General features: G+C 42.6%; 1 long non-coding RNA gene across 2 annotated transcripts; it reads right to left on the reverse strand.

Moving 5' to 3' along the window:
- Nucleotides 1–19,740: 19,740 nt before the first annotated feature.
- LOC149323104 (uncharacterized) lies at nucleotides 19,741–63,299 on the reverse strand. Of its 2 annotated transcripts, none has more exons than XR_016280054.1 (3): nucleotides 62,935–63,299; nucleotides 54,974–55,142; nucleotides 19,741–20,626 (listed from the first exon to the last, which is right to left on the reverse strand). It is a non-coding gene; the product is annotated as an uncharacterized LOC149323104 (long non-coding RNA). The 2 variants fall into 2 exon arrangements; XR_016280055.1 differs by lacking the exon at nucleotides 62,935–63,299 and adding an exon at nucleotides 60,099–60,256.
- Between the last annotated feature and the right edge of the window lie 80,880 nt (nucleotides 63,300–144,179).

Below are 144,179 nucleotides of genomic sequence, written 5' to 3' on the forward strand. Positions count from 1 at the left end.
AGCAAGAAGCAAGAATATTTTAATACATAATCATGGGATGGCTGTTATATGGGGTGTTTGCTATATGAAGTGTGTATTGTGCTCTTTAACGTATGCAATTCTATTGAAGTTTTTAATTGCTTTAAATCTTTTATTGTAAAGTCTTTTGAAATGTTTTTTATTTGTGAGCTGCCTTGGGTCCTTTCCTGGGAGAAATGTGGCATAAAAATGTAAAATAAATAAATAAATAAATAAATCTTGATTCTCTGTTCTTAAGGTTATCCTGCTAAGCATCATAACTATAAAGTATGTTTTCCCTCCAATACAGTACAGTTCTCTCTCCAGAAAGGTCTTCCCCATACTGACAGGGAGAAGGCACAAATATATGTACCTGGCCAGGGACAGTTATATTTTGCATATTTTGTACGGCTTTGTGTCTCAGTGTGTTTTGATAGCTTGCATCTCTAATTTACTTTTTAAGAGCATTAAAACTTAAAAATCCAAAGAGTAAAAAAATATTCTTTATGTGCATATTTTAAAGCAATATTGAGGGGGGAAACTTGGGGGCATAGAAGAGACTGGGACATACTTCAAGTGATAGATCTTCTCTTTTGTATGCAGAAGGTCCCAAGACTAGCAGTGAGAGGGGTAAGCAAGACTGGAAGATACCTCCTTCTTTCCCAAAGCCTTGGTAGATGGCTGATGGTCCATAGAGATAGCAACATTGGGCTGGATAGACCTTCATATGATAGGCAGCAAGCATCATTCATGAGTCCAGTCAGCTGTTTGGAAGAAAGATCTGTAGAGTAATTCTGAGTTTGCAATAAACACCAAAGTACCAGAGAGTAGTCTGATTCAATTGTACATAGGGCCTTTGGGATCCACTGGGGTTTGATTCCACGATCCCCCCTGGATCTCAAAACCCATGCATGCTCAAGTCCCATTAAATACAGTGACATAGTAAAATGGTATCCCTTGTATAAAATGGCAAAATCAAGGTTTGCTTTTGGGAATTAATATTTTTATAATTTTATAATAATATTTTATTATTAAAAATATTAATATTTTAAAAGAATATTTTCAAGTTGTAGTTGCTTGAACCCGTGGGTAAAAATATCCATGGATATGGAGGCTGACTGTAATGATTCATGGGGCTTTAAAGTAAAGATGCAAATAAAAATAAAAATCTGGAGTAAATGTAAAAATACCTGAGAAATATTTTCAGACCTGGTGGTCTTGCTTAGTGTCTCCTCTTTGCAAAAAGGTCTTAGGTATTTAAATGAAAACACAGAGCTTTGGGGGCTCATTCTTTACTCTCTGAGTGCTCTCCCAGATTGGTCCAAAAGAAGCATGAGTTCTTTCAGTAGATTTTTGGGTTTTACCATGCTTTGCTGGTTGTTGACATTTCATTCTTTTTTGGGGGGAGCTGTTTGTATGATTTCTTAGACTTTCTTAGGGCTCTTTCAAGGAATTGATTTAAAAATAGGGGATGTGATGAGGTAGTCTTATGTTTTGAAGAGTGAATATTCTCCTCTTAATTTTATTCATTTTTTCTTTAAGTTATTAATGGGAAAGTGACTTTTCCCTGATGCACTATAAAAAGTTTTTTTTTAAAAAAGAGAGTGAAAAAGGGAGAAAAGGGTTTTTATTTTATTTTATTTTGTTCCAATATACCCTAGAATTAAAAAGAAGCCTCCTTGAAAACAGGAGGAAAATATTGCAGCTGGTACCAGGAATTGCCAGAAAATAGTCCAAGAGAACAGAAACATTTTTGGGATATTTTAAAACAAACAAACAGAAAACTGCAGCAATAAATACCGCAATCTCCTGACACATTTGCTCTTTCTGGAAGAGCCCTTAGCATTTTACAGATGAGAACAGGCTAGTGTTGGAAACCATGCATTGTTCAAGAGTCCGATGCCTTCATGACTCTGTGAATAGGCAACTTGCTCAAATGTTATTGCTTTGCTTTCTCAATGCCCTTTGGTGCACCATACAAAGGAAAGATTTCATCTACATTTTGACAGGAAATACGTCTAAAGGTATAGTAATTTAATGGGTAGAATGCTGCCTTTTGGTTTCTTTGTATTAAAAACATATGACACACTTCATGGGATATTTGCTTCTGGATATAAAACTCAACCAGGTCACAATCAATTTTTCCCAATTCTATGCAATTGCTTTTTAATGTACTAATTGGCACCTGTCTGTCCATCGAACCTAGATCCTATCAATATCCTACACACAGACAGACACGCCGCAGAGGGGAATGGCTGCCTCCAACATCCCACATGAACTGTGGTCTTTGCTTTGAATCCTTTTGGTCCTGGCTTCCTTCTTTGTTTCTCCCACCAGTTTTAGCCTGTGGCCTTGGAAGTCCTCCATGACTGAGCCTCTCTTTCTCTCTGTCCTGCCTCTGAAGTGGCTGGATAATGACTACTTTGGGGAAAGCAAAAAACCAGAGTGGGGTGTGAGTATTGTGATGGGAGGGGAATGGGAGACGGTGAAGCTAGGGAGGGATGCAGGTGGCATTGGAGCTGGCACGGTGGCAGCTAATCAGGTTTGCCAGCGCCATCTGTCAGAATGTGAGCATCTGGGATTCAAGGTGACCCTGTCACCCTTCGTTAGAATTACGAGTTTGGCATCTGTATTAAACCACAACCAGCCGCAGATGCAGTGAGGATGCCCGGCCAGGGACAAGCGCCGCTTGCGAGCAGTATCTCAGCTGGGTGAGTTGATAAATGGAACTAATTTGATCTTAATAATTCACTGATTCACAACTGCCAAAGGTTCCTCTCTTACCTCTTTTCATACGTTCAGCCTGTCTCCCCCTCTCCCTGCGTGGCCGAATCACAGCTCCAGATTATTATTATTTTTTTGAGGGAGCGCGGTGTGCTTTCCTCATCCCTCCCAGCACAGATGGTGCTTCTCTTGTGCTTTGTGAGAGTTTTGTTACTGCAACTCCCCCACCTCTCAAAACACAAACACACACCAATCCCCCCCACTCCTGTGTGCCATGTGTGGAGGAGTGGGAGATGCAGCAGCAGGTGCATAAGGATAGTGCTTGCACCTGGGTAAGATTCTGGTAGAGAGAGCCGAGCTGCTTTGGCTGCAGCAAATTCCTCTCCCCAAGGGATCCAAGGGGGATGTTTTAATGGCATGTTGGTCCATCCATCCGCTTGGTGTCTCTAACTGGGTCCATTGAGGCATGTGTGGGAGGAGGTAGAGAGAGAACAGGAGCATCTCTAGACAAATTCCATCGGCCTTCTTTTCTTCGTCTTCGTCCATCCGTTACACGCAGTCAAAAGAAAATGATGGGTCCTATGAAACCAGGATGACCAGAGATCCTCCTTTTTCAAGTCTTAGCCTCCATTTCAACCTTCTGTCCAGGAGCAATTCCAACATGTCCTCCATTTTGAGCAAGACTAAGAAACATGACCTTCCATTTTCATGAGTGTTTTGAGCTTTTGTTTGGCCATGTTTCCATATTTCTTGAATGTCCTACATTTTGTGATGCCTTGTCCACCTTTGTGGTTGGGACATCTGGTCACCCCATATGAAGTTTTTTATTTGTTTCCCCTTTATCCCTCATCCACCACTGTGTTTTGCTCATGACTGCATGCAACATTATTGCTCAAGTGCTTCCCATAAGCAGCTGATGAACCAGGATGGTGAGGCCTCAGATGGATTGCAAAGGCCCGTGCCATCTTTTATCCCTGGCTGAGGAACAGCCCTGATTCATATCAGGTTCTTTCTTTCTTTATCTTTGCCCAGGCTTGAGGGTTGAGGCTTTCCAGGCACAAAATCTGGACAGTTTCACCCTCAAAAAATAGAGGGGCCTCTTTTATGCCTGGCAGTCTCTCCATGGTAGGTTTGGCTCTTCAGTTTTGGAAGGAGCACAATGGAGACAGCCTGTGGTGGATATTGTTCCAGCGATGTCTTTCTTCTCCTCAGGACCAGTTAGGGATTGCCACTATTAAAGTAAATAAGCCAAGGCCCATGAAGAATGGACTTGCTCATACTGTTTCTCTTCCTCCCTGCAAGGAACAATTACTCTCATCATTTAGGCTTCTTATTTTCTGATTGCTTTCAGAAATTGTCAATCGGGGGCCAACGAACTAGCTGCTAGCATCTAGTATGGTTTCATGGTGCATTGCATATGGCAGGCATATACAGAGAAGATTCTCTCAGACCACTAGTTGTAGGTGTCCCAGGCTGTTTCCAGATCAATGTTGAATCTGACTATCTTGTCTTGAGATTGATATTTAGCACTTGCTGCTGAACCTTTCCCAAGGTGGGGAAAAAAAGGTATTGTCAAGAGCTCCTCAGTATTTAAGAGCCCTTTGTTTAGTTTCTGATTAACCCCTTAAATGCACAAAGAAGGGAAACAAACTCAAGGGTTATTTCTGAAGAAATTGTTAGTCTACTCCAGAGAGTAGAGTAACATAAAGGGTGGAAAAGAGAGTTTAAAAAAAGTTTTCTCATTAACAGTAATTTTTAAAAACCCACAAAATAACCACGAATATGTACAGTGAATAGATGAAATTAATAACTATACCCTTGTGTTTACAGGCCTGAAGATGAAGACCAACCACATTGCATCCTAGTCCATCAGCGTGGTCCAACCAGGATGATATTCCAGGGCACAGTTTCAGAAAATATTCTTCCAAAAATAAGCATGCTGGACCGGTAGACCTCCAATCAAAGCATCTTTGTTCACAGAGTCAATAAACGGAAACCATATTTCAATGAAGGGGTTGAGAGGAAAGATGGGGCATGGTTTTCTGTTTTCTTTTTTTTTAGGGAGAAATTCATTACTCACTTTAAGGCCTGTGGAGAGGGTGCAGATGAGGCTTTAAAGCACCCTGATAATTGGTGGTGGTGAGCTGCCCAGATAATGGCTTGTTAAATAGTACGGCTAGTGAGTTGATCCAATTTCCTGATGAAAATGACAGTTTCCCTAGACTTAAAGAACAGTTGAGTTATGCACACCTAATCTTGTCCCACTATCATCAGATGAAAGATAACATTTTACTGCAGGTTGATGTGGAAATGAAGATCATTTGATTCCATTGTCATTGTCACATAAGTACATTAGAATCTCCCTCTGCATTGTGCTACTTTTCTGTCTCTCCTACTGTTAGACTAAAAGGATGCTTAAACATTCTTAAGTGGTCCTGACAATGGTGAGATCTCTGCTATGTGTCTCTTGAGACTGAGAAAAGTTTACAGTGTCTGAACAACTATGTCTGCTGTTACACTGCAGAAATAATGCAGTTTGACACTGCTTTAAATGTCACGTCTCCATCCTATGGAATCCTGGGATTTATAGGCTGTTGTGGCAGCAGAGCTCTCTGACAGAGAAGGCTAAATATCTCACAAAATTATATATCCCCAAATTCCATAGCGTTGGACCATGTCAGTTAAAGCCGTATCAAACTGCATTACTTCTGCAATGCATATGGAACCTATTTCTGGTTGCTCAACTGTGCTGTTTCTTGACAACTGGCCTAAATCCTTTGGGCTACAACAGATGGACTGAGTGAACTCCTTTCAGAAGGGAAGGAGACATCCCCAAAGGCTAACTGGACATGAGACAGCTGTATAGAGGCAGTGACATCTCTAGGGGGTGCAGGAGTGCAGTCTGCACCAGGTGACACCTCAGAAGAGTGGTGACACCTGGTTGGGCCTTTCTCCCATTGTGGCGTATGCTGCTTCTTCTCCATTGCCCTGGCTCTCTCTGTGAGGAGGAAGCCAAGGCAGTGGAAGTGGTGGAGGGGGAGCATGTACCCCTTTCATCTCATCCTGCTGCCTTGTTTGCCCGGCAGCACCCCTGGTAGCCCTGGATGGGTGGCAGCCAGGCGAGCAAGTGAGGCAATGGGAGAAGACAGAGGGAGGGCAAGGTAGGCTGCCACCACCTGGCAGCCCTTTTGGGTATGGTTGGCCAGTGGGTGGGGAGGGTGGGCAGGGAAGAGAAGAAATGGGAGGAGGAGGGGCAAGTTCGCCCCTCCTGGCTTTGCTGTCACTGTGCACCCTTCTGAGGAAGAAGCCATGGTGGCAGCAAAGGACAAGGGGCATGCACACCACCCTGGCTTGGCTGCTGCTGGGCTCCCTCTTCAGATGGAAGCCATAGTGGCAGTGAAACAGAAGATGCGAACGTGCCCCTTCCATACCCTCCTACTGCCACACTTTCCTGACCATCCCCAGCACCTGCCACCACCACACAGGGGGACGGCACTTTATAGAGGGCTGGCCCAAGGCAAGTTTCTGACCCAGCAAGCTGATACATGTTATCTGAGAGGCACTTTACAATTCCTCACAATGTTTTCTGTTAATTAAATTAACTTCGACTTACAGCAATCTTATGAATGGGAGACCTCCAAGAGGTTGCAAACTCAGGGCCATGTGTTCCCATTTTTAAATATATCTACCTTTAATGTGTTCTTCCCCTTTTCCTACTGCCTTCTGTTTTGCTCACCATTATTGTGTTTTCCAATGAGTTATGTCATGTCAGGATATATCCAATGTATGATAGCCTGAGTTTAATCATTTTGGCTACTGATATCAAAAATATCAAAGCTAAGCATAGTAAAGATCAGCTTTCATTTACAGAGTAACAGTCTGACAATGCTTCTCTCAGACCTGAAATTGACTCCAAAAACAAACAAGACAGGTAGCTTTCAATTAATGAAAAGTTTACTTTGAATCTACATATGCATAGGAAGCCTACATCCTAACTGGCTAATGAATAGAGCAGGAAAATAGAGGAATCTCACCATCTTTCTGATATGAGAGGAGAAGATGGCGACCTGACAGGGAAATAAGTTCTTTATGTGAGTAACCTTAAAGGAAGTGACCTGAACCACAAGATTTGTTATGAAAGCTATTTATTATCATGTAATTCAATGCTAGTAGGGAGCAAATGCAAGTTTTTAAATGAGGAGGATAGCAGAGTTTGACATGCAGGAAATACTGTGCAACTTGCTCTAAGTAGCAAAGAAGGAGGCAAGAGAGAATGATCAAATTTTCAACTGCTTCTAGAGAAAGTTCAAGCCTGATTTGCTCTTGAACACACTTGTTTGTCTTTTTAGCAGTCCATGATATCCCATGGTATCCCTTGCCCTCGTTTGGAGTAGAAACCTTGTGTCTCAAGTCCAAGGAAATATTTTCAGTGGAGCCCACACTACCAAAGAGAATGACTATACTGGAGGGGAAGAAACATCTCTGGGGCAATTCATGCATTTCTTTGAGGTATCAAGCTATATTTGACATTATCTTTGTTCCCTTCACTCTTTACAATTTTGGGAACTTGTATAGCAGATCAGTCTGGCCCCCTGTACATAACACAAGCCTCAGGAGACTAGTGGTGGGGTGTACGTGGCTTCCGAAGTACTCCTCTATATCCTCCCATATGCATTTTTCTTTTGCCTACTTACTGTGAGCTCTGCTCTTTTATACTACAGAGCGAATATAATAACCACTGAAAAAACAACACCGGTGATAATAAACCACACTAAAACAACCACTGCATACCAATAATTTCTTGCTAATAGCAGAGTTAAAACGTAGTAACTGAACACTGGCTAGTAATAAAAGAGAGAGGGAAAGCTAAGTTTTATCCTCCTTTTATATGTCATTCCAGAACTCCTTTCCTTTCTGTTCCTGTTCCTTTCTTTTCTATGATTTATTTTAGTACTCTCATTCTGTGATTTAGTGGTCTTTTCTCTTCTGCCTTGCCAAGGAAGTATGAATTAGGATAGAGAGTGTGTGTGTGTCAGTTAGGAGAGGGTAAAGGGAGGGAGGATTGTCCTTTCTCAATTATAAAACTCTGTGGGTTTTGTGTGTGTGTGTGTGTGTGTCACCTACACTTTGCCTTCTCTTCCTAAACTTCTCCAGATATGCACACCAGGGGGTGCCATTGCACAGGAGTTTAGGCTGCAGACGGCTAGGTCTGAAGCACCCCCTTAGCAGCAGAAGGAACACCAGCTGGGATGCATGGAATTGAATGGTGGTGTCATGGGCACACACTGCCCAACAGCCTCCTGTGGACAAAGGCCATCACCCAGGTATTATGTTGTAAATATAGCAGTCACCTGTAGTGAACAAAGTGCTCCACATTGGCACTGACCAGATGGCTCAAACATTTAAGTCAAGTCATACAATTCAGGGGAGTAACAACCATCTAAGCGACTTGGTAGCCATCTAGATCAAAGGTTCTCAATCTTTGGTCCTCCACATGGTTTGGACATCAGCTGCCAAAACTTCCCATCAAACTGGCCAGCCCACAGGGACCTAATATCTTAGATAGCTGGAGGACCATAGGTCTAGAGCAGTGGTTCCCAAACCTTTCCCCCCCAGATCTTTCAGATTTCATCTCACAGAATCTAGAAGACCTTCCCAATCTCTAGTATGGTAGACTGATCTAGAAGACCTTCCCAATCTCTAGTATGGTAGACTGAATTTGAATGTAGGCCTAGTATCAAGCACATAGTATCCTCTTCTTCAGAAGCGGTGGAGCCGAGTCAGAAGTTACCTCCAGCGCTTGCTCTCATACACTCCAGAAAGGAGTGGAAGAGCTTGAAGCTCACTCCCAGCTAGGCTGGGGACTTGAGCTCTCCTAAAATGTTCTGACACCAAGGAAAAGGACCACAAAGATTACTGTGTAGTTGAGTCCCCACAGTTGTCCTAGTGTGCCTTCAAGTCATTATGGTGACCATAAAGTGAGCCTATCATGGGGTTTGATTTGCAAGATTTGTCCAGAGGGGGTTTGACATTGCCATCCTCTGAGGATGAGAGAGTGTAACTTGCTGAAGGTCACCCAGTGGGTTTACATGGCCAAACGGGGATTTGAACCTTGGTCGCTTCAAAATCACTACACATCACTGGCTCTCCTGATGGTAATTCCTGCTCATGAACTATCGGACAGAAGTGTACAACTTGATAATTGTCTTTACATTTTTACTGGGTGTCAGGTATTTTCCCTTTTCTGCCCCAAACCCCACTTAACCCAAGATAATCAATATCGGATTTCCTCCCCAGGTTTTTCTAAAAGATTTGCGTTCTTGGCTGTGTGAATAACCAGTGCAAATAGACTTGAGGTTAAACTCTGTATGCCTTGAATATATTTCAAATACTTTTGCATCGTCGACACCATCTTTGAGTGCTGATGTGTGTGAGCACCTGAACTCGCAGCAGTGTGCATAGATGGGGTTCCATAGTGTGGATAACAAACCCGGAATGCGTGAGTGAGATTATTTGCATAGTTGTGCTAAAAAACAACGTGTGAATGATCCCTGAGTTAAAGAACAAGATGGCATCTGCTCCCACTCCATGTGCTAAAGCTGACTAGATTGGCAGTGAGGTACTGAGTGTGGCAGGTCACAGATATACAACTAAGGCTTCATCAACAGCAGTTCTATAATGCCAAGGTTTTATTGGAATTGATGAAGTTGAAAGTAGATTTCAAAGATGCTGTTTCTGGGTTTGTTCTGAACCTACCAATACTCTGTTTTTATGTCGGATTTGTAGGCAGTACTGAAGTGCACCAACACGGAAAAGCACGGAAAGATGAGGAACAAATAAGCTAGGAGAGGCTGTGGCTGCATCTGCACTGCAGAAACGATCCAGGTTGATACCACTTTAACTGCAATGGCCCAGGGCTATGGCATGCTGGGAATTGTAGTTTGTTGGGCCAGCAGAGTGCTCTGATAGAGAAGGCAAAAACTACAGTTCCCAGGATCCCATAGCATCGAGTCATGACAGCTAAAGTGTTGTCAAACTAGATTATTTCTGCAGTGTAGATGTAGCTGGTGTCAGTTTGTTTTGCTTGAGCCTACTGGGAAGGGCATGAGTCTGTCCCTCCCCTTCTTTACCCCACTTAGTTAATTCAATACTAACTACTTTTGCACTTTGAATTCAGTTTGCAGTAACTGAAGTTAGCCAAGAAAAAAGGGGGCAAGTGGAAGGTAGAGAGAAAAATTGGACATTTTTAAAGCAGCTGAAAAAGTAGGAAAGCAAAGGATTAATCTGGGCTGTCTCTGCCAAACCCAGACAGTTGGCGGGTATGTGAAAGTTCATCCCAAGAGAGGGCAAGGAGGGCAAGGAGTATACTGAATCGTGGCCATTCATTATGGTTTGCACTTTAATCTGGAGAGGTTTCCTTCTAGGGCCAGCCCCACCAGAAGAGAGTGAGGCACAGCTTCAGGTGGCAGATGCTGTAGGTTGGCTACCATTTGTGGTGGTGCACAATTATCCCTCTATCTTAAAGCTAGAGTGCAGGTGGAGTTGGGCTTAAACCTGTGTATGTGTTGGACTACAACTCCCATCAGACACCCCCAGCATGGACAATAGTAAGGAATTATGGGAGTTGTAACCAAAAACATCCACATGGCCAAAGGTTCTCCACCTTTGTGGTATAAGAAGATTCAACTGCCAGGGTAGCTGGCTTCTGTGCAAGGAAGGAAGGGTGCCATCTTATCCTTTGCCTCAGACACCAAAAATGTCTTGACCCAGCCTTACTCTATGTACCATCCACAATGCTGGCTTTTGCATGTGCGGAACAGTTGCAACGTTGTGAAGGCTGCTCAGCCAGACTAGTGGTATAATACTTACAAGTAGTTCTTGGGTGCGATTACCAGCTGGTTGATGGTGAAATGCAACAACAATACTGAAGCAAACAGCCAGTGGTCCATGGCAACATAAATTGACTAGATTCTTCCCTTAATAATGATGTTGTCTTCCCATAGGGCTGTTGCATTTAAAAAGTCCAGTAATGAAAAAAAGTACACAATTGAAAATAGGTAGCTAAATTTGTACTGAGAGTCAGCATGGTATAATGGTTTGGGTGTTGGACTAGGACACTGGGAGACCAGGGTTTGATTCCCAGCTCGGCCATGGAGACCTACCGGGTGACCTTAGGCAAGTCACTGTGTCTCAGCCTCAAAGGATGGCAATGGCAAACCCTCTCTGATGAAACTTGCGAAGGAAACTCTATGATTGGTTTGCCTTAGGGTTGCCATAGCTTGGCAATGACTTGAAGGCACACAACAACAACAACAAATTTCTACTGTTTTCCTTTTGTCAAACTATACATCTCAGAGAGTTCTGTGTAACTTGTATTTAATTTTCAAAAGAAAATGTGAAGGCTGCAAACATCACTAAAAGAGAGTGTGTGTAAGCATGACATGTTTTACCAATGGGCCTTCAAGTCACCTATTGACTTTTGGTGACTTCATGAACTTTACAGGGTTTTCTTGACCTTATCACACTAGCAAAATCCCACTGAGAAATGGGATTTAAAGTAGATTTAAATTAGAAAAAAACCCGCAAATGTGGGAAGTTTTTCACACAATGTTCCCGCAAACATGAAATAATGTGAAGATAAAGTGAAGGCAAAAGGGACAAAAACAGCAGCTTTTTACTTTTGGAAGGAATACTCAGAAATGGTTCTGCCAGTTCCTTCCTTTGAAATATAGCCTATTACAGAGGCAAACAAATCAGAGCTTGGAAAAATGGCTTTTTTTAGACGACAACTTCCAGTAGATGTATTGGCAAGAGGATTCTGGGAACTGTATTCTAAAAGTACCTTTTCAAGGCCCTCTTTACATTGCAATAATCCACAAAGAAAGTAAATTTACAGGCGGAAGCTAGCCAAAATATTCCATTTTTGCTCAAACACTTCAAAGGCCGCTTTTCATTTTTAGTAGAGCAGCTAGAACCACTTCCTTGGGGTTCGTTCTCCAAGTGTTTGGTTTTCAAAAAAGGTTGGTTAGTGGTTGCGGTTGTGTGCCTGGCAAACACTAGGCAAGGGCAGGGGCGGCTGGTTTAGTAATAATCTAGGTTACACTAGAGCCAGAGGGCCACAGCTCATTTGCATAGTTTAGTTGAGTGCAACTAACCATTGTGGCATTTTGTTTTCTGTGAATAAAAGCAGTCGCTGTGCCAAGCTGCAGTTCATGCCTTGACTTTACTGAGTGTGCCAAATACTTGGCAGCCTCGTCAGGGCCACAACTCCACAGGAGTGTAGAGACTCCCACACATTTGTGACTCCAAGCACAGAAATATATTTTTCTGTGAAAATTTCAACTCATCCCATACACCCCCCCCCCCTTTTTTTTTTGAAAAGCAAGATTTTTGTCCATAGGGAGACAAGAAATGTTATCAGACAAGGGAAATTGGAAGTATAATCCAATTGCAATCCGAACGCAATCATGGGGTTTAATATTATTGCGTGATAGACTACCACACGCAATTTCAGGCAATGGGAAGTCAGTCTGAATGCAATCATGGGGTTTCATGTTACTGCGTAAGAGGTGATCACACACAATTTCGGGCAATGGCAAGCTATTTTCAGGCAATGGGAAGTCAGTTCGAATGCAATTCAAATTCATGTAAATTCGCTGGACTAGCGAATTCACGTGAATGCGTTCTGGCCCTGCTTTCTTTTCATTCAAAATTAAGAGAAATTCTTCCCGTGTGCTAAACTCCAAGGATTTTACTAAAAGGATTTGGCCAAATATCCTGCATTTAACAAGACAAGGTGGTGGCCGAACAAGATTTCTAGTGCAGTATCCCATATCACTTCTTTCCTCTGAATGACAAAACTTCTGCAAAATTTAACAACTGACTGGCTGTTAAGGAAATGGCGTTTAATGCCTGGGTATTGTGCTTTAAATTTTTTTAAAAGTATAGTTACTGTGTTTTATCACTATTAAAATTTTAATTGTGTTTAAATCTTATAAATATTTCATACTTTTAAATATGATAACTTATTGTACTTTTATTTGCGTCTCCTTTTAAATATATTGTGAAGAAACTGGTTTCCAGTCTGGGAGAAAGGTGGGATAAAAATCAAGCACATAAAATAAATTTTAAAAATGCAACAAGCTATTCAGGCTATGTATATACTCATCATTTGGATTGTTGTTGTTGTTGTTGTTGTTGTTGTTGTATGCCTTCAAGTTGTTTCTGACGTATGGTGACCCTAAGGCAAACCTGTCATGGGGTTTTCCTGGAAAGATTTGTTCAGAGAGGGTTTGCCATTACCATCTTCTGAGGCTGAGAGAGTGTGACTTGCCCAGGGTTACCCTCCATGCCTGGGCTGGGATTTTAACTCAGGCCTGCAATGTCATAATCTAATGGTCAAACCACTACACCATGCTGGCTGCCTCTTGCCGTACTATTTATTTAGTTAGTTAATTTATATCTAACTTTTCTCCCATATGGGACCCAAGGCGGCTCCCACTATACATTAAAACAATACAGCTAAAAATGCTCTGCAATACAGCAATTAAAAAGCATTAAGTATAATCCTCTTAAATAAAACATTAACTTAAAACAATTAAAAGCGTATTAAAACCTACTACTACTATGTGTTGTGTGCCTGCAAGTCATTTACAATTTATAGCATCCTTAAGGAAAATCTATCATCTGATCTATGATAAGATTTTGAACAGGGGCAAGCACACTTACCAGACTGATAGTAATGAGTCAACGTTTTAAATCAATGAGAAAATATCTAGAGAGTACAAAATAAAGAGATGGGCAAGCTCTTACTGGGCTTTGGAGGCACTTGGAAGGAGCAAGAATTCTACCTCCTTCAAAACCCCGCCAATGTGCAGAATGACTAGGCCAATAGCCAAAGGCTCACCTAAAGCCTCAGGAAAAGAACTGGCCAGATTTCTTGCTAGCTCTCAACATCTTCTAAATCCATTGGCATTACCAGAGGATAGTCAGAGCTGGTGGCAACCACTCATTTTTTTTTATTTTTACCAATACCTGCCAAAAATAGATGGACCTTACTTTCAAGGCAAGAGATAAAAGTGGACCGTACTCTCAAGGCAAGATATATTCCCTGCTCATTGCAACTTCACTTGCCAAGACAATGATATCACCTTCCTCTTTGTCTGAAAGAGCATCCTAACTACCCCCCCCCAGCTCTTCACACTAAAACAGTTGCCAACAGTTCAAAAGCCTACAGTCTACTGCCATGATTGTCCTAAAGCATGTCATTGCTTGGGGCAGAGACCAAGATGGCTGCTCCTTCCATTCCACATTCAGAAGCAGTGAACTCTTTCTCCAACACTATCCCCTCTAGTGCAACTGAAGGCAGAAAACCGTGAGGTAAAGTGATCTCTTTCTCCCAACATCATGCTACCAACTCCTAGTACCTGTGGCCTGAGACATTTGCAACTACAACTCATGGCAACCCCATGAATGAGATGTCTCCAAGACCCCCTGTCCTCAACATCTCTGCTCAGAGGCCTTTGACATCCCTGATTGAATCCATCCATCTGGCATGCAGTCTTTCTCTCTTTCTATTGCCATCCACCTTTCCTAGCATTATTGTCTTCCTAATGAGTCATGCCTTATCATGACGTGGCCACAACCTCGATTTACTCATCTTGGCTTCCAGGGAGAGCTCAGGCTTGATTTGTTGAAGGAGCCATTTCTTTGTCTTTTGGGCTGTCCATGGCATACTCATCTCCAGCACCACAACCTAAATGAGTTGATTTTGTTTCTATCCGCTTTCTTCACTGTCCAGCTCACACATATGTACATGGTAATGGAGAATACTATGGCTTGGATGGTCCTGATCTTAGTGTTCAGTTTCATGTATTTGCACTTAAGAATCTTGTCTCGTTCTTTCACAGCTGCCCTCCCTAATCCTAGTCTTCTAATTTTTTTGACAGCATTCTCTATTCTAATCAATTATTGATCCAAAGTATGGGAAATCATATTAACTATTTCAATTTCCTCTTCATCTAGGTTGAATTTATGTAAACCCTCCATGGTCATTATGTTTGCTTTCTTAATGTTCAACAGTAAGTCTGACTTAGTACTTTCTTCTTTGATATTCTCAAGAAGTCATTCCAAGTCTGTTTTCTGGTAGTATTATGGTATTGTCTGCATACCTTAGGTAGTTGGTATTCTCTCCTCCAGTCTTCACTCTTCCTTATTCCGAGTCTAAACCTGCTCTGTGTATGGTTGTTTCTGCCTACAAATTGAACAAATAGGGTGACAGAATGCAGCCTTGTCTGAACCCTTTCAGATTGGGAGCCATTCAGCTTCTCTGTATTCTGTTCTAACTGTAGCTTCCTGTCCTGAGTACAGGTTATGCATCAGGACGATAAAATGTAATGGTATCCCCATTTCTTTAAGAGCAGGCCATAGCTTTTCATGATCTATGCAGTTGAAAGCTTTTCTGTAGTCAATAAAGCACATGTTGATTTTCTTCTGGAACATTTCACAGATGACAGAACATATGTGGCCAAGCAACATCCGAGTGTGGTCAAGATGCCAAAGTTTACTAATGAGGTAAAAGACAGAAGCTAGAAGAGGCTGTGGCAATTTGCTTTTGCCTGGGCCTGCAGGGAAGCAACTAATTACAATATGATATTGTAATTTAAAGGTATAATTTTAATTTTGCTAGTTGTTTTAGCAAGACTAACAAGTTTTGGGCCCACCTCTCCTCCTCCTGCTTAGTTGATTGAGTGTGTCTTTTGCACTTTGAATTCAGTTTGAAGCATTTAAAGGAAGCCAGGGACAAAGGCGGAAAGGAGAAGGTGGCAGCGGAGGAAACTGGGACATATTAAAAGCAGTTGAAAAGGTGGGATGACAGAAATTAATTAGCACTGTCCCTGGCAAATAGGGACAGTTGGAGGGTATGTCACTGCCTCCCTTTACTTGATAGCAGGCATGGCCCTGTCTGCTGGAGCAATTTAACCCTAGCTTCTCTCCATTGCCAGGATCTCAGCTGCTCACATGTGTATCATAGCCCCATATGCTGGTAATTGTCAGAAGAGGGCAAGTGGGGATTCCTTTTCTAAGAGGCCATGTCACAAAGACTGGACTTCTTTAAAGCTCTCTCCTTTTTGGAGGACTGGCTTCCTTGGATCTCTCCACTACGACTGCTCTGGCTGGCATTTGACTACCACCTGATGTGGCAACCATGCCACCAATCTGAAAGGACTGCTGCTCACCCCCCAAATGACTGGGAAGACAAGGCTGTTTCGTCCCCAGGTCTGCATAGTGCGGCCGAATATGAGATTATTCCTCCTAATAACCTGCAGTTTGGGAAGGCTCTGAAACAATAATAAGTCAGCGTAATGGTTTCCATGCCTCATTCCTGGGCCGGCCAGGAGCAAAATCCGGTTTTAATTAAAGAAAGGGAGAGGAGAAAAAGAAAGTCAGGGAAGCAGAGGGAGAGAGAAAATAGGAGGGAAAGGGCGAGCGGCTGTTAGCAGACACAGTTAGGAGAAAGGAAGATATTAGAAGAACAGTCCTTACCCTCCTCCCCTCCTCCCCATCGTACATGTGGTTCGGTTGAAATGTTAACTGTAACAGATACAATCCAGTAGGAATCTCTGTACAAGCACAGCTGAAACAAACAGGACACATTTAATGTGCTATTCAGGCACAACCCAATTTCCCTAGTTAACAGGATTTGGGGTGGGGGGCAAATGTAGCATGGCTGTGTCTATTTATTCATAAAACCAATGGTGTAATGAAGACAGGGCTCATAGGGTTGAAGCACTGAGACCTTTTGATTGACAGGAACAAGGATGTCATCCATCACCTGCCAGCTCACATGAGCCTTTCTTGTTTAACTGCAATCCTCACAACATCTGGAGTGGGAGAACAAATTTTTCCTATATGCAATTGTGTGCTATCCCTATTGTCATAAAGTATTTAAAGGAATCTTGCAGCACCTTTGAGACTAAGCGAAAGGTAGACAAGACATTGGTAACACAAGCTTTTGTAGACTTGAGCCTGCTTCCTCAGATGTACATTTAGGAAATAGGTTCGAGTCTATGAAAGCTCATGCTACCAAGTTCTATCTTTCAGTTAGTCTCAAAGGTGCTACATGCAGAATCTTTGTGATTTTTTGGTCTTGTACAGGTCAAAAGACCTGCTCCTGTTGAAGGTGAAAACAGCTAGAATGGGATTGTTAAAACAGATCAACATAACTGCAGTTTGGGAGACATGCCATTGTGAGCAGCATTTCCAGTTTAAAAAGTACCACTACAGTATATTCCTGCTTTAAATCAATTTGTCGATGAGTCCAGTTTCTCTTCCCTCTTAGCCTTTCCAATCTGTGACACCATTGTAATCTGAAGTCAGTTTGTTCATTCTTAATAACAATATTTCGAAATTACTTTTCAATATCTCTTCTCCCGCCCCCGCCAAAGATTCATTAGATCATATACGAGATGAACTTTTTAGACTAGCTAAATGATTGTTTAAAGCCTGCCGTTTAAAACTAAATAAAACAACCATTAAAACCATGTCACAGTCAGAATCTTTACTCCCAAATCCCAAGCAATTTTTCCCCCCAAAAATGTTTTCATTCACCTCTTAAAAAAAAAAAAGCTTGACATAAATGACAAACAGGCCACTTAGGCTGCCTCCGCACTGCAGAAATAATCTGGTTTGACATGACTTTAACTGCTGTGGCTCAATGCGATGGAATTCTGGGCATTGTAGTTTGTACGATAAACTACACTGCCCAAAATTCCATAGGATTAAGCCATGGCAGTTAAAGTGGTGTCAAACTAAATTATTTCTGCAATGTGGAAAAAGCCTCAAAGTCATCTCCATACTGCCCTTGTCACAATAGTGAATCTAGTCCCAGACAAGGGATGCCTCACTTTCAAGAAGGATGTGATTTTTGTCAAGGTCTAATTGCAGACATGCATACATTCAAGAATATAAGGCTGCACCACACATTTCAGTCTGGTGCTATGGGGGTCCCTCATACCTATCCCCCATTTTAGGGGGTTGGACAGGATGCCATGGCACTTCTGGTTGCTTTCAAGAGGGGTCTTTTTTCAGGGTCAGTGGTGGAGGAGTTGCTTCTATTTTGGTGGGAAGGATTGGTGTTTTACAGTGGACCCTTCAAAACTACATTAAATCTCACTTAATGAATAAGATGTGTTCCTTGGCATTACTTCATTAACTGAAAATTTGGTGTCAGAGGTAGAAATAACATGGAAAGAATAGGGATAGGTTCTTATACTACAAAAGAAGGAAGAGCAGCTCAACCTATTCTAGCAAAGTTTTCAATCAAAACTAACAATATGATCATGTGAAATGAAATCACCAGGTCAGGTAAGCATTGCCGAAATAAACATAGACACGTTCTGCACGGGCAAAAAGTACGTGCTCGGCACATACTAGGGTTACGAAAGAGTGTCCCTTTCGGACGCCCTAACCCTAGTATGTGCCGAGCACGTACAAAATGGCAGTGCCCTATACACATGGGTGCTGCCATCTTGACGTGCCGGACGCTTAGCATCCGCACATCCCCCTGTGCTTGCGACGTCACGAGTGCGCCATTTGTGCACTCGTGCATCGCAACCGTGACGCAAAAAGAAGCCACTTTTTGTGGCTTCTTTTTCCACCGCTGGGAATCCTCCCCATTTGGAGGCTGAGGCTTCCTGGCGGCGGAAACGGAGGCGCCGGCAGACCGCCCTTTTTGGGTGGTCTGTAAAGCGCCAAAGACACTCTGAACCTTCTAGAGGATATTTGAAGTCTTTCCACAAAATGCACTCAGGGATGACTTTTTCTTTCACCAGTCTCCACTTTTCTTATGATTTGCATTTGGAGGCCAAATTTACAGCTGTGTGTGTGTGTGTTTTAATATGCTTGGAGAGCTGGTGAAGCAGGGTAGTTCTTATCTGCCCTCATCCTTTTTCTCTGTCCCCCCCCCCCCCCCACACACACACTTAATAAAGGATTCTGGAGGTAGCTGCTGTTTACCTTGACTGTTCTCAGCTCCACACTTTACCAGCCTTCACTTTTCTTATGATTTCCATTTTGGTGTCCAAACACAGAGATCAATGTTTTCTCTGTTGCCTTTGTTTGCTGTTTATGCATTCTGAACAAGGGATTCTGGAGGCAGCTGCTCTTTACTTTGCCAGTTGTAAGCACACACACAGCTATAGGAGGATCAGCTAGAGCACAATCCCATACTTTCACTGTATGCTTTCGCTGCATTGTTTACTGCAGATGTGCTGCCGACACCGAAAGTCCAGCCCTCCCTCACTATCTTCTCAATGCTGATCCAGCTAGATTAAGGATGAGGACAAAAAAGGGGCACAGACTTTGTAAAAAGGAGCTTCTTTGTCAGAGGCTTTGCTAACTGATGTATGCCTGTAGGGTCCCTATGGTCGGGCACGACGTGACAATCTTGTCAAAGGGAAATACCTTTACCTTTTTTCCCCTTTTTGGCCACTAATGTTTTTTTTTCCAACCCAAAGTCACTTTGGCAGCTACTGGAGCTCTTTGTGGGTATCAGTGATGTGAGGAGGGACACACAATGTCCAGTCCAGTTTATTGACTCAAGAATATTATATGAATGAAAGACACCCCTTGAAGTAGTTGGACCAAACCATTTAGGGCTTTCAGTATCAAAGCCAATGCCTTGAATTAGGCTTGGAAACAAATTCATAACCAACAGAAGATATTTCAAGTGTGGTGTAGCGGTCTGAGTGTTGGCACCTATTGGCTAGTGTCTGTGCTGTCACTAGCACCTTTATCTGTAAGAATAAAAGGCAAGATCAGAGACCTAAGACCAAACAGCTGATCACCCAAGTCATGTTGCATGCAACCCAAAGCCGGACTGAGGCAGAATGCTCCCCAAGCACCTCTATCCCACCCTGGCAGGGGAAAATATACATCAATAGAAAAATAATTGTCAATATATATACATATTAGTAGTATATTAGTAGTATATGCTACTGTTAAATGTAGTCTGTCATTCAGAGCTTGAAGATTTTACTTTTTTTGGGCAGTGACTTCACCCTGAGTCCCAGGCAACGGAAAAGGGGTTGAGGTGGCAGGGGGATTTTGGGACTTGCAGTCCAAATAAGTAACTGTCCAAAGCGTCATTACCAATGCTGCTGATGTTTCTTCCTTATCCCATCACCCTTCTTCTGTTCCAGCCTGCAAGTGGAGGTCACTCACAGAATGTTTCCTCTACCATTAGGGTCATCAGAGTGAAAAGTAGAGAGGGTGGTTGTATTCAAAGATATAGTCAGTATGTAGAAAGATCTTGTAGCAACCATAGGGTAACACTATCACAGGGTTTTCTTGGCAAGATTTGTTCAGAGGAGGTTTGCCATTGCCTTCCCCTGAGGCTGAGAGTGTGTGACTTGTTCCAGGTCACCCAGTAGGTTTCATGCCCGAATGGGAAATCAAGCCCTGGTCTCTAGAGTCATAGTCCAAACCACACTGGTTCATGAATGATTTGTTGCTGAATGGTTTGTTGCTGTTTATTGCCTGTTTGTTCCTGGAATAATGGCAATTTACTTGCGATGTGTGTGAAAATGTTAATCACATTATTTTCCCCATGTCATAAAGTCTCTAGTGTAGAAGAGCACATTTCAGCAGGTATTGCTTGCCACTCAACCAGGTAACAACACCTGTGGAAATGCCCTCTTCCAAAGAATTGCTAAAGCAACAGGAGCCCTCTCCAGTTTTCCCTCTTGACAACCCTATCATCCATTTATACCATCAGCTATGGCTTCTTTTCCCCTGACAGGCTAGTTTTCAACATGCAAGGAATTCTCCATCATGTTAACTTCCTTCACTTCCAAGATGAACTGGTACAGGCCACAGGTTTGCAAAAAAGTTTCAGGTGTGTGTGCTGTAGGGAAGAAGGAAAAGGCAAAGGAAGGAGTAAATGGAAGCAGAAATGGAGACATTTTCTTCAGATGTAGCAGCCATTTTAAAGGTAAACAAGAAATATTTGGTAAATATTTGGTAAAACCACTTCCAAGTGTTCCTTGGCTAAGACAACCCCATGAAATTCACAGAGTCACCAAAATTGACAGAATTCAAAGACCTAGCAACGTTAGACTGGAAAATCAGTATGCAAAGGTATTTTGCAACAATTTTGAGACTACAGTAGGCCATTGGAATCCTCTAGGGCATGGTTTCAGGACCCTCTGTGGATATCAAAATCCATGGGTGCTCAATTCCCATTAAATACAATGGCATAGTAAAATTGTGTCCCTTATATAAAATGGCAAAATCAAAATTTGCTTTTTGGAATATGTGTGTGTAGGGTTTTTTCTTCTTCTGTGCCTTCAAGTGATTTCCGACTTATGGTGAAACTAAGGTGACCCAATCATGGGTGTTGTTGTTTTTTTTGGCAAGATTTGTTGAGAGGAGGTTTGCTGTTGCCTTCCTCTAGGCTGAGAGTGTGTGACTTACTCAAGGTCACCCAGTGGGTTTACATGGCCAAGCTGGGAATCAAACCTGGGCTCCAGAGTCACAGTCAATACTCAAACCACTATGCCATGCTGCCTCCCATATATATACATATAATCCATGGATAGTTGAATCCATGGATACACAGGACTGACTGTAACTGAAAAGGATATATTGGTAGCATGAGCTTTGTAAACTTGAGCCTACTTCCTCAGATGCATGGGGTGGAGTCAAGAGTCCATGGACAGACCTATAAAGCAGTGTGTGAGAAAGTCTAAAGGAATACAAAAACTGTGTGGAGTTTTGATATAGAGATGAGGTATGGTGTGTAGATGAAGTGACAAGTTCAGTTTTAAGGATGGTCCTTGGTGGACAAGGTTTGGTATGGAGATGAGATGGCAACTTAAATTTTAAGGATGGTTGTTGGGGGGGACAAGGTTTGGTGTGGAGATGAGGTGACACGTTCATTCTTAAGGATGATCATTAGGGGCTAGGTTTGGTGAGGAGACACCTTCAGTTTTAAGGATGGACTTTGGGGGACACAGTTTGGTATGGAGATGAGGGGATAAGTTAATTCTTAAGGAAGATCATTAGGGACAAGGTGAAATTGAAGGCTTTCATCCCCTCGCATCCATATTTTATTGTGGATTTTTTGAGCTATGTGGCGTTCTGGAAGAATTTGTTCCTGACGTTTCACCTGCATCTGTAGCTGGCACCTTCATCTCTGAAGACACCAGCCACCGATTCAGGCAAAACGTCAGGAATTTATTCTTCCAGAACAAGGCCACATAGCCCGAAAAATCCACAAAAAAACTATTAGGGACAAGGTTTGATGTGGAGATGAGGTGACAAGTTTTAAAGATTATTATTTTTTTTAATGAGGGACGAGTTTGGTGTGGAGATGAGGTGATATGTTCAGTTTTGAGGATGGTCCCTGGGGGACAAGTTTTGGTGTGGAGCTGAGATGACAAGTTCAGTTTTTAAGGATGACTGGTCCTTGGATGACAAGGATGAAAGCAAGGATGTTGCCTTCAAGTTGAGAGGAGACTTGAAGACTCCCACCACACTGCCATCCTCTGGAAATCTCCTTCCCCACCCTAGAGGGGACAGGAAGGCCTTTCTTAGGGTGCCACATGGCTGGTTGCCTTTACCTCCTTTGGTCCCCTGAACTTTTGTTCTATTAAGTAAGAGCAATGCCACATGGATGCACGTACGCACGCGTGAGTGTGCACACACACAACCCACACTCACACTCCCAAAGTGGAAACACACGTTCCCTTCCAGCAGGCCCTGTCCTTTCCTGCCCCCCCAACCTCCGCACTGGGACTTGGGCCAAAAACACCTTCCAGCCTTCCTTGCCTTCCCTCTTTCCCTCATTCTGCTGTTTTGGCAGCACCCACACTGAGGAACCTCCTTCAATTTGGGGTCTGCCAAGAAGGCCTTGGCTCAATCCAGCTTTTTTCCAAACAAGGGGGGCTCTGGGAGGCCCAAAGGACCCCAAGGGGCCAGACATAGGCTCCAGGGGTCCCAGTCATCCCACTCCCACCCCAATCCGCCTGGGCTTTCCAGCAGCCAGGGCCCCTCTTGAGCAAAAGGCCTTTTTCCATCCCCTCCTTTCTCCCCTCACAGTCTATAAATCCATTTGGCCTGGGCAATTCCCCTCCCTGCTTTACGGGCCAATTGCTCTTCTCTCTTCGTCTCCCCTCTTTCTCCCCCTCTTTCCCTATTTTGTTTCAGGCTTTCTTCTCCTTTTTCTTTGTTCTTAACTTTTGCCAATATTTTTTAACAGCACATTTCTGCAAATTGCTTCCAAAAGTCTGCCGTGGTAGAAAAAAAGAAAAATCTATCATGGGGCTTGGGGTTTGATGCAAAAGTTCAACATGGTTTTTATATCCTCCCTAGAAAGATCTATTTGAACACGTCCATTGGCCAAAAAGAGAAAGTTGGTTTTGGCTGGGTTTGCAGGTGGAGGCTTTCATAGGTTTTAGGATCTATTTGCATTTTGCTTTACCAAATGTCAGGAGCGCTTTAACCCTTCACTTTGGAGAGGGGCTGGGAGAGGGTCAGATCAGATGAGGTGCCTTGATATCTCCCTTTCCCACTTCAGCCTCATGCTCCCCCTGCCTTTGAACTGGGACCCCATGGTTGCAATTCACAACTGAATCACAATTTGACTATTTCCATCTTTTCCTTCCAATCCAAAGTTATTCTGGCTTGGACCCAAAGTTCACGGTTGGCAGAGAACACTCCTCGGTATTTACAGCTCTGGTTCTCATCCACACAGTTTTATTCGTAGCCTACTCGACTTCAGTGCTCCTTTTTTGTTTTTTATCCACCTATTCCCTGCACTTCTTTCTCATCATCTCAGCTTTCCCCCCTTCTTTGTCTCAATCATGCTTTCTTTGTTCCACCCATTTCAGGCCACTCTTGACTCTGCAGTGCATGATTCCTTGATCGGTAGACAGGAATCCTTGCAAGGGGTCTTTTTCTTAAGGTTTTCTGTGGTCTTCCTTGTTGTTGTTATTTGAACTCAGGTCAGCTTCAACTTATGGGGAGGGTATAAAAGAGAGACCTCCAGATCCCCTGTCCCATCTCAATCCATAGGGAGACGTGGGTAAGCAATTAATAACAATGACAAGAATCATTACCAGCTTTGTTCAGGTCTTGCAAACTCATGGCCTTGGCTTCCTTGATTTCTGTGCTCTTTAGCCAGATCCATTTGGGGAAATATGTGCATATATGTGTGCATGTGCACACATATATATGTATGTGTGTACTACCTGCCTTCAAGTCGCCTATAAACCAATGGTGACCCCATGAATTTCAAAGGATTTTCTTAGGCAATAAACACTCAGAGATGGTACTGCCAGTTTCTTCATCTGAAATGCAGCCTACAGCACCTGGTATTCATTGATGGTGTGCCATCCAAGTACTAGCCAGTCTGACCCTGCTCAGGTTCTAAGACTGGACAGGAATCTCCTATCTTCGGGATATTTAGGTCCATTGGGAAAACATGGTTTACCATTATTTATTTTGGTAATTATGACACTGCAGACTTTGGTTGTCCCCCTTGGAGAAATTAAGCATTTCCTGTCTCCTTTTCCCAAACCATCCTACAGATAAGACATACCTTTCTTCTCATTGTGATGATGTATTTTTCTTGTTTGTTTTTACAGTTCATCTTTGTATTGCAACTGGAACTTGTGTGGCTTCAAGTTGTTTCCAAAGTATGGCGACCCCTAAGGCAAACCTATCATGGGGCTTTCTTTGCAAGATTTGTTCACAGGAGGTTTGCCATTGCTTTCTCCTGAGATTGAGGGTATTTGACTTGCCCAAGGTCACTCAGTGGGTTTCATAGCTGAGTTGGGAATCGAACCCTGGTATCCAGAGTCACAGTTCAACACTGTGCCATGCTGTCTCTCTACTAACCTTATTGTTAAAATTAGGTTTGTTTTTTTTAAAGACCAAGCTAGGAATTCAGGTGGTAACATGCCTGCCCCAAGCTAGCTGAGCAGTGCAGGAGGACTAGCACATAATCCAAGGCTGTGCAAAGCAGGAATCCTCCAGCTTTTGCTGGACTTCAAATTTTATCAGCCCTAGCTGCTATAACCAATGATGAGAGATGATGGAAGGGGCAGTCCAACAACAGCTGGGGGCTAAATATTCTTTGCATAAACTAAAAAAAAAAAAAAAAAAGAAGAAGAAGGAAAGTATAGTTGGCCCTTCAGAGCCATGGGCTTCAGATCTGTGAATTTGATCATTCATGGATTGTCAAACTGCATATTATTAAATGGCGACAATGTAAATGTGGATACGCTGAAGTGTATGTCTTCACATCACCACAGTGTAATAATATAGGGTGTGATTATTTGTGTTTTTCTGCATCCATGGGAAGTCCCACAACCAAACCCTTGTGAATCTGAAGGGCAAACTGTAGTTTTGAAACCACTGCTTTCCAGCATCTAGTAATGAATGGGCCAGATGGGGACCTTACATTCGCCAGGAAGTGGAGAGCACACACTGGATAAAATAAATAGGCAAACTTTTAGGGCAGAAAAGACAAACAGTAAATTTAATATGAGGATTGGTTTTTATTTGTAATATGTTGTAATTTATGTTGGAAGCCACCATAGGTGCTCTGTTGGGAAAAAAGTGGAATATAAATTAAATAATAATGTAGAATGGGGAGTGGGAAACAATAGCTACAGGAATCTATTAAACATCTGCACAGGGCTAGTGTTCATTATGTTTTAGAGATGAGTTCAAGGCAGAGTCCATAGCCCCTTGTGAGTCAGAATGCAAAGAACTTCCCCGAAACCTGCTATCAAATAGATCTTTCTAGGGGTGGTTCAGTTGTGGGCAAAAATATGCAGTCAGTTATGCCTCTGACAGGCCTCTTTCAGTATTTGGGAGGAATCACCTCTGATTAAATGCAGTGTTTGGGGAAGTTACCATTTGGACTGCAACTCCCATAATCCACCAGGAATCTGGAGAGGGGATCTGAGAGCTGAAACCCCAAAAGGACTTCCCTTCCCCAAGCTCTGCCTCACTGCATCAATTTCTAGATGCCACTTGCCTTCACCTGGAATGATGTGGTGCACAAAGAAAGAGTAACGTTTTGGTGGGCATAATGCTGCACTGTGTATGTTTGGTGGCTTGCCCTTGAAAACTTTTGGGACCATTCTGCAGAGAGGGAAAGTGTGTTCTCACAAATCACAGCCTTCTCATATGTTATGTATTGTTGCTAGCAAGGCTGTGGCATGCAGAGGCTTGGGCTGTGGCACATACTTTTGGCCACTGGTGCACACACAATGGTTTTTGTTTTCTGTAACGTAAATGGAACAAAAGACCACAGTGAAACCACAAAACACAAATCACCATCCCTTCAGCTGCAAGGCCAGCGCATGAACGTTTGCAGCCCTTCAGATCCTGTTCTGTTGATGTTAAAGAAAGAGTATGGAACTGATTAAAGTTTAATTTGGAACTTAAGGCAGCTGCTTTCACCTGAGCAATGAGCTCTGTGGTGGTGGTTTGAAACTCAGTTTGTGTAGCAGCTACTCTTTTTGTGTACCACCAGCCTCCTTGAGGGCAAGGGGACTGCTGTGTGGATTAGTTGCTCCTGCCTTGTGGTTTACTCCATGTTGTCCCCAGGTATTGTTGCCTGCAGTAAGTGGTGTTATCCAGAAAACCATGTTGTGGCAGGGGTGGTTAAATTCTGGTACTGCAGCCACAGCGTTGTAGGTTCAGTCCTAGAGGAGGGCTCCAAGGTCTACTTAGCCTTCCATCCTTTTGTAGGTTGGTAAAATGAGTATCCACCTTCTTGGTGGAATTTGGCTTACACATTGTAAACTGCTTAGGGAGTGTTAGTTCACTGATAAGTGGTATAGAAATGTACTTGCTATTGCTATATTGCTATAATCAGCTTGGCAAGACAGGTTGCACAGTGGTTAGTGCACTGAGTTAACACTGCAAAGACTGTGCTTGGTCATGATATTTAGTAGGTGGCCTTGGGTTGGTCATTCTCTCTCAGCCTAACCTTCTTCACAGGGTTGTTAGTAGGATGGAACAGGTGGGAGAAAGTAACAGTGTTATTTGGTTATTGAGATCTATCACTCAATTGCATGCCATGCTATAGTCTGGAAGCTATAGTTGGGGCAAAATGCAGCACACAGACTGCTGTCTGGTACAGTGGCATCAGTAGGAAGTGCAGGGGGTACGGACTGCACCAGGTGGCAACCTAAGGGGGGGAGTGACACCACTGCTCCTCAAACAACTGTATGCTTTAGGAGATGGTGGGAGTGAGGTGAAGCTCAGTGGGAAAAGAAAGGAGGGCCCCCAGTATTTTTTTAAAAATTCAAATTCAAATTTAAAATTCAAAAAAAATTTTTTTTATAATAAGCATGCCCTCTATTTCATCATCCAAGTCATAAAGATGTTAAATAGCACTGGGCCCAGTGTTGTTTCAATTCTTTTCATTTCAGTGTTGCTAGTCACTTCTCTCAAGGATGAAGAGGAGCCATTGCAGGGCACCTTTTGGGTTTGGCCAACCGATTACAAATCCACCTAACTGTTGCCCACATTGTATGAGCTTTTTTGCAAGATATCATGGGGGACCTTGTTGAAGGCCTTACTGAAATCAAGATATGCTACATTCCACAGTATTCCCTTCATCTACCAAACTTATGATTCTATAAAAAAAAAACAAAAAACAAAAAAGGAGGGAGAGAGCGAGAGAAGATTATTCTGGCATGACATGTTTTTGACCCATGCTGACTTAGTAATCACGATATTCCTTTCTAAGTACTTACACACTGTCTGTTTAATGATCTGCTCTAGTATCTTGTATCCTGGTACTGAAGTCAGATTGACTGGGCAGTAATTATTTGGTTCTCCCATTTTTGAAGTTGGGGACATATGACCTCCTCCAGTCTGCTGGGACCTCTCCTGTTCTTCAGAAATTTTCAAATATTATTGATAGTGGTTCTGAAATTACTTCTGCCAATTCTTTAAACACCATTTCATGTAGTTCATCTGGCCCTGGGGACCTGAATTCATTTAGAGTACCCAGGTATTCCTGTACTACCTCTTTACCTATTCTGTGTTGCATTTCCCCTACTGCAGCATCTGCTCTATTTTCCCCAAGTTGAACACTGTTTTCCTTTTCAGAAAAGACAGAGGCAAAGAAGGTGTTGAGTAGCTTTGCTTTTTTTCCTGTTCCCTGTTAGCATTTCACCATCTTCTCCATGCAGTGGCCCTTTCCCTTCTTCCTATGGCTATGGACAAAACAAAACGAAAAAAGCCCTTTCTACTGTTTTTAACCTCTCTAGCAAGCCTGAGCTCCTTTTGTGCTTTAGTGTTTTTTAACTTTCTCCCTACATGAACTGGCTATTTGAATTCTTCTTTGATGATTTCCTCCTTTTTTCATATCTTGTACATGTCCCTTTTGAGTCTTAGCTCAGTTTAAAGTTCTTTAGACATCCACCTTCCATTTCCTCTCCTCATTAGAACTGTTTGAAATTGTGCCTTGAATATCTCACTTTTAAGAAATTCCTATCCCTCATCAACCCCCATTTCTATCAGTATTCTTCACCATGGCATCACCACCAGTATTTCCCTATATTAGGACAGTTAAAATCCCTTAGTAGTACTACATCTCTCTTTTCTGAATGTGTGATCATCTGTTCATCCAAGTTTGGCTTGGCTTGATGGTCCTAATATTAAGACAGTTGAAATCCCTCATTACTACAGTGGGCCCTCAATGTCTGCAGGAGGTCCATTCCAGATCCAACTGCGGATGCCAAAATCCACGGATGCTCAGTGGTGGTGTGGCCTCAGTGGTGGTGTGGCCACATGGCTGTGTGGCCATTGGTAACAATGGCACTTTGCCTCCCCAGCCACCCGAACCCTACCTTGCCTTCCTCTCCTCTTCCTCCAACTCTTCATCCTTCTGTTGCTTGGTGGCATGGCAAGGCCTGGAGGGCAGGAAGCAGAGCAGTGGAGTCTCAACAGGTCTGGAGCCAAAACAGACCACAAGGTCATCTAGCCGGGTCCCAGAGCCCCCCCAAGAAGCAGAACTCTGAAGTGTTGCCCTCAGACCTTCCTTCCATCCAGATCTTCCTTCCAGCCAAGGAATGCCCAAGTCTTGCAGTTCCTGTCACCCCTGTCAGGCCTGGACAAGCCCCTCCAACTGCCCCAGTGGTCATGCACTTGTTCAGGCGGCAGGAACCGTGAATCTTGGGAATCCCTTGGCTGGAAGGAAGACCTAGATGGAAGGAAGGTCCAAGGGCGGCACTTCGGAGTGCCGTTTCCTGAGGGGGGGGCTCTTGGGCCCGACTGGATGACCTCCTGGTCCTCCAGGATGACCATGTCCTCCTCCTATTCCTCTTCCTCTCTCCTACCACCTCTTCTTCCTCCCTCCCCCTCCTCCTCCTCTTCCAACTGCCACCTCTACCTTTGCCTCCTCTTCCATTCTTCTGCCGCACTGCGCTGCACCACACCATGCCTTCCTTTTCCTCTGCTGCCCCCTCCCCCCCATGGGCTTGCCATCCACGGATGCTCAAATCCACAGATGGCAAGTCCGTGAATAAGGGGGCCCACTGTATTACATTTCTCTTTTCTGAATGTGTAGTCATGTGTTCAATCATCCACGTTGGGCTTGGTGGTCTGTAGTAGACTCCACCAGCACCACTCCTGTTGTTTCTCTCCTTCTTAATTTTTACCCAGATACTCTCAATTTGACTTCTAGGACTGAAGTCATGGATTTGTTCACAGGTGTACACATCCTTAATGCATAATGCTGCTCCACCTCCCTTTTTATTTGGTCTATTTTTCTGAAATAGGTTATACCTTTCTAGTATTACATTCCGATCATGAAACTCATCCCAACATATTTCAGTGAGGTCTGTTATATCATATTTGCTTTGCTGTGCTAAGAGTTCAAGTTCATCTTGTTTTTTTTTTTTTTTGAACCATGATCAGTGCATTAGTATAGAGACATCTAAGTTCATGGGTAATTCCCCCATTTGCCTTTTAAAGGTGTTTTTCCTCCCACTGTTGGGTTCTTATGCAATTTGCTTTGTTCTCTGTATAACGTTTGTGCTTGATGAACTCTTGCCCTCAAGAATACTGTCTTCCTTCCCCAGATAACTCAGTTTAAAGCCCTCCTGATCAAATCTTTCAGCTTCTTAGCAAAAATGTCCCCACCAACTGCTGTGAGATGCAACCCATCCCTTGCCAAAAGTCAACCTCCATGAATCTGCAGACCATTGTCCAGGAAGCCAAATAAGCCCCCCCAAGGGAATTATTAGGTTATTTTATAAAGGATTCATGGAAGAGTCATACCGTAATGGGTTAGCAGCTAAATGGAACTGGGAATTAGAACTTAACATCTGAATACCAGATTCTACATGGCAACACATCTGGAATCACCTCTCCCCCATTTAGTTCTAGATCGGCTCTCATTAAAGAATGTTCCTTGAAACTTATCCATCAATGGTACATGACCCCTATTCACTTGACATATATTTGTAAAAACTCAATTCCTTTTTGTTGGAGAGGTTGTTCAGATAGAGGAACATACCTCTATATGTGGTTTTATTATACTCAAATTTTTAACTTTTGGGAACATGTTCTTTCTATAATCTCTCAGATTCCTAATCAAAAGATTTATTTGTGCCCTATTTTAATACTTTGTCAATTTTATTGATCATAACAAAAACCTTAAATATAAACATTTAATATTATTTTTTATTGCTGTTACAAGACTAGAGATTGCTCAGAAGGGGAAAACCAGCCAATTGAACCTGGAGGGTTGGTGGCGAAGAATATGGGACTCACTTTTAATGGAAAAGCGTTCTAACAGAATGGAATCCCCCAATGGATGTGGTGTACCATTTAAAGAAAAATGCTCTCCCTTTTTGAATTTTGTAAACTCCACTTCATATTTAAATCTGTTACCAGGAAACCATGGTGGGGTATTCGAGGAAAAATAAGGTTGTTTGAACTTTGTAATCTGTTTACAGACTGTTCTTGGGTTGATCTTGTTATTTGGTTTTAATCTTAATCCTTTTATGTATATTTTAAAAATAAAATATAGGGGGGAAAGGAAGCCAAATCACTGCTAGTGCTACCATCTCCAGAGCCAGTTGTTCATCCTTACTACTTTTCTACTTTCCTGGACTGTGCCTTCTGCCATCACTCTGCCAGTTTGGTTGAGACTTGAGGGGTTCTCCACCCCTGTCTTAAACTTTCTCCAGAGAACTTCTATCCTTCCATTTCTAAAAGTATTCTAGTCAAACAATTGAAGTCTGTAGGAATTTTTATGCTTCAGTGATCCCCAAGCCTTGATGCTTCAGGTGTTTTGGACTTCAACTCCCAGAAGCCGTAGCCATCTTGGCCAACAGTCAGCAATTCTGGGAGCTGAAGTTCAAAACAATTGGAGAACCAAAGTTTGGAAACCACAGTTTCAAAGCAGAGGCCTGTTTCCCACAGAGGCTCACTGGGTGTCTATGGGAAGCTCATAAGACAGGCGTAAGCACACACACTTTTGTTCCTCAGGGATTGCCATCCAGAGGCATACTGCTTTTGACATAGTATATAACTGTCACCACTGGCAGCCACAGAAAGGGCCAGTTATCAGTGGTTCAGCTGGTACAATTGTCCTAGGCCTCTCACAGGTTAGGGTCCAATAGTGAGGGGGAAAGAGGTGACTTGATTCATCTTCTTGCCTGCTCACTTCCTAAATCTCCTGTTGTTTCTGTTATCATCAGCATTCAATGTGCTACTCAAACTAATAAATATAAATGCATGGAACAAGGTTGTTCGTCTTTTCCAATTCACTATTCACCTATAAAGAATATTGTTTTATTGTATTTTTTAATGTCTATGCCAGTGATGGCAAACCTTTTAGAGACCGAGTGCCCAAACTGCAACCCAAAATCCACTTATTTATTGCAAAGTGCGGTAAGTACTGGGTTTCTAATAATGAACTCTGTGCTGGGGTGATGGCACATGCCATAGGTTTGCCACCACTGGTCTATGCCATAACTCAAGGAATAGCTCACACATACATAGAAGGGCCCTTATTTTAGAAACTGTACCAGGGCCCCAATCATCATAATCTGGCCTTGGCCAGACATGAACCCCATCCTCCATGTATTTGCCCAGTCTGCTCTTGAAGGCTTTTCTAGGCTGGTGGGCATTGTAACAGTTTAACTGTGTACTGTGTGAAGAAGCACTTCCTTTTATCTGCCCTGAATTTCCTACAATGTAAGCAGAATCAGGGAGCGATTAAAGGTTATAGTACCATAAACTGTTCACAACTTCCCTCTGTTTTTTTAATGCTCCTGTTTACTCATCCTTTTTTTTTAAACTGATGTTTCACAACTACACCTTCTTTAAACACACACACAAAACAATACTAGGTGTAGCTTCCTGCTTTTAGTTTTAACTGGAACTCCAGAGCATGTAAAGGGGAGTTTCAATCATTCCTTCCCCACTTATTATTTGAACAACCCAAGTGGAAATTAGGTATAGCTCAGGAGTGGGAATAATATAACCCTCCAGATGTTGCACTATGTTGAATGCAACTCCTAACAGCCCTCACACAACCCTCATCACAACCAATGGTGAGCGATGCTGGGAGGTGGAGTCCAGCAAAATCTGAGTCTAGCAAAAATATTCCCATCCCTGTTTAGCATACCCCCCCCCTCCAAAGCACCCATCCTGCTGGTGCTGATGGGAGCAACTTTTTTAAAGACTAAGGCCTGTTACAGATTGCCAAAATAAAGCTGCTTCGGGTCTCTTTGGAGGTATGCTGTTTAAATGATGCATGCACACTAAGAATCCAGAAGCTGCACCAAAGCTGCACTCCAGTGCTTAGGAATGGAGTGTGGCTTTGGCGCAACCTCCGGACTCTTAGGGCCCATGCCTCATTTAAATAGCATACCTCCAAAGAGACTCGAAGCAGCTTTATTTGGGCAGTCTGTAACAGGCCTAAATAACTGCATTTGTTGTGTGGTGATGGTGTGCCTTCAAGCAGTTTCCTACTTATGGTGACCCTAAGGCAAGATTTGTTCAAAGGAGATTTGCCATTGCCTCTCTCTGAGGCTGAGAGCAAGTGAGTTTCATGGCTGAGTGGGGAATTAAACCCTGGTCTTCCACAGTTGTACTCCAGCACTCAAACCACTATGCCATTTCATAGGTATATGAAAAATTCCTTCTCCCACTACCTGTTATGAAACTTTTAAGAACTCACAAACAACTGACATTGTTGGTTATGAGGCAACCCAAGTAATGTCTAGTTTAGTCACAGTATTTTAGTCTTTCCTTGTAGAGTTCTGCTTGACTTTGATTGCCCGTTCTTGTATCTTTCCCAAGTTTGGCACAATATTTCTATGGTCATGCTATAGAACATGCTCTTCTAAACATATATGCTGCAACTATTGTTGTTGTTGTTGTTGTGTGCTTTTATGGTTATCTTAAAATTAACCAATTACTTTATCTTGGCAATATTTGTTCAGAGGAAGTTTGCCACTGCCTTCCCCTGAGGCCGAGAGAGAGTGACATGCCCAAGGTCACCAAGTGGTTTTCATAGCTGAGCGGGGAATTGAACCCTGTTCTCCAGAGTCATAGTCCAGTGCTCAAACCACTACACCACACTGAGAAAGTAGGATTGCTAAAAAAGAAAGCAAATATGCATGCATGTGACTGCATGTGTGCAGGCATGCGCATGCGCATGCACACACACACACACACACATCATAGTGGCACAGCCACGTCACCAAGTGACTTGGAAAGGATTATCAGATGCAAAGGAGGGCAGGAGCCCTCTGTACAGAAGTGGGTTTCAGCAGAAGCAGATTTTCTGTCCCTGCATGAAGAAAAACAGTTGCCAACATTTCCTCTTGTGTACAAATATGAAAGTTATAGGAGCCCTACTGGGCCTTCCTTTGCCATAGCCCAGGAGCATGTCTGCTTATCATAACCATAAATGCCTTTAATAGCCGGCTTTAGTTGATATGCATGTTTTAATTTAATTTAATTTAAAAAAATATTCTGTAACTGAAGACTCCCTGGGGTTTGAGGATAAGAGCCAAGAAGAACTGTTCTGTTTCTTAAATATCATTCACATACATTGACATTTGCATGAAAGTGCTATAAATAATAATACTTCCTAACCATTGTTTAGAATGTAATTTCAGAGTTTCACAATAACCAACAACTCTCTTGGAGTTGTGTTGTAATTAGCATAAGTTGCTCCATTCTTTAATACAGTTACCAAAAACAGCGTTTAAAACATTTGCCCATTATTGTTGGACTATACTTGGGCAAAGCTGCACATCACGTTATCCATACCATTAGCACGTACATGACTTGTTTTTAAAAAGCGAATCCATTTACCCCATGTGTCTCACCATTAGGATTGTGGTGGGGGAAAGAGGAGCTTTAACCCTTTTCTCCCACTACAACCATGCTCCAGATTGATCAGGGTGCCCTTGTACAGTGGGCTCCTGGTATCCCCTGTGGTTTGGTTCCAAGACCCACCATAAATACCAAAATCCATAGATGTTCAGTCCCATTAAATATAATGGATAGTAAAATGGTGATCCTTATATAAAATGGCAAAATCATGGTTTGTGTTTTGGAAATAATATATATATTTTTGAATATTTTGAAGACGTGGCTGCTTGAATCTGTGGATAAAGAATCCATAGATATAGAGGGCCAACTGTACTTGATATTGACATCTGAAAGAAGCTGCCACTGAAGCTGACTCTGTGTGTGTGTGTGTGTGTGTGTGTGTGTGTGTGTGTGTGTATATAAAAAAGTAAAGGTTTTCCCTATGACATTATTGTCTTGTCATGTTCGACTGTAGGGAGTAATCTCCATTACTAGGCCAAGGGAGCCAGCGTTGTCAAAGATGAGTCCGTGATCATGTGGCCAACATGACTAATGCCGAGGCACATGGAACACTGTTACCTTTATATCAAAGTGGTACCTATTTATCTACTTGCACTTTTACATGCTTTTGAACTGCTAGGTTGGCAGAAACTGGGACTAGTGATGGGAGCTCACTCTGTCATGTGGTGCTTGAGCCTCGAACTGCCAACCTGCCGATCTGATCATCAGAGTCAGCATCTTAACCACTAAGCCACTGCATCCCCTTGGTATATATATTGAGGTTGATTAATGGTACAATTCTAAACTCAGACTTTAGATGGAAGGAGAGGAAGGGATCTAAGCCAGCTCTAACCTTATAAGCACTATATGATATCAAAGTCCCTCTGGCCAGAAAGGGGCTGCCACATACAGCCAAGATATAACACCCACCCCACTCAAATCATGCATAGTTGGGTGTAACAGGCCAGAGTCAATGCTAGTAAAGCCACCCACAACCCACAGACATAGCAGTCAAGGAAAGTCTCTCAAGGCAGAGTCCAAGAACAGAGCCAGGGTTGAAATAGTCTGGTAAGAGTTTGGTAAACCCTGAGAAAAAGAGCCAAAGTCAAATAGTAATCTAGGATATAATGAGTCCATTCTAGAGCAGCAAGTGATGAAGGGTATTGAAAAAGGCAAAGCCACAACGAAGTCCAATGTTGGGCATCAGCAGATCAGTCATAGCAAGAATCGGATGCTACAAAGGCTGTAGGAACACTAGGCAGGATCTTGAGCTCAAAAAAAAGCACAAAATTTGGGCCAGATTGAAGCTGACATGTTGCTGTTTAGAAACCACATCCAAGACTCAGGTGTTAAACTTTCTGTCCTACGTATTCTTGAGAGCAGAGGCTTAATCATAAAGAGATTTCATGCTCCAGTGGTGGCCACTACCAATGAGGAGACCTTCTGTGGGGCTCAGCACCTTATTTCTGTGGACTGAGAAGTCATCCAGCCGTCTCCTCCAAATTTGGGGTCATGGTCTCTCTGTCCAGGTCTGGAGCTTCCTGTACACTTGATGGTCCTGGATCTGCAAGGGCAGCCAATTCCTTTCCATCCTCAAATTTGGATGAGTTCTGGAGGATTCTTCCAATGAGGGTTTGACAAAAGAGTTGTGTCCATCAGCCAGTCATTTCCACGATCCTCAAGTCAATCACAGCACTCACTGGGCCCAGCCAAGCATGGAAAGGAGAACTGCATGTTTGTCACAACCCCCCATAGCAGGCAAGGTTGGAAACAGATTTAGCAAAATGGCAGGGGCAGGGTCGGGCAGAACCATGACTGATGCTGAAGCTAAGGGAAATGTTTTTCATGATTGTGTTTAGATGGCACTCTATGCTCCTGTACCTGGCATGTGGGAAAGTGGAGATTTGTTGGGTTAGTGGGATTTCCCCAGCTCATTCCCTTTTCCCTCCATTTCTTGTTTCCAGTTCCATCAGCCTTGAATCTCCCACTGCCCCATCTCCCTATGACATGAACACATCTTTCTGAAGGTTGTGGGCAGTATTATTTTAACCCTAGGCACCTTCTTGACTCTGCCCCTCCATGACCTGATGGGACAGGGCTAGTTCCACTCACCTCTCCTCCTGTGGAGAACATGTTGTGCCAGTGCCACAACCATGGTCCTTCCAAGCCTACCTTGTCACTCCTTTCATGGTAGCCTCACTGACAGAGGAGGACTCTTTGAACAATATTATATGGTTACTTATGTTCATGAACTTACCAAAACTGATGGCTCTTTTATCAACCTCTACCTTCTCACAAGTCTGTTTCCCTTCCTCCCTGCTCATCTTTCTATTCAGTAAGCATGGGAGCCTCACAGACCAAAGTTCAAGAGGATTGGTCACTGAACACAGGTGGAACTTAATGGTTCTCTCTTGATGCCTTCATCCTCTTTGAGGGCTGTTTTTTTTTCATGTGCTGCCCTGGATGAGCCACACTCAAACTGCCTTGGCCTCAGGATCTCCCTCCTGAGATCCTGAGGCCAGACAGGGAATGTTTCCAGCAAGGAGATGAAGGAAGACCAAAAAAGAATTCCTAGGTTCATACTGGTGCCTTCTAGGTGTTCCTTTTTGAAAGGCGGTACCTGTCTTGAGCTGAGCAGTCCACCTGTTTCTTCCACTTGATGGCATGCAGTATGATCAGTGTTTGAACTTGGGGTGTGGTAATATGTGGTGTTTCAGTGTACTGCTCTGCATTGTGAAAGTGAGTCTTTTTTGCAATTGGGCACTTCTCTCAACCCCACCACCTTCACAGGCAGCTTTGGTGGGAATGCAGAAGAGGGCCTCCGCAGTGGTTGTTCCAAACTCTGGAACTCCCTTCCTAGAGACGTTAGACTGGCTCCCTTATTCCTGTCCTTTCATCACCAAGTTAAGACTTTTCTATTCCAACAGGTGTTTGAGAAATGACTATTTTACTTGTAAACAGGTCTCTGTTTCAGCATGTACTTTTCCCTGGAAGAAGATTAACCATCGATTATGAAGCCAAGCCCTCCCTCCAGTCCATCTTCCTTGGTCCAGGCCTCAGAGGTAGAGAGGAACTGCTGGACCTCTTACCCTTTCCCTCCACCACTCCCTTCTCCTTCTGTGTCATGTCTTTTTAGATTGTAAGCCCGAGGGCAGGGAACCGTCTAACTAAAAAGATTGTATGTACAGCGCTGTGTAAATTTACAGCACTTCATAAATAAAGGTTAATAATAATAATAATAATAATAATAATACTTTTATGCTACACTTCTTATCATTTAAATAGTTTTAATTCTACAGACAGTTTAAAATTATTTTAATCTTGATTGGGGAGGTATTTTGTTAGCTACATTTGTTTTTATTTGTATTTCTTCTTATGTATAAGCAGCCTTGAGTACTTATTTTAGGAAAAAGGCAGAGTATACATAAAGTAAGCAATTAATTGATAGATTAACCAGATAAAAAGAGATGGGAAAGCAACTGCAAAGAGTGGTCTGGTGCCCCTGGCATCATTATGGCAGATGCTATGTGTTGAACTGTATGAAGTCTGCTCATTTTGGAGCACTTATGTATTCTGTGATGTTTGACCATTCGGCTGCCTCAAATCTGGGCTTTTGATTTCCATTGTGTGACAAGAGGTTTGAATCCCTTCACATCACAGCAGAGCCCACAATGGGCATAAATGGTAGACTTTGCCTTTTTTTCATTAGGTTTCACCCTTTGATTTGCCCAACATACAGTTCTCCAACCTACTCCTTACACCCAGGATCCTGAAACTTAGAAACCAGGCAATCCTACAAAAGAAGGAAGTGGGGAAATAAGACAAAGGGGTGGGCTGGTGACATCAGACCTATTCTTTCTTCTTTTGCTTTGAAAAATTTGAAGTAAATTCATCCCTGGGACAAGCAGGTGTTGCTTGCATCATGGGTTTGCATTATACAAGTTAGTTAGCTAGTTAAATCACCTAAAGGCTTACATGTGGGAGACAAAAGCAAATGTAGCACGTGATGTTGTTATTTGCATTCAAATTACTTCTGACTTATGGGGGCTGTATCATTGGATTTTCCTGGCAAGATTTGTTCAGAGCGGGTTTGCCATTGACTTCCTTTAATCCAGCCTTTCTCAAATAGTGGGGCGGGCCCCCCAGGGGGGGCGCGACGCTCCGTAAAGGGGGGCGCGAGGCTCTGTTATGCAGAGGTGTACTTATAACAATTTTATAGACAAATGATACTATTTACAGTTGCGCGGGGGGCGCGAAATGTTTTCTTCTTCCTAGGGGGGCATGACAGAAAATAATTGAGAAGCACTGCTCTACTGCGAGTTGCCCAGAGTTATCCAGAGATTTTCCATGTCTGAGTAGGGATTAAACTTGGTCTCCTGGAGTCTTAGTGCAACACTCAAACACTATACCAATCTGGCACATAGCACATGTATAGGAGGCAAATATCTCCCAATACCAGTCCCAATTGAGGAAGCATGGACTAGGGCAGCAATTTCCAAACCTTAGTCTTTAAATATTGTTGGAAAATTCTCAGAAACTAGTCAAAGATGCTGACAGTTGTAATCTAACAACACCTGGGAATCCAGTTTGGGGAATCTCTGATTGAGACTATCAGTTTATAAGACAATAATTAGAAAGGTAACTGGCAGTATGGAAGTATAGAGAGCATGTATCTGATGGCAAGTTGTCACCATTATTTCCATCAGGAGTTTGGAAGGAGGGGATTTTACATTTATTGAATTAACAGATTTTGTAGAATCAAGAAATACTGCAAGAGGTAGAAGATGAGTAAATACTCAAGATAATCTCCATAAACCAGAGTTGGGCAGGCTTGCAGAACTGATGATGTTTAACAAGTAAAAATGATTCAGATGGGAAAGAAGAACCAGCAGCACAAGTGACAAAAGTGATGTCCAGCTTGTTAACGGTGTGTACCATTGTTGTTTCTCAATGTCTTTCATATCTGGATAGAAGTGATTCATTATCCTTTGTTATTAAACTGTAATATGAAAAGAGGCTTGTAAATTGCAATGGAAGGATGACCTTTTTCTGTTTTCTTTTTTCATCTGTCCACCCTCTTAGCTTGGTTGGGCTCAATCTTTGGGATGTTAGCCATTGTGATTTCATGACCCAGTTCACACACATAATTGCCCTGGGCATGGATTTGATAGTAGGTCATCCTACCTCTGCCCAAAGAATGGTTGATACAGGATCTCATCTGTACTCCAGGGATACATTCATATCGCACAATCTGCTGCCACTGGGGGAGATGTTGAGCTGTTTTTTAGCCAAAAATGGCGGGGCAGGGGGGCACCAGTGTTTTGCTGAGGGCAACACTGGAAGCCCATGGCAGACACAGCAACTGTGCCAGAGCTTCTGATTTTCCCACTCCAGCATTACAGTCGACCCAGGCTGCTCTGAGATAGCAAATAAAATGCTTGCATGATCTGCATTGTTTAAGTAAGAGAAAGGTATGCACACATAAACACAAAATATATTGTGGAGGGGGGGAGAGATACACTCTCTCACACAGCCTAAAATATTAGTTGCACTTCATTGTTGCAACACCATAGTATTGTGTCATGTTCAACTGTGATCAACAATAATTCTAAAGTCCTTTTCATATACAGTATACTATGAAAAGGTATATAGCATGGCATAGAGCAGTGATGTGTGTGTGTATGAGCATATCTTTCTCTTACTTAAACAATATAGATCATGAAAGCATTTGATCAGACCTTTACATCTCTCTCTATAAAATCTCCTTTACACTCTCTCTCTAATCCCCCTTTCTCTCTCTCTCTCTTCCCCCCCTCTCTATATATATCCCTTTTCCCTATCTATCTATCTATCTATCTATCTATCTATCTATCTATCTGTCATCTATTCATTCTCTCCCTCCCTCCCTCCCCCCCCCTCTCTATATATTATACACACTGTATATACCCTTTCTCTCACTTAAACAATGGAAATCATGGATGCATTTAATTGGCCATCTCTGAGCAGTCTGGGTTGAGCCCAAATGCCTGGATCTTTCCCAGCCAAATGCTTATCCTTCATTAGCTGTTTTTTTTTTTTACCAAGAGTGAGGAGGAAGAGAAGAAAGAAGAGTGCTTGCATACTGCTGAAAACTCTTTTAATGCTTTTAATTGCCTCCCCAAATCCTGAGCGGATGGCATCCAAAATGTCCTGAAACGCTTTCTATCATGGGGGAGTGGTACTCACGGAGGAATCAAAGGGAACTTATTTAACTCCCCAACCTGTGCAGAGACTGCAGATTTCTTGCCTCAGAGCCCAGCACAGTTAGAATGATATTTTCGCTCACAACAAGTATATGTGTGCATGTGTGTGTGTGTTTTAATTCATTTCCCAAAGAAGATGTAATGTCTTCACAGAGCACTTGACTCCTACATCTGTGTCTGCAATATGGCATCCTGGCACATCTGTTGGAGTTGAGGCTTGTACTACAAATGCAGCCGGCTCTAGCCATCTGGAGTGCAGTTTCTCCCCCTACACACACATACACACACGCACATGCTTGCCTCCTCTTCTTTCCCGATGGGTCTCAGGGAGAAGAGGCAGATCTGTCCCTGGGATAACTGAAGGCATATGGATGTTACTTAAGAGGAGCTCCTGACGCCAGCAGCCATGGGCCGCTGCGAGAAGCATTCAGCAGGTTGGTTTGCACGCCTTGTGCCTCCACAGCAAGCACACATGGGCCTGTGCATGAAAACACATGGACTCAGATGGCATGCTTATGGTCATCTGTGTGTACATAACCCCACAAATGGTCTGTGCACCTGTGCTGAAATGAGAAAAAAAAAGTGTTGTGTCTCTCTTTCTCTGTGTCTGTCTATTTACACACATTATGAAGTTACGGATCACACATCATAAGAAGGAAGAAACATAAGGACTTCTAAAGCAATTAACCTCTTTGTTATCTGATCCTAGTAAAGTATGAGTCAAACATCTGCCTTGCACACTAGTGGACTTTCCCCCTTCCTGTGAGTGAATTTTAGGTGGGAAATAATATGCAGAATAATACCCTTTTTTCTACAAAGTACAATAAGAGCCATTTTTGTACATTTGTAGATATGAAAAATGTTACTTTTCCCATCTCTTTTATTTGCATCTCTTCCATCACAGAACCACAGAGTTGGAAAGGGCCTCAAAGGCCATCAAGTTCAACTCCATGCTCAATGGAGGAACTTCACCTAGAACATCTCCAGCAGGTAGCTGTCTGAAGACGTCCAAGGAAAGAGACCCCACTATACTTCTAGGTAACTGTTTCAGTTGCTAAACTGTTCTTACTCTAGATGTTCCTTCTACTGGTCAATCAAATTACCCTCCTGAAACTTAAACCTCCTGTAACTTAGACCTACTCCTACATTCTGGGACAGCAGAAAACAAGCCTGACCCTCCTTGAAGTATTTAAGGAAACCAATCATGTCACCCCCCCTTTCATGACTTTTCTTCACTAAGCTGAACATGCCCAGCTTCTTCAATCTGTCCTCATACATTTTGTTCCCCATACCTTGTAGCATTCTTATTGCCTTTCTCTGAACCTACTCTAACTTCTCTATATTCTTCTTACAATCAGGCACCCAGAACTGAACACAGTACTCCAGATGAGACCTGATGAGCGCAGAATACAATGGGGCCATTATTTCCCTTGTCTTAGAAACCATGGATCTATTCATACAATCTAAAATACTAGTTGCACTTCTTTGCTGCAACACCATACTACTGTGTCATGTTCAGTTTGTGATCGACAATAATTCTAAAGTCCTTTTCATATATACTATGAAAAGGTATACAGCATGGGATAGTGCAGGGATTGATGGTGAACCTTTTAGAGACCGAGTGCTCAAACTCAAAAGTAACGGGTGTTAGCTGGTGCCAAGGTGGGTTGGTGGGGTGACTTTTGGGGGTGGAACTTCCCCAGATACTGCTGAAGGTCAAATGGGGACTTGAACCCTGGTCTCCAGAGTCACAGTCCAACAATCAAACCACTATGCCCATGGTGGTAAACCTATGGCACGTGTGCCATCTTTGGCATACGAAGCCATTTCTGAGGGCCTATAGAGAGATGGGAGTGCAGAGGAAGAGTACAAACAGGAGTGCCTGTTCCTCCTCTTCCCCTGCACTCCCTTCTCTCCTTGTGCCCTCAGAAATGACTTCGTGTGCCAGAGAGGGCACACGTGCCATAGGTTTGCGGCCATGGGCATAGTGGTTTGATTGTTGGACTGTGACTCTGGAGACCAGGGTTCAATTTCCTGTTTAGCCATTAGAACCCACTGGGTGACCTTAGGCAAGTCACAACCTCTCAGCCTCAGGGGAAGGCAATGGCAAACCTCCTCTGAACAAAGACTTGCCAAGAAAACTCCATGATAGGTTAGCTTTAGGGTTGCCATACGTTGAAATGACTTGAAGGCACGCAACAATAATGTTGTTCTATCTGTGAATATCTGTGAATTTGGTTTGTATAGGCTAAATGTAGAATTTTGCATTTGTCTTTGTTGAACTCCATTGTACTTGTTTCAGACCAATTTTCTAGTTCATCAAGGTCCTTTGAATTTTGTTCCTATCTTGTAATGTCATTCTCTATCACTTTCAAAAGTGTATTGTTTTCCATAGGCATTGTTATTACTTGCCATCATGTTGACTTCAACCCATGGCAGTCCTATGAATGAGAGACCTACAAATCACCCTATCAATAACAGCCTGCTCAGGCCTTCCAGACGTAGGACTGTAGCTTCCTTGACTGAGTCTGTCTATCCGGAATGTGATCTTCCTGCATGGCAGGACTGGATGGCCCTTGTAGTCTCTTTCAATTCTACAATTCTATGATTCCTGTTTACCTACTGCATAAAAGTATGAAAACCAGACCAAGCATTATTGCATTTTCTTGTAAGCCATGTCTTTTCATGATATGGTCAAAGTACAACAGTCTCATCATCTGCTTTAAAGTTCTGTAAATCATCTGTAGTACATATATGTACATATCTTCATAAATTTCAAAGAGGTCTTTCCCACTTGTCCACAGATTCCACTGAGACAAAGCAATCCAGCATCTTCCCCTTTGGAAGAGGGAAAATCTGGTATCATCAGATTATTTTACAGATTTCACTGGTGTGCCCACTCACCATAGTACTTCCGGCCTTCTTTCTGCCTCAAATTCATGTTGCTACTCTTATGGACTCTGTAAAAACATATTTAAGAACAACAACTGCATACAGCATGATATGGTTTTGCACATGATATAGGACTGCAGACTCATATAAAAAAGACTACACTTAGGCAAACATACTTCTTATATATGTAAACAAAACTACATCTATATATAGGGCAGATTCTGCCCTATAGTCTCCATCTCCCACCATGCAGTTTGTTCGCTTTGTCAATGCCTGCTCAGTCTCCAAGTCCCTTTTTCCTTTTTAGGCTTTCCCTGGAAGCTTTGCACTCCTCCTTTTACTGCTGATGGGGCCAGCAGATGTGGCCTCTGGCAAGGTGGGGTGGTGCTCCCAACAGAACTGGTAGAAAGGACCCCCCCCCCCAAAAAAAAAAACAAAAAACCCAGGAGGTGTGAGTCACTGACATGTTGGCTGCTTTGTGCTCTCAGCCATGTGACTAACTTCTTTCCATTAAGAAATAGCAACTTAAGAATTTCTTGGCGTGATCAGTTTGCAACATGCACATTCCGATGTTCCTTTTTAAAGTCTGTCCTAAATCAGGTGTTTAGATTTGCATAGGTTTGTTTTGTGCAGTTCCAAATCAATGGAAATTCCTCTCACATTTATGCTGAAAGGAGTGGCTCTCAGACTGGGGCTTTGGGCAAAATCTTAGGGCCCAAATGCACACCTTATTCATTGCACTGCCAGGGCAGCTCTGAAGGAGACTACAGTCTTGCTCTGTGGCCAGAAGGTGGTACTGCAGGTAGTAATTCAACAATGATTTCTTGTTATGTACCTTTAAATTGTTTATGACTTAAGGCAACCTTAAGGCGAACCTATCATGGAGCTTTCCTGGAAAAAAGTGTTCAGAAGGTGTTTGCCACTGCCTTCCTCTGAGGCTGAAAGAGTGTGACTTGCCTAAATTCACTCAGGGGATTCTATGGCTGAGTGGAGATTTGAACCCTAGTCTCCAGAGTGGCAGTCCAGCACTCAAACCACTACATCATGCTGGCTCTCATACCTGTTTAGTCAGAATCCTAGTCCAACACTCAGACCATGCCGGATAGCTAGTCTTTATAAAGCTTCTGAGTCTGGCTTAGTTCCTCAGTGTGAGCAATGTTGTGCTCCCATGGTTCCCATGCACTGACTTGGGATCAGTGTGAAGAAAACCCTGGGAAATGTACACTTCCCTACAGTGCTCAGATGTAAAATTGGTCAAAGGGACTATAGGAAATATCAAACGGCAGCCAGCATTTGGGATCCAGATGCTGTTTCCAACTAAAGGCCTTGCCCCAATGGTCAGGTAGGTGGGGCCGGGCATCTACACAGGTGAGCTCTGCCAGGGCATTTGGGCCCTGGCAGCTGCTTGGGAATGGCAGGTACTGCCCTCATGCCTGGCCCAACGGCTTGCCTCTAGACCTCAAGCCTTGACACTCACTGAATTTTGCAGGGTGGTAGGTTGGGCCCAGTGTCTCTTGATGCAGGGGACCAGAGTGTTTCCTCCTGGTTTTAGGAATTTAAAGGAGCTGTCTAAGGTGCTGTACCAACATATATTTGGGGGATAACTTTTTAAAGTTCATACTAGAATCCAGAGTGGATTCTACACTCTCTCTCTCTCTCTCTCTCTCTCTCTCTCTCTCTCTCTCTCCATCACAGCCACCAGACTCCACTGACTAGACATCTCTATCAGAATGCCATTCTTTATAAATAAAAAGCACCCATTGGTTCTCTTGTGGCTTATGTTTCTTGAACGCCATCTCCTTTTGAGTGTCGTTTTAACAACCTGATGCTGTGGCATGTGGCAATGGGCTAGACAGTGTCTCTTAGACAGTGGCATGCAGTCTGTAAATGAAACTGTTTTGTGGATGTTCTTTGTCTCACGGTCTTGCAAATTGCTGCGCAGCCAAAGCTATGACATCAGTTCTACTGTGGCAGTAGCTCCAGTATAGTGGAGGATTAGGAATGGCGGCTGTCACCATCCAGGAATGCCTAATAAGAGCACTTTTTATACTTGGAGTCAGGGAGAGGATGGGGCGGCTTGCCAACCACACAATGTGGCATCACAAAAGGAAAGGTAGTGCCCTTTCTTCAGGGCTCAATGCAGGGGATTTCATTGGATGTGGAGATCCCAGCATACCCACATTCTCCATGTATGGCAGAGTCTGAAGCAGCTTTGGCTGGCTGTGTGTTTTGTGCTGAGAGTAGAGACGTGTGCAACAATACTTGCACAAGTGACTGTGGACTCTTCCAGGTTGATTTAAAGAAGGGGGGTATGGCTCCTTAGGAGGCAACAGAAGTAGACACAGTGCTGTGTGCTCCTTGTATTACATGTATGCAAAGGGATCTTGTAACACCATTGAGACTAACTGATTGGTACCATGCACTTTCCATTAAAAACATGCATCTGATGAAGTAGGTTTAAGTCTATGAAAGTTCATGCTACCAACTTCTTTCTTTCAGTTAGTCTCAAAGGTGCTACAAGGTTCCTTTGGATATTGATTTTTCCAGACTAACATGACTCTTCTTTTGAACTGTACTCCTTCCTTCCTTCCTTCCTTCCTTCTAGACTCAACTGCTCTAGTTTGACTTCTCATTCTCCCATACACCTCCTCTCTTTCTTTATCATGTAGCTATAGCTAGCAGACCTCAGTCACAAAGATCTGGAAAGCTTCCATATAGGGCAAGGGTGGGGAGCTTTTTTCAGATCAAGTGGGGGATGAATTCAGTTATAGAGAAATGTTTTTGGGATGGAGTCAAGAGATGGTTGGGGTCAATGACGAAAGGATGAGGTTAATAATACCAGAATGTTTTAAGCTGAAAGCTCTTACTGCCCATGCCTAACCCTTAGGAAATGCATTTCAGACTTTCTCAATGGAGAAAAACAAAACACTTATACAAAAGAATTAATAGAGAAATGGAGTTGGCCATGTGCACAATCCCACAGGGCCATAACAGAACTGCAAGAGGGCCTTGTTAACATCTGTAGTGGCTTGAGCATTGGATTATGACTCTGGAAAACAGTATTTGAATCTCTGCTTGGTCATGAAAATCCAGTCTTTCAGTCCCACTTGAAGACCTCATTCCCATTACATAGTAAACTGGTTTGCAAGCGGATCTGAAACAGTTTAAATGGCCCTTGTCCACACTTGTGCCAATTCCCTGATGGGGCCCCAGCGCTAAACCCATTTAAAGTGCTTCTTCCAGATCCGCTGAATTACCTGCATCTTTTCCAATGAATCAATTCAGTGCTAGTGTGAACGAGCTGCAGATATGAATCAGTTCCCTGTGGCACAATCAGCCCTGTGATGTGACTCCATGTTGAATCGATTCATTGATGAATGTGAACGCAAAGTAGATTAAATTGAAACAGGTAAGGTTCAGTCGCTGCTTGAATAGTGTGAATGTCTATTAGGCACTAAATCTCTTCATCGACTCGATTCAAAAACCATTTTATTCTGTAGTGGGAATGAAGCCTCAGTCTCAAACTCTCTCAGCCTCAGAGGAAGGCAAAAGGCACACCACCTCTGAACAAATCTTGCCAAGAAAACCCCATGATCCAATATGATAAAACTGGAAGGCTCCACCACATAAGGGAGCAGGATCCCAAAACAACGATAACAGCAACATTATGAGACGAATGGTGGAGTATGGCTTTTTTATGGTTAATCTCAACCAAAGTCTGAGAAAATACATCTTTTAAAAATAGATCATTGGTAGAGTCAGTTTGGCATAGTGGTTTGAGCATTGGGCTATGGCTCTGGAAACTCGGGTTCACTTCCAAGTTCAGCCATGAAATCGATTGGGTGACCTTGGGCAAGTCACATGCTCTCAACCTCAGAGGAAGGCAGTGGCAAACCGCCCCTGAACAAATTGTGCCAAGAAAGCCCCATAATGGTCACCATAAGTCAAAATGACTTGAAGGCAGACAGCAGCAGGAGCAACAACAAAATCTGTTCATCTTAGGTTAATGTTTAGAACTTCTTGGTCCCTGACAGTTCCAGCAAGTGTCCCCCCTTACTACCTTCCCTCTCAGCTGACTACCGGTAGTTCTATCCCCATCCCAATCCCTGGCACAGCAAAAGCTTTAATTTGCCTTTCATCTCTTCTGTGTTTTCTGTGGTCAAAACAAGTGACCGATGTGTCTTCCCTGTCACTCCTCTGTGGACATTTTTTGAATACAGTGTAATATTTTTTAAGATGAAGAACATGGAAACATTATTACTGTTAACTGGAAAACATCACCTAAAAATTAACAGCTTAGGTCAGTCTTGGAAAAAGTAATAAATAGTGTATGCAAAGGGCTGCCTTTCATCCGGAACTGCTATATGTCTTAAATTAAAGCCATCTATCTGGAAGTTGTCAGTGCAATGCTATCTCAAAATTGCCAGTGCCAATCTAGTTAATGCCAGGCAAAGGTCAGGCAATTGAAATTGAAACAGAATTATTCAGTGGCACAATAAAACCCATTGTCCAGGGTGTTTATATTTGTTTCTACTGGTGTCATTATTGTCCCTGGACAAACATACAGTTGGCCCTCCATATCCACAGATTCTTTATCCATGGTGTCAAGCATCCACAGCTTGAAAATATTCAAAAAATATCCAGTATTCTATATATATATATATATATATTCCAAAAGACAAACCTTGATTTCCCCATTTTATATTAGAGATACCAGTTTACTATGCCATTGTATTTAATGGAACTTAAGCAACCATAGATTTTGAACCCAACCCTAGTGAATACCAAAGGCCCACTGTATTTTGAATTGTTTTCAAAGCCTATCAAAAACTTGACTATTAATATGTTGATGCTGTAATTTTCTTTTTTTAATCTAGTAAGGGAAAGAAAAGGTGGTGATAGCTTTGTAAGAGAAGGGAAAGGCCATCTATTCTAACTGGTGCTGTTCTAGGAAGATGATTAGTTCAGTTCCATCACTTTTGTTTCTTTCATGTGCGACAGACCACAAACCAACTGGTGTGTATATGTGTACACATGTATGTGTTAGGTGGATGATAGGTAGTTTGGTTAGGTTATGCTAGCAGTTGGACCTGAAAGAAAATGTTGTACTTTGGAGTGCTTTCTGTTTGCTATTCCTGTCAATCAGCCATGCCTTCCTCCCCAATACTCTGCTTCATTTCCCCCCATCTAGGGCCCTTCCGCTCTACAGAATTATAGTGCTATGATTCCTCTTTAACTGCCATGGATACATTTCTGTGGAATCATGGGACTGGCATGTTTGGCGAGATTCTATGCCTTTGTGACTGATTTGAAATCCCCCTCCTCAAACTGCAAATCCTAGGGTTTCATACGATGAAACCATGGCACTTAAAGGGGAATCATAGCAATATAATTTTGTAATGTGAAAGGGCTTCTGTTTTCCTCCCCCGTAGTCAGCATTCTGTTCCCACTCATCATGATTTGTCTTCATTGGACAGTTTTGGGTTTCTACTTGATAGGATTTTCCCCCACCTCAATATTTTTGTAGTTATACAAACTTCAGGAATCCTCCAAGTCTGTTGCCTCTTATCTCTTGCGTGTGGCTGGTACTATTTGGGCTGGTAGTTATGCAATGGCACTCATATGTTGGAAATAGCAGGAATGATAACAAGGGCTCAGGAAGAAATGGTTGTTGGACAGAGGATTTCGGTTCAAGGCTACAGTCATTCCAGCCCTCCCCTTTCCATTCTGGCTTGTTCCCCTACCGAAATGTTTTGTGGGATGTGGGGTGAACTGTGAAATCTTTACTTTCTCCTTTTATCAGCAGCTCTCATTTCTGTCCCAGGGACATTTTAAAATAGCTTCACTGTATGAACCAGGAAATGGCTTATCCAGACAATGAAGCAGTTCTGTCTACTTTTTAAACCTCTGTGTGTCTTTTCTTCCCTGCTCCTTGTATTCTGCTTTATCAAGTCTCAGTGCACTCAATTCCATTCCAGTACCCATCCACTTGGCAGTCAAGAATTCAGGCCACTGAATATCATTGGGCTGTTTGGATCACTTGCTTAGGTTTAGGTTTCTTTCCCCCCCTTCTACTTCTTTTTGCCTTTGAAAACTTTAAGGTTACCTTCCATTTTCTGGTACTTCCTCACATGCATGAATAGAATGATTATACATTCACAGGAAAAGAACAGAGAAATTTTTTGTCTGTATTAGAAAGAACTGAGGTTTCATCTGCACTACAGAAATAATCTGGTTTGACGCCCCTTTAACTGCCATGGCTCAATGTTATGGAATTCTGCCATGGCTCAATGTTATGGAATTCTGAGAATACATGTAGTTTGTTGTGGCTACTACGGTTCCCAGAATTCCATAGCATTGAGCTATAGCAGTTAAAGTGGTGTCAAACTGGATTATTTCTGCAGTGCAGATGCAGCCAATGAAAGCCTATATAATGCTACCAGTAGATACTCTGCTTTACATCAGCCACCTTCAGCATGGTGTCCTCCAGATGTATTGGACTGTCCAACCATTGTGGCCATGAAGGTTATGGCCCAATGTATCTGGATGACAAACAGATGGAAGAAAGCTATTTCACAGAGGAACACATAGCAAGAAATCCAAGCCAAACATCTCTTGTATTCTGGGAATCTCTTGTACTACACGTCCCAGAATTTTTTTGCCAGTGGCATCTGTGATGATGCTGGCTGGGGTATCTTGGGAGTCATGGTCCAAAAAAGAAACATTTCTAAGCGCTGGAGAAAGTTATCTCTATCCTCTGGCTTACAGCAATTCTAAGGCAAACCTATCATGGAGTTTTCTTGGTAAGGTTTGTTCAGAGGAGGTTTGCTTTTGTCTTACTCTAAGAGAGTGTGACTTGCCCAAGGTCACTCAGTGGGTTTCCATGACCAAGTAGGGATTCAAACCCTAATCTCCAGAGTCCAATGCTCAAACTACTACACCATGCTCAAGGTACATAGCGCAAGTTAATTTTAATTCTTTCCTTTTCCTAGCAATGAAGGTTTTATAACAACTACTTTATATAACAACTGTAACTTAATCAATGATAGATTCATTAATTTTGCTGTGTAACTACTGGAGTGTGGCGTCACTAAAGGATGAAGATCACACAGTTCAAATGCTGGCTTGTGTTCTGTTGCAGGTGTTAACAGAGAACAAAGTGGATGGGAAGAGAGCATGCTTTGTCCCACAGGCCACTGGTTTGTAACATTCACATTTTTAAAACCTAAGGTTATCTAAGAGAGAAAAATAGTCTGAGGATATATATAAATTAATGGATGTGTATAACAGGAGAATACTTAAAACCAGGAGCAGATCAAGAGTTACTCTCAGTTGGTTTCAATTATAGCAATTCAGTTCTTTAAAATTCTAAAACAAAGACCTGTAACCAGATTCTTGGAAATCATCACTTGAAAAGTTAAATATATGGGCATTGATATGAAAATCCAACATCACAAAACTGGAGGGCTCCACCATACAAGTGAGTAGGACCAAAACCTAATGACAATATCAACATTATGGGACAATCTGTGGAGTATGACTCCATTATGGTCAATCTCAGCCAAAGTCTGGGAGAATACATGTTTTAAAACAACAGATCATTGGTAGAGCCAGTGTGGCACAGTGGTTTGACTATGATTCTGGAGATCAGGGTTTGATTTCCAGCTCATCCATAAAACCCTCTGGGTGATCTTGGGCATGTCATGCTCTGGGCCTTAGGGGAAGGCAATGACAAACCTCCTCTGAACAAATTGTCCAAGCAAATCCCATGATAGGGTCCTTAGGATTGCCATAAATCTAAAATGACTTGAAGGCACACAACAACAACAACAACAACAACAACACAACGGCAACCTAAAGGCAAGCTAAATCTATGCACAGATACTATGTGTTGTGAGGGAGTGATTATGTGGGCACATTTTTACACACATGGTGGTTGTTATGTCCACACACACGAGAATTTTGCTCAGATGTCTTCCAGGTAGCAAGTAAAATTACAAAGCAACTAAATAATAAAACTGCCATGATTGGTCTTATGATCCCTATACATGGTGGGGGAGCATAGTAGGAGAAGGAATTTTGTTTGTATGTGTGTCTGTGCCTTCACATTGCCTTCAACTTATAGCAACCTCATTAATCTCATAGGGCTTTCTTAGGCAAGGAATCCTTTGTTGGTGGTCTCTCATCCAAGTACTAACCAAGGCTGAACCTGCTTAATTTTTAAGATCAGATGGGATGTGGTGTCTTGGGGTATTTAGGCACATAGAAGGAGGTTTACACCATCAAATTTTATTTACCTGTTCCTGGATAGCAGTCCAACATGAAGTAGTCACCGCCTGGAAATCAACTAAAACACTTTTAGTCAACAAATGATGGAAAACACTATAGTCTCTAGAACCCATGGCTCTGATCATGAGGCAAATAAGAACCAAAGGACTAGGTTAACAAGCTGGTCATTTTTATGACTGATGGCACACATTTATTAATTATGAGTTGCAAAGAAAATGGCACATATCCTGGAGGAGGGAAAACTTTGTCCCCATCTTCAAAAAGGGGAAAAAAGAGGATCCAAACAATTATCATCCAGTTAGTCTGACATCAATACCAGGAAAGATTCTAGAGCAGATCATTAAACAGAGAGTCTGTGAACATCTAGAAAGCAGTGCCATAATCACAAAAAGTCAACTTGGGTTTCAGAGAAAGAAGTCATGCCAGACAAACCTGATCTCTTTTTTTGAGAAAATTACCAACTTGGTAGATGAAGGGAATGCTGTGGATATAGTATATCTTGATTTCAAGTAAGGCCTTTGACAGGGTTCACCATGACATTCTTGCAAACAAGCTTGTAAAATGTGGGCTAGACAAGGTAACTGTTACATGGATTTGTAATTGGTTGACCAGTCAAACCCAAAGGGTGCTCAACAATGGCGGGTTATAGACCGCCCATTTGGGGCGGTCTGGACCCGCCCCTTCCCCCGGAGTATCGGGGCCTCAGTGACCAGAACGGCAGCCGCTGAGGCCCCGATCCGCCGCTTTTCAGGCTGCGGGGAAGCAGCAAAACACTGCTTCCCCGCAGCCTGAAAAGGGGTGTCCCTGGGGCTTCAAGCCCCAAGGACACCCCGCGGCGGCGGGGAGAAGAGAAAGGGGGCGCTTGGCCCCTTTCTCTTTTAGTCCGCTGGGCGCAGCTGTCTGAAGGCTGCGCCCAGCGGACTAAACCAGGAAGGAGCTCCGAAACGGAGCTCCTTCCTGCTCCGTGTTCAGGGCGCACTAAGCGCCCTGGCGCGGAGCAAGGACGTCACGTCCACGCCGCCCCGTCTAGAGGCGGCGCGGACGTCATGTCCTCACGGCGGCGGCCGTATGGAAGGGCCGCCGCCGTTTAGTGCATGACGATCACGCACTAGGGTTAGGGCGGTGCGGAAGCACCGCCCTTTTGTAACCCTAGTGCGTGCTCGTCACGCACTAAAGTGCCGGTCTGTAACCGGCCAATGGCTCCTTTTCATCCTGGAGAGAAGTGACCAGTGAGGTCCCACAGGGCTCTGTCCTGGGCCCAGTGCTATTCAACATCTTCATCAATGACTTGGATGAAAGAATTGGGGGCATACTTATCAAATTTGCAGATGACACCAAATTAGGAGGAGTAGCTAATACCCCATAGAACAGGATCAAAATTCAAAATGACCTGAACAGTCTAGAAAGCTGGGCCAAAGCTAACAAAAAGAATTTCAACAAGGAGAAATGCATGGTACTACACTTAGGGCAGAAAAATAAAATGCACAGATATAGGATGGGGGACACCTGGCTGAATGAAACTACGTGTGAAAGGGATCTGGGAGTCCAAGTAGACCACAAACTGAACATGAGTCAACAGTGTGATGCGGCAGCTAGAAAGGCCAATGCGATTTTAGGCTGCATCAATAGAAGTATAGTGTCTAGATCAAGGGAGTAATAGTGCCACTGTACTCTGCTCTGGTCAGGCCCCACCTGGAATATTGTGTCCAGTTCTGGGCACCACAATTAAAAAAGGATGTTGAGAAACTGGAGCGTGTCCAAAGAGGGCGACTAAAATGGTGAAGGGTCTGGAAACCATGCCCTATGAGGAACAACTTAGTAACTAGGGATGTTTAGCCTGGAGAAAAGAAGGTTAAGAGGTGATATGATAGCCCTGTTTAAATACTTGAAGGGAAGTCATATTGAAGAGGGAGCTAACTTGTTTTCTGCTGCTCCAGAGACTAGGACCTAGAGCAATGGCTGCAAGATACAGGAAAAGAGATTCCACCTCAACATTAGGAGGAAATTCCTGACAGTAATGGCTGTTCAACAGTGGAACACACTCCCTTGGAGTATAGTAGAGCCTCCTTCCTTAGAGGTCTTTAAACAGAGGCTGGATGGCCATCCGTTGGGTATGCTTTGACTGAGACTTCCTGCATGGCAGGGGGTTTGACTGGATGGCCCTTGTGGTCTCTTCCAACTCTATGATTCTATGACACATGATATCTTGTTGGTGGTATTTGCCAGGATAACTGGCAAAATGAAGACTATATGGAGAAAGCATCAAGATGTATAGTTTGTTCTCCTGGATCAGCTCTTGGTTGGTTATTTTTAATTGATATTACAGTATTAATTTTTTTTAAAGTAACGAAGAGTGACCAATGTAGTTAGTTTCAAGAACCCAAACAACAACAACAAATTATTACTTCTATAATGTTTCATTATAAAAGCAATTAATTAATTTGAGGGAGGGGGTTGAGAACTCTATGATATGCAACTTCCCAGGTCTTGCCTGCTTTCCATCTTTTTATTTGAAGTCAGAGAGTGTTTATATATAGCAATGGTCCCCAAACTTTTTCTTACTACCACCCCCTTTTGTCTTGGTCAATTATTATTATTATTATTATTATTATTATTATTATTATTATTATTATGCTTTATTTATATAGTGCTGTAGATTTGCACAATGACCCTAGCGCCACCATCCCCACACATATTTCTTGATATTAGGTCTACTGTTCACTGCAAATTCAAAACAACCCATCTTGGTCAGTGCTCTCTTTGCACTTGGTCATCCTGGGAGCAGCAACTGAGTAAGCTGGTTGAACAGCAACCAAGAAGCCTCTCACCCATGCCATCCCTCCAGCCAAAGCCAGTGAGAACGAGAAGCCTTTGGCGGGTCATTCAGACACCGTTTTCTTAACTCTCTGCAAACTGCATCTCTGCAAGTTCAGTTACTCACATGTGCAAGCCCTTGTCGCCGCACCCACCGGCACCTTAGCCGGGCAGAGGGGTAGTCGGCATCCCTTTTTCTCTGCCCAAGCCTTGCAAGAGTTTCCCAACCACCACCACCACCAGTGAAAGATGCAACTAAGGGAATAAGTTCATGCAGGCAGGCAAAGAGAAACAGACCCCACTAAATGATCAGTGAGGCTGTGTTGTGGTTTTAAGGCACCCTGAAGAGAAGTTTCATGCAACTCTCTTCCCACCATGGTCCTAAAGGCTTCTGGTTCCCATTGTCTTTCTTGTGCATCAAAACCTGAACTGAAAGGCCCCCTACCAGCCCCTTTTCCCTCACTGTCCCCCTAACTCTTTCCATCACCTCGTGGGAGGAGAGCGTGTCATCCACTTTGGGAAACACTGATATATAGCGTCACAACAATCAGTTGATATATTTCTACCAGGACAAGATATCTCCCCAGAAGCACATTTACTGGTAAGGTGTTTTCAAAGCTTAAAATACAGTTGATCTGACTCACCTCTGCTACTCCCCAGCATCAGAAGGAAATTCCTACTTGTAGCCTCCCAGGTGTCAGCTGCGGAAGCTTAGCCAACAACAAGCTCTTCTCAGGCTGTTTCTACCAGCTCTGCCTTTAGTTCCTGGGGGTCTCCCCATCCACTCCTGGCTTTCCTTGAGCCCAGAGGCCTCTGAGAGGGGTATAAAGGATTAGAAAATTGACTCACTACACTTTAGATGTTGACCGGATCCCCCCCACTATTCAACTTGGTTCCCTTATAACACTTCCAAGAAGTAATTCATGAAAGGGAGAGGGAGGAATAATGTGTTTTACTTTGTATTTATTGTATTTTATTGATGTTGTAAGCCGCCTCAATCCGATGGGAGAGGCGGGATAAAAATATTTTGTAATTATTATTATTACTATTATAAAGGCATGTTGGGACAGCATATGGGAAAGATGGAAGAAGTGGGTTTGCACAATTCAAGGGGAGGAAAATGAAAGTTCCAAGCTATCCTGCTTGATTGCTTGTGAAACATTGCTGTGGATGCCTGGGAGTCAGCCCCTCCTTTTCTGCTTATATGGTACAGGTTGGCAGACTGGTTTCATCCAGCTGCTAATGAGAGAAGCAAAATTATTTACCAAATTAGGTTTAGAGGAGCCCAAGATATATACATCTATAGTTGGGGATCGAAAGTGAAGAAACTAGGAGTAATTCTTAAATATCTGGGAAATATTCTGGGAGGACATAGTGTATGTTCGTGGTCCTGACACAAGTAGAAGACATTTGCTATTTATGTAGCCTTGGCATTAACATAATCTGAATTTACTGGAGTCAACCCTCCCTCTCTCTCACTCACACACAGAGGCAGGTGGCATAACCCAAATGGGACATCAATTTCCCAAGAGGCCACCATGACCTGTTTACTCTGGAGGGCCAACCACAAAAGCAAGCATTCTGATGTACAAATATCCCTGTGTGTGTATCTGTATATCTTCTGAACCAGTGGATGGATCAGTTCCTGGAAACTTTGGAGAATGTGCTGGTGATGTAGACCTTGGAAAGAATCATGGATCTCCATCTGGATTTATAAATTCACACAGAAAAAATTAATAATGTTGTACTGGAGCCATTAACTTGGTGGAGTTTAATAGTGCTGCCAGTGGTCTCTGATTTCATAGAGGAGTCCTTTCTAACACTTGTATTCACTAAGAGATGTTTGTTGTTCACTGCAAACCACAACTGAATCGTTCACTTTTTATAGGTGATGCCGCAATAGTTCCCAAGAGATGCAGAACAGACACCAATTAGGTCCACTAAGCCACCCAGAACTGGCACCTCACATGCTGATGGAATACAGAACAGCTTTCTGTGAAGTCATGGTCTGGACTGCAGGTAGGTGTTGAAAAAGTCAGGTTAGGTCTGGTTTTACTAGATGTCTTATCTGGGGATCCAGGCTGATTCTGCTGGCTTATGTGAGCTGTTATATGTTCCATCGTCAACCCGTAAATGTTATTGTAGCCACATCCCCCCTGCCTTTGCCCCCCTCTGGTTCTCTTGCTCTGTCAAGAGAAGCTGATCTTCTAATGGCTTCACTGCTACAGAGCTAGGCAATACATTTGGCACTCTGTATCCACAGATTCTGTATCCATGGATTCAATCATCCACGGCTTGAAACTAGTTTAAAAATATATTAATTCCAAAAAGCAAACTTTGATTTTGCTATTTTATAGAAGGGACACCATTTGACTATGCCATTGTATTTAATGGGACTTGAGCATCCATGGATTTTGGTATCCATGTGTGGTCCTGGAACCAAACCCCAGTAGATACTAAGGGCTCACTGCACTGGAGATACCAGTGAAGGTGTTCACATATATTGCCCGAGGAAACAACAGAGCATTGGAGAACAGGCAGAGATGGGTTGGGGAGGTGAAGGTGGGAGGCAGATAGGAAATGTTACTTTTCTGCTTTGTCTAAGTGGCATTCCATGAATGGCATAATGTTTAAGACATGATTTCACTGATCATTTTATGCCTTACTGAAATGAAGATGAAGTTTACCTTAAGAAATGGACAACCTATTATATCCATCTTTGCCCTCCCCAACCTCGTCTTGGACATATAACTACTTTACCCCCAAGGCAAAAGTTTTTAGAACTAAGGTGACATTTTGTGAGGATCTCTAAAATTAAACTCAAGTATGTTGTTAGGCACTCAAAAGCTACATAGCATCTGTCTGAGAAAGCAGGAGTAGCTCTGGGCCAGAGCTTGGAAAAGTTACTTTTTCCGACTCCAACTCTTGAGAATGCCCAGGCAAGCTTGCTGGGGAAATGCTGGGATCTATAGCTCGGCTGTAGTTCCTAGCTATGATTTAGGTTTTAGGAGAAGTATCAACAAGTGAGTAGATACTGTTGGCCCATTTTATCCATGGATTCTTTATCCATGAATTTAAACATCCATGGCTTGAAAATGTTTTTTTAAAAATAAATTCCCAAAAGCAAACTTTGATGTTGCCATTTTACATAAGGGACACTATTTTACCATGCCTTTGTATTTAATGAGACTTGAGCATGTATGGATTTAGGTATCCATGGGGGATCCTCAAACCAAACTCCAGCCAATATCAAGGGCCTACTGTAAGTACCATGATTATTCTGTTTTTTCATCTCATGAATGTTTTTTAAAAGCCATCCAATATCCAACCAAAGGCCTATCTATCCCAAATGCTTTTCCCGCTAAAGCCAACTGAATGTTTGTGGGAAGCCCACAGGCCAGGCCTGAGTGCTATACCATCCCACTCATGCTCTGCAGCACTGAGATTGTCAGCCATCCTCCTCCCTCCATTAGGGGAAATAATACATAGCTATCCAGGCCAGTAGCCAGCCACTGATAGCTGCATTGTTTATAATTCATTGAGCTGTCACTTTAAGTCATCCCAGCTGGTGCTCAGCACTATATCTTGCAGCAGATTCTATCATTTAACCATGCCCCATTTCAGGGCTGGGCAAAGTAGAGTCCACAGGCTCCATGCTGCCCTTTTGGCGTTACCCGGAATAAACAAAAAATTTTTTGTTAAAAAATATTTTTGTTCCACAAAAATGTTTTTTCATTTTCATTTTTTGTTTTTATTTTTAATTTCACCTGCACATTTCCAGATCTGCAGCCAAACTCTTTCTTGAGACATCCTGGGTTTCCTTCCCTTGTGTTCTTCCCCTCCCACTGATCAAGCCTCACAACTAGACTCCTACAACATTTCGGAAATTTATTTTCAGCAATTTCTACAGAGCCTTCTATATTATTATTCTGTAGTTATAGTCAAAACGCTAAAGTTGTTTAGTATTAAATTGGTTAAGCATTGGAATCATTTTGTTTTAGTGCTGGCATTCCTCTTTCCTTCACTTGGGGCATGACTACACAAGCCCTGTTCTCACTGTAATCACGTCCGTTAATAAAAATGGAAGCTTACCAGTTTCAAAGCAGCCACGATTGCATGTCTTGTCAATCACGCAACTGGGGCAGCTTTTGCCATCTTCCACAGTCTTCCACACTCCCCCTTAGCCCTATCTCCCTGCCCTATGCCCCACCTAGCATGCCAATTAGGTTTTATTTTATTTTAATTTTCACTTTTTCATGCAATCCTGCTGTTCTCCTAATGTGGTTTAAGTTTTTTTTTTTTTTTACTAAAGGAAATAGAAAATAAATAAAAACCAACCTGGAAAGGTGTGTGTGTGGGGTGGGGGGGGGAGACACTGACACCACATGACTGCCAATCTTGCAACTGCTGCATCTGCCACATTTCACACCTGAGGACTAGCATAATTGTGAGCTCATTGACAGGTTCTCCCCATCAATAAAAGGGGATGCCATAACAATGCTTCAGGGACACAGGGTTGGAGGTGTTGTCATGTGATAAATATCCCCAAAGCCACTTTTTTTCCAGGTCTTATAGTAGTATAGAAACCATGTGTAGTAATCCCCTTGATCTCTATTTAATTTGCATCCTAGAAATAATAGCTGAGTTTTACTGGTGGTGGCTATTTTAGGTAGTTCTAGAATAATACAAGTGTACTGCCTAGAAGAGAAAAATTTCATTTCAGGGGGGAAAAACCCTGGGTTAATTTAAACTGACTAGGGAAATAAAAATAAAAACTCCTTGAGAATGCCAGGAGTTCCTGGGAAATACTCTGAGGAGATGACAAAAATGTCATGTGACTCTCCAAAATAAAATTGGCTCATACAGGAACAAAACCTGGAATTCGCAGCATTATAACATTATGATTCCATTCCAAGTGACATGACTGTATCCTACAGAATCCTGGGATTTATATTTTGGTAAGGTACTAGAAGAGCTTTCTGGCTGAGATTGCCAATTTCTCACAAACCTACGAACCCCAGGATTCCCTGGGATGGAGAGATGGCACCAAAAAGTGGAATAAACACTATAATTGTGTTAAAGAGTCACACTGGAAAAGGTGCAGAAAAGGGGTCTACACGGACCTGAACTGTATGTAATATTCCAAGTACCTTTGCACATTAGATTTGTATAAGGGGGTTGTGGCATCAGAAGTGTTGTTTTTAATTCCTTTTCTAATAATACCCTGCTGTATATACTCATGTATGTCTAAAAATTTAGGTTAAAAAATTGACCCAAAATACCTGAGTTGACAATGTAAGTATTGTACTCTCTCTCTCTCTCTCTCTCTCTCTCACACACACACACACACACTCAAGCATTGACCCCTTCTACTCTCTCATTCATTCAGCCTTTAGTATGAGTACAAATAATTATGCCTGCTGTAATTTTGTAAGTTCTTTGGCATTGTTTTCCTTTGCTCCAACCTTTATGTTTTTCATTAAGTTTTACCCTCAGCTTATCCAGGGATCATATAAAAATCCATAATTTTGGCCCCCAAACTTGTTCTCGACTTATACATGAGGTCGACTTATAGTCGAGTATATATGGTATATAGATTTTGGGCTTTTTCACACGAGTCTGGTAAATCGTGATGACTGCAGCACAATACCATCTTTGGCTGGTCTCTCTTGTTGCTGCTTTACATTTCAATTGTTGTCCGAGTTCACCTTTTTACTGATGGGAAAAACTCATCATTGGCTCCCAGTATCACTGCTTTTCCACAAGTACCTCTGGTGCGATAGTTCCCTTCTGCTGTAGGTCCACTATTCTGCCCGTCGCATGGTATGAATGGGGGTGACTCTCCTCTTCTCCCCCTCGCTATTCCCAAGCAGGCTGAGGTTGCTTTTATTTCATTTTCCTTTCCTTTTTTATTTCTTTTATTCCAGTTTCTTCTATTGTTTTGCCATAGTTTTGCAATCACAGCAAAAATAAAGAATACAAATAAAGAATGAAGAATGAAGAAATGAAATTTTAAAAAGAGAAAGATATGATTGCACTAAGTAGGGCATACATGGGGAGGTAGGAATGGTTAGCAAAGCAGTGAGGAATAGCAAGCACAGGACCATGGCTTGCCAAAGTAGCATAATACAGTCGGCTCTCCATATCCATGGATTCTTTATCCATGGATGCAAGCATCCATAGCTTGAATTTTTTTAAAAAAAATACAGTGGGGTTTCATCATCTTCAGGCTTGCCATCCATTGATTTGACTATCTGTGGATGGCAAGCCCTGTTGTTCTCAATGGAGGTGTGCACACGGCCATGCTTGCAGCCACACACACATTGTGCTGCCACTAGGAACACTGGAATTGGAGGCCCCATGTTTTTTTCTTATCTGCGGGAGGGTCTGAAATGGATTCCCTGCGAAAACAGAGGGCCGAATGTATAATTTTCAAAAAACAAGTCTTGATTTTGCCATTTTACATAAGAGACATTACTGTATTATACTGTGGCATTGTGTTTATTGGGATATGAGCATCTACAGATTTAGGTCTTGGAACCAAACCTCAACAGATATCAAGGGCCCACTGTTGTGCAATTGCAGAGAAGTCTGATAGTGATTGTTTTCAAACTGGTTTGTTCCTGTTTGCTTCAACGACATGATTGCTGTGAGACAACAGACTGGTGTGATATAGTTCTTTGCCTATATCAAAAGATTAGTTTCCAGTTCTAAATTCACAGTCCTACCTGCATCACTTTATTGTCACCATAATGTCTGAAGAGGGACTGGTGATGCTTCAGTCCCTATGGACTTTATCATACAGTGAAATTAGGGGGGAAATCGGGAGTTTAAACAGTGATTATCCTGTGAAAATCATATGATTGTGATTAAGAGTCTCACACACATTGTGATTAAAGAGTCATTATCCCAGGAATAACCACAGATTTTCCCGTGAATGATTTGTTACTTTTTATTGCCTGGTTATTCCTGGGATAATGGCTCTTTACTCATGACATCATGGTTGAAATCTTAATTGCGATTGCAAAATTTTCATGGGATAATAAACTCCCAATTTTCCCCGTGTGATAAAGTCCTATGAAGCCTTCAATTTGCACTCCTCTCTCCTTGCACGTTCCCCTTTAGATATTCCAATAAAAATGAAAACATTAGGGATATGTATATCTGCTTGCTGGAATTTCTCATAATGTCTGAAACTTTTTGTAATAACTGGAGAAAGGCAGTAGTGTGATGGTACACTTTGAGGTGCCAGAGCTGTTGTGGGACTCTCTTATAGCTAAACACACCCTCAATGAGAATCCAAACGAGGCAGGCAACTATGTCAAGTCATATCTATAGCCCAGTTCTACAGTATTCATCTCCACAAAGGAACAGGTCTTTTGTAAAGCTAATGCTTCTCAATTACCCATTCAAAGACCAATCAACCTCTGGGTTTCAACAATGATAGTAAAGCATCATGATGCCTTGCTGCTGGGAAAATCCACCCACCCCACAAGGGCTAAGCTAAGTGAAAGCAGAGAAGCTTGAAGGTGGTAGCGATGGCAGATGATGCCACTGTGTTTGCTGATCCCTGGTTCCTCTATGCCATTGGGAAGAGCTGGTAAGCTGGCAGAGGGTAGGCAGGGCCTGTACCCATGCTCCTGGCTTCTGCCCATTGTAGTGCTGCCATTCAAGGTCCCCTACATATGGACAAGCACAAGAGCAGACTCCATAGTTAACTATTTACACCACTGGCGTACGCTGTTCTGCAGTCGGAATCTGTCCCTGTTGGAAGCTCTTAATAATAAATCTCATGCCAAACATATGGCCCATCACGATTGTTGAGTCATTAACTGCCCTCGTAGCCGGACATAGTTTCTCTAATGAATCGCTAATAAATGAGCGTGCTGATTGTTTTACCTGTTATTGCCACTATTATGAAAATGAAAAGGCCCCTGTGATTTTGAGGGTGAATTTATACATCTGGTAAAAGTTGTTGCACTAGGAAGAGCTCATGCTTGGGCCAAATCAGAGGGTGTTTTTGCATCACTTAGCATGGGGCAGCTTTTCTATACCATGGGTGGGTGGGTAGGTGGTGGTGAGGAATAGCATCCAGGCCAGAGAAAACCCTCTCAGAAAGCTTCATTGATCCACCAAGTAAAGGCATGTATCATTCTATTTTCCTTTTTGCTATGTGCCCAGTTTACTTTATGGATGTGGAAACAAAGTAAAATGGTTTGGTTCAGGTCTTTCAATGACGGAGGGAGGGATGTTTCTTTCCACACTGAAGAGAAATAAAAGGGGGCAGCAGCTCAAATCTCCCCCTGCCCCATTAAGCCCTGTGCACCAGGAAACTTAAGAGACACATTGTGGTGCATGAGGCAGAAAACCCAACTTCCTCCCTTACCAATAATAAACATTGGAATATAATCTGCGGGAGATTTATGTCATGCAAACTGCAATGAAATGAACAGGAACAAGCCAAGAATGTGCTCCAGTTCATTTCAATGGGGCTCATTTAGGATTCCACGGGGGAAAGCATGCATTCCCTGGATCAGGCCAATTCAGTTTGCCTCCCACACTGCAGCCTGTAATGGTGTCCCAAATCCAGCTGCTGAGATCTTACCCTCCTTCATCTCAGAGCTGCACAACTTGGTCCACAACTTGGTGGCGGTAAAGTTGCCTGGGGTACTGGGTCCAGACGCCTCTGAGTGTCCTGTCCCCTTCTGTAAGAGAGAGGAGAAGATCCATGAAGAAAGGAGGTGCCCATTTGAAGAAACAGCAGCTCATGGGGCAATGGTGGTGGGGGTCCGGTGCTGAGAAAGCCAAGATTCTTGGGGTTTGGATAGCCAGCTCTGGGAAAGTCTTGATGCAGCCTTCTCTGTTTACAGATGTTTGTGAGTCTCAGCTGGAAACAACGCAATGGTTGATTCCAAATCAGCAAATGTTTTCAAGGAAAGAAAGGGACAGATTCTTATCATGGGTCCATTTTGGATCAACGCAGGTCAGGCATCCCCTTGACATCCTGCCTCATTCCTAGCTGGGCTTTGGTGAATAACCTGGGGCTGGGTGCAGGAATGAAGTAGGCCTTAAGCATGTGTATGCACACACACACACACACACACAGTTCAGTGAACAGCCACAGATTTTTTGGGGAGGGGGGGAAGAAGCAAGGGGGGTTAGAACTGGAAGCAGATGGTCACTTTGGCAGGACGCCGAAAAAAAGAATCTGTTCCATACATCGCACACAGCAGTCTCGGCAGAGGCCTTTGCCAGGAAAAACAGAATTACCTCTCTGATTACAGCAAGCGGGCGCAAGCGCTCTTCCTGTAACATTGGGCTTTGTGAGCCAGCCAGGCCAAATATGGGCTGCTGGGTTTTTTAAAAGTACAAAATAAAGCAATACCGTCACACGGCTCGAGCATGGCCTGTATGCAGAAGGAAGACTTTTTCTTTACTTGCCCTTCTTTTCAAAGCAGACCCTCTTTTTTTTTAATTTGAAAAAGCAAGGAGGAAAAGAAAAAGGGGCCAGAGAGAGTGAAGAACCCAGGAAACTTTCAGCAGAAAAGAGTCAGTCGGAGCCAGCTCTAGCCCCTCCTTACCTCCGCTTCAATACTACCATGCAGTTTTACTTTCAGAGCAAAAAGTCCATTAATTTTTTTAAAGTATCCTTTAGCCTTCTCAACCTTTTGGCCTCCAGATGCCTTAGACCAGTGCTACTCAAAGCCTTGGTCCATGGTATCCCATCCATAAGCCATCAGCAGCCAGTCCATGGTCAGTTTCCATGAAAAAAAAAGGAATAGTTGTAAGTAAATAGACACAAATAGGATATCATTTTGTGACACTTAAAAAAAAAGTCAGTCCTTCATATAATATAACCTAACAAGTACTGTGTGAGACTCTCCCCATCCTCAGCATAGCCTGGTTGAAGATGTGGGATTTGTGATTCCACACATTTGGAGACTGCTGGCAGTTGGGGAAGGTTTGTTTTCTAACTTGCTGTTCCAGTTGTCCCACCATATCCATGGATTCTGCATTGACTGATTCAATCATGTATGGCTTAAAAGTAATTTTAAAAAAAATAATAATCCAAAAATCAAACCTTGTTTTTGCCTTTTTATATAAAGGACGCCATTTTACTCTGCCATTGCATATAATGGGATGTAAGCATGTACGGATTTGGTATCCATGGGGGATCCTGGAACCAAACTGTGGCAGATACCGAGGGCCCACTGTTGAAAAATATAGTAAAGAGATCATTTGTTATTAAATCCTACCCTAGCAACTCCACAGCATACCCCTACATACTTTCATTGATGTAAATCCTGCCTTGTTCAGCAAGGGAAAACTGCTAGTGTAGGCTCACTTTTTGCTGGACTTGGTATTACCAATAGGTAGCAGGATTTAGCTAGTTTTGCCAGGTTTTCAAAATAGCAATGAGAGACTGTCGAAATTCATGATATGCAAGGTTGACAATCCAGAATCAGTTATTAACAAGTTTGTATTCTGCCTAAATACCAAATGAAAGCATTGATTTCATTTCACAGTTTCTTTGTAAAATTAACATATTGTTCATATTCAGAAAATTAGATGATGCAGACATCTTATGAAGGCCCACAGCCAAAAGTATAGACTTTTGGGGCATATTTATCAGTCTATGTAAAAGGAAAATCTTTCCAACCCTCAAATAGAGGACAACCCTTTCAAATAGAGGACAACCCTTCCCATCTTTCAAATAAAGGTAATTTCTTAGACTAAGGGACACATGGCAACCCTAAATATAAACTAAAAGTTTGTTGATGATGATGTTAAGAGTGGCTAGAATTGTCGGGTACTAGCTGCAGAGAAACAATCAAAAGTACACTTTCCACCATAATTCTGATTTCTATATAAATATTACATTTTTTCCAAACTGTTTTGGCTACCCCTTAAGTAAATTTTACAGAATATGCAAGCGTTTAGTTTGCAAAAATAATTGTACTATCTAGTTGGTTTTATTGCGCTATATACTGGTTTGGGGGCTTCAGCGTAGAAAGTGTGTGTGTCACCTGTGTAGGAAGTAGTTGATAAATTTTTCAAATGGATAACTGATGGAATTTAGGAGTGCATAACTTTGCAGAATTATATCGGTATTTTTAATGGCCCAAATTAAATATTTTCTGTACTGTAAAAACCCGTACATGCGGAGCGGAATTTCCTATGCCATTTAGTTATCTGATGTCATTTGAATTTCCCCCTTACATACAGGAATCTAGCACAACTAACAGCCTCCATTAAACATACTTAAATTACACCTCCAAAATGGCAAATCACAATTTTTAAAAAACCAGCAGTACAAACATGCTGCAGAACAAAACACCTGTATTGATTCTCAAATGGCAAAAGCGTGGAAGACAACCACAGTCGTATTGGGAAAGTGTTACATAGCTGGGGTGTCAGCATAAATTTACAACTTAATCTTTGTTCATCCACAATTTCTCTTTCTCATTCAGTCCAGTTTTCTTCCTCTGCAGGCTGGGGGAGCAGTGAACATGGCTAAGACTGTATATTAGTGATGGGCAGCTTTCGGGCTTAACAGGTTTTCCTCATATTTTTATTATACTGTTCAGACTCCAACTGGAGTTAGATGCAAAAAAATGTATGTTAAAGATATGTGCAATTAAAGAACGCTGCGTGCAGGAATCTGGTCAAGCAGAGTATCAAACCTCTGCGTATGAAAACTGAAAAGGGAGTTCACAGTCCTTCCACACAAAAATCTACTCCTGGTTATTCCAAGCTTTTAAAAAATTATCCTGTGTGAATGCAAGGAAAGGGGCATTTTGTTCATGTCACTGTTAAATAATTGGGAGTCAGACATCCTTGGTGATCTCCTACAAATCACCAAGGGATGAACCTGTAGATTTCCTTTTTACCCAATCCTTTAGTAAGATACCATAATTTTATTTTTTAAAAATCTAAATTCTTAATTCCAATATCTTTCATAGGTTGTCGTAAATTCTTCTATAAATGTTTTACAATAGTGTGGTTTAACAACAGCGTGGTTAAAAACAACAGCTTTAATTCTGACAACTAATCTATTATTTAAAACGAAGTCTTATATTAAGCTGCAGAGTACAGTTTTGTGCACATTTAAAAAACCGAGCTACGTAAAGTAACTATTGAGGCGTATCAGAACAGATGACTTGCAGACGTGCTCTGTTCCTTGTCAAATCTAAAGGTTTAATTAATTTGTTTTAAATAGAACCAACATGTTGCAAATGCCTATCTTTTATTTGTTTATTGGTCTATTTATGCATTACAATATTTCTGTCCTGCCCTATATCAAAAGATTTCAGAGCAGCTACAAGTGAAATCAGTGGAATCGAGTTAAAAAAGAGTAAAACAATAAAAATAATTTGAATGGACTAAAACATATTTAATATGATTAACAGGTTTAAAAGGTTAAAACAGTTTTAAAAGCATGTGCATTAGCATTTTGAGATAAATCAATGTGGCCAAAAGGCTTTAATAAACCGCCTAAATGAAATCAGTGTTGGCATCAGTGGGGTGTCCAATGTATCCCACAATTGTGGTGCCACATCTAAGAAGTCTTCCTCCCATACCTTCACACAATACCTCACTGGTTATGGGACATGATGATGATGATGATGATGATGATGATGATGATGATGATGATTTATTAATAGCCCACCCAGTCACAAAGAATCTGGGTTGCAACAGTAAGAAAAATACAAAGCAATAACAAAGGAAGACCCCATCCAGTAGAGCCATTTTGACCCATCTTGCACAAGCCCTAAATGAGGGAATTACTTTATCTTTTCTATTGCTGAAATTCTATCTCAAAACACAGGTGGGCATGATGGTACTGATGTGACCCCAAATTCCTGGCTGTGCCAGTCCTTTTGTATTCCTGCCCTGATGATGGTGGTGGTAGTAGTATTTGTATCCTGCCCTTTTTGCAAGACTTGGGGCAGCTTGCAAGACATAGAACATATAAAGCTTTTAAAAACCCATTGCACACAAGTTAAAAATATAATTAAATAGTCAACAAAATAAAAGCAGTTCAAAACAAACCATTAAGGCATCTGTTAGCATTGTTCCTTGCTGTATGCAGTATGTCACCACCACCACTAATGTACAGCATTCTTTCTAGCCCAAAGAAAATATGACAAGAAAGCAGGAGATCACGCTTAGGCCTCAGCAGCAAGAGTTTGTTATCAGCATTAAGAAACGTTTTAATTTTTGGACCACAGTTCCCAGAATAGCCTAGCCAGCATAACCCGTGGAGTTATATCCCTGCAAAAGCGACATTTGCAAGCTCTGTGAAAGTATATTTCCTATCCTGATTTGTCCAGCCTCAACCCCAGGAAACACGTGTGCTTTTCTTCCTCCACAAACATTTCCATTACAGAGACTTTCCAGTCAGTCTCTTTCCAGCCCTGAGAAGGATCGTGAAGGTTCTTGTAAACTTCGTGCCACATCTCAGCCGGCAAGAAGTGTCAGAGTTTCTCTCAACCAAACAATGTTAAGATGGTTTAAAATCTATTGTAAGCAACGTTGCTTATGTGTGTATATATATGTAAATTGAAAGGCTGGATATGAATATGTTAAACAAAAACAAAACAAAATAAACAAATACTCTCATTAGCTATTATGCGGGATCATGGTAAAAGAGATGTTGGCTTGCTCCACAGTTTAACTGCCAGCCTAGCTGAGTTCCCTTCAGCTCACATCTAGATGCAAGAGACTGGCAACATGATTAAATAATTACACCTACATTGTCCATGACAATGACCAAGATCAGGTTACTGATTAAAAATGTTCTTTGGGTACAACTGAATCTTATATTGCTAAATCAACGGCTACACATGTTCCCCAGGGTTAGCCCTCTGTATCCATGGACTTTTTAATTCATGGATTCAAGCATCCACAGCTTGAAAATAGTCAGAAAATATATGAATTCCAAAAAGCACACCTTGATTTTGCAGTTGTATATACGGGACACCATTTTACAATGCCATTATATTCAATGAGAATTGAGCATCCACAGATTTTGATATCCACGGGGGGTCCTGGAACCAAACCACGGCGGATACCAATGGCCCACTTTATATCTCTTATGTTTTTTAAGAAGCGCTCCCCAACAGTCAAATATACCTGTTTGCTATAGCATCATCTGATGTATTTTGCATTTAGATGCTCTATTTATTTATTAATCACTGGAAAGTCAACTTTTAATTAATTTGGGAGTCAATCAATCAGTTATTCACTTTATTTGCACTCCACCTTTCCCCCAAGGCTAGATTCTAAGGCTGCTCGAAGATTTAAAAACAAACAAACAAACGCATCCAGTCAGTCTCTGCTAGCTAAGAACATACCCCCCCCCAAAAAGGGGGAAAAAATTAAAATAGTATTATGCTGTCTGTAAAATTAAAACCGTTTAAAAGATTACAAGCATAGAATAAAAGCAGTACAACACACTAAAAGAGAAAGCCATGTAAAACAATCATTTCTCAAAGGATGGCTGGAATAGAAAAGTATTCTTCACCTGTTCATGAAAGGACAACAAGGAGGAAGCCAGGAAAGCCTCCCAGGGTCTGGGAGCAGCCACAGAGAAGGACCTCTCCCACATTCACCCCCCCAGACATGCCCCTGAAGGCGATAGGATCTAGAGAAGTATGTCTCTGAAGATCTCAGTGCTTGGGCAGGCTCATATGGGAAAATATGGTCCTTCAGATAACCTGGCATTATATCTCATAACCAGCGCTTTGGAGTGTGCTCAGAAACAGATCGGCAGCCAGTGCATAGCATGCTCCCTGTAACCAGTCCCTGTTGATCTGGCTGCAGCAATTTGGACCAGATGGATGTTCTTCAAAGGTATTTCCATGCAGAGCACATCGCAGTAATCCAAATGGATTGCGGAGGCATGCATCTCTGAGGAAATTCCATTGTGTGGGGAGAAATATATTAATTTTTTAGGGAATACACAAGTCTAGTTTGGCTCCAGAGGGTTTCTGTGGAGGGTTTCCATCACTACTGGAGCCAAAACATTGTGAGTTTTATCCCTGCAGGGCTCCAGGTCGACTCAGCCTTCCATCCTTTCATAGGTTGGTAAAATGAGTACCCAACTTATTGGAAGCAATTGGCTTATAGATTGCAAACCGCTTAAAGAATGCTTAGCACTATCAAGTGCTATAGAAATGTAAGTGCTTTTGCTACTGCGATTGGTATGAAAATGGTGGACTGGCTCAGCAGGCAGGTTGAGTGGCTGGGAGCTGCTCATTTCAGTAGAAATAGATAATCGTAATAAACATTTGTAAGTTGTCTTCACAAATCCTGAAAACAGGTACAATCTGCTTTGGTGTGAGGTTCTTTGAAGTCAGTGCCGTCTATATGTATTGGGGGACCAGATGTCCTAACTGCAAAGGGAAGGCAAGGCACAGCAAAATGCAGGACATTCAATCAAAATGGAGGATTTGGCCAAATAAAAGCTAAAAACACTCATAGAAATACAAATCCATGTTTCTGAGTAATTCCCAAAATGGAGGACATTTTCGAATTCCAAAATTCCAGGATATGTCCTGGAAAAGGAGGATGTCTGGTCACCCTGTCTATCTGCCGCTAACAAAACTAACTCAGAACCATTAAGCTACTTTTTTTGCCCACAGATTTTTTTGCCTGCCAAATTCACTGCAAACAACCTGTCTCCCATATTGTTGTCTTCTGTCCTCTGCTACTGCAGAAATAGAACCCGTATTCTAAATATCAAATTAATCATTAACATTCATTTGACTACACAGCCATTGTTGATATCAATTACTGCAGGATGAACCATGTAAAGTTGCAGAGCTTGGAAAGATGATTAAAAATAATAATCGCTTGCCATTATGGTATCATCCCACAGCCTAGAGTGAGATAGTTACTGTTATAGTTACTTTAAAAAAATAGGTTTTGCTTTTTTAAACTTTTATTTCTCAAAAGTAATTAACATACATGCTTCTAAGCCAGTTTGAAAAGAATATCTTAATCTAGCTGTGATACAATACATCCTTCTCTCCACCTTGCAGTCACCTCATCACCCATAACAAGGACATTACTACATGAACCAAGGCAGCACACAGCAAATTAAAAAAAACAACACACAACTAAATAATAATAATAATAATAATAATAATAATATCATCAACAGCAACATTTATTCATAACGCCCTTTCTACCAAAAGGTAGTACATCAGAACATAATCAAAAATGAATGCTAAAACACCACACTATAAAATGCCAAAATACGTAAATAATGCACTAATATGCTAAAAACAGAAGCAAATAAAATCCTCATCGGTCGCTGCCCATCTCAGCCACCTTAAGCTCACTCAGCAACTTAATCCGGTGAATCAAAAAGGAAGGCCTTCAACCCTTTACAAAAGCGAATCAGGTCCTCCTCCAGCCGGAGGTGTAAAGAGGTGCAATAGTAAAGCATTACAAATGTATATACAGTATATATAATTTTAAAAACAATTAAACCATTTTAAAAGTTAAAACAATTATGCATTAAAATTTGAAATGTATTAAACACTCTAAAAAAATAACTGTGCATTAAAATTTGAATTGCACAGGATCTGAAGCACCACTCTTGCCAGTTTGAAAAAGCCTGATGGCACAAGACTGTTTTTATCTGCTGCTGAAAGGAGAGCAGGGATGGGGCCATCCTGGCCTCTCTAGGGAGGGAGTTCCAGAGCTTGGAGCAGCCACCAAGAAGGCCCTCTCTCTTGTTCCCACAAAACAAGCCTGAGAGGATGGTGTGACAGAGAGAAGGGCCTCTCTGTGCGATCTTAACATCCTAGTGGGCTCATAAAGGGAGATTCAGTCCTTCAAATAACCCGGACTCAAATGATATAAGGCTTTATAGGTCATTTCCACCACAACATTAGGAGGAACTTCCTAACAGTAAGGGCTGTTCGACAGTGGAACACACTCCCTCGGAGTGTAGTGGAGTCTCCTTTGGAGGTCTTTAAACAGAGGCTGGATGACCATCTGTCGGGGATGCTTTGATTGAGAGTTCCTGCATGGCAGAATGGAGTTGGACTCGATGGCCCTTGTGGTCTCTTCCAGCTCTATGATTCTATACCTATACTAGTTTCAGAGCAGCCAATAAACATACTGGTTTCAGAGCAGCCAATATTGCACATCTTTGCTATTATTTGACTGGGGTTGGTGCACCCATCATGTTCTTTTCCTGACTCCACTTTAACCCTACCTCCCTGTCCTATGCCTTATATTTAGCATGCCTTTTAGGGTTAATTTTATTTTGTTTTCATTTTATTTATCTTATTTTAACTTTTCCATGCAGTTCTGGAGCTCTGCTACTGCAACTGAAGTTTAAAAATAAAAAATAAATAAATTTTAAAAATAGAAAAAAATAAAGGGAACTATGCTGCTTAGGAATGGGAAGGTGGTGGAGGGGATGGGGGCGAGGAAAAGACACTGACACCACGAAACTGCCAATATCGCAACTTCCACAACAGTGACGTTTTGCACATAGGAACTTGCATGATTTTGAGCTCATTGATGGCTTTTCTCCTTCAATTAAAAGGGATGCCCTAACCATGCTTTGGGATGCAGTAACTATGGGTTAGAGGCATCGTTGTGTGATAGGTATTACCGAATCTGTATTTTTTCCAGTTGTAATTGTGGTTTTATGGTAATTTCCAGAGTGTAAATCAGCAGCATGGGGCAGAGGAAGCAAGCGTGTAGTATCCCTCCTCTAACATTTATGGAGACCATGCCCCAGTAGATGTAAGTTACATTAGAGGTGCACTGCAAAAGGAAATCAAGTTTATCCCCTGCTGAGTTAGAACTGGAATGGAATGCAATTATTCCTTCATTAGTGGGAAAAGGAACTAATTACAAATAACTACTTCTTTGTAACCGGTTACATCCAAGCTCGGAATTTCACAGACCTGCAATATATGAATGTGGACTTGCTTTTGTTGTGTCTGTGAAGAGCACATTAGAATAACGCAAACAAAATGTTTTGTACTTCCCTTTGTTCTTCTAGAGCGCTGCGCGTTCTAATTTGTGACTTTGCCATTTTAACTTGTTACTCTAAATTGATAGGCCGTGGGCCATTGCAGACAATGCAACTCTGTGGAAGTCTCAAAATAACAAATTGCAAAGTCTCACAATATAAACAGTGGTGTAATGAATAATGAATTGAGAAAACTTGAATAATCAACCCAAAGAACGTCTCAAACTGTCAGAGGACGCACAAAGCAGTTTTCTAAAAAGGTAACACTCTTTAAGATTTATAAAACAGAAAATGGTGTCAGGAGAGAGAATAGATAGAAAATTTCCTTCCTCTCTCTCAATGCTAGAACTCAAGGGTCACTCGGTTAAGTTAATTAGCAGCGGGTGGAGGAGGACAGACAAAAGAAAGTACTTCTTTACACAACACATAATTAACATATGGAGCTCACTACCACAAGATGTAGTGATCGCCAATAGCTTAAGGCCAAAGTAGACGTTACTGATTCTGGACTGGTGATTGAGATTGGAACAGTTGTAGGATAAGAAATGGGGACTTAACTCTTTCCCCACCTGCTGTTTCCTTCCACTAAATCACCATCTTCAAGCACTTCTCCCGTCTGTCACCTATGGAAGTTGAAATAAATGCTACACTTTGAAATTGCGTGTGCATTTAAAACTCTGTGGGAAAGAATGCATTCAGGAATTGGCCTGGAGTGGAGAAATGGTGGGTGGAAAAAAGAGTGAGTGCCCCTTCTCACTACAGGTCCCTTCTGCTGCTGAAATAGGTTTTCAGGCAATTGATTTTTTGGGGGGCAACATTAAAATAATATTTGTATATACAGTTGGCCCTCCTTAACCATGGGTTCTTTATCCGTGGATTCAAGCACCCATGGCTTGGTGTATATATATATTCCAAACAGTAAAGCTTGATTTTGCCATTTTATATAAGGGACACCATTTTACTATCTATTGTTTTTAATGGGACCTGACCATCCATGGGTTTCGTTATCCATGGGGGATCCTGGAATCAAATCTCATTGGATAATAGTAATAATATGATTTATTTATATTACGCATTTTCCCATTGGGAATCAAGGCGGATTACAGCAATTGTAAAAACATCATATAATAAAATTACAATTCATAATAGACAGTCCCCTATCCCAACTTTCCGCCCAATCATAAAAACCTTAATCAAAAACTGATTAAAAAGAATTAAACAGTAGGATACCAAGGGCCCACTGTAATTCAAAGACATAGCCATGTTAGTCTAGATCAGTTTGCAAAGGGATATTGTAGCACCTTTGAGACTAATAAAGAGAAAGAAAGAGGTGAGCGTTTGTGGACTTCAGTCTATGTCCTCAAATGCATCTGAGGAAGTAGATTGAAGTCTATGAAAGCTTATGCTACTAGCTTCTTTCTTTAGGTGGTACAATACCTACTTGTTTGTAATAATTATTAAGCCTGCAGATGGTTTTGAAAAGCACTGACTATTCAGGCATTGGCATGGAAAATATACCTATCTGTGATAAATAGCTATGATTCCAAAATTACATCACCCTGCCCCCCCCCCCCCAGATCTTTCTTGTGAGTTTCCAAGAGTCCATAATGGACGAATCCAGGAATGTGGCTATTGTGGTGGTGGGAGACCAAGGACATTGCTCCTAAGGAGAATCCTGCTTCCCCATAATTTTTTTCTTTCAGTCCCCAAATTTCTAGGATTGCAGAGAATGAGACATTAGAAATCATTCACACTTAGAACTCTTACATATGCTGTGCTCATACTCCCACGGTCACTTTGTCTGCCCCCTTGCTTTTGTTGGATGGCTATACCGTATTCCTAAATGCTCAACTGAAATCATGAGTTACTGCAATGTTAGAAATGTGAGGAGTGAAGGAAAATTTAAAGAAGATGGAACAGAATTCTTATTCTTTTAAGGGGGGATCAATGCCCTCAATTGGGGAGGATCCAGCACTAGACTTCTAGTAATCTCTGAAAAAGAATGCAGCACTACATAGACATTTGGCAGAATTCAGTAGAGTTTTTAATAACAGTAGTTGCAGCAGTAACACAGAATATAGGAGAAATGAGTAAGGGGCAAATTTGTATATGAATGTAACAGATTCAGATCTGTTACACCTATAAACCAGGCGTAAGCAACCTCAGCCCCCTGTCCCATATTTACGGGTCAAAGAGACAGACACAAGTTCCAGTTAGTCTTCCCCCCCCCCCCCCTCTGACAGCAGTGGTAGCTGGCTAGAATGGGTTTTAATACGGGTTTTAATTGTCTTTGTCTTTGTAATTTGTATTTTGTATTCGACTTGTTGTGCACCGCCCTAATTGTAAGAAGGGCGGTATATAAATAAAACTATTATTATTATTATTATTATTATTATTATTATTATTATTATATTTTATGTTACTGCTGAAAGTTGGCAAAGCAGTCGCTTCAAATCAGCACTTTGGCTCTTAAAAACCCTTTCCCCCTTTAAACAAGTTCCATGTTCCCTATATGCCTTGTTTACAAAAAGCATCACACTACTGGAAAACTTTGTGGAGCATGGGTCTATCTGTAATCAAGAAATGAGGTGAACATTTAAAGCTTGTTTTAAAAGCAAATGGCATTTTAAACATGGCTGTGATATTTTCTTCCAACTCACTGTGAAATTTTGGGAACAAAATCACCATTGCTATGGAGTATCCCACGACAGGGTTCTGAGCCGAAGAAACAGCTCCTAGACTTTGCTGAATTTTCCAACCTGGTTATAAGTGTGCCATAATGTGCTTATGCATCTAAAACTATACTTTTCACACAGTTTCCATCTGATTTGTATTTTTTAAAAAAGCATACAAGACTGCTCATAGTGAGGAAAGGTGCTCCGCAAAATGCATACATAAGGAAAAGTTATACTCTAAAATGTCTGCAAAAAGTGTTTGCACTCGGGAACTCACATACAAAAATTCATTTAAAATTTGCATGGAAATTTGTTGGAGAAATTTGTAAACTGGTGCAAATGCAAGTTGAAACAAATGTGCAGAAATTCATTGAAACTACATTTTGCAGATTTTGGATATACTGTAAATGTTCCCATAGATGTCTTGCACATGGTAAAATAAACCTGGACTCAGACTAGTGGTTTTGATTACAAAGAGGTCCTGATGCCTCTGCCACTCCCCTTGTTAAGTTTTAAATACATGTCTAAGAGTGGCAACATTTGGGCATGACTGGGAACAGTCCAGGATTATAACAGCCATTCCAGTTCCAGTTCTTCATAATTTGAGCTCTAGCTGTCTCCCAAATAAAACAAAGCTCTTGAAAGAGGGAAGCTACTGGTGCTCAGCCTCTGAGAAAAAGTAAACATAATTAAAATTAATATTCACCCTTGTTTTGTCTACATCCTTCAGGGGTCTGTCATTTGAGATATGGCATTCAAATTAATAACATTCTTTGTGGCTTCCTATGGGATGTAACTCAACCACAATGTTCATTGAATAAAAGGCAGCTTACCAAAGATGGAAGTTGAAACTTTCTTTGCTTTTGTTCTTATGTTACAGAGATTTCCTAAGGTGCTACCAGGTGAATTTTTTTTTTTATTGTGCAATCTTCGGATCTCAAAACCAAAATTTATTGAGAGAGGGCACTGGACAAAAACAACAAATTTGATTTGTTATCCTCCAAGTTTTTTCTCCACTGTTTCCACCACTATCTTTTTCTTCCCATGAAACTGCCATTGAGGAGGGAAAAAGTAAAACAGGGTGAAGTAATTTCTTCTGATTGGTTACACAAGGGTCCATTCATCTGGAAGCAACTCTAGTATCCCATGACCTAGAAGAGCATCTCCCCCATTCATAACAAGTGAGCTGTTGTTTTTTTGTGGGTTTTCCAAGCTATGTGGCCATGTTGTAGAAGAGTTTATTCCCTACGTTGTGCCAGCATCTGTGGCTGGCATCTTCAGAGATCTGTTGTTTTTTGTTTTTGTTATATGCTGTCAAACTTATGGTGACCTCCAAGAGTCCTGGTCATTAGCAGCCCTGTTCAAGCCACGAAAGTCATAGCCATTTCTTGATTGAATCAATCCACCTGTAGTTGGTCTTCTTTTCCCACTGCCTTCTACTCTTCTCAGGATTATCACTTTTTTCAATGAGCCATGCCATCTCATGATATGACCAAGGGACGAGAGCCTCAGTTGAGTCATTTTAGCTTCTAGGAATGTTCAGGATTGGTTTGCTCCAAAACTCATTGCCTTTTGTCCTTCGGGAAGTCCATCGTATCTGCAAAACTTTCCTTCAGCAACACATTTCTATTCTTTTCAGCTTTCTTCATTGTTCAGCTTTATAAAATACCAAAGTGAGCGATACTAGAGACCTAGTAGCTATATCTACACTTACTTTTTGAACAAGTTGATTCTAGTGCTTTTTCAAGGCAACTAGAAGAATTTACTGGGCAGCACCAGTTTATCCTCTAGTAATTCACCATTTAAAATGGGTTGGGGGAACATTTCACATGTGTAGTCCTCCCACCCTTCTCTTTTTTATACCACATTCTTGCTCTTACTTTTTGGAGACTTTTCTCCTGATGTCAACATCATTATAGATGTTACCTTGCTTATTACCCTGTTTCCCCGAAAATAAGACATACCCATAAAATAAGCCGTAGCAGGATTTCTAAGCATTTGCGCAATATAAGCCATACCCCAAAAATAAGACATAGTGATAGGCCCAGTATGGAACGGAAGGGGGTGGGAAAGGAGTGGAAAGACTGGGGCCAATGGTTCGAAAGGAAATGGAGTCACAAGAAATTCAAGATGGAACTCCGGGTTTGGAGAGTTATGACGATGTTCCAGAAGAAGATGACTTAACTATATTTGAATAAATGTAGATTGTTGTACCATACTTAATAAAAATAAGACATCCCCTAAAAAGAAGTCATAGTGTGTCTTCTTGAGGAAAAATAAATATAATACAGTGTCTTATTTTTGGGGAAACACGGTAATTACCTTGCTTTGATGGGAAGGAGGAACCTAACCAACAAAGAATTAAAAAGTTCCTTTTGAGTACACTTAGCCCAAATATTTCCACCTGATCAGCTTTTAATGCAATAAAGTGCCATATTGTCCAATTTGATGTTTAATTCTAATAGTCTTTCTCCAAGAAGGATGTGCTTTGTTTATGGAGATTTGTCACATTTTCTCTGCATGCATCTAGGGAAGGGGAATGCTTGCCCGAACCACTGCAATTGGCATTGCTATGCATGCTACACATGACATGATCCGTGGCATACTTTCCCTTTTCCATGACTGGACCTTGTTCTCTAGTTATTATTATTATTTTAAATGACATTCCCCTGGCATAAAAGGCAATCTGCTCCCTTGCTGCACAACCCCGTTGTGAGATAACTGTTGTTAAAATTTCCAGAGGGGTTACTGCATTAATTTAGTGCAGCAAAAACAACAGGGTTCTGTGACATTTTTAAAGGCTAGCACACTTTAAAGACTTTTTATTAATTTTAAAAGTGACACAGGACTTGCTCTTGTTACATTTGCTGTGCAAAAATCAACTAAAATGCCCCCTTCCTCAAATTCATCTCTTCTGGAAATGTTTATGTGTTTCTTTTCAAATTTTCGTCCTACCTGCTTGCTTCCCATTTTAAAAAATGATAATTGGCATTTACCAGAGATTTTGTTACACAAGAAGGTGTAAATGCAAACTGGACAGAGAAAGGAGAAAACTGGGGAGTTAAAGGGCATGAAACCAGTGAACAGACAAACTGGATATGGTCACTGAGCTTTCCATTTCTTTATGAAAAGCTATGAATAGGAGCGGGATTCAAAGGCAGATGGAAGGAAGCATCCTCCCAGCCACACAGAAAGGCTCTCAAATCCCTTCTTTCTAGACAGAATCATGACCTCACCTCTCATCGGTGTATTCGGATTACCCACCCATATATGAACCATCTTTTATTATTAATACAGGGCTTCAGAAGAGCTCTTAAAGATCATTACGGGTCTTTAGAAGAGCTCTTAAGATACACTTGTTTTCTTTGGCCCTTTCTTCGTTTTTCATGGGCTATTGAGTTGAGATGCTATGGTTAAATATTTATTAGTGTTTTGCATTTGATTATATAATATGCTTTCGGATTTTGCTTGTTTCATTCATAGTTAATTTTGTGTGTAAGCTTATTGTTTAATTATTGTGTTTAGATGAAATTTTGTTTTATAAGTAGACTGAGGAGACGTTTCTCCCTTTCCATCATACAAATCTCTCTCCATCTAGCTAGCTAGCTACACACACACACACACACACACACACACACACACATTTAAGGGGATCACACAGCTTTTCATGGTTTTCAAAAAGGAATCTTTCCTTCACACAGCAAGACTCCTTATTCCCATCGCCCTGTTCAGCCATTCTTCTAATGGGTTGATGGAAGCAAAATGGTGGATATCCGATTGTGTATATGAAACCTAGACAAATGCACCTTGGATTTGTGTAGTCTCTGTGTAGAAATAGATGATGGCAAAGTGGAAGTCATGGTTGTACCCAATGGCAGGCCCATTGGGTACAACAATCCTCTCTCCAATTAAGCACTGCAACTATGTTATTAATATCTGAATGTGGATCATTGTGTTACAGGGTTTAGGCAAGATTAGTACACCAACCTTGTTCTGCGGCACCCCAGATTTAGTACCCTACTTGGTTAATGTATCACTATCAATTAACTTAGTGATTTGGAGTGTATAACAAAAACAAACCCTGCCGATGAGTTGTTGTTGTTGTATGCCTTCCAAGTTGTTTCAGCTTATGGCAACCTTATGGTAAACCTATTACAGGGTTTTCTAGGCAAAATTTGTTCAGATAGGGCTGGCCTTTGTCTTTCTCTGAGGCTGAGAGAGTGTCACTTGCCCAAGGTCACCCAGTGGGTTTCTGTGCCTAAGTGGGAATTCAAACCCTGGTCTTCAGAGTCAACATCCAACGCTGAAACTACTGCACCACACTGGATCAATGGATCTTAGAAAAATCTAAATTTTTGACTGGGAAGATCAGAAAAGAAAGAAGGAGGAGATCTGGGAACATTTTGTTACTCTTATAGATCCCATTAATAATAATAATAATAATAATAATAATAATAATAATAATAATTTGTTTTATTTTCCAAAGATCATAGCGGTGAACAGCAAGTAAGCTAATTAGCAAGTAAGCTAATTTGCCCCCAACAGTCTGGGTACTCATTTTAGCGACCTCGGAAGGATGCAAGCCTGAGTCGAGCTTGGGCCCTTTTGCTGGTCTTGAACTCGCAACCTTGTGGTTTCGAGTGAATGGCTGCAGTACAGGCATTTAACCACTGCGTCACCAGGGCTCCATTAAGGGTACTAGTCAGCCTCCTAGGGGCTAACAAAAAATTAAACACAAGGTTACATAAATAAGGGTGGGGTAGTGGTTTGAGTGTTGGACTATGAGTCTAGAGACCAAGGTTCGATTCCCAGCCTGGCCATGAAACCCAGGTGTTTATCTCAGGTGGGGAAAATTTAAACAGTCATTTTTCTGGGAAAGTCATGTGATATCACGATTAGAGAGCACTTACCCTGGGAATAACCAGGGAATAGCCAGCAACAAATCATTCATGGGATCTCCCCATGAATGACTTGTTGCTGGCTATTCCCTGGTTATTCCCGGGATAAGTCTTCTTTAATTGCAACATCGTGTGAAAATTTTCACTGCGATTGCTCAACTCTTCCGGGAAAATGACTGTTTAAACCCCCGATTTCCCCCGAGTGATAAAGTCCTCACTGGGTAATCCCAGCCTCAGGGGAAGGCAATGGCAAACCTCTGCTGAACAAATCTTGCCAAGAAAACCCCAGGATAAGGTTGCCTTAGGGTCACCTAAGTCAGAAACAACTTGAAGGCACATAACACACACATGTAAATAAAATTCAAAGATATAGCCATGTTAGTCTGTAGAATCAGTATGTAGAGAGATCTTGTAGCCCCTTTGAGACTAATTGAAAGAAAGAAATTGGCAGCATGAGCTTAATCTACTTCCTCAGATGCATTTGGTGGAGTGGAATAAATAAACTGACACAGTACCACCCTTTCTTTTTCTTCAAGCCTGCAACAGTATGGTCAATTTTGAACAGAGAAACAGCAGGTGGGTAAAGGATGAAGCACCCCCTTCCTCCTGAAAAACAGGAGAAAGGGAAGGTCTCCAAGGGTCTGCTTTCAGGTGTTTGCCTTGAACATTCATCCGGCTCCTGAGGGTTCAAAAAAAATGTGACCTAGTGACAGGGAGTCCATTCTTCTATTTCCAATAACGGCATTGGTAAGCACTTTCCAATCGGCCTCCCAATCTTCCATTTTTTTTTTTTTTTGCTGAAAACCAACTTTCTCCTCAAGTTATTTGCTTGTGAAACTGCACAGTGAAGTGTTGGAAAGTGGAGAAGAGGTATCCGGGAAGAAGAGATTTGCAGGCAATACTTGGAAAACTGAAAAATGTCCAACATATCCCAAAACTCTTTCACCCACTGTACCAACATTAAAAATGCTAAAACCAGGACTGGCAGAATATTTGCAAAACAAAGCATATTTTATTTTATTTTTTCCCTTGCAAGTTGAGTTGTATTTCGATTCAAGCATTCTTTTTGAAATCGATTTCCAGAGTTATTCTAATATTATGCTTCTAATTTAACTTTTTAACATGTTTGTTTTGATGATCTCATTTACTCCTAATTTGTTTTAATGCCCATAATGTTCCATTTCTCATTCATTTTCTGTTCAATAATGGTATGCTGTTAATTTAGTGCTGTGATACTTTAAATTCGCCAACTGTGTAGCTTTTCTGTGGATAGCTTTTCCCTCTATGGTCTACAAAGTATAATATTTGATTAGATGGACAACTTTTGAATGTCACATTTCTCTCTTTCAGAAAAAAAAATCAAATGGCAAAAATTAAACACCTTTTAAAGTAGCCTCATCCTCAATTATCAAGAAATAACATACAGTTGAATGTAAGTAAAAAAAGCTTTTTCTCTTCCTCTTTTAGGTGCTCTGGATGATAATACCAATATCAATAAATGTCATAAATTGAAGAAAGAGAAGAAAACAAACCAGGCTACTAAAAGAGGAAAAGACTTATGTAATTTCCCATCAGGACACTTTATATAAAAATAGCGAATGAATATAATTTAAACATATTTAAAATTGGGAGGGTTTTCCTTAGCTTGCGGGCAGATTTTTAAAAGTGTAGCTGCTAAAGTGAATCAACAACTACTTTTAAATGCCCATTTTCTCTATTATCTATGATGATTATTGTTAGCTGTCGGGGAACATGTTTTCAATAAAATGACTCCTTTTGTGTCTCTGGCCTCTAACAAGGCCAAACTATTTTCTATATAGGAATCTTCACAGAATTAGAAGCACAGACGTAGAAACACTGAATGCAAACTTGGAAAGGTGACTTTAGAGCTTCCAATACATGGAAATAGATATGTCATTCAGAAATCCATAGGGTTGTAGTGTAAAGCTGCAACCTTATTCACATTTACTCAATAATAAATCTCGCCGAACTTCAGTGTTACTTACTTCTGAGTAGAGATGCTGTGATACAAATTAGAGAGATTTAAAGCATCCATCATCAAATTGGACAGATCTAAAGCACCTATCGCCTCTTACACAATCCTTTCAAAATAATTATAAATACAGAATCAAGCTTCTAATTCTGTAAATTCTAATTCTGTGAAGATTCCTATATAGTTACATTTTATAATGAAAAGAGGTTAGATTTTACTACTCCTGTGCTTTATATATGCTTGACAATTTAAGTTACTGCTCCAGATATATACAGTAAAAGCCAAATGTAATCTTGTAGGTTTTGTTACTCATAAATGCAGCTGAGAGTAACAGTAGTTAGCATGTATAACTTTCCCATGTTCAAAGCATGCCCCATGCATTATTGTAATAATTATTTCAATGGCCTCTTTCATCTTGGTGGTTGGCTCCTAATCTTATTGACTATATAGGGGATTCTGGGAGCTCTAGTCCAACACATCTGAATGGAACTAGGTTAGGGAAGGCTGCCTTGCAACAACACTTCCAGGTCAGGCAGAACAATTCCTGTTTTAATGATGGGTAGATTCCGATTATATGATGGTGATTTGTTTAAGCCTTCTGGAGAATTTGTTCAAAGGATGACATTTTAAATTGGGGTCCTCCTCAATCTTGAACATCACAGATTCATTTGGTGGACTGATCAAGGACTGATGACTAAACAGTTTTTTTCTAGTAGACTTTAAAATGTCAAGCTATATAAATCATTAGTTAATTTCCTATTTGAGAAGCAGGAAAGAGGGTTACAAGAGGGATTTGTATTTCATAAAGCATAATTTCTGTATAAAGGAAATGCACATGATAGTTTCCTACATAGTCACAAAACTCAGTGCCAAGAAACACCAGGGATGGGGTGGAAGCATGCCCTGCTGTTTGCTATCATGTGTGAAGATCCTATGACTGTCTCTTTTGTTATGGTTGCAAAGAGTCTTACAGCTGAGAAAGTGGTTTCTCTTGGACAACCATAACTGAAGAGACACTTGCATGTTGCACTCATGAAGGCGAACACGGGTGTACACTAACACACTCATTTTCTAATCTTATCTTTATAAAGATAATAATAATAGTTGTGAAGCAGTCCTTAAAATTGCTCAAGGGCTAGCACAAGACATTTTGCTGCCTCAGCGGTTTAATCAGATGGTGAAAATAATCCTGGTAGAATCTGGGTTGAATCTTTGTTGTTCAAATGCATTTTGACTGCATCTGATTAAGTTTGGGGCGGTTGTGTGCCAAACCCCTCCACTTAACCCAGGCTAATCGACTTTGGGTTTCCCCCCAAGTTTTCCTAAAAGATTTGCATTGTCAGTTGTGTGAATGACCATTGAGATAAAACTTTGCATGCATTGAACGTGTTTCGAATACATCTGCGTGGTTGAATCCATATTTATTTGCAGTGTTGAAACATGTGAGCAACAGAACTCGCAGAGATGCAGAAAGATGTTGTTTCGATTAAAAAACCAGTGTGAACAACAAAACCAGAATGCATGAGTGAGATTATCTGCATAGTTGTACTAAAAACAACAACATCAGAATAACTCCTACGGCAGAGTACTCCTCTCTGCACCTGTAGTAGACCCACCTGTTTTGCCACAAGAGGCAAGTATTCCCTGCTCTTTCCTCTCCTCATCCCTAGAAAAACCACATCAATGCATTAACTAACTAGCAATGCACCACCCTTTCACAACATCAAAATCTGCTGCCTCACTTCGCCAAAGGACAGCGTTGACCCTGTCAAATATCCAGACAAACAGATTAGAGACGACCCCAAATAGTACTGAGCTGCTGTTTTAGTATAAATGTGGTGTGTGTTGTTAGTGGATGGATCATTCTGCTTTTGGATTAGAGTGGAACCACATCCTTGGTCCTGTAGAATTTATCAAAATGTATGTAGCCCTCTCCTGCAAATGCTCTTGATGACATGGCCTCACTCCAGAAGGGAGATGTGACCTCTTTCAGGAGACCTTTCCCCCTATGTCAAGCATGGTTAGGCCTTCCTTTCCTCTATTGCTATTACTCCCTGTCAAAGTATGGTAATGGGAGATGGGAAACAGGAATCCTCAGCAAGGAGCCAAATGGATATATCTTTGTGAGGCTAGGCAGGGATATGGTAAACGGTGGGCTTGAGTGGACCTTTGAGTGGAGGAGATTTGAGTGGACTTTTCAAGGAGAGAAGTAATGGACTCTTTATTTCATTACTGGGACAAGGTGTGTGGAGGTTTCTAAACAGAGGCTGGATGACCAACTATCAGGAGTGCTTTGTTTGTGTCTTCTTGCAGGGTAGAATAGGGTTGGATTGGATGGCCCTTGAGGTCTCTTCCAACTCTAGGAGTCTATGTATGTCTTGGGGTGCCTCAGTATATCATTTTTTTCCTGTCTTAGGCCAGCACTCGAATGTCTTGGGCCATCTCTGTGCCAAGGGGTATCTAATGTGACCGAGGCCTATTTTTTGCAGCAGAGAGTTGTGTGCCAGACAGGAGATATCTGGGGAGAGGGGTGTCTGGAGTTCTGGCTGATGGAGCGGGGGGCCTATTTTGGGCTCAGGGTAGGATCTCCCCTCAGCTGCCTCTCATGTCCTGAAATTCCAGTTTCAAGGGGTAGAACTTTGAACAAAGCCTCGATTGACGAGGTGCCCACTGGTGCCATGGCAACGCCGGCTCTGTCTTGCATGGGCAGAGTGTGCCAAGAAGGTGCCATGGTGACGCTGGAGAGGCGCGCGGAAACCTGTGAAATCCCTGCAGCCGAGGAGGAGGGCAATTGTCTGCCCTGGGCACTCTCCTTAAGGAAGCCACATCCCCTTCCCCACCCCATGCCCCTGGGTAGGGATGGCTTGGCAGAGGTTTCCTCTCCTAAGCCGTCTCTGTGCAGCTGTTATTTGGGGAGAGGCAAGCTCAATAGGGTGCCCCCTCAGTTGGCACAGGCTGTGTGCTGGGCCATTGTTGTGCTGTATACCAGCCTGCTGAATAGGAGGTGGCATCTGTTTTCTTCCAGCGATGGGAACTTCATCTCCAAAGCCCTGGCATCAGATTAGGGGGTGACTGGGTTGTGGGGGGGAGAGCACTTTATTGTCCGAAGGGGGCATTGCGTTTCTATCACTAATGCAGCTCACACAGAGAAGGCAGAGACTTGATGCCAACAGCCATGACCCAGTCTGCCCCTGGCTGGCAGCTTTGTCAGTCTCCCTGTGCCACCCCCTTCCCTTCTACCCATGCCAACATGCCCACCCCACCCCCCTCCTGGATAGACTTTCCATGGAGAGTGACTGCTAGCAGGCAGCAGAGCAGACCAAACAAGAAAAGCAGATCTTCAGATTTGAAAGTGGTGAAAGAAAAAGGGCATGTGAAGTAGGAGGAGGGGTGTGTGTGTGTGTGTGGAAAAGGGAACAGACACCAGCATTCCTGGGTTCCTTTTTGCCTCCTTTTATTCAGGAAAAGCATTGGAGTCTTAAGAGGTTTAATAAGCATGGAGCTGGGATGCCTGACCCATTTCTAGAGAAGCACCAGTCCTGCTGTATTCTGTGCTTTGCTTTCTCTGAGCGTTAATATGTATATATATATATATATATATATGTGTGTGTGTGTGTGTGTGTGTGTGTGTGTGTGTGTGTTGGAGGCTTGTTTTGTTTTTCATATTGTATTATATTTCACTCTGGGGGCACAGGAGACCGGGAAAGTCCAGGAATTGTGACGTTTCCAAAACACCCACAAACTTACATTTTATAGTCAGCTGCAGAGTGCAAAGTTCGTCTAAGGATTATTCCAAAATTATGTTGCTTGATTTATTAAAAGTATGTATAAATCATTTTTTTTACCTGCACCTCCAAGGTGAAATATAATAAAAGAGTAAAACAAAACAGGCCTCAAACACACACACACACACACACACACACACACACACACACACATTGATGTCAGCTGCAGAGTGCAACATTTGCCTAACAATTATTAAAAATATAATTTTTCTATTAATTAAAAGTATGTATAAATCATTTTCCTGGTCTCCTGCCCCCCCAACTGAAATATAATAAAATATAAAAACAAAACAGGTCTCAAACACACACACGCACACACCACAGTCAACTTGTTGTTGTTGTTGTTGTTGTTGTTGTTGCTGCTGCTGTGCGCCTTCAAGTTGTTTCTGACTTATGGTGATCCTAAAGCGAAACTATCATGGCAGAGTGCAACATTTTGTAGGATTATTACAGAATAATACAAAGCCATGGTGTACTGTTTTGAGTGCTGGACGGCAAATCTGGACACCAAGGTTTGAATCCCTTTTCGACCATAGAAACCCACTGGATGAGCTTGTGCAAATCACACTTTCTCGGCCTTAGAGGAAGACAAAGGCAAACCCCCTCTTTACAAATCTTGCCAATAAAACTCTGCGATAGGTTCACCTTAGGGATGTCATAACTCAGAAATGACTTGAAGGCAAAGAACAACAAACAACAACTTAAAATCGAGTTATTTTACTTATTCAAAATATGTATAAATCATTTTCCTCAAAGTAAAATATGTACAACAAATACCCTCAAAGTAAATACAAAGTAAAATATAATAAACACCCTCAAAGTAAAATACAATAAAATGCAAAAGCAAAACAGTGTTTAAACAAAGCCAAAGCTGCAACAGAGTAATACACTTTTTACTATCTGTGACTAATGTACTAAATTGTGCCATAGTTACATTACATTACAGATCAAAATAATATATTCTGTGCCATAGTTACATTACATTACATTACAGATCAAAATAATATATTCTGTACAGAGATAAGCCTGCCGTGCCACACAGAGAATGGAAACAACAAACTTCACAAATTTTCTGGCCAGTATGGCCAGTTTTTATGTGGCAGAATCTAGACTTGTTTAGTGTTTGGTGTGACAGCAATGATCAAGAAAATGCTGTGTTCCAAAAAACAGAAGAGACAGTTCCCTCTTGTCCAAATTTGGGGAGTTGTTTTAAATCGATGGGGGTGTGCGATGGAAAGGCACTGAATATGAATCTACACAAAGATATTTTATTTTCTCAAGTTGGTAGAATAATATCTTCTGAGAAGGGAATGGAGGGATAGAAGGCAAACAGAAGCATTATGCACAAAGGAGGGAAACAGGATCACAAGGATTCTATGGCCATCTCCATATAGGAGAAGATGCACATGGATTCTAATTCAGACAGCTTAGGTAGAAGACACAGCTTTCCACCATTATTTAACATCTGCAAGTAAAACTGATGAATCTAGAACTCCCCAAACCCTGTTCGCTGACTTACCAGGTACAATCTCACAACTTAGTTTACCTATACTGGGACTCTTAAAAAGTCCTAAGGACACTACTTCATCCTTGTTGCTCCCATTTTATGGACAATGGTTTGTTGTCCCTGTCTTCCCAGACCTTTCGGTGATAACAAACACACAAAGCCAATCTTGGAGTTAATCTTTAGCAATGTAATGAGTACTTAGAAATTTTTTGTGAAAGGCTCTCCAGTGGTGTCTTATTCACGGCGTTGCCATGAGTCGAGGCAAAGTGTGATTAAGTCTTAACAAATGAGAGAGAGAAGTTGGTAGCATAAGTAGATCAGTTTAGTAGATTTAAGTCTATTGAAATCTACAAGTCTACAAACGTAACATTTTTATTTAAAGGCAGGCCTTGGTATGCAATTGCATTTTAGAAACTGACTGGTTGCAGATGAAAGTTTTTAAGGGGTGGGTGCTGACTTTATTGCTGCGCTTTATATTGCATTTAATTAAATTCTGTTTTAATATTGGAATTTAAGCACCAGACCTCTCCACTGTTGTCTCTTTAGGGGATGGCTGCTTTATACAATCGCACTTATAACTGTTCCTTTAATTCCATCTTTCATAGGCTCAAGTCTACAAAAGTTCATGCTCCTAACTTCTTTTCTTCAGTTAGTTTCAAAGATGCTACTAGATCTCTTTGCAGACTGATTTTCCAGACTATTGTGGCTATGTCTCTGAATTCTGTGTATGTACCATACCACCTCAGAGTGGTATGGTACATACAGAGTGTAAGGCAGTATATGTATATGTGTGAATTTTGTACAAAAAATATACTATATGCAGAAAAACTATATATGGAAACTAGGTAGGGGAAAATAAGAAAATTGTGTTTCCTCCTATTCTTCTTAATTTTCTTTCCCTGTGAGTGAGTGCGTGAGAGTGGGTGTATGTTTGAATTTATTAAATTTAGTTATCTAACCCACACCCGTGGACACCCAGACTTACACACAACACTACAGTCCAACCACAGGTTTACTACTACCTTGGAGATTATCGCTCGACCATTTTTGCCCTCCGTGCCACCAAAATTGGCTGGCAGAGCATGCCCAGGGGATGGATGATGGTCGGGTGGCAGCACAGCAGCAATTTACTGTGCAATAACACCTGTTTTTCCTTGTTCCGACCCAATCCCATCCCATGCATGGCCAGGGCAAAAATGTCTGTGCAGTCATCTCCCTTGTCTGCCTCTTCTGAAAGGTGATTTAGGACCCCATCACATGGGGTTAAAACTCTGGCTTACACAGTCTACCTCATCCTGGCATTTCAGTCTGAACAAACACGGCTGCTGTGCCACATCTAAGGACCCTATCGCATGGGGTTAAAACCCTGGCTTACCTTTCCCGGATTCAGTGGGAGGCAGTCAGGTCCTATCACACAAAAATAACCACTGAATCACCGTCCGGATCCATCCCAGATGCAGCCCAGATCCTGTAAGCCACTTTGGCAGCACTTTTTTGAAAAGGTAAACTTTAAAAATGGCCACCAAAGTGGCTTACAGGACCCAGTCTGCATCCAGGATGGACCTGGACGGCGATTCAGTAGTGATTTCTGTATGATAGGACTCAGCTGCCTCCCAAATTAGCACTGAATTCGGGAAAGGTTAGCCGGGGTTTTGACCCCATGCGATAGGGTCCTTAGATGTGACCCAGCAGCCATGTTTGTTCATATTGCTTCCTAAAGCTATGTTTATAAGTGGCAGTTGCTGAATTAATATATAAATAATACAGGGCCTGGGGAGCATCTAATTTAACCATCAACCATGGGTTACAAGTGAGGGCAATTGAGATACAGATTTTCCCTGGGGCATCTAACTTCCAGCAGTGCCAGTTGGAGGGACTGAAATGCCTGAAGCAAAAAAACAGGATGAGGTACACTGTGTCTCTTCAGTATTGAGTTAGTTTTTAAAAGTTCAGTCTTCGGTGTTTTTTTTGGCTGCATCTGCACTGCAGGAATAATATAGTTTGACCCCACTTTAACTGCCATGGCTCAATGCTATGGAATTCTGGAAACTGTAGTTTGTTATAGCACCAAAGCTTAATTTATTAATAGCGAAGAGAGATGAACAACCAAAGAAACTGTCTTTAAGGGTTCCAAGATGTGGGCTTTCCCACATCTCCTTGACATACTTGTTCTGATCTGCTCTGTTCAGAGGAGTGAAAATGTTGCCAGCTTGCCAACACTCACTCCTATACAGTGAAGTAAGAAAGTCTCTCTACCTCCTGGCAACACAATTTATTATGTCAGAAACATAACTACTACTTCTGAACATCTGCAAAGCCTAACAGCCCTTTCAGACAGCTGCTTACTCCAATAATGTTTACAAGCGACAGGTTGCTGAATTAACATACCTGATGCACACGCTGAAGCCACACATGGGTGATGCTATGCTTCATGCCTATTGTTGCTGGTGCTTCAAAGAAACTGGCAAAAAGACCACAGAAGGTAGCACCAAAGCTCTGCAATACTGCCTTTTTAGGGGATGGCTGCCTTGTAAATGCCTGCCTGTAGCTGTTCTTTTAACATCATCTTGGTTACTTTCACACTACCAAGTTATAACGTTATGATTCCAATGTAATTGTCATGGTTCTGTCCTCTGGAATCCTGGGATTTGCAATTTAGGGAAAGGGATTTAGATTTCTGAGAGCCAGCATGATGTAATGGCTTGAGTTTTGGATGATGGCTTTGGAGACCAGGGTTCGATTCCCAGCTCAGCCATGAAAACCACAGGGTGACCTTGGGCAAGTCACACGCTCACAGCCTCAGGGAAGGCAATGGCAAACCTAATCTGGATAAATCTTGCCAAGAAAACCCCACGCTAGGGTTGTCATAAGTTGGAAATAATGTGAAGACAGACAACAGTGGTCACAGCACATGCTTAATAGCATGCTCAGTCTACAGCATCCCTAAGGAATATTGTAATGTTTGGAAAAGATACAAGAAGGGGCAACCAAAGTCAATTAGAACTCTCCTACAAGGAAAGACTTAGGGTCGCCATAAGTCAGAAATGACTTGAAGGCACACAACAACAACAACATCAACAACAATTTAAATGTGTTAGCCAGAGAGGTCTAGTGCTCCACCAAACTACAAATCTCAGGATTCCACAGGATGGTGCCATGGCAGTTAAAGGGGAAGCATAGAACTATAACTGAGTAGAGTGAAAAGGCCCTTGATCTTTCTTTGTACTTAGCAGGTGATAATGCACTTTTCATTCATGCCCAGAGAAGTCCCAATTGCTGGTGGTAAAGGTGGAAGGAAGAGCAGCACATACCACCTCCTTCTTGCTTAGTTGGCATGCTTATCCTTCTTGGAAATGAAGCGGCATGGAAGTGGGCATCCCTCTCTCCATCATTTGGGGGTGAGGGATGCCCTTTCCTGTTCAGTCCACAATCCACCTCTGCTTAGAATTCTTTTTCCAAATGATATTGGTTAAATCTGTTGGCTACTGGAGCCTTTGTTCTCTGGAAGTTCACTTAAAAGAGAATACAAAATATACATGTTCAAAGTGCCTCTGTGATATTTTAGAATAGTGTTTTATGAGTAGCATGATCTGAAATAGGGGTAAAGCTATGGAAAATTCAGTAGTAAACAACGTTATACAGCTTACAAGCGAATCAAGTGGCTCAAGGATTTAAAAGAGCTGTGAAATCAAAGGATTGCATGTTTTAACGCATTATTTGAAAATAGTATAAAATGTTACAGTTTAAAAGTGTTGTCGCATTTATAGATATTTCCCCTGTTGTGCAATCTCAGTAATCAAAGTGAAAGATTTATGTTCACTTCACAGACGAAGAGGAAGACAAACACAACACTTTTATTCATGCATAGGCCTTTGTATTCAATTGCATTTTAGCAACTGACTGGTTGCGGAAGGCATTTTTTTAATGGGTGGGTGCTGACTTTCTCTAGTGCTGTGCTTTGCATTTAATTAAATTGTGTTTTAATATTATAATTTGTTTAATAGGATTTTAATTCCCACCCACCCACTCCCCAATGTTTTTATATGTACCTTTTAAACAATCTTGTTGTCAAGCTGCTTTGTGTTCCAGTTTGGGAAGGAAAGTAAGATACCCATCCATCAAATAAATTGAAAAATGCAACAATTAATATCTATTTATTTTTGCACTAAATCATGGTCCCATCCTGCTCTGAATCTCTAGTCCACACTGTATACTATTTCAGTGCTCTGGGCATGTTTACCCTACAGGTGGCCTCTTCATTGTGGTGCAGCTGGCTCCAATTGCTTATAATTAACTTATCTATATTTTGTCTGCTCCTAAATAGAGCCCATGTGAGTTTATAGCCATGGTGTTACATATATTAAGAGTTAGGTTGAAGTAAACTGTGCTACCCTGTGAATGGACAGGCAGGTTTTGCACGTCAGCCATGCTATGTTATTCTTTATAAGAAAAACGGAATTAGGGGAAATTTGCAGTTGTGCAAGCCCACTTTATTTGCACTGAAATTATGCAGAATATTTGCACATCTATGAAGAGGACTGTCAAGGAAACAAAAACCCTGAAGGGTAAAGTCCTGGGTCCTTCGAATCCACTAGGGTTTGACTCCAGGACCCCCGGTGGATACCAAAGTCTAGGCATGCGCAAGTCCCATGATATAAAACGTTGTAGTAAAATGGTGTCCTCTATATAAAAGGGCAAAATGAAAGTTTGTTTTTGGGAATTAAAAAAATTCAAGGCATGGATTGTGAATTCATAGATGCAGGGTCCATGGATACGGAGGCCTGACTGTACTCATTAATAGAACTAGGAAAAGTTCCTTTGAGGGCTGCAGTGTGCAGAATGCTCTACCATCATGGCCAGATGGTTGGTGGATTATGGAAGTTGTCATTCAGTTTTTCCAAATTTTTGCTCTGGAATATAAGCACATTTGCTATAGAAAGGGAAATGGGGTGCAAGACAGTAAGTCTAGAAATTTTAGTCAAAAAATTGACCCTTAAGACCTGATGGTACCCTTAAAATGGTACCTGATGGTAAATATATCAATTTTTCACTAGGAATATTTTTCACGGGAAAGAGGATCAGGACTGTAATGTTGTGGAAATAGAGTTGACATACATAGTTTGGGGTTTTCAAATTGCCCCATTCCATCCTCAAAGTTGGTACATGAACTGCAGCTCAAATTCAGCTCAGCATTGACTCCAATGGAAACCCAATGTACAGCAACAAGTTTAAGATTTCAAATGAGTTTTGGGGTGCAGACAATTCTCACAGACATAGCCAAGTTAAGATAGTTTGTTGCATGACTGAGACACCTGTTTGCACAGGCCAAAAGACTTGATCCCTCCCCCCAGTTCTGGCATTGTCCTGTCCAGACAATGCATGTCCCAAACCCTGATTCTGGTGCAAGCAATCTGGATGATGTCCCATATGTTCCACACTAGAACTTGGCTATACCCCACTGAACACTTATTTTTAAATTTTACCTGTTACTCTAGATCTTCTGTGAAGATCTGGAGCCCTCCATTCTCATGTCATGGTGGCTGTTGCATAGGTGTCCTGCTGAGCCACCGAGTGCGTCCACCATGGGTTATTTGCTCCAAGGTCAAAATGAGGTGCCCAGACATGTCATCATCATTGGGCCTGTTTGTCCTGACCTCAGAAGTGAATGGAGTGCAGTGGTAGTAGATATGCCAGGAGGCTCAGTGAGATACTTGGGCAGACAGCCTCAGCAATGTGGGAATGGAAAGCCAGGTAATAGGGGCAGGTCAGGTCAGCTGTGGGGCCAGGACACTCCAGGCTGCCCACAGAATATTCTTGCTCATGCAGACAGGGCCTGAGATAATACTTCCAAATTATCTCTATTAATTGGCATGCAAAACCTGGAGGACACACCATCCAGGAAGCTCAACAAAAACTTTACTGCCTTTCCAACAAGAATAGAAGAGCAGTACTGGGAATTAGTAGATGTAGATGTTGTAATGTATGTACTGTAATGCATTGAGTTAGTCTAAGCATAAAGTAGTAGTATTGAGAGTTTGTTTATGGTTGTATTTTATTTTATTTCATTTTAAATAATTTTATTAGTATACAAAAACAACATAACAAACAAATAAACAAACATTAAAAAACACTCACATATAAACAATTCACATATATACACAAAGATTTATACACAAAATTGTAAGCTTATTGAAAAAGCCAAAGTAAACTTCCCAGTTAAGATCACCTTATTATATGTTAATTTTCCAGACTCCTTCTCTATATAACTTTTCTCAAGAATAACTAGATCTGTAACTCCTTACTTTCTTAAATTAATATTAATCTTATTCATTCTTCAAGATTCACTTAAGAAGTGTTATTGTTGACTTACATTGTAACTGGTGTATAACAAAATTATTTAACTCTAACAAATTGATCTTATGAATCATTTTTCTATTTTTATGGTTGCATTTTATGAAAGAAGAAAACTGTTTTAAAAAATAAAATTAAGAAGAAGAAAAAAGAATAGAGGAGTAGCAAGAAACTCTGTCCCTAAATAGCTAAATCCATTGCCACCTAGTAACTAAGAAGGTGTACAGACTGGCACTTTGTGCCGGCCTGGACCCGAACTAGGGTTTGTGCCGGTACCCAGGTGCCATCTTGGTGCTTATCCAACCAGATGGCGCATGCCATGATGACGTAACTTGTGCGCAGTGCCCAAAGAGTGCTGTGCACAAGGGGCATCATAAGGCCGTGCAGTGGCGCTTATGGCATCCCTGTAGCAGCGCAGATAGAAGCCACATTTCGCAGCTCCTTTTTGTACCGGGTCGGGGGTGTGGCATGCGGTTGCCACGTCCCCAACCCAGCACTTCGAGGGGCGGCATAGAGCAGGGGTTCAGGGAGTTGCTGTCAAAAGAGCAACTTCTTAAATCTGCCAAAAACCAATGCCTAAAATGGCTGCATTGCCATACTAGGGTCTCTCTTACATCTGAATCTTAGCACATAAATGGCTCTAATCAATCCATTTTTTAACTACTCTGGAAAGGTCCTCAGTAAGTCCAAGAGACCCAAAGCTACTTCCTATGTGACCATTTTCCTTCAAAGATCCAGTTTTGCTGAACTGACATCCTAGTGCCTCTGAAGCGGAGGCATTCTGCTGCCTGTGAACAGAAATCAAAGAGCTCTTTAGTCATTTGTTTTGCCTGTCCGCAGCTCCTGTTTAGAGAACTTGTACTGATGCCAGGGCTCACCAAAGCCAAGACTGTCTCTGGCAAGGTATGAGGTGGGTTGCCATTGCCATATGGCATTGTGGGGGGGAAGTATGGCAATGCAGCCCTTGTGTGCCTTTTGCAACGTTTCCCCTAGATTAAGAGAGAAGTCAGTGTCTCTCAAAAATGGGAGAGGGAAGAGGAATAGCCTACCGCATAAGGGGACTAACAGAATGAAGATAGTGCAGATAGAATGTGAAGCATTTTACCTGAGGAAAACCAGCAATCACCCTAAACATTTTTCTTGGCTTGAAAATAATCTTGTGGATTAACCAGAGGCAAAACAATTGTTAAATTACTGATCAACTCTCTCGCTCTCTCTTTTGCACATAACTCACATACACTTCATTGGCTCTGTTGTTGATAGGGCTGAAGAAAAGTACAGGTTGAGTCTCCCTTTTCGGAATTTGAAATATTTGAAAATCCTCCCCCCACCCCGAAAAATTATTGGGTGGCTGAAATAGTGGCAGCTTTGATTTTGGATGGTTCAGTGTACACAAACCTTGTTTCATGCACAGATTTATTTAAAATATTACATACAGAAGTACCTTCAGGCTATGTGTACAAGGTGCATGCAAAACATAAAGAAATGTCATGTTTAGACATGGTCCCATCTCCAAGGTATCTCATTATGTTTACGCAAATATTCCAGAATCTGGGAGAAAAAATCCAAAATCCAAAGCACTTCTGCTCCCAAGCATTTTGAGTAAGGGAGACTGTACTGTGTCCATATTAATTGCCACCTGATTTAGAGCACTGGAGTCCATAAAAGCTGATGCTAGAAATGTCTTCCTAGTTAATCTCAAGGGTTTCCTTTATGGTTTAATGCTAAAACAGACTACCATGATTGTCTCTTTGAATAGTGTTAATGGTGAGATTGAGGCTGATTTAGATTATTATGCTAAACACATCCAATTTTAAGTGCCACCATACATTTCTTTCTCAAGGCAGGGGAAGAGAAACTGACTATGCAAGGTACAAACAGAGGTAGGTGGGGTAATCCCTATTAAACCTCTTACCTCTGGGACTGTCCCCGAACACCTGTAATGATTTGTGAGAAACAAGTGGATTCCTGCACTAATAACCCACTGTCTGTCTCCACTCCCTGGATTTTTAACACTAATGCTAACAGCTTAAAATATTACAAAATGTAAAGCAATCAGTTTCCATCATACCATCCTGAATGACCATTTGGATGCATGTTGCATTAGAGACCCCTGACTGTAACCACCTCAACACCCACATATTCCCCTCAGATCATATCATTTGACCTGAGCCCTGTCACTTCCAGAGCCATTGTAGATAATGTTATTATTATTGTTGTCATTATACAAACAAACAAGCTTCATTTATATACCGCTTCATACCACCTAAGCAATCTCCAAGTGGTTTACAACTATAAGCTAATTTGCCCCCAACAATCTGGGTACTCATTTTAGCGACCTCGGAAGGATGCAAGCCTGAGTCAAGCTTGAGCCCTTTTGCTGGTCTTGAACTCGCAACCTTATGGTTTTGAGTGAGTGGCTGCAGTACAGGCATTTAACCACTGCACCACCAGGGCTTATACTCATGCCTTGCCCTTCTCCCAAGGTGAGACTTGAGGTGGCATTAAAGCAGAACACAGCTACAATCAACCGAAACAGAGATTTCCTTTTTTACAAAATCAGTGAACAATCATATTAAAAACACTCAAAAACCCTGGAAATGAGGAGAAAAAAGTACCCACATTAAAATCTGTTTCTGCAGAAACTAGGGCCAAAAGCCTGTCTGGACAAGGGGTCCTTTGCCTGCTGGCAGACGGAAAACAGAGAGGGGGGCAGTCTAGCCTTAGAAAGGTTATCTCCCATGCTCCCAAGCATTTCTTCACCAGATTTACCTGTGAAAGTGGTAGGAGTGAGAGAGAACCTTCCTCCAGTCTCAGAAACTGAACAGGCTGTAAAGGGAGAGACAATCTTTTAGATAGTCTGGGCCTAAGCCATACCACAGAGTAGTAATAGCTCAGAGGTTCCTGGTTTATTTTTGCAAACAACCCCACAGTGTGGTTTTAGGTAAGCCACTGTCATTCAGCCTCAGCCTCAGCCTCATCTCTGCAAAACATGATAGTGATAGTGATAACGATCCTCTTTACATGGCTGTTGTAATGATTGCAAAGATGTTATGTAAAGCATTTTGAATACCTAGAATGACCTGTGTGGAGTCTATCTTATTGTTATGCTGCTATGATCCCTATGTAATTTTACTATTTTATTGATAGTATTTTGTATTTGTATGTATTAATTTTATTGGATGTAATCCCGCCTCAATCTGCAGGGAGAGGCAGGAAATATAAATAAACTATTTATTATTGTTATTATTATTATTATTATTACTTGTTTGTTATCAGTGATAGTATTATTAGCTTGTGCCCTTGCCGGATGGCAGATGGCAGGGCCTTTTCAGGTAGTGGCACCCATCTAAGTGAATATACCTGACAAGGAAACTTGGCCTCCAAGAACAGTACATTTCACTATTTTCCCACACTGCTGGAATGGATGTCTTATTACTGGTTATTCTATTCAGTTGTTATTTATCTGTGGGTTTATTGGCCTGTAGCTTCCTCTTTCTTATTTGAATTGTTTGTTGTAGGATACTTTTAAGTTTATGAAGATGAAGCAGGGTTTTTTTGGGGGGGGTGTGTGTTGGTGAATTGGTGGGTAAATCTTCTTGCCAGCTTTTGCATCTCGTTGTTCTGTACATTATCTTGTGCATTTGAGATTCTGGGAACTCTTCATTTGGGTGGTTAGAGAGGCAAAAGTGAGGGAAGGGCTCAGGGCTAGTTCACATCATAAAACATTAACATGAGATGGGGTGGTTGTGATGGTGGTGGTGAACAGAATCATCCTTCTTATTAGGCAGAGTGAGACAGTGCTTCAGACTGAGACATAATGAAAAGATAGAAAAGTCTTAGTTATTAATCTGTTATTATTTATTTTTTCACCTGGGGAGGGGGAGAAGTGTTTGTGCAATTATCTGCCTCAGTTGCCAAAATAACTTGGTTGGCCATGAGTACCAAGTACCATGACTTTGGCTGAAGGAGCACTGTTTGCAATTCTTCCTCCGGCAGCAAAATGTCTTGGGTCAGCCCAGTGGACATACCATTAAACAGCTGGCTTCAGGGTGGATTTAGGAGTACTGTGCAAATGGAGCAGGTTTGCAATGATTTTGCTGATCATTACACGTTTACCAATGGGGGATTGGCTAGGGGTGTGGGGTTAGAGCTGATTTTCTGCCTCCAGCACCAAGATTTCTTTAAGATTGCTTCTGTTCTTTTCACAGCAATGAATGCATGCAACTTTTCCCACCTTGTTTACAAAAGTGTGGGGTATGTGAGAAACATGTAGTTTCCCTACTTTTCTGTTCTGTAAGTCAGGCAGCTTGGAAATAACCTGCAGAAATGTCTTGGCTAAGATAAAGGCAGCATTCATAGTTCCAGATATATGTAGAATTGTGTGTGTGTGTGTGTGTGTGTGTGTGTGTGTGTGTGAGAGAGAGAGAGAGAGAGAGAGAGAGATGGGGTGGGTGGTGGGCAGGACAACTTTCCTAATCTAAGCCAATACAACTTTTTTGCAGGGTACCTTCCCACAAAGATGCCTTGCACTCTCTGTTTGTGTGCTGACATGCAAAACAGCAGTTTCTGTACTCTCTCTCTCTCTCATAAGTATGTCACTGGGGTGAAAAAGAGATTGTGGAATAGCCTCCCAGTACAGCCCAGTTGCTCCATGTCACCCCAGTCCCACCCCCATCCTGACACAACAACACAGTTCACCTGCTCTCTGTCCTAACATGTGTTTTGATACTGATACCAACCAACTCTCCTGATACTGGATCATCACTTTAACATTTTGTTTGTGTGTGTGCTGTTAGCCACCTTGGCCCTCTCATAAAGCAAAAGGTAAGGCAGGATCTAAATATTTTGCTCCATATGTCAACAAATAAATACCCAGCCAGCCCTCCCTCCCTTCCCCTGACACTGGACCCTGTACCTACCTATCTACTGCCTGGGCCTGATGGTCCCTTTCTGCCCTTGCAAACGTCTGCAGCAGTCAGAAGCCAGACAAATCTGCCTTACAGAAGGGCTGCCAAGCCAGCATCAGTTCCAACAGCCCTCCCCTTGTCCCACCCTGCTGCCGCCAATGCCAGCCCCTCTCCACTCTTGGCAGGGCATCACACTAGTGAAACTCTTCTTCTTCTTTGCTGGATGGGTGGAAAATGAACTTTCAGGGGCTCTGTAATCCCTCTACCCCACCCGCTACTCTTTCTTCAGCTCTGTTCCTGAAGCTGTTGTGCTTCTCCAAGGCTGCCAGCCAGAGACCACAGCTGCCCCTACCCAGTTGCCAATCTCTTCTCTTATTGCCTCCTAAGGATCTGTTTGTCCTGAAGCCATCCCATCTGCAGGCCCAGAGAGACAGCTCACCAGTTGCCAGTTGCTATGCTTCAGGCTCTATTCCTTAGGCCAAGCAGCAGCTATTACACAGCATTGCCTCCCATCCCCAACCACCAGAACCTGAGCTCCTGCTTGGGCTTCTCCACCTTTGCTTCATACTCTTAGGACTTTATCACACTGGACGAATCCTGAGCAAAAGCTAGATTTAAAAGTAGAAAAAACCTGTAAATGCGGGATGTTTTTCATATGATGTTTGCCCGAAAGAGAAATAATGTGAAAATAACTGGAACGGAAAGTCGACAAAAACAACTCCTTTTCACTTTAGGGAAATTCCGAAAATAAAAAGTAGTCATTTTTGCTGACTTTCCATTCAGGTTATTTTCGTGTTGTTTCTCTTTCAAGCAAACACATCTGAAAACATCCCGCATTTGTGGTCCCCCCCCCTCCGAATTTTAAAATCCCGTTTCTGCACAGGATTTAAGCAATTTGCCTCCGTATGATAAAGTCCTTAGCCAGGACTGTTTGCTGAGTAGCTTATGCTTTGGGCCTCAACAGAAGGGGGCAAGTTTGGAATGGCATGCCAAGGTGGGCCTCTGGTATAAAAGGATCTTTGCGATTTGGGAAGGGTCTATAAGAGTTGCCACTGATTAGAACAAATCTTGGGGAAGTTAATTTTGGGGGATTATAATTTCCAGGATCATCCAGTTTAGTGCTTCAGGCTAGGACATAATGAAAAGCTTGTTTTCTGCTGTTCCAGAGAATAGGACCCAGAGCAATGGATTCAAACTACAGGAAAAGAGATTCCACCTCAACATTAGGAAGAACTTCCTGACATTAAGAGCTATTCGACAGTGGAAGACACTCCCTTGGAGTATGATAGAGTCTCCTTCTTTGGAGGTCTTTAAACAGAGGTTTTGATTGTGGGGATGCTTTGTGTCTTCCTGCATGGCAGAATGGGGTTGGATTTGATGGCATTTGGGGTCTCTTCCAACTCTATGATTCTATGATTCTAGCTATTAATCTGTTTTTTCCCTATGGAGAAGTGTTTGTGGGATTATCTGCTTCAGTTGCCAAAATAACTTGGTTGCCCATGAGTACCAAATTCTACGTCTTTGGATGAAGAAGCACTGTTTGCAATTCTTTCTCAAGCAGCAAAATGTCTTGGGTGACCCCAGGCAGCTGGACTCAGGGTGGATTTAGGAACACCCTGAAAAGGGAGCAGTTTTGCAATGATTTAGCCGGTCATTACATATTTACCAATGGAGGATTGGCTAGGAGTGGCAGGTTAGATCTGATTTTATGCTGTCAGCACAAAGGATCTGGATTTCCTGCATGGCAGGGGGTTGGACTGGATGGCCCTTGCGGTCTCTTCCAACTCTATGATTCTATGATTCTATGATTCTATGATTCTAAGATTTCTTTTATTGTTTCTGCTCTTTTCATTGCAAGGTAGGAAACTGCATGCTCACCATTAATCCATGCATCTAGTGGCTGGGGGGATTCTGGACATTGTAGTCTCCCAAATGAACTTTCCCCAATATTTGTATGCAAAGGGATCTTGTAGCATTGTTTTGGACCTAAGTCTACGGAAGCTTATGCTACAACTTCTTCCACACGGTTAGTCTTAAAGAAGTTGTAGCATAAGCTTTCGTAGACTTGGGTCCAAAACACATTGCAGAAATAATCCAGTTTGAGCCCGCTTTAACTACCCTGGCTCAGTGCTAGGAAATCCTGGGAATTGTGGTTTTGTGAGACATTTAGCCTTCTCTGTCAGAGAGCTCTGGTGCCACAATAAGCTACAATTCCCAGGATTCCCCAGCATTGAGCCAGGGCAGTTCAAGCGGTGTCAAACTAGATTATTTCTGCAGTGTGTTTTGTCTACTAATATTGGTTCAGAGTAGACTAGATGCAGCTAGACACAGCTGTCTACATGCATCCATTCTGTCATTTGGAAAAGGTAAAGTGCACCCCCAAAATGAATGGCACACATTCAGAGGTGGCTCATTTCTTTTTCTCTGGTGCTGCTCTTCTCAATTTAAACAATCTTGCAGGGTTCTTTGGCCTCCAAGCTTGTGGGCCTTGCCATAAACTGGGTACAGCAGAATCAAGGGCGCTCCTACACTCTCCCCCACAGCTGATGGTTCCATGAGGCTGGGCTGAGGCTCCCTGCCTCAAGCAATAGAAATAATTTGAGGTCCTGTTAAAGGCAGAGCTTGGGGAGGTTTCAGTTTTGGGCCACACTTCTCAGAATCCCTCCAGCTAGTGTGAGATTTCTGGGAGCCACAGTTCATTTCTGCAAGCTTTAGAAGGTAACACAACATCTCTGTTAATTACTTTAATTTGTTCACGTTACTACAATTGAAGGTGCTGTTTGGAGAGAACCAAATTGTATGTGATCCAAGGTGATTGGATACCTACTTTAAAGCTTGAAAAAACAGGGAGGGTTGAAGGCAGCAGTACCAAGGGATGGGTGTGGAAACCTCCTCCTGCCCCATTTCTGTCTTCCCCAATTTCAAGCATCCAGTATGGTTACAGGGATGTAAACGTGTACTAGATACTTTGAATCCCCCCCATGGAACTAATTGGTTATGGGACTTTATTTTTACTGTGTTTTTACTGTCACTGCTGTGTGCCTTCAAGTCATTTAAAGTAATGTTGTGTGCTGACTTATGGTGACCCCAAGGCAAAATTATCACAGGGTTTTCTTGACAGGTTTCTTCAGGGTTTTTTCTTTGCCATGGCCATCCTCTGAAGCTGAGAGAGTGTGACTCATGGCTGAACTGGGGTTTGAACCTTTCTCCCATGCAAGCAAAATCATGCTCAAAATTCTGCAACATAGACCCCAACCATACATAGGCCCCATTCCCACTGGCCCAATTAATGTGGGTGGAACTGGGTAGATCCGGATGCCCCTCCCCTGAATCTCTCCGTTAGGAAGTGCCCACTAGATTTGAGGGGCATTTTAACCTGAATGCCTTATCATCGGCTTTAACTTGAAGAGGCTTGCTGTCAATCAAGCGATCGTCATAGGTGACGTTTGCAGGGGCATCGGAAGTGTGGTTCCCCCCTCCTTTTTTTAAAGAGCCATGCACAAAATGTCCCAAAGTGCGCACATTTTGTCAAAATTTAAAATCTCTTTTGTGTGTGTGTGTGGGGGGGGGGCATTTGGGTCAGTGCAGGTTATGATCTGCCCTTGGCCCCATTTTCAACCCCAAAATGCAAGTTAATGCATCCTGTATCCCCCACTCCTTGCCACCCCAGGATGCCTCATACACATGTGATAATAATAATAATAATATTAATAATAATAATAAATTCCTCATCTCGGAAATGCCAGAAAAGGATGCGATTGTCATGCATTCTTTTTTGCTTTTAAAAGCAATTCAGGGCATGTATCATTTTGCCAATTGCCTAATTTACAAGAGCAACAAATGTAACATTTGAATTGTGGGATTGATTCACAAAGGAAAAAAAGTCTAACCCATTTGCAACATTTCCCTTTTGCTGGAAGCCAGCAAATAGAAGGAAAAGTGAACAAGCAGCTAGCCATGTTCTATGCATCTATATATCTGCCTCAAGAAAAAAAAAAGTGCATATTTTGTCAAAAACAATTTTAAAAAATAAAAAAGGGGGGAAGGTGCCTGATGGGAGCTCCGTTCGTGCCCTGCCTTTGACCTGACCTGAACTGACCCTTTTCCTCCTGCTGGAGGAGCTTTGCTATTGCCTTCCACTGAGGCTGAGAGAGAGTGACCTGTCAGTTCCAACTGACCCATGGAATCAATTGGGAATAAAAGGGAAATGCAGCGCAGGCATTCTGACTGTAGCATCCTCATATAACACAAATCATCATCATCATCATCATCATCATCATCATCATCTAGGAGCAAGAGGGAATGAAAGTAGAACAAGCAAGCAACCAAAAAATCATGCGCATAAATTGTCAAAAGAGGCTGCTTCTGCTGCATCCATTTCCCTACATCCCCCAGCTTGGCCCCACAGCCCTATTTCCCTGGGCAATCCTCCTCCTCCTCCTTCCTTCCGACCCTCACCTTCCTCTGAGCTGCCCTGGCTCCTTCATCCTCCTCCTCCTGCTCCAATATAGGATGCCCTTCATGGCTCCCTTCTTCCCAGGGCTCCCTCCTCCTCCTCCTCCTCCTCCTCCTCCTCCTCCTCCTCCTCCTCCTCCTCCTCCATCTCCATCACTTTCTCCACTCCCCCCACCTCCCTCTGACAGCTCTTTGCAGCCTAAAAGTCACCCTGATTTCCCCTTTTTGCCTCCTGTCACCCTTTCCTCCAGATTTCCCTTTTTCCTTTGGCTCTTTCCTCCTCCCCCTCCCCTTGGATGAGGGGAGGGAGTGCTCTGACCTCTGCCTCCCCTCTGACCTTAATCCCTCCCTGAATTTACCCCAAACATGATCGAGGGCAAGTTCATATTTCGCGGAACCTGGGTCTTTTGAGAAAAGACAGATTTTAGCCCAATTTTGGATACTCTGGGATAAGGGGCATTTCCTTGTGCAAGCCTCGACTTGAATTGTGACAGAATCGGGCCCAATATGAACTTCACGTGGAAGAATCGATTTCAAAACCGGTGTAAAAGGTAATGTGAATGGCCCCATAGAGAGAGAAATCCCAGAGGTTCAAGCAGGATTCAGGAAAGGAAGAGGCACTTGGGACCACACTGCAAACATAAGATGGCTAATGGGAATTCCAAAAGAAAATCATCATGTGCTTTATAGGCTATAACAAAGCCTTTGATTGCATAGATCATGAAAGGCTAGGGAATGCCCTTAAAGGCATGGGAGTGGCACCACATCTGATAGTCCTGATGAGGAATCTGTACTCAGGACAAGATGCTACTGTCAGAACAGAACACGGAGAAACAGAATGGTTCCCAATTGACAAAGGGGTCAGGCAAGGCTGCCATCTTATCACCCTACCTGTTCAACTTGTATGCAGAACATACTATAAGAAAAGAAGGCTTGGACACAGAAGAAAGAGGGGTGAAAATAGGAGGAAGGATTATCAACAATCTAAGATATGCAGATGACAACATAGTACTAGCAGAAAACTTCACAGACCTGGAACACCTATAAGGAAGATCAAAGAAGAAAGTGCAAAGGCAGGCTTAATGTTGAACATAAAGAAAACAAAAATCATGGCCACCGAGGACCTTCACAAGTTCAACCTAGACGATGAAGAAATAGAAATAGTAAAAGAATTCCCATACCCGGGATCAAGGACTGATAGAAATGGGGACTGAAGTCAGGAAATCAGAAGAAGATTAAGAATGGGGAGAGTGGCTATGAAAGAACTAAAAAAAATTCTAAAATGCAAAGATACACAGCTGAGCACAAAAGTTAGAATCATACAAGTCATTGTATTCCCTATTACCATGGATGGATGTGAGAGCTGGACAGTTAGGAAAGATGATAGGAAGAAAATCCATTCATTTGAGATGTGGTGCTGGAGAAGAGTGCTGAGGATCCCATGGACGGCCAAAAGGACAAACAAATGGGTCCTAGAGGAGATCAGGCCAGAAACCTCCCTGGAAGCCAAGATGACCAAACTGTTGTATTTTGGACACATCATGAGAAGGAAGGACTCATTGGAAAAGCCAATAATGCTGGGAAAGGTGGAGGGAAGTAGGAAGAGAGGAAGGCTACATGCCAGATGGATGGACTCTATTAAGGAGGTCACAGGTTTTATGGGGTTGCAGGAATTAAGCAGAGCAATGGAGGACAGAGGGTTTTGGAGATGTCTCATCCATAGGGTCGCCATGAGTCGAGATTGACTCAATAGCAGTTAACAAACAAACAAACTCTAGAGCTGTAGTCCAACACTCAAACCACTGAACTGCTTATGAGTAAATGGTGCTTGAGCAAGAGGTCAAGCATTGCCTCTCCAAAGTTGCTGCCCTAGACCATTTTACACACAAGCACACACATGCCTCCACTGCTACTTTAAAGCTTTTCTGATCAGGAGTCTCTTACATCCCATGTAGTTTGGCCTTCAGCCACCAGATTCTCCCAGGCACTTCCTCTTTGTCCAAAACATAATGGATGGATGAAGTAAAAGTCTGGAAATGCTTTTGGACTAAAACTCCCAGAATCTTCTAGCCAGCCTGAAAAGCAAATTTTCCACTCCCTTGGGCCAAACTTGAAGAGCCTGGATCTCTGTATGAGGCTGGGCACTTTGATCCACTGTGCTTTGTTGTTGTTGCTGTTGTTGTGTGCCCTCAAGTCCTTTCTGACTTATGGCGACCTTAATGTGACCCTGTCATGGGGGTTTTCTTGGCAAGATTTAAGAGGGGGTTTATCTTTTTCCATATGAGGCTGAGAGTGTGTGACTAGCTGAAGTTCCCCCAATGGGCTTACATGGCTGAGCCAGGATTTGAACCCTGGTCTCCAGAGTCGTAGTACAATGCCCAAACTATTACACCACACTGGCTCATATGAGCTGTGCCCATGCAAAAGCCTTGTCCTCCATCGCTAAAAGCCAAGCCAGAGGTGCCAGTGGGAAAGAGCTGTCCTTCCTCCTGCCCTCTCTTTGCCCCATACCTAGAGGCAGATGCCTTCTGAGAGAGGCTGGTGAAGTCATTTCCCTTCCTTAACCTCACTGAACAAAAGGTTCTTGAGAAAAGGAAGCTATTTTGGTCTCTCTGAGGTTTATTTATAGGCCCTTTCAGGGCCTGAAAGGGAAAGTGATTCATTCCCCCCCCCCCCTTTGCATATTTGTTGAGCTTTCCTCCTCTCTCCCTATTAGCCCTCCTTCCATATCCCCCCTGCTCTGGCCTTTATGCTTGGTCGATAATAACACGGTTCCTAACCTCAACACTGTGTGATCATCCCAGCACCTTTTTGCCTCATTATCAGGGAATGGGTCCCATTTGAGATTTAGTCCCTGCCAGCTGCCAGCTTGTTAATAAATTACAAGATCAGCCCTCCTCTCACCAACATCCATTGAGGGACATGTGGGAGATGGAGGGAGTTTCTCTCTCTCTCTCTCTCTCTCTCTCTCATTCACACATAAACAGAGAGAGAGTGTGTGTGTTGCCTGGTTTGGTACTCTGGGGGGAAAATACACATCCTTTAAGAGGGCAAAGAGAGCCCTACCACAAAGCAAGATGAGGCATAAACAATACTGTATATACTCATGTATAAGTCTAGAAATTTTAGACAAAAAAAATTGACCCTTAAAAACTTAGGTTGACTTATCCACAGGTCAGTGTAAATACTATACTATAACTCTTATTAAAAATGGAACCATCCCCTGGTGAAAGGCAAGAGTGCAATCTGTCCTGAAAGCACTGACCTCCCTCTACTCTCTCTTCCATCCAGCCTTTAGTGTGAGCCAAAATGGTTATGCCTGCCATAATATTGTAGGTTGAGAGCCAAAGGCCTGTCTAAATGAAAAAGATTTTCTCTGCTGGCAAAAGGTGAGCAGAGCAGAGGAGGTCAACACAACCTCCTGTGTGAGAGAGTCCCTCTCTTTCCCATATCCCCATCAAATGGGTTTGTGAGATAAGATATAATTTTATGATTCTATGGGAGTGCTTTGATTGTGTCTTCCCGCACAGCAAGGGCTTGGACTGGATGGCTCCATGACTCTATGATCTTAAAACCCATACAGGTTCCTATAAGGGGATTGGTTTTTCATATAGTTTGGGCCCAAGTTATGTAGAGCTTTATATGTCATAACTAACACTTTCAGTTCAGACCAGAAACAGAGTGATAGCAAGAAACTGCTGCAACAAGGGAGATGTGTGTGTCCTGTAACCAGGTCTGGTCAGCAGTCTGGCTGCAGCATTTTGAGCTCGTTGAAGATTCCAAACAGTGTTGAGAAGCAGCCCAGCATAGAGAATTTTAACAGCCAAATGGGATATGGTCAAAACATGTGCCACTGCAACTGGATTTGACTTCTCAAGGAATGGGTGCAGCTTTAACTGTTCCAGTGTACTCCTGCTCACCATCAAATCCTGGTCCTCAAGACTCAGGGATGAATCCAGGAGGACATCCAAGCCAGTGTCATCACTGAAGTTGGTGTCACCTGATGTGTGTATGTGGGCACGCTGCCATGCCCTCCCTCCCTGTCACCTGCCTGTCCACCCAGACCATTGCTGAGAGGGGTGTGCTCCTGCCTTTGGAGTGTCCATTCAGTATCCCCCAACCAGAAAGGCCTTTAGGGTCACAGCCACTGCTACTGAGAGGGGGCAGTGCTCTGGCCTCTGGAGTGCCCATTTAGGGTCCGGTGTGGCTGCTGCGTGAATGGGGAAGCACCCTTTCTTGCTTGCCCAGTAGCTGGGCCAATCTCTCCAGATGTACCACCTCTCAGGGTCCACTCACCTCACGCCCCTCGTGATGCCACTGGTCCAAGCTACAAAACTGTCTTCCATGGGAGTGTAACTCCAACCAGTAGAGGCTGAATCCTCTTTCCCTGATGCGTTCTTCTACTGACTAAGACGATCTCTGTCTTGTCTGGATTAAGCTTCAATTTGTCCATCTTCATTTCTCATTACTGAAAGCAGCAACTGCTTTTGCACTGAAAATTTCTCTGGGCTTAGAACTGCAGTTTGATTCTATTCCAGTGGTCACAGTTTCTGTTTTCTTTTCACCTCCGTGTTTCTCCCCAACTGCTCCCTCCCTTTCTCTTCATATTGAGAACTGTCCTTTGAAATCTAGAGCACACACAGAGAGAGCTAAACTATGAGTGATGGCCTGCCATAGATTGTTCACAATTGCAACTTCTTTTTGTTGTTGTTCTAGAAAGCACAGCTATGGAGGCTGCAAACTAAAATAAAAGTCTATCATACAAGGTGTGTGTGTGTGTACTTCTCCCTGCTAAAAATCCTCCTTCGCAAGCTACTTTTGTGCATGTGCGTGTAAAGTAAAAAACAGCTGGGAACATTTTAAGAAAAACAATGGCTAGTGTTTTGCTTTACTCAGACTGTCATGTATAGTTTGGCTCTGAGTGAAGTTTCTTCTTCTACCATACCAAGACACTTCCAAGGACACTGGAGTATTATAGCAGTCAGATGGTGAGATATTGCATAGCAGGCGTGTGCTGTCATTGTGGTGTTTCCCCCCCCTGCTATGACAGGGATGGGGTGTATTTGACTTTCCAGGTACCATAATTCCCATCAGTCCTGACCAACATAGCCTAGTCAGCATTATCAGGAATGATGAGAGCTGCAGTCCAAAAACCCTGAGTGCCACATGCCCCTGCATCAGAAGTACAGTCGGCCCTTATACACGGATTTTTTATACATGGATTCAAGCATCCATGGTTTGAAAATGTTCAAAAAAAGTATAAATTTCAAATATCAAACCTTGATTTTCCAATTTTTATAAGGGACACCATTTTGCTATATCATTATATTTAATGGGACTTGAGCATCGACAGATTTTGTTATCCATGGGGGATCTTGGAACCAAACCCCAGCAGATAACAAGGGTCCAGTGTATAGTGTCTAAATCAAGGGAAGTAATAGTGCCACTCTATTCTACTTTAGTCAGGCCTCACCTGGAATACTGTGTCCAGTTCTGGGCACCACAGTTCAAAAAGGATATGGATAAGCTGGAGTGTGTCCAGAGGAGGGTGACCAAATTGGTGAAAGGTCTGGAAACCATGCTTTATGAGGAGAGACTTAGGGAGCTGGGTATGTTTAGTCTGGAGAAGAGATGGTTAAGAGGTGATATGATAGCCCTGTATAAGTAATTGAAGGGGTATTGTACTGAGGATTGAGCAAGCTTGTTTTCTGCTGCGCCAGAGAATAGGACACGGAACAATGGATGAAAGCTACAGGAAAAGAGATTCCACCTCAACATTAGGAAGAACTTCTTGACAATAAGAGGTATTCAGCAGTGGAACAGACTCCCTCAGAGAGTGGTGGAGTCTCCTTCTTTGGGAGTCTTTAAAAGAAGCTGGATGGCCATCTGTCCAGGGTGCTTTGACTATGTATTCCTGCATGGCAGGTGGTTGGACTGGTTAGCCCTTGAGGTCTCTTCCAACTCTATGATTCTATGATTCTATCTGCTAATGTTGCTGAACATGATTTTGATCCCAGCTCGTGTCATGCCACAGACATGGATTTTTTTTTTAAAAAAATACTACATTCTCTAGTGGCACAGGCAAACTAAGGGACACAGTCACCCAGTGGCATCTCTGGTGTTGGCATCCTCCTGGAGCGGTAACTCATGGTGTCATCCCTCATTGACCTCCTCCCATACTACCTAATCCAGAATCCAGAATCATGTTTTTGTACCAGTGTTACTCATAAATTGTAATTCCTATGTGCCACTGAATGTAATGGTAATAGCTGTAACATAAACAACTAGCAAAATTAAAAGTACACAATATTTAAATTATGATATCATATGCACAGCCTAAGTGTAATTTACATGTACAGTATATAGTTTCATGTGGTTAAAATTAAATTTGGATAAGATGTGATTTTTAAAAGAAAAATTTAAAAGAATTTAAAAATTAAATCCCTTGCTATGCACAACTATTCCTGGCCTTTTACAGCACATGTTCTTATTGTATGCATTGTAATGGCGGGATCCAGCACAACCTATCATAAGAATGTAAGAAGAGTTCTGTTGTATCAGACCCAAGGTCCATCTAGTCCAGCATTCTCTTCAGAATACATGGTCAACCAGTTGCCTCTGAAACATCCACAAGTTGGGCATGAGAGCAATATCACTTTCTGCCTGTGTTTCCCACCAACTGACACTGTGAGGCATACTGCTTTGGTACTGATCATCATGACTTAGGAGTTTATCACACTGGGGCTAATTTCAACATTAAAGAGAGATTAAAGTGAATTTAAAGTATCCCACAAATAAAGTGAAAATGGCGAGTAATTGCACAAATGATTATCACACGCAATTGCACAAATAAAGTGATATCAGAAATGTATTGTTGTTGAAATCCTGAAAGTACAAAGATGTGCATTAAGGCTTCTTTGTGACCACTTTAATGGTGGGTTTTGTGCAATGTTGTATGAAATTGTTTCGTGTAATTACGCGATTTTTCTGGAATATTCACGGGATAAATCCCCAATCTTCTTCATGCAATAAACTCCTTATAGCCATTGGCTGCCTTAGCAGCCACGTTTCTTTTCTTATCCCCTTTCAAAGATAATCCTCACTGCACCTTGTAGTAGAAAATCCCACTATTTAACTATTTGCCTTCTTCCTTTTATTTGCCCTCCTATTTCCCACCACCAGCTTCAGTGGATGACCTTAAATTCTAATATTATAGGAGAAGGAGAAACACATAGTGGTCTGAGACAGTGACTGGTGTGAACAGCCCATGTCTTGTTCTCCAGATGTATTGTTGGCCCTCTATATCCACGGATTCTTTTTCCATGGTTTAATCATCCACGGCTTGAAAATATTCCCAAGAAATATAAATTCAAAAAACAAACAAACTTTAGTTTTAACATTTTATATAAGGGACACCATTTGACCATGCCACTGCATTTAATGGGACTTGAGCATCCATGGATTTTGGTATCCATGGATGGTGGTGGGATCCTGGAACCAAATCCCAACAAATACCAAGGGCCCTCTGTATAAATATTCCTCACTGATAGAAGGCTCAGAAGGCAAGGGGAGTATTAGCAAACCCACAGATCCTTTCAGAGTGACTGGGGAAGGTGGAGGGAGGTAGAAATAGAGGAAGACTACATGCCAGCTGGTTGGACCATGGGCCTGAGCCTACAGGACCTGAGCAGGGAAATACAGGATGGCGATGTGCATTGGAGATGTCTCATTCACAGAGTTGGCATGAGTTTAGATTGAGCAGCTACCAACAAATGCCAGACGATCTCACCCTCAGTTTCAAAGAGGGTGCTTTGTTTGCTGTGATGAGCAAGACTTGGGACGGGCCACTCAGTGCTTTTGTGGAAGAATCAGTAGAGGGCAGCACAGGTACATCAGTGGTGCTGGCTCAGTGCCTGCCTTGGGATACACTAAAGCACTATTGCTGGGAGCTTTCTTGGCCCTCCAGCATGGGCAAAACACCATCAGGAAGCCTACTGACCATCCAGCCTACTGTGGCCCCAGGTGGGACATAGGCCAACAGCTGGCAACCCCAGGCCAGTTCTGGTGATTCTGGTTGCTTGTGGATGGCCATTCCAAGAAGTGGAGAAAGGCTTTTGCTTTGCCCTCATCCCTCCAGAGTGATATCACTAGAGGGACAGGAAAGAGTATTGATCTCTCAACTTCAAATCTCTTAATTCATTTGGGCCTCCCCTCCATCATCAGAACTAGGAAATGGACAATCCAAGCACTCCTGCCAAGTCTAACCGATATTTATTCCAGATTTTTAAAAAGAAAGGGAGCACCCAGTGTGACCCAACACTTATCCTCCAAACTCTCCCTCAGCACTTGCCTCCTCAGGCATTGGATGGTGTGTGTGTAAAATCTTACCTTGTAGATATTACCAGGTATTTTATAACTACAGGGAGAATCTTTGTGTATCATTAGGGTGCAGAGTACTCAAAATGTCCCATGATCACAGCGGTGTTTGTGTCTGCAGATTCAAACATGCTCCATTCACACATCTGGAGCCAAAAAATACATCATGGAAGTGAAACTGATATACTGTACATGCCTAACTACAATACGTCTTCCATCCAAACCCTCCCAACCCACCTTTTATCTGCTGCAGCTCCCCTCACCCAGCAATTATTTTTTTGGTAGTAGAGAGTAGGGTGAAAGTGGCATAGAAGCATCCAGATGTTTTCTTGTAGCTGGATGCTTAGCAAAGGCATAATCCTCTGGGACCTACAGAGGATGCTCAGGGGGGTTCTAGAAGGTGCTTGCTGCTATGTGTTTAAGTATATGAACATAGCTAGGTGCTTTTTGGTGCTCCCCTCAGCTCTCCACCATCCAGGAAACCAAGAAAAACAGGACCTCAGGGAGGATTTTGTTACTGTGTGGTCGGTACAGAATTGTGACCTTTCCAGGATCCAAAAAACTGAGTTATGATGGTGTGTGTTGCACTTACACCATTATAATTCACTAACAGGATGCCAGTTTAACATCTCCCAATGTGTGGCTTATTTTTTTATCCCACTGAATTCCCAGGGAGGGGAAAAATATTTCCCTGAATTCTGCAACCCATTTATAATAAAGCATGCCACTTTGGCATGGCTCCCTCACAGCTTGCCTGAGAAAAATAGGTCATTTGTTTTTGTCTCTATGCATTACATTGGTCTGAACAAAAAACTACCCACTGACATAAATTAATAAATTCATTTTTTTGCATATCTATTTTTGGTTGTGGTAAAATTAAATTTAAAAAAAATCTACAAAAACTGTACATGGTAGGCACTTGGGCCCATTGTTTACTCAAGTGACAATGCCACAAAAAGGCTTCATTGCAGGTCTAGTGGAGTCTGCAACCTATGTGGCTCCAAAGCCCTAACATGTCTTGACTTAATGCTTTTAAATAAATTTTAAAAACATATTCTGATATCATTTTTGTCATTCTAAGTACAGTGCAGCCTACTCTGTGTCCCTGTGGTTAGGTTATACAAGAATCTTAAGAGAGGAATAGAATTACCATTTCCCCAAAGAACCAAATCTCTCTATTTCCCCCTGTCATCATCCTAAGGTAAAAGCTGAAAGGGTCCTACTGCATTTGGCTGTGGTGAAGGTGTGGGCAATCCTTGGACTTGAGTGTGAATGCATCCAGGAGTCATAGTAGCCAGGCGCTCTGAGGTTCCCTTATCTTGTTCCTTCATGTTGAGAAATAAGATCAGTTGTAGCTGGTGCAGTTTTTGGAAGTTGTAACCCCCTGTGCCAAGGCAGAGCTGCAAAGATGACCTAGGAAAAAGAAAAAGGCCATATCCAGTTTGAATAATACCATCACCAGGATCTAATGTTAGGGGAGAAACAGTACATGTTGATCTATACAAGTTATAGCATTACTGGAAACTATCAAAGGCACTAAAAGTAAGAATTCTAGATGGAATCCATGCTTTAATTCTCAGCTCTCCTGGGCATATCCAAGTTCCAGTCCCTTCCATTCAAAGCCAAATCCAATTTTATATTTAGTGTTATGGTAGTTCTAACCAGACCCTGCCTGGTTGCACAAGCAACCAAAATGGTTGCTTCAGTTAAAGAGCACCTACAAAACCAGTGTGGCGTAGTGGTTTGAGCATTCAACTTTGGAGACCAGGGTTTGGAGACCAGAGTTTGATTCCCAGCTCAGCAATGAAACCCACTGGGTGACCTTGGGCAAGTCACATGCTCTCAGCTTCAGGGAAAGGCAATGACAAACCTCTTCTGGACAAATCTTGCCAAGAAAACCCATGATGGGGTTGCTGTATGGTTGCCATGAGTTGGAAACAACTTGAAGCCACATGACAGCAAGCAACAACAAACAAAACAGAGCAGGGATAGCTCTACTGTTGGGCATGGTGAGGCAAATATAGGGTGTCATGAAAAGGCAAAGAGTAATTCATTATTTAATTTATTATAGATGTATTTTCACTGCTAGGAAGGAGATGGGTAATTTTTGTGGTTTTCTGACTCAGTTACTATTTGCTTTGAGTCGAAGGGGTGGACGCCATTTGCTGTTCTTCCTCGGGAAGCAAAATTATTTGTTCCAGCTCTATGCCAACAGAGGACTAAATCCAATTATTTGTCCTATAGAATCAATGGGGACTTGGTAAGTCAGTACTTATGAAAATTCAGTTGAATTTAGTGGACTAACCATTGGATCTTGGCCGATGAGCCACCCGAGAGGTGTATTCTGGGATCTTGTTCACATTTAATAGCATGCTGTTGGACTGTGGACAGCTCACCAAGTTAAAAGCAGACAGCAAAGTGGTATCTCCAAATTCTTTGTGATATAGCAAGGGAGCTTGGGATTCCCTGCTTGAAAGTGCTGCATAATGGGATCCCTCAGTAACCCATTTCTAAGGAATTTCAGATCCTAGAACAACATCTCCCAGAATCCTCCTATGCTAACTAGAAGATTATCTGGGAGTTCAGGTGCAAAACACCAACTTTTCAGAACTGTGGAAACTGAAGAATGGAGTATAAATAAATAAATACCCGTGTCTGAATGCTACATGAATGGATGATTCAACCTTGAAATTATGTGTAATTATTTGAAATATTATTTCCACAAATATTTCACAACATGGTGCATGAGTTGGCACAATGGCTTCCCTTGCTCAACACTGCTGAAGTTATTGGCCTTATCTCACAGGAGCACCATGAGCAAGGTGTACTCACAGTAGCAATTATGTGATCCACGAATAGACTCATTTGCCCAGAATCTCTATAAAAGTCATTAATTTCATGCCACTTGCCCCCACGCCCCCCTCAATTTTGACCTCAAGTATTCCTCACTGCAAATGCATAACAAATTGGGCTTTTATAGCAGTATAAATGGATGATGGTAAACCAGCATGGTGTAGTGGTTTGAGTGTTGGACTCTGCCCATACTCATCTCTCAAACAATCCTTCAGGCTGCTTGTGTAAGTAGACCAGGTGGAACTGTAACACATCCAAAGTGGATGACATACCCTTGTGTTAACTGGACTGCATGGACTAGCAGAGGAAGCCCTCTGGGAATATACCTGGAATTCAAAGTCTTTTCATACTTGCAAATTCTGGAAATTGGAAAAAAAGCAAGAAGGTGTTTTACCTGTTCAAGCTCATTCCCACTCATCACAGGTTGCTGTTGTTCAAGTCATTTCCTACTTATGGTGACCCTAGGGTGAACCTATCATGGGGTTTTCTTGGCAGGTTTCTTCAGAGGGGGTTTACCATTCCCATCGTTTGAGGAGAGAGTGTAACTTGCCTAAGATCACTCAATGACTTTAAATGGCCAAGCCAGGATTTGACCCTTGGTGTTCAGTCATGCAGTCAAGTGCTCAAAGCACTACACCATGCTGGTTCCAGCTCTCCAAATCCCCCAGTCAGCATGATGAATTTGATGTAAATTCTAGAGTTGTACTCCAAAGAAAAAAGCTGTGCAGCTTTTCTGTCTTCTTTCTCTCCTTAATAGCTTTTTCTGCAGTAAAAAAAGAAGTAAAAAAAAAGCTGTGGGAAAGAGAAGAGGATCACAAATGAAAGACAATAATGAGCACACCTCCTAATCCATACCCTCCAACTGAACTGATTTGGCAAGGTCAGTTCTGATTAATTTTCTGGCATCTCACTTTTTCAACTGCTTTTAAAATAGCCCAGTTTCTCTCTCCTCCTCCCACTTTCCTCTTTTGTCCTCATCTTACTTCAGTTGCTGCATACTGAGTTCAAAGTGCAAGAGTAGTCACACTTTATTAAGTCAGCAGGGAGTGGAGAAGAGGACGTGGTTGGATCTTGCTCATCCCAGTAGGCTCATGCAAAAGCAAATTACTGTATCTTCTCTTGGCTTGTGTGATATTCCTCATTAATAACATTTGCCATCTTGACCACACTCTGATGACACTTGGCCACATGTGTCCTTGTTTTCACCTGTGAAATGTTGGAGGCTATGCATCAAAGGCAGTGGCATCACTAGGTGACACCCTAAGGAGGGGTTACACCACTGTTCCTCCAACACCTACCTCTTGGCAGAAATGGACTGTGGCATTTAGATTGCATGTATGTTGTAATTTGAAGGTATAATTTTAATTTTGCTAGTTTTTGCTATTAGCATTCCATTCAGTGGTACAGTCGCCCCTCTGTTTTCGCAGACTTGGAGTATGTGTCCCTTGGAAATATGCAAGGGGCAAACAGAGGGCTACATAATGGGGCACATGCCCGAGGCACACCTGCATTGGAGTCAATAGCGACTCTATTATCGGTGGTTTTCCATTTTCACAGGGGTGTGTGTGTGTCCGGAAGGGATCCTCCTCAAATACGGAGGGACAACTATATATAGGAATTACTATTTATGGGTAATATTAGTGCAAAAAAGCATCACCAACGATCCTGTATGGTGTGAAATGGGAGGAGGAGGTTGGGTATGTGTGTGACACCATGAATGACTGCACCTTGTGACACCAACCCCAGGGATGCTACTGAGCAAAGAATTTTAGTTCTCTTTCCCAGCCTCCACCATCTTTGTGAGGAAAATTCTCTGTCAGATTCATTGTGAGCATAAAATGAAAAGGAGGAGGAGTAAGCCATCTTGGATTCTTTGAAGATTAAAAGGAGGAAATAAATCTAACAACAGCAGCAGAAAAATCCCTCGCTATGGTTTGGGCTGAGTTGCTGCTATTAGCATTTCCATGGCTGACAGCCATCTTGGTGTAGTGGTTTGAGTGTTGGACACTGGAGGGTTCGAACCTCAGCTCAGTCATGAAATCCACTGGGTAAAAAGTTACTCTCTCTCAGTCTCAGAGGATGTTACTGGCAAACCCCCTCTGAAGAAACTTACCACGAAAGCCTCCATGATTCTTTAGGGTCGCCATAAGTTGGAAGTGACTTGAAGGCACACATATGCAACAACAAACCATCTTACTTCTAGGCCCCATTTACACTATGAAAATAATCCGGGATGAATATGGGTTGAATCCTTGTTATTCACACAAGTCCCGAATGCACTCGATGCATTTGGGGTGGTGGTGGCAACTCCCCCCCCCCCCCACTTAACCCAGGATATTAGATCTCCCAAATTTTCCTGAAAGATCCGCATCGATCTACATCTTCAGCAGTGTGAATAACCTTCCAAATCAATTTGGATCACTTGGTATTGTTCAAAGGACTGGAGAGGGCTCCATTTTATCCTGGAATGATGGCATATGTAAATAACAAAGGGATACAATGACTTGAAGAGATTTGCGAACCCAAGACAAAATGGGAAGAACGTGATCCGTGTCTTCTTGGGACAAAATAATAATAAAAAAAATGAGTATGTATGCTCCACTACTTTTGTTTGTTGATTTCTTTTCCAAGAGCCAAGTGGTTTATGGAGCTCAACTTACTGCAAATTGGCAACAGTGCAACAATGCCAGTGTTGATGTGGCCCCCTTCATGTGTAAGGCCCAGGGTAATTTTCTCCTGTGCCCTTTCTTAGAAAAGTCCTTCCTGGATTTTAACATGATAAAGTGGCCCATGCCTTCCTGTTCACATCAAGTTCTCTGACCTTTCTTTTTGGATTACCCACAGACTTCTACATCTATTAATCCCCATTATCTTAACTCCAACATGGAGCCACATGACTCCTTCTTGACCCGTACCTGTAAACATCCTGCCCAACTGGAGTCTTAGCACCACTTTCACCCTCCCCTTCTTTCCCTTGCCACTTAATCACAACCAATTTGAGTTGGTGTCCCACACTAGAAACCACTGGCTGACCACCAGCATCTTGTTTGTTCTAAACTTTCTATTACTGGGGGCTGACGAAGAAATGCAGGGCTGATGCATGGGTTCTTTTAGCCTGAATCAGGGCCTTCCCTTCAGGAGCAGAGTAGCAGAACGCCCCCACGTTTTCTCACAGGTGGAAGTTGAGGATTACCATTTCCCGCAGGGCATGAGGCTTGTGGTAACACATTGGTTGCCACAGCAGAGTAACATGGAAGCCCTGGAAACCAGCCCAGGACTCTTTCCTCAAGAGCTTATCTGATGCCAAAGAGGCAGAGGAGAGCCATTAACAGTACATGGCTGCTCTTGATGAAAGCAGAGCCCCTGCACAGTGTGTTCTTTCTTGGCCTCTGGGCCTCTTCCCCCACAGTCCTGTGTAATGCTCAAAACAAGGGATTTGGCAACAAGATGCCTTTCAAAGGTAACTGGATTTCCTGGGTCATACTGAGAGTGAGATCCACCCGCCAGAAAGTCTCCCTGGAGTAACTGCCATTCTGGAGATTCAGTTCTGTGTCCAACCCTGGAAGCAAGTTGGCATCCCCGCCGTACCAGCAAATGCACTTACAGCATACAGTGGTGTCCCTGGGCTTGGTGTCACCTGGTGCAGGGGAGCTTCTGGGGGAGCGGCCTCCCCAACTCACTCGGTCGGCTACCCACCCACCAAGGGCTGTAGGTAGGGGACAGCCAGGCAAGTGAGGAAGGAAAGGGAAAAGAGGCTTGCCCCTTCTTTGCCTCTGTGTGGCTTCCTCATGAGGAAGGAGCTGGGCAGAGGCAAAGCCAGGAGGGACATCCTCGACTTTCCTTCACCTCCATATTATCTCCTCGTGAGAAGGGAACCAGGTGGAGGTGAAACTAGAGGGGTGAGTTCAGCCCTCTTCCTCTTCCACTGCCTTGGTTACCTCCTCCAGAAGAGAGCTATGGCTATGAAGAAGAAATGGCAGGTGCCAGCAGCACATATACACACTCAAAGTAGGCGGAAGGCCTGATCAGGTGTCACCCCTCTTCTGAGGTGTCACCCAGTGTGCTTTTCACCCCCTGCACCACCCTGGTGACACCATCGACAACACAACCACAGTGTCTAAAGACAACTTTGGTTTTCTGGGCCAGCCATCAGGCAAAGTGGAGCTGATGCCTTAGCTAGGGAGGGGACAACAAAGTGTTGGAGGAAAAACCTGTGCACCATGTGGCTTTTCCTGCCCTCCTCTGTCCCACCTCACTTGCTGCCTTCATGTGAAGCAGGGAACACTTTCCCATCACCAGCATTGAATAAAGAGTCCGCTGCTAATCCAGTTCACTTCTTTCTACATGGAACTGAGTGGGAGGGAATCTCATTTTTTGCCCCAAGCAACAAAACATCTTGAGCAAAGCCTGATGCTATGAAATGATGTAAAATATTAAGAACACTTTTTTAAAATGCCACATGCATGCTCATGTTTATTCCAGGATTATGCAGGTACACCACAGTTAAAGAAATAGATGTACCATGATCTTTGGTGTTACCTCTTTAACAGAAAATGTGATGTCAGAGGCAGAAGGAATAGGGATAAGTCCTACACCACACACACACAAAAAAGAGCAGTTCAATATGTTTTAGCAAACTTTTTATCCAGAATTAACAGCCATGAAATGAAACAAGGTTTACCTTAAATAAATAAACAAAAACATTTTGAATGTTCTAGAAACCACCTGAATGCTTCTTCCAAATGCATCTAAAGATTTTTTTCCCTTTTACCAGCCTCCACTGTTCTCATGATTTCCATTTTGGTGGCCAAATGTACATAACTATGCTTCTTTAACATAGGAGTTTATCACACGGGGGAAAATTGGTAATTTAAATGGTGATTAACCTGTCAAAATCATGCAATCGCGATTAAAACACAATTAACATTTTCACACACAAGAGCCATTATCCCGGGAATAACCAAGGAGTAACCAGGCAATAAACAGCAAGAAATAATTCATGGGAAAATCCAGTGAATGATTTGTTGCTATTTATTTCCTGGTTATTCCTGGGATAAGGGCACTTTAACCATTTTTAATTGTGATGTCGTGTGAAAACCATTAGCGCAATTGCACGATTATCCTGAGATAATTGTGCTTTGAGTGTGACATCGTGTGAAAATCTTAATTGTGAATGCATGATTTTGACAGGTTAATCACTGTTTATACTTCCAATCGTCCCCATGTGATAAACTCTATAGTGGGGGGCAGTTGGTGAGACAGGCTTATCTGTTTTCTCCTTTTCTCTGCATTTTGCAGTTCATGCATGCCCAGAAAGGGATTCTAGAGGCAGCTGCTGTTTACTTTGCCAGTTGTACTTAATCACACATAGCTGCAATAAGATTGACTAGAGTAGAATTCCATTTTTCCCAAACAGAGAAGGTATAAAAAGACTTTATGTAAAGGAGCTTTGCTGTTGGAGACTTTGTTAATGGAGGCATGTGTATTTGTACAGCCTCAAAAAAGACACTGAGCACAAAGGGTGGCGTTATAAAGAACCCTGGTGTCTTTTAATTGTTTTGAAATGTATGGTTGTGTCGATTGAAAAGTACATGATTAATGCCTAATGAAATCTCAACTGCCAGGGTGGGGCAGGCTAAACATGATCCAAAATGTGACCTAACACAACCCTTTGCATCTCCCTTCTGCAAAGGCATCTAAGTAAGCAAAAGTGCATACATAATAGTGATTTTTTTAAACAGATAGTTTTTAACACAGAATTCTACTTTTTTCTGGTGGAGACTTTTGGTTTTGTTGTCTTGGAGATCTCATAGTATAGGTTTGTAGTATTTACACTAGTATCATCTTTGGGTCACAAAGTAGCTTACATTCTTCTTCCCAGCAGTTAGTTAAGGTTGTCATTTTCCCCGTAGGGTCACTAAAAGTGGAGTCCTTCCCTTGCCCATTCAGAGGTCCCACTGAGTTTACTGGGGCTTACTCCCAGCAGGAAGAACCCCAGTAATTTTCATAACTGATAGATATATAGATGTTGTTTATTACAGTCATAGACCAGTAGATTTTTCATAACTGAGTAAATGATTGCAGGAGCAGGGATATGGGGGTGTAGGTGGGAGTGGGAGTGAAAAAGATGCTGCTGACTTGTGCAAACTGGTCCAATAGAGCTGCAGATGTTAGATGCCACATTTGCACTGAGAAGCTGTGGCTGAACGAAATTCCCTCTGGTGTGGTTGTAATGGAGTTATTTTATTTCATTTTGCTTGCCATATTGATTTTAGATTATGGGAGATGCAAAATAACTGCAGGGAACGACTGAAACTTATGACCCCCAACAAAAGCCAAAGCCATGGCTGGAATAAAGATCTCAGCATCTTCCTCTTGGCCCAGAGAAACAATTTCAAGGAACTCTTTGATGTGTTCGCATTTTTGTGATTCAGATTTCATTATTTTAGGAGTTCCTCTGAGCTGTAAATCGTGAGATTCCTCATACAATCATAAAGTTGACTTTCAAATTTTTAAATAACTTTTAGCCTTTGTGGTTGTTGAGTAATAGGCCTCCTCCACTATGCTAAAAGAAACAAAAAGAGCGGAAGGGAGAGACTCTAATGGATTTTTAAAAAACAAATTGTTATCCTATTACTGGTTTAGGGATGGAAATGGTATTATTAATGCATTTAAATATGATATTAAGATTTTTTTTGCTCTAGCAAATAAACATTTAGAAGCACTATGTCACTTAGGATTGCAGGAAAATGTTTAAAAATATATGGGGGATACATTCCTGTTCCACATTGCATACATACTCTCTCACAGAAATGTTAAACATGTTTAAAAGATGTTTTTTTCCCTTATTTTTCCTGTTTTAGACCTGGGTCACATTTGAATCAGAAGTCAACCAGAGGTGGTGGCATTGTGGGATCACTAAGGGGACCCAAACTAGCATTTGAACCTGGCCCATCTGCACCATCTGCACAAGATGAGAATCACAAGCAGCAATATATTGATAAAATCCTGAAGGCACTCATCTCAACAGTCCCTACAGGTGTGCCTTTAACAAGAGTTTCAAAATTCAGACAGTTATGCTGATCCATACCAATAAACCAGTTCTAACAGTTTTCATCTCCACAAGAAGCCAGACTTGTGTAAGCCAATTGGATCTTAATTGCTTTGTTAAACTGCTACTTTACAAGTTTATTACTCTCTGCTCAGGACCAGTAATGTAGCTAAACAAGGATTCACAGAGCTGAATGGACAGATCATTCTGAACACCAAGAAGACTGGCATCATCTGGTGCCCCAGTTGTAGGCAAAACGTAGGATATATACATGTACAGAAACAAGTGAAAAACCTTCTCACTGCGTGTAAACTATTATGACTAGAGTATCTCTCACAACATCTTGTTGCTGGAGAAAATCTCCCTGATCCCAGCCACCCCACAAGATTTTGGTTAAGCTTAGGAGAGCCCTGGAAAATTTAAGGAGAGGAAACTTGGGGCCATGAACTGACATGACTTGTAAGAAAATCCCTTCCCAATCCCAGATCTGATATTCAGTTGGGACATGGCTGTGAAGGAATGCCATGAACTGAGTCATTTGACTGAGTCCCACCCCGTGCGTGTGCCATTTCTTGAGCCTCCTCCTGCCACACAAGGAAGTGGGATAAGATTCACAAGACTAATAACTCCCCATTCTCACTTATAAACAAATTGGTGTGCAATCCAAATCGATGAATCGATTGGACAGCGGAGCGTGGTTCCCACTACATTTGCCCCGATCGCATTTTTCCCCTCTAAAATAATCTACTTGTTGTTACCATTCATGAATGAATCTATTCAAAATAATTTGGTTCCAGCCGGCCAAAGGGGAAATTTAAATAGATTCCGATCCACATGGGCTTGACACTTGCACAGATTCAATTTATCAAAAAAGAAGCTGAAAAATCAGCATCCAAAAGACACAGGTTAACTGGGTGTAGCGCATGGCCCCCCTCTCAGAATCAATTCAGCGATTCGGATTAAGTGGAAACCAGGGTTGTTTGACCCAGTTCAAACCGATTCACGATCTGATTTAAAAGGTAGTGGGAATGAGGCCTAAGAGGAGAAGATGATAAGCCTTTCCTATATGACTGAAACATAGCAAAAGGGAGGACAGTGGCAGCAGCATCCAGTCACAATGCACAGGAAGGGGGAAGAAAGCAGACACTGGAAATGTTACTCTACTGAACTACAACTTTTAGGAACTTCCCTGTTAGCTTGGCCAGTGGGGAATTCTGGGAGTTATCTTCCAAAAAAGTACCACTGCCATGTTTTGTTGAAGTCCAGTCCCATCAAGCACTGGTGGGATTTTATATATGAGCATCAGAGACATTCTTGGAGTTCTATTCCAAAAAGACAACTTTTTCTTGCAAGAGAGGAAGTGTAGAAGAAATATGAGGAAACTCATTAATGAAATGATGACAGACATTCCTGGCATTTCCGTAAGTTGACAGGTGACTTAAAGGCACATACACACACACACACACACATGTAGAGAAATGATCTGATGAACAGAGATCAAAATAGTTTGTTCTGTTTAGCTTTGGGGAAATGATGCAGACAGGAGCTAGCACAAGTGATTTCATGATAAAAATGGCTGTGGAGGCAAGGACCAATTATCCCAATCCAGAAGGCAAAGGTCTGTGTGTCTCACAGACTGAAAGAAAAAGAGGGCCTATAAGATAGGCTGATGTTACCCCCACCACACACACAACACACACACACCATTGTAAGTGGGCTGAGCTTGGGAAAGTAGACTTTTGAAGAACAACTCCCAGAAGCCCACAGTGGCCCTGCTAGCTGGAAGATTCTCGGAGCCACAGTCCACAAGGTTATGTTCTCACACTCTGCAAATCAATGGGTGTGGGTGAGGAATAGTGATAACCAGGACTAGCTCAAGACAAAGGACAAGATGGCTTCTCCTTCCCCATGCCTTCCTCATGAGCCAACTGGACAAGCAGCCAAACCTTTCTTCAAAGGTGGGACAGGGTCCTCCACCACACCTGAAGACTGCAGGACAGCAGATGGGGACACTGTTCCACCTGGTGGCAGAGATTCTTTAAGATTCAAACAAGAAAATTAGTACACCAGTCTTACCTTTCCATGGTATCTTTTTCAGGGGAGGCGAGATGGACAAAAGCCAACTAATGTCCCTTCAGTTGCTGAGGAACCTTCACAGCAACAGAGACGGCCCTCTTGGCCACATTCTGTGGCATCTTGGACTCTCCTGATTGATAGAGAATTCTTGGGTATTAACTGCATTGTAGACCCTGGGACAGAGTGGGTCATATTCTCTGGCTCCAAACATGTGGTCTAGCCCCTAAAACTCCCTGAATCCTGGTTCAAAGACAAGGAATACAGCAAAGACTTATGAATAAAGAAGACATATTGGCTCAGAGCACAATGTCCATCAGAATTTATCCCAAGTGTCTCTCCAGTTCAGTTCATTTGACATTGGTTTCCAATTCCAAATCTTTCCCAAAATCAGGAAATTATGATGAGGCTGGATTTTCTTGTCTATTCAAGGAAGAGAGTGGGAGGAAAAAGGAAGAAGCAGAACACAGAGTTAAACTTATTACACATGAAGAATTTATCACACATTTGGAATCTGTTGTGCATCACTTCAGATCAGTAGCATAAAAATAGACGTCTGCTCGCAAAATTATGTACAACCCCACACATTTTTCTTTCCAAGGAAACAAACGATATTTGTGAAATTCTATTTGGCCAAATGCCTGGTTACCTGACTGCAATTTTTAATTATGAAATTTATATAGAAGAGTTCCCGCTCCAGAAATGCCAACGTGAAATTAAAAATGAACTAAGGGATGCACATGAACACAGCCTACACAGGCGGCTCCTGCAAATTCCAGGAATTGCGACACCGTTTTGAATTTCTCAATAGCGTGCCTGGTTCGTGTGTTATTAAACACTTTCCCCCCTGCTCTATCTGGAAGGTCTATCGTCCAATTTAATTATAGTAATGCTAGTGTGAGACTGGGATACTTGGGTTGGTGCATAGTGTCAGATGTCATAGAGAGTCCTGAGTGAAAATTTAATGCAATATAATATCCACAAAACACTTCAGGAGGTGGATTTAAAATGGCATAACTGAGGAAGCTCAGTAAGTAGCTGTAAATGAACTCAAATTAACCTCAAATTACCATGTGCTGGAAAAGATAATTGGAATGAACAAGGGGCTGGATTATCTTTTATATATGGAAAGTATCTGGGATTTGTTTTTAGTTTACAACAGGGATAGCCCTCCAGCTGTTGCAGGACTGTAACTCTCATCATCCATAGCCAATAAAGTTGATGGTGAGGGATGATGAGAATTATAGTCCAATAACACCTGGAGGACCACAGACTGCTCACTCCTGGTTTTGATAAAGTAGTGCAAAGCGGGGGGAGCAAAGAGATATTCCAGAGTTTACACTATTGTGAATGAAGTGGAAGTAGGGGAGTATCTCTAAATGTCTCCATCTGTACTCTAGACATAACCCAGTTTTAACATCACATTAACTGTCATGGCTCAATGTTGTAGAATTCTGGGAACTGTAGTTTTGTGAGATATTTAGCCGCCTCTGTCAGATAGCTCTGGTGCCACAACAAACTACAATTCCCAGAAATCTATAGCACTGAGCCATGGCAATTAAAGTGTTGTCAAACTGGATTATTTTTGCTGTGTGGATGCAGCAGCCTTTTATAGCCATGCTGAATTAGGGGAGGGTTCTGAGAGTTGTAGGCCTGAATAGTAATGTTTCCAGGCTTTAGCAACGGCATCATTTTTATGTGAAAATAACTCATGTATATCTATGGAACTCCATCATCAGATCTTGCCCTGGAACTTCCCTTGGCTCTTACTTGAAAATCTGAAATATAACTACAGCACCTTGTACTCATTGGTGGTCTCCCGTTCAAGTACTAAATGGGGCTGACCTTGCTTACCTTCCAATATCAGAAGGGATCTGGTGCCTTTAGGCTGTTTATGCCCTTTCATTTACTACCACTTCTTAATGTCACCAATAGCAAACCTAGCTAAATTACTGTCAGTGTTATTTATAAGCATTCATTGTAGAGGGACACACACGCAACCCTTCCATAGGTTGAAAACTTGTGGCTTCTAGAAAGCTGCCCTCACCCACCATCAGAATTGTGTATCAACTTTTTCTTCCCTGAATGCCCCTGATTTCATCCCTCCTTGAGCATCAAAAGGTCTTCATGTAGACTCTCCTAGTACACTAGTTATATCTCTGTTAAGTTGGCAATATGGCAAATATGCCATTCTTAAGGTAATAGCACACAGTCTATCCCTTATACCATTATCATCCAACTTACCTTTGGATGTTTTCTGCCAAAAATTTTTATCTTCTCAATATTCAAGCTGAACTTCCTTGTTTGTTTCACGGGGCAAGCAATCAGAATGGCCCTAAATGTCCCTGGTTTATGTGATGGTGATTGTGTTCCCATTTGCATGGTTTTGAACCTTGCCATCCACAGTGATCCTGTTAGCCTTTAATACGAGCAATGACCATTACAAGGATTGTCATATTTGGAACAGGGCAGCACAGAAAGAGATGTTCATGGATTCACTTTGCTGCCTATTTTGAAGTCTGAAGAAAGACAACAAATCAAAGATCTTTGGGGCCAGTAGTAGTCAACTGGCCCCTGGTTGCACTTGACTTCTCATACCAGGAGAATTATAGGCTGTGATGCAAATGTCCCACCTAGAATCATAGAATCATAGAGTTGGAAGAGACCGTAAGGGCCATCCAGTCCAACCCCCTTCTGCCATGCAGGAAATCTCAATCAAAGCATCCCCAGTGACAGATGGCCATCCAGCCTTTGCTTAAAGACCTCCAAAGAAGGAGACTCTGTTCCACTGTTGAACAGCCCTTATTCTCAGGAAGTTCCTCCTAATGTTGAGGTGGAATCTCTTTTCCTGCAGTTTGCATCCATTGCTCCGGGTCCTAATCTCTGGAGCAGCAGAAAACAAGCTTGCTCCCTCCTCAATATGACATCCCTTCAAGGATTTAAACAGGGCTATCATATCACCTCTTAAGCTTCTCTTCTCCAGGCTGAACATCCCCAGCTCCCTGAGTCCTTCCTCATATGGCATGGTTTCCAGACCCTTCACCATTTTAGTCACCCTCCTTTGGACACGCTCCAGTTTCTCAACATCTTTTCCTACCATATTTTTGTTCCATGTTCTGGCCCATACATCCCCCTTGCTATGTCTTTAAAACCTTTTGATGAGCAGTAATTCAATTGGTGAGGTTTCCCTCAAAACATTACTTTTCTTTACTGTGGAAAGCTTCATCGATAGATTTTATAAACTGCATTCTGGCCTGAAAGACCTGTCCTTTTAGGCCAGAAGGTTGGTGGCCCTGTCTTATCTGTTTTATAGGCATCCTTTCTCCCTTGGAGGTTTGTACTGCAATCCTGTACTTACTTAGCTGGAAATAAGTCTTTGGGTTTTTAATATATAATCATGTCAGGGAGGTTTTCATACAGGTAGGTGGGGGCGTTTTAGTTGTATTTTAAACTGCTGTATGTTTTGTAATTTTGTACTGTTCTTTGTTGATGTTGTTGTTAGCTGTTCTCAAGTCAATTCTGACTCCTGGCAACCCTGTGGATGAGACATCTCCAAGTTTGCCTATCTTCCACTGCTCTACTCAGGTCCTAGAAGCCCATGCCCATAACTTGAGTCCATCTATCTGGCCTATGGTCTTCTTCTCCTTCTTCTCCCCTCTATCTTTCCTAGCATTATTTTTTTTCTAGTGATCTATGTCTTCTCATTATGTAGCTTCAACTTGATCATCTTGGCTTCCAAGGAGAGTTCTGTCTTGATCTGTTCAAGGAACCATTTGTTTGTCTTTCTGGCTGTCCATGGGATTCTCAGTACTCTTCTCCAGCATCACATCTCAAATGCATTGATTTTTCCCCCTGTCTGTTACCTTCACTGTCCAGCTCTCACAGCTGTACATGGTAATGGGGAATAATACAGTGGCCTGAACAATTCTGACTTTAGTGGTCAGTTGCATGTCTTTATTCTTCAGGGTCTTTTCTAGTTCTTCCATAGCTGCCCCTCCCATGTTTGATCCTAGCTATGGGAATTCTTTAACTATTCCAATTTCCTTACTGTCTAGGTTGCATTTATGTATCTCTTCTGTGGTCATTATTTTTGTTTTCTTTATGTTCAACATTAAACCCACCTTTGCGCTTTCATCTTTAACCTTCTGTATTAAGTGTTCTGGGTCTGTGATGTCTTCTGCAAATATTACGGTGTCATCCACATATCTTAGATTGTTGGTGTTTCTTCCTCCTATCTTCACTCTTCCTTCTTCTGATTCTAACTCTGCTTTTCCTATTAGGTTTTCAGCATATAAATTGAACAAATAAGGTGATAAGATGCAGCCTTGCTTTTGCCTATTGGGAACCACTCTGTTTGTCTGGATTCTGTTCTGGCTGTTCTTGTCCTTGGTCCATATTTCTCATCAGGACTATCAAATGAAGTGGCACCTTCATGTCTTTGAGTGTTTCCTATAGCTTTCTGTGATCAAATACTTTGCTATGGTCTATGAAATACATATTGATTTTTCCCGGGAATTTTTTGGCGTGCTCCATTAGCCATCGGATGTTTGCTGGTTGCTTTTAATTGTATTTTAAATTTTTTATTGTAAAGTTTTAAAGTAAATGGTTCTATTTGTGAGCTGTCTGGGAGAAAGGCAGCGTAGAAATGAAATGACATGAATTAATCAATAAGTAAATCCCAGGAAACTCAGTTTATATGAAGTCACTGGTAGTGACTCACCAAGGCGTTGATCAGGGGCATAGACATTTCCCCACCATTTTGAACTACAGCTCCCAGAAGCCACAGGCAGCATGGCCAATAATAAGAGGTCATGGGAGCAGTAGTCCAAAATTTCTGAAGGGCCTAAAGTCCCCACTCCTGGTGCAGATGGAAAAAAAAAAACCCCAAACATTTATAGCCTGCATCCCATTTCCAACCACTTGCATGCTGTTCCAATCCTGATCCTTTCATTATTCCTGAATTGCCAGTGTGAAGAGGGCATTCTAAATAAATGCCAATCAGTGGGCAAAGAGGTTTTAGCCAATGAAACATAGTGCTCTTGCGCAGCTCCTATTAATGTCAAGGGGACTGTGCAGGGAAAAATTCCAAGTGGAATTGGACATATGGAGATTATATACTAAGTAATAATAGGAAGCTTCCTCAGCCATTGGGCTCCCAACCAAAAACCCAGCGCCCTTCTCTCCTTGCAAACTGGGCCAATGTAATGTTGGGCCAATGAACACATCATTGCTGCTGTCCATTAACTCTGATCAAGAAGCAAAGCTTGAGGAAATTATTCTTTTGGATGGGGCTCCTAGAATTCCCCAACCAGCATGGCCACTGGTGTCTTAAAAACAAAGTATACCGTAGTTTTAAAAGGAATAAATAATAAACAGTACATAATGTAAAGTGACACTTCCCCAAGATGGCAAAAGAAATTATATGGATAACAGAAATAGAATAGAATAAATCCTTATTGCTAGCTTAGGACAGTCAAACTAGCTTCAGGTTGCTGCTGCTGGTGGTGATGGTGGCTGTTATTGTGAAGTCAAAGGCTTTCGTGGCCAGCATCCATAGTTTTTTGTGGTTTTTTTGGGCTATGTGGCCATTTTAGAAGAGTTTCTTCCTGACGTTTCGCCGGCATCTCTGGCTGGCATCTTCAGAGAATGCTTGCCTGGAAAGGAGTTAGGTATGTATATACAGGGTCACACAGTATATACATGCCCAACTCCTTTCCATGCCACAAAAAACTAATTCTCTGATTCCTCGTCCAGGTGTCAGAAGTGATCTGTAGTTTGGCTCCCAGTTCTCAGTGCCCCTACCCTGTTCCCTCCCATTGCTAACACCCACCAGAGCAAGATGAGGACTTTCTCTTGCCAAATTGAATTCCACTCCAATGAAATATTGCCCCAGGCCCCTCAGTCCTGGCTTTGCAGGGAGTGAAAGACTGACTGTCATTCTCACCTTGAACTCTTTCATTGGCTGCATTGGCATTTCCTTGGTTCCCCCTTTCTTTGCATGTCCTCAAATGCTCAACTGAAATATTTAAGTCCTGTGATGCTAGAGATTTGGGGACTGGGGGAAAATTTCATTAGTATTATCTGTAAAGCCCTGCATAGAGTCATAGAATCGTAGAGTTGGAAGAGACCCCAAGGGCCATCCAATCCAACCCCATTCTGCCATGCAGGAACTCTCAATCAAAGCATCTCAGACAGATGGCCATCCAGCCTCTGTTTAAAGACCTCCAGCTTGGGTCCAGGTTACCTATATAGGATCACCTCCTGCCATATAATCCACCCCATGTATTCAGACCCTCTAGGGGACATTTACTCTGGTCAGCCAGGATTAGGATGGCAATGGTCAGCCAGAGGACTTTCTCTTTAGCCGCCCTGAGACTGTGGAATGACCTGCCGGAAGAGATTTGACAACTGAATATGCTGCCTGGATTTAAAAGAGCATTAAAGACCAGTCTCTTCCAGCCGGCTTATCCATATGATTTTGAAATTGTGAATTTTAAATGATGAATGGAGGGAACAAGTTCCCTCAGAGAGCAGTGGAGTCTCCTTCCTTGGAGGTCTTTAAGCAGAGGCTGGATGGACATCTGTCATGGATGCTTTGATTGAGAGTTCCTGCATGGCAGAAGGGGGTTGGACTGGATGGCCCTTGGGTCTCTTGCAACTCTATGCTTCTAATTTTAGATGTGGATTGTTTTAATATGTGTATATCTTGTCCTTTTAAATTGTGTGTACAGTGGGCCTCCATGTTTGCTGGGGTGAGGGGCACAGGACCTTGTGGAAGTGGAAAACCAGAAATAATAATAAAAAACCCTCCTTTTTAATGTGAGAGAACACATCTCTAGGAATCTCTAGGACCTCTAGGGCAATTCTATGGGTCAGTGCCTGCCAAACGTTGACCGTAGAATTGTGCTGAGAGACCTATAAATGCCTAGAGAAGTGGAATCTCTAGCTACTCCAGCATGTCTCACAGAACTACAGTTCCCAGAATTCCCTAGTATTGAATTAGGACGGGGGGGGGGGAATCCGGCCTCAGTCTTCCCATCCCAGCTGGCAAATGGGTCGATCTGAAAACCCTGAAAACCCCAAAAGGGAACCCACGCAAGGGGTCGTTTTCCTTTCAAAAAAGGCCTCCCCCTTAAGAGGATGACAGGTCGGGATATGTTTTGTTTTGGTTTTTGCCATCGATTTTTATAATTCAGGAAAATAATCGAAATCGGAGGGGTTTCTTCCCTCGTTCGCCAAGCATCACCCGGCTCAGAAACAGCTTTCTAACGGTGGCCTCTGCCGTTCTTTCCCGCTTTTTCTTTCCAGCTTTTTTCCTCCCCTTCCTTCCCCTTTTCTTTTCTACTTCATTTTCCCTCTCTTCCTCTTCTCTAGAAAATCCTTCTTGGTGTCTTACCTATCCTTCCTTCTTTCCTCTTTTTTCCTTCCTTCCTTCCTTCCTTCCTTCCTTCCTTGTCTTTCCCTTCCTTCCTTCCTTCTTTCCTTCCTTCCTTCCTTCCTTCCTTCCTTCCTTCCTTCCTTCCTTTTCGTATCCCTTCCTTCCTTCCTTTGCTCCTTCCCTACTCCTTCTTTCCTTCCTTTTCCTTCCTTCCTTCCTTCCTTCCTTCCTTCCTTCCTTCCTTCCTTCCCTCCATCCCTCCCTCCCTCCCTCCCTCCCTCCCTCCCTCCCTCCTTCCTTCCTTCCTTCCTTCCTTCCTCCCTCCCTCCCTCCCTCCCTTCCTTCCTTTTCCTTCCTTCTTTCCTTCCTTTCCTCCTTCCTTCCCTACTCCTTCCTTCCTTTTCCTCCCTCCCTCCCTCCCTCCCTCCCTCCCTCCCTCCCTCCCTTCCTTCCTATCTCTTTTTTCTTCCGTCCTTCCTTTATTATTTTTTAAGTCCAATCCGTCTTTTATTATTATGTGTATTTTGTTTTTTAAAAAGCCAATAAAAGAAGGAAGGGGGAAATGACTTAAAAGAGAGCAAAAGCCCCAACAAACAGTGGGGGGGGGGGGGCAGAAGGGGCTGGGGAGGCCTGGCTTTCCTCCTGGCGGGGGGCCTCGGACTCTGGCTTTTCGGGCCCAGTGTCGGGGCTCCCAGTCCCTCCCCAGAGAAGAGAGGGGCGCCTTGGCAAGCGAGGCTCCCTCCTAGGCTTTCCTCCTTGGGCGGATTCCCCATGGGAAAATGCCATTTCGTTTGGCCTCCAGGGAAGGAGACACGGGAGCCTTGCACCGATTTCGATCCGATCCTTGGGCAGAAGCCCGGAATGGAGGACAGGTCCAAAGGAGGACAAGGCACCGCCAAATGGAGGCAATGCCAGGCGAATGGAGGACATGCCCAAATAGGAGCTAAAAACCCTCCTAGTACAAATAGAAAACCATGCTTTTTAGACCTGCTCCAAAGGGGGGATCTTTTGGACTGAAGGCGGACATGGAGGACATGTCCGGGGAAAAAAAGGAGGACGTCGGAGGAGACGTGGGAACTTACATTAACGGGAACGTGCTGGTTTTGTGAAGCTTTGCTTCACAAGAAAAGCCAAGATTTGTCACAGTCACAGCGCTGCGTTTGTAGGATTTCCCAAAATTTATATCGAATGACTCTTCTTTTAAGACCTGTTTTTGCTACTGTTTTCTTAGGGGATCGTATTAATGATGATGATGATGATGATGATAAATAATATTGTTTCGTGACGAAGTTGGGAAGGGCTGGAGAAGAGAAATTAAAATAAAGAGAGATAAATTAAAATAAAGTCAAATTCGGACTCGTATGGCTGGGATCGGCTGGGCTTGGCTTTGCGTTTTGGAGGTCTGAGGTTTTAAATTTCTGCAAAGTTGCTTGAAGAGGAAAAGGAGGAGGCCCCTCCAAAACCCAGAAAGGCCTTCCTTCCGTAAAAACCGAGTTTTTAAAAACTCTTTCCAAAGAAGAAAGCCCACTTCTTCCTTTCTGTTAGTCTCAAAGAAGGTGCGACAAGGGCTCTCTTTTTAAAACAAGGCCCCCGATGATATTCAAAAGCGATCAGAACTAGCAGGCATTTAGTTTTGGTCACTATTACCTTATAAAATTCTTCGATTTCTTTGGATTTCATTTCGATCAGTTTAATGTTCGCCTCCTCTCTTTTTTCTCGTTTCGTGGCATTTCCTTCCAGCCCGATCCATCTGTGTAAAATCCTCTCTTTGCCTCTTTACTCAGAGGTTACTCTCTCCCCATCCCAACAGGGGCTTTCACTTGTTGTTGTTGTTGTTGTTAGGATTGCAGCCTTGCCAGGCAAAACCTTCCTGAGTGTTTTAGGATTAAACTCCCAGGTGATAGGACTGCAGCCTTAAAAAAAGGACAGAATCAGAAGATCTCCTTCGCAATTCTGCCCGAAAGAAAGCCTTTTCTTTATCTTCAAGGATTGGCAAAGTAGGAGTTTGATTGGAAATTGGATTTGCAAAAGAGTTTTTTGGGGGAAATTGCTTCGCTTTCGCTCCTGTTTTTGCAGGAGCAAAAGTCGGGTCCTTGTTACGTTTATTCCCTTCGGAGATTTTACATATATTATATTATATTATATTATATTATATTATATTATATATTATAAAGCCTTCAGGAACACCAATAATAAAAGGAAATACATATATATAACAACAACAACAATGTTTATTGATTAGTCGGCTGACCATATCAACAATAAAATACAAAATTATATATATATATATATATATATATATATATATATATATTGCAGACAGACATATATAAATACTTATGTCTGTATGATATACATATGTAATATCTATATGTGTGTGTATGTATGTATGTATCTCTCTTTATTATTGGTGTTCCTGAAGGCTTTTCAATTTTCGCAAGATCGAGACTTTTTCTAGCCCCGCCGTTGATCGCAACGTGGAAAAGCAAAAACCTTTGGTTTAAATCGTCTCACCGCAGTTTATTATGTATTTATTGCTGGTGTTTCGCATCATGTGTCCTCCTCGCCGCCATGGAGGACAAGGCATCGCAGAATGGAGGACCTTCGAGGGAAAAAAGGGAGGCCACGACAAAAAGAAAAGCTAAAAACACAACTGTGGGTGTCAAATGGATGCTTCTTAAAGGATGCTGCAAAGGGAGGATCTTTGGGGATTCCTTCTGGACCAGAAGGTGGGAATGGAGGACAGGTCCTGGAAAAGGAGGAGCCCTGGTCAGCCTAAATCTCTAGGCAAAAGGGAAACGTGGAGGACAGGTCTGCTTCTTAGTGATGCTCCAAAGGGAGGACTTTTTGAAATTCCTCCTGGACAGGAGGCTGAAATGGAGGACATGTCTTGGGAAAGGAGGACGTCTGGTCGCCCCTGGACAGCTTTCTAAATTAGCATCGGTGCAGGATGGTCCTTGCCGCCAAGGCACCCTAAAATGTAGGACCTTCGAGGGAAAAAAGGAGGACGTCCCCAAACAAAAGCTGTGTATTCCTTAGTCCTGCTCCAAAGGGAGGGCCTTTTGGCATTCTTCCTGGACAGAAGGTGGAAATGGAGGACGCGTCCGGGAAAAGGAGGACTTCGGGTCCCCTTGCATTGAATTGGTAACTGAAGCGCCCCCCCCCCCCCCCGGAAAGCCACGAAGGGACTTTCTAGCAAGGAAGAAAAAGGTTGCACCAAGCGAGAACTCGTTCCCAGCATATTGGTCCAAACCACACAGCAGAAATAATCCAGTTTGAGACCGCTTTAATTGCCCTGGCTCAGTGCTAGGGAATCTTGGGAACTGTAGTTTACTGTGGCACCAGAGCGGCTCAATGTCTCAAAAAACTACAGTTGCCAGAATTCTCTAGCATTGAACCAGAGCAGTTAAAGCGGTCTCAAACTGGGTTATTTCTGCCGTGTGTTTCATTATCCTGTGTGAGTTTCTTGTGTCACTATCCACACACTACTTCACACACATATTAGAGTCTCCACGGCCAATTCTGGATTGTTTCAATTTTTAAACAAATATTGTAATTTGTTTTTCTTGTAAAGTTTGAAATGTGCTTTTTTAATCTCTTGAGGCGCCTTGGGTCCCTTTCTGGGAGAAAGGCGGCATAGAAATTAATTAAAAATTAAAAATTATATATTTTATATTCATATTTATAGCATTTTGATTTATTGTCGTTTTGTCGTTAGTATTTATTCGTCCTTCCTTTCCTCGGGTCGCGATGTCTCCCTAACTGCGAAGAGGGACTAAAATGGAGGACCTTCGAGGAAAAATAGAGGACATGCCTCAAGAAAAAAGCTCCAAAGACTCCTATGTAAATGGAAATGCGGGCAGTGATGCTCCTTTGGGAATCCCTCCTAAAGAGGAGGCGGAAATGGAGGACGCGTCCGTGAAAAGGAGGCCGCCCGGGTCCCACCCGCAAAAGAGGACAAGGCACTGCAAAAAGGGAGGCCATTCAAAGAAAAAGGGAGGACAGGACAAACATAGAAGTGTCAAGCGCTCCTAGAAACCATGCTTCTTAATCCTGCTCCAAATGGACCTTTTGGGATTCCTTCCGGACTGAAGGGGGAAATGGAGGACATGTCCGGGGGAAGGAGGACAAGCCGCCGCCAAATGTTGGGCCTTCAAAGAAAACTGAGGACTTTGCCAAAAGATAAATGTATCATGTTTCTTAGTCCTGCTGCGGGAAATGTAAAATGCATGCTTTTTAAGTGATGCTCCAATGGAAAGGGCCTTTGGGGTATTCCTCCTGGACAGGAGGCTGAAATGGAGGACATGTCCGGGCACCTTGTCCAGCGGCAAATAACGACGTTTGCTCGGGTAACGAGTTCCACTCTGTCGTTACAGCCCTTGGAGTAATTAACGCGATCATGGCACTATTAGCTTCGTCTTCCAGAATCTAGGGACATATAGTTTTGGGGGGTACTTAGACTTCATTTCTAGAGAGCCATAATTCAGGAGAGTGAGTGCACCTGAGCTCTTAAGACTAAACTCTCCCCACCAAACTACAAATCCCAGGATTCCATAGTCGGGAGCCATGGCACTGAGAATAGTTCTCAGACTTCTCTGTTCAGTGGTGTAGATCGCATTGGGTCCATCTAGTTGCTGTTGTTGTTGTGGCTGAGAGAGTGCGACTTGCCCCATTTGTTATTGGGTGCCTTCCAATCGAACCTATCTTGGGTTTTTTTCTTGGCAAACGTTGCTCAGAGGAGGCTTGCCCTGAGGCTGAGAGAGTGTGACTTGCCCAAGGCCACCCAGTGGGTTTCCATGGCCGTGCTGAGATTTGAACCCTGGTCTCCAGAGTCGTAGCCCAACGCTCAAACCACCATCCACACGGTAGAAATAATGCAGTTTGACACCACTTGACCTAGAGGCTCCTAGGATTTGTATAGTTTTACAAGGCCTTGAGCCTTTCTCTGACAAAGGGGTTGTTGTTTGCTGTCTGGAGACCAGGGTTCAAATTCTGGCTCGGCCACGGAAGCCACTGGGGTGACCTTGGGCAAGAAGTCACACTCTCTCAGCCTCAGAAGATGGCAATGGCAAACCTCCTCTGAACAAATGTTGCTAGGAAAACTCCATGATAGGCCCTCCTTTTTCTCCCCCCATCAGCCTGCCTTGAGGAAGGAAGACAGGCCCACCTTGTTCCATCCTCACTGCAGAAATAATCCGGTTTCACCGCGCTTGAACTGCCCTGGCTCCATGCTTTGGAATTCTGGGAATGGTAGTTTTTTAAGGGCACTAGAGCTCTCTGATAGAGAAGGCACTCCTTTACGTTTCTATTTGAGTGCTTTTCGCTTTGTCCTGCGTTTTTATTGAACGTCCTACATTTAGCGACGCCTTGTCCTCCTTGGTGGCTATGACATCTGGTTCCCCCCTGCTTTCCCAGGACCTGTCCTCCATTTCCACCTTCTCTCCAGGAGGAATCCCCCCCAAAAGATCCTCCATTTGGAGCATGCCTCTTAAAGCGCCAATTTCTATTCTTTCTTGGAGTGTTTGGGGCTTTTCGTGGGTCCTGTCCTGCCCTCCATGGGCCTGGGAGGTCCTCCATTTGGCGGCGAGGAGGAGCCCAGAGCCTGAGGGGCTGGGATGGGGAAAGGGATGTCCTCCAAATGGAGGATATGCAAGGAAAAATGGAGGACGTGTCCAAAGGCAAAGCCACAAAACCCTGACAGCTCGAGTAATCCATGCTCCTGAGTGATTCTCCAAAGGGAGGACCTTTAGGACTTTCTCTTGGGCAGAAGGTGGAAATGGAGGACGGGTCCTGGAAAAGGAGGACCTCTGGGCAGCCTGGGCGGGCAAAGAGGGCCAGCCCAAGCCCCGGGCAAAGCCTCTCCTCTCTCTCTTTCTGTGCCTCCTCCGCTTCCCCTCTGGGTCCCATCTCTCTTTCCCGGGGCTACAACGGGAAGGATCGCTCATCATCGGGGGCCAGCCTTTGGAGCCCCTCGCCCGGAGTCTGCCAAGGCAACCTCGCCCTACGCCCAGGAAAAGGCTCAGGCTCCCCTGTATGACTGCCCTCCATCCGTCCTTCTCGCCTTCCCTCGTATTTTCCTTTCCTCCTTTCCTTCCCTCTGTCCCTCCCTTTCCCTCTTTCCTTTCCTTCCTCCTTTTCTTCAGTTTCTCTCCCTCCCTCCCTCCCTCCCTTCTGTCTTTCCTTCCTCTCCTCCCTCTCTTCCTTCATTTCATTCCCTCCTTCCCCTTTCTCCATCCCTTCCCCTTTTCCCCCTCCCTCCCTCCCTCCCTCCCTCTCTCCCTCATTTCATTGCATTGCTTCCTTCCTTTCCTTTCCTCCCCCTCTTTTCTTCCTTCCTTCCCCCTTCTCTTCCCTCCTTCCTATTTTATTTTCCATCCCTCCCTCTCTCTATTTCCCTATTTCCTTTCCTTCCATTTTCCCTTCTCCTCCTCCCTCTCTTCCTGCATTTCATTCTCTCCCTCCCTCCTTCCCTTTCCCTTCCCCCTCCCTCCCTTCATTTCCTTCCTTCCTTCCTTCCTTCCTTCCTTCCTTCCTTCCTTCCTTCCTCCCTCTCTCTATTTCCCTTTCCCTTTCCTTTCCTTTTCCCTCCCTCCCTTCCTTTTCCCTTTCCCCCTCCCTTCATTTCATTTCATTCCTTCCTTCCATTCGTCTATCCTTTCCTTCCCTCCTCCCTTCCCTCCCTTCCTTCTTTTCTTCCTTCCTTCCTTCCTTCTTCCCTTCCTCCCTTCCTATCTCTATTTCCCTTCCCTTTCTCTCCCTCCCTCTTGGGATCGTGCCCTCCTCCTCCTCCTCCTCTTGCTCCCTTCCGAGGAGGCCAGAAGGCGAAGGGATCGGCGGAGGGAGGGAGGCAGCCTTGGGTCCGGCGGCAGCGGCCTTGGGATTACACTTTCCCTTTCCTCCTCTTTCCTCCCCCTTTCCTTTCCCTTTTTCTTTTTTTGGAGGAGGAGGAGGGGGGAGGCCCAATCCTCCTCTCCCAGTCCCTGCATGTGCCCTGAAGATCCCTCCTTCCCTCTCGGACTGATCACTTTCTCCCAAGAGGCTCCGGGGAAAGTCATCAGAAGGAGGGTGCCTTCATTTGGGAAGCCCACAGGGGCTAAGTCCTCACCTTCAAAACCTCCATCACTATCTTCTTTCCTCCTCCTCCTCCTCCTCCTCCTCCTCCTCCATCATCATCATCGGCATCATCATCATCATCATCATCATCATCATCGTCATCGTCATCTTAATATTATTGGGATGATGATGAATATTATTACTATTATTATTACCATTACTTCCTTCATTCTGCCCAGTGCTTTAGAGACTGATAACATCATCATCATCATCATCATCATCACCACCACCACCACCACCACCACCACCACCACCATATTATTATTATTATTATTGGGATTATTATTATTATTATTATTATTATTATTATTATTATTACCATTACTTCATTCTGCCCAGTGCTTTAGATGCTGATGTCATCATCATCATCATCATTTTATTATGATTATTGGGATTATTATTAATTCTTTCATTCTACCCAACACTTTACAGACTGATGTCATCATCATTATAATCTATTATTATTATTATTATTGAGGTTACCATTATCTTTTTCATTCTACCCAGCACTTTACAAATTGTACATCATCATCATCATCATCATCATCATCATCATCATCATCATCATCATCACCATCATTAGTATTGCCATTATTTCTTTCATATTCCCACATGCTGTACAGAATGATGCTATTGTTGTTGTTGTTGTTGTTACCATTATTTCTTTCATTCTACACAGCACTTTACAGATGGGTGTCATCATCATCATAATCATTATTATTATTATTATTATTATTATTGAGATTACAATGATCTTTTTCCTTCTCCCCAGTGTTTTACAGAGGGATGTAACCATCATCATCATCATCATCATCTCTATTATTATTATTATTATTATTATTATTTCAACTGCTACTACAACTACTACTATTGAGATTACCACAATCTTCCTTTTCCCCAGTGCTTTACTGAGGGATGTAACCATCATCATAATCTCTGTTATTATTACTGCTACTACTACTACTATTGGGATTACCATGATCTCTTTCCTTTTCCCCAGTGCTTTACAGATTGACGTCACCATCATTATCATTGGGATGAACAGGCTCTTTTTCCTTCTACCCAGGGCTTTACAGCCTGATGTAAGACAAAGAGAGGAGTCCCTGCCCCAAGGAGCTTCCAAAAGTCCCTCTACCACAGACCCAGGGGCAGAAAAAGGCAAAGAAGGGTCAGAGGATGTGTGTGAAGGGAGGTGTGTGTGCGTGTGTGTGTGTGCACGTGTGCATGGTTTTTTGCACAAACAACCTTCCAGGTCAGCTCTAACACCTTTCAGCCAGTCTTGGGATGCAGGGCGCGGGGAGAAGGATTTCATAGCCATGCTTTCCCCCCAAACCATTCAACCACGTTGAGGTAAACTAGAATTAGGATCTCCACATACACATCCCTGGTCTTCTTGACCTCTGAAACTTGGCTGGGCTGGGGGGGCTTCTCTTCGTTACATTCACACCATTTAAAAAAAGAATTAAGAGATTCACATCTCTGTGCCAATTCAGAATCGGTTTGGTGTTCCCACTACATTTCCCATGATCTAATCTCTCCATGCCATTTTAACACTGGATCCATTCACACTATGGAATAACTAAGTGTGAAACCTGGGTTACTTCATTGGAGTTCATATTGGCCCTGACTACACTCAATGCAGGGTTTTTTGGGGCGGCGGCGGGGGGGATACCTATTTAACCCAGTGCACTTGGTACCGGGTCCCTTACCGCTTCTTTTTTTGGGTCTCACAACAATCCAGATCTTCGGTAGTGAGAATGCACTGATGGACCAATCTGGATCATGCAGACCATTTCCTCCTTTTTCAATCCATGTAAATCCAGTAGATGACCTTGGGCAAGTCACATTCTCTCACCCTCAGAGGATGGCAATGGCAAACCCCCTCTGAAGAAACTTGCCAAGAAAACTCCATGATAGGTTCGCCGCCCAAGTTGGAAATGACTTAAAGGTATACAACAACAACAATAACAACAAGAAGGAAACTTCCCACAGATCACCTACCTCCTGGGGCCTTTCAGCCCCGACCCACCGAGGGGGCAAAGGGGGCCGTTGAGATTGCAAGTGTGAATGGGCAACAAAAAATTTGAATGTGGCAAACATAGTGAGAACTATGAGCCTTATCGATTTGGGTTGGCATCATCGAGGAGACCCTGGATCTCCTTGGTACAAAATTGTAAGTGTGAATGGGCCTCCTGTTGCCATTCACATTTGTCACCATATCGATTTAAAATGGAGGTGCCTCCATTTCCAGAATGATGCAGCACAATCTGAATTTATTCGGTAGCATGGTCACACTACTGAAGATGTGGATTGTTGCGGCGCTCAATAAAAGAACTAAGGGGTCCTGGTGCCAAATACACTGGTTTAAGTGGGCTTTTTTGTCACCCCCCTCCCCCAACTGCACCGAGTGCAGTCAGGATAAAAGTTCACGGAAATAAACCAGTTCCACACAGGTTTATTTCTGTTGTGTGAATGGGGCCAAAACCCCTTTGGGAAGCTGATCCCCTCCTTCCTCTTTCTTTCCCCCTCTCAGCCCTCCTTCCCACCCCCACTGCCCCATTTCTCTCTCTCTCTCTCTTTCTCTCTCTCTGTCCAGCCTCTTTGCCAATAACCCCCCTTCACACACACACACACACACACACACACACACACACACACTCACATCCCCCCCTAAGTTGCTGTAACAGTCCAAGAAGCTGCTTGAAGTGGTGGGAGATAAGATCCAGAGCCCTTTCTTTGGGGGGGAGAATCCAAGATTTTCCTTTCCAACTCTTTTTGCGCATGTCTCTTTGAACTGAGTGAAAATTCAGGACCTTTTTAAAATGGGGAGAGGGAAGTAGTAGGGTTGTGTGTGTGTGTGTGTGTGTCTAGGAAGGGGTAGTATTTCACCATGCAGCAGGGACGTAGCTAGGATTTTAGGAAGGGGGGGGTCCAGACTAAGTGCCACCATTATGATGGGGCTTGGGTGTGGCGGCACAGCAGCACACACCATTCATTTTTCTAATGGAAGGGGGGGGGGGTCCGGACCCCTAGACCCCCCCCCTTGGCTACGTCCCTGCATGCAGTGCAAGTTGGAGGGGGGAATGGGTCAGAGATTGCATCTGCACTGCAGAAACCATCTGGTTTGACACCACTGGCCAATTTTGTGGCAGACAAGAAGTGTCTTTTGCAAGAGGTTACTTGTAGGAGACACAAGGAAACAAACCTCAGGCAATTGAGTCCATGAGCTTCCACAGCATGCTTTACAATGTCAAAAAGAAGAGAAAGGAGTGACATTTTAACATATGAGTTCAGGGGAGACAAATTTTTCCACTTGAGTTTGTCTTCTGCAGCTATTTAGAATAGGACCTGGAGCAATGGATGCAAACTAGAGGAAAAGAGATACCATTAGGAAGAACTTGATGACAGTAAGAGCTGTTCAAAAGTAGAATCCACTGCCCTGGAGTGTGGCAGAATCTCCTTCTTTGGAGGTTTCTAAACAGAGGCTGGATGGCCATCTGTCAGGGGTGCTTTGCTTGTGTATTCTTGAGTGGCAGGGGATTGGACTGGATGGTCCTTGAGGTCTCTTCCAACTCTGTGGAGGTTATCACATAGGGAAAAATTGTAAATTTAAAATGGTAAGAAAATGTTATTAACTCACAATTTTGCAAATGATTTTCACATGCAAAGTGCTGTTATCCTGTTCAGAATCTAAGAGCAATCTGCACTGGTGCACAAATATGCTAATGGTTTTCACACGACAGGACCAAATGTGCCTCCATCCTGATAATGATAAAAGCTTGTGCATCCCGAAAAAGCGATCAAATATGCAAATGATTTTCACATGTAGACCGCAACAAATCTGTGTGTGTGTGTGTGTGCGTGTCCCTGCCTTCCCTCAGCAGCTGTTCCTTTAAGAGCTCTGGCTATGGGGGAAGGCTGAAGTGATCCCCAAACTGTCCCCTTTAAGGGATTTTGGACTTCAGCTCCCAGAAGCCTCAGCCATGTTGGTCAATAGCCTGGGATTCTGGGAGCTGAAGTCCAAAATCCCTTACAGGGCACAGAGAGGAGTGCGCTGGGACTCAGACAAACATTATTTTACTTATTCCGCAGCACTGGAAGTAAACTTGCCTCAAAGAACCATGGGAAATCAGGCAACAAACACAAAAACATGGAGAATCCCATGAATAAACTGCAAGTAGCTTTCACACTACAGCAATTGCACAAAAAGCAATTCATTCATGAATGAACTAGAAATGAATTTTCCATATTTTTTCTGGAAATACTTATTTCCTGGTTCATGTCACTTTCTTGTTGGATTCTAAGCAGTTTGTGTGCAACGTCATGTGAAAACCATTTGCACAATTGTGCATAATACGCTGGATAACTGCGGTTTCTGACCCATTTAAACTTCCAATTTTCCTCATGTGATAAACTCCTATGATTCTATGAGAGGAAGTTTCCTTCTACCAGATGAATGACATCACCTGCAGAGATGGGCCAACTTAAGTTCCTTCAGATATTCTTAAACTCCAGATCCCATTATCCTGCATCATTGGCTGTGCTGGCAAGAGTTGATGGGAGTTGTAATCCAAAAAAATATGAAGAGGGCTACTAGTTGCCCACTTCTGCTGTAGAGTGATGGCTGATACAGCTTTCCCTCGAAATGACAGTTGCCTTCTCAGAGATTGAAAAATGCTCTAGCAGAAAGTCCAGAGGCGCTTGAAGAAAGGTCTACAGACTCTACAGAAAGCTGGTGGGACTTAGCCCTGCATCCAGTTTGATCAAACCTTTCTTTAGGTGATGCTGGACTTTCTGCCGAGCCATATTGCACATTTCCCAGAAGGTGACTACCCATTTGGGGGATGGGCATATCACCATTGTGAGCCAGTGTGGCATAGTGGTTTGACTGCTGGACTATGGCTCTGGAGACCAGGGTTTGATTCCTAGTGTGGTCATGAAACCTACTGGGTGACCTTGGGCAAGCCACATTCTCTCAACTCAGGGAAAGGCAATGGCAAACCTCCTCTGAACAAATCTTGCCAAGAAAACCTCATGATAGAGTTGCCTTAGGGTCACCATGAAGTTGGAAATTACTTGAAGGCACACAACACAGAGACACAGACACACCCATATATCACTATTATGTGTGGTTGCTCCTTTTGGACAGTAGATTAGAAGGCGATACATAAACTAAGCATGCTGGGAGGAGAACAGGAGGGGGACAAAATGATGAAGAAAATGAAGCACTTCTGGACCTAGCAGTGGAGCAAGATTGTTGGCTTCATACCATCGGGTTTTTGTTTGGGCTGCAAGTGTCTCCTTGGAGTTCATCAAATGGGAAGAATTGCTCTTAAATTCGAATGAAAAGAAAGTGGGGCCAGAACGCATTCACTTAAAGTTGCTAGTTTAGTGCAATTACGTGAGTGCGCATTGCGTTCAAACTGGCTCCCCATTGCCCGAAAATAGCATGTCATCGCCCAAATTTGCGTGTGGCAGTCTATCACGCAATAACGTGAAACCACATGATTGCGTTTGGACTGACTTCCCATTGCCCGAATTTGTGTGTAGTGGGTTATCACGCAATAACGTTAAACCCCATGATTGCATTCAGATTGCCATTGGATTATACTTCCAATTTCCCTTGTCTGATAAACTCCCTTGGGGCAATTCAGACTACCTTTTACTGGATTAAACATGGGATTAAAGAAGACGGATTAAACACAGGAAGTTCATATTGGCCCCGATTCTTCCACAATTGAAATTGAGGCTTTCACGCCCCTTCAGGGGCAAATGCCCCTTGGCGCGGGTTTTTTGAAAGTAGAGTTTTACCTGTATCTTTTGAGAAAACCCGAGTCTTGGCAAATGTGAACATGGCCCCAGTCATGATTGGGTCAAGTTCAGGGGAGGGATTAGGTCAGAGGGAGGGCAGAAGGTGGAACATGCCTCCCCTTCATCGGGGCGAAGGAGGAGGATGAGGATGAAGGAGCAGGGCGAAGGGGGCCATGGAGGGCAGCATCGGAGTGAAGGAGGAGATGGAGGGGGAAGGAGCAGGGCGAAGGGTCAAGTTCAGGGGAGGGATTAGGTCAGAGGGAGGGCAGAAGGTGGAACATGCCTCCCCTTCATCGGGGCGAAGGAGGAGGATGAGGATGAAGGAGCAGGGCGAGGGGGGCCATGGAGGGCAGCATCGGAGTGAAGGAGGAGATGGAGGGGGAAGGAGCAGGGCGAAGGGTCAAGTTCAGGGGAGGGATTAGGTCAGAGGAGGGCAGAGAATGGAACATGCCTTTCTCTTGCAGGCAGCTCTCTCTCTCTCTCTCTCTCTCTCTCTCTTTGGGTAATTTGGGTATTTTGATAGATGCGAATAGTTCTACAGTTCTACGTATAGATAGAATGTATCTGCTTGTGCTACATTTTCCCTTTTGTTTGCTTGCTGCCAGCACTGCACCTCA

This window comes from Sceloporus occidentalis, unplaced genomic scaffold (genome assembly GCF_023333645.1).
Source record: "Sceloporus occidentalis isolate IW3139 unplaced genomic scaffold, rSceOcc1.0.p SCAF_1, whole genome shotgun sequence".
Lineage (NCBI taxonomy): Eukaryota > Metazoa > Chordata > Lepidosauria > Squamata > Phrynosomatidae > Sceloporus > Sceloporus occidentalis.